At 46.0% G+C, this 144,179-nt stretch overlaps 1 protein-coding gene across 1 annotated transcript; it reads right to left on the bottom strand.

Moving 5' to 3' along the window:
- Positions 1–54,670: 54,670 nt before the first annotated feature.
- On the bottom strand, positions 54,671–121,773 carry RYBP (RING1 and YY1 binding protein). Its single transcript, XM_090022161.1, has 5 exons — positions 121,615–121,773; positions 121,211–121,336; positions 63,737–63,913; positions 63,501–63,599; positions 54,671–58,920 (listed from the first exon to the last, which is right to left on the bottom strand). Exons 1-5 carry the CDS (start codon positions 121,638–121,640, stop codon positions 58,668–58,670), a joined length of 681 nt encoding a protein of 226 aa, XP_089878287.1. The 5' UTR covers positions 121,641–121,773; the 3' UTR covers positions 54,671–58,667.
- Positions 121,774–144,179: the final 22,406 nt, after the last annotated feature.

Genomic DNA, 144,179 nt, shown 5'->3' with positions numbered 1-144,179 from the left:
ACTGGATTAACCCCCAAAAGGTCAGCAGATACCTGCCTAGAGTCAAGACTTGTAAAAGGGAATCGAAAGTTAATGAACCAAAGTTAGGATGTCAGGTAACTCTACCCACCCCCTTCTGGGTCCTTAACAAATGGAAACTTCACAGGGAGAAGGATGTAGCAAGCAGGAGTGCAGGGCGACTGAAAGGCATGAGGGTACCATCTTAGGTGCCATCCCAACTATTTACCACCCAGCTTGAATCCCTCACCACACCACTGGGCCCCTCATCATCCTGGACTCTGAAAGGCATCCCAACCTAAATGATGTCATCGTTGTCATTGGCTTTGTTTAAAATCCTAAGCATCTGGAATACGAGTATCGCCAGACGCTCCATTACTGTGCATGCATTTTTTAGACATTTGATTTTAAAATCTAGCCACACAGATGCAATTATCCAGGTGTCCAGTTACCTCCAATGCACGTTAAATCAGGACCGTTCCTGTGCCTCCAAGCCAAGAAACAGTCACTTGAAAACAGAGGTGCTGCCATATAATTCAATCTACCCACAAATACCAAACGCCCGTATTACACCCAGCAACATGGGATGCTGTTGGAGCTATTGAACCCGGGAGCTCTGGATCTATAAGCATGGTGTTAAATGAACCTCATGAGTCTCTACTGTCTGATATCAATGTATTTAGGTACCTAATGTCCATTTAGGGGGTTCTAGGATGCACATTGGCAAGCCTAAAGAGGACAACTATAGAAGGGTGGTTTAAGCACATCTGCTTCCACATCAATGCATAGAAAGATAGATGGGCTTTGTACGATGTTCAGAAGGTCAGTGTGGGACGAAAACTAGAAAGGACCCGCAAGAGAAAGCACCAGTTGGAGTTTTTCTCCTTAAGCTGATGGGCTCTAACTCAGGCATCCTTGCTGACTGATTTATGACCCTTCCCTAATTTCTAAGGGCATGTCAGGTGGGATTTAGGGAGAGGGGTAGTTGAAAAACAAAGGCATTTCTACTGGTAGTCCATGGGCAGGGAATAAACACTTGAGTTTGCAAAGTTTAAAACAGACTTTTGGATGTGTAAGTGTAGAAAATGTCTCTACTCTCATCCACCCATGTCAGAGTTTATAAAAGTACCTTCATTTCCTTGGTTTCTCGTCTCTCTGACTCAGCGTTGCTGCTAGCTCTCGAGTCCCAGTCTTCTCTTTACAGCACAATACACAGTAACATCAAACATCTAGAAGAAAGAGTGGATGACCAGTAAACTAACTTGTGAGCATTTGCTATTGAAGACAGTACTACTGACTCTCACAATTGAACTGAATCTCTCAAGACAGGCTCAAGATACAAAGCCCTAACTCTTGTAGTCAAGAGGTTGCACGAAACTCGGCTTTCATTTGCGGGGAATTTAACTTGAAAAACACAATGAAGCCCAAAGACTCAGAAACCAAATGGCAAATAAAACAAACCCTGCATTTTTAAAAACCATGCAATATTTGCAGTCGTGGAGTTTGCCAAGTGAATTTGGGTCATCTTAAATTCCTCGGTGAAAACTCCCTCGTCACTTTGGGGTGGATCTTGGATGGGGAGAGGCTTATTGCTTTTCAGTAAAACTTTTGAAAGGGGAAAAAAAAAAAACCCGTCTTAAGAAAAGCACAGCAGGGGATCCTCAGACAAAGAAAGATCTTGCTCAAATCCCCGGGTAGATGCCCAATAGCCAGGAGGGAGTCCTAACCGGGGGGAGGTGGGGGGCAAGGAGCTACACACCAGGACCCAGCCGTACTAGGGATGTTGTGGGAGTTTAGAAAGGCAGTTTCTCTAGCAGGGGAAGTCTTGGCTCTCTGGGAACGCATCCTCAGTGCTGCTAGGCCCCAGTGATGCACAACTCTGCCTTCTCCTGTGTGCTGGTGCAGTGTGATCTCCCTTATATTGATTTCTCCCTCTCTGCCCTTTCTCCCTCCCACATAAACCACTTGAGAAGCAGTAGTCTGGGCCACATGCCATGTAAGGCCTTTGCTCTGGCCCAGGTGATAACTCTTTTGAGCAGGGACAGTGTCCAAATCCCTTGTAAATAATGAAGCCAGGTGATAAGAGATCCTAGAAACCAACCCCATAGGACCCAGCATTTGCCAGATGCATTTTCCACGTCCCCCTCTCTTCAAGCAGCCTCCCTATCCGCCTTGGACAGGGGCCAGATGGGACCATATGCTCAATGTAAAACACGCCAAAGGGGTTTAGGTACTGAAAGAAGATGGGCTAGGTACAGCGCGTGGTCTGCTTATAAGGTGTGGGCTCAGGCACTCACAAGAGCTTAACGGCTTCGCCCCGTAACACAAATGAACAGACTAAATTTACCACCACCAAGTATATAAATGGAGTGCTTTCATGTATTTACACACAGTCCTGTCCTTCCCATTAAACTTTAAGAGCCAGATTCACCCATCTTCATTCATGCCAGATAGGCCCTCACTCCACAAATAATCCGACCGATTTAAATTGGACAACCGCTTGGCTAGTCAACGCGAGTCGCAGAAGCTGCTCCACAAATTCTGATCGGCACGCTTCTCCGAATCACGGCTGAAGTCTTCAGCGCTATGGAAGCCACTCTTGCCCCCTGCCCTTGCAAGGTACCAGCCTCGGCTAAGGCAAGGGCGAGGCGGGATGTTTTCAAGTTTGCATCCGCCCTCCTCTTTTAAAAATGATTGATAACGCTTTCTACGAGAGATGGATGAACAGAAATGCCGGGTCCACTCCTGGGGTGAAAGCCTGGCTGCATACTCCCAGCCCCTAACACCACCCAGCTGGGTGCACTTTCACATAAACACCATGTGCATCGGCAGAGAGAGATTTTTAGCTTCCATTGCTTTGTAGATAAATACAGATCACAGGGACCTATCAGATGGGATACTTCAAACAACGCGAGCTAGAGGTCCAGACGCACGCACCTCTTTCCAAAGGGCTCTAAATCTTGCCGAGTTGCAGGGAAATGCAGCACACACTACATTAAAAGAAAGGCGCATAAATTACTGTAGCCTCGGGGCAGCCGTAACTTGCCTTCCTGCCAATGAGCTATGTAAGTTTTGTGTGTTCGTTCACTCGGGTGATTAATAAAACATTCAATACCTAATGTAACGTGGTAACCTCAGCATCTAAGAGTGCGCCATGTGTTTGGAGGCACGGCGGCGATGCTGTTGATGATTTGTATGCGCCGGTGCCCGAAGAACGCCAGCAGGATCGGAGGCTCTTTGGGCTGCGTGCTGTGCACGCACAGGAGACGCCAAGGCCTCTGTCTCAAAGAGCTTGCGGTCTCGTTTAAAACAAGGCACTAAGGGCACCCCACAATGGTACGGACGGTTATAGATTCACCGCCTTCGAAATAAAAAGGGATTTGTTTGTAATAGGGCTGCTCTCTACTGGCCCTTTACTTTATGTCACTCCCAGTTCACGCTGGCATCGTGGAGTCACACCAGTGCAGAGCTGTTATCTCCCCCAAATGCCCAGTGCTAGCTAGCTATGCTGAAATTGCCTTGCACATGTACAGAAACGGGGGCTAAGCCCAGGCTGCGTCTACAATGAAGACCGATTTGCAAGAGCTAGCTTTAAACAAGCCATCTCAGGGACTTTAGCTGGGAAAAATCAGCTCACACAGGCTCTGTGCCGGCACAGCTAGTCTGCTTCCCATACCCGAGCTCTGATATACGGGAGTTTGCAGGGCAGACGTACGAGCAGCGATCCCAGAGGACTGTTGCACCTCCCGCCTCTCCCCCGCAGTCAAAAAACAGGCACGTGACCACTTTGTGCTTGGAGCTGAAAAGTCGCCTTTCCACACAAACCATTTTGAAGTGAGCAAAGCGTTTTGGTCCAACGCTTTTGAACCAAAAATCAGCATCCCAAGACTTAAAGTGCCTGGGAGGAAGGTCCCTCTCGAGAGCAGTGGAAGTCTTTCCCTCGGATTTCCCCCAGCTTTGATCAAAGTCCCCCAGCAGAAGGACGTTTTCACCTAGTTGACTGAACATTTGTCATTGCGTTTAAAATCCAAGCTTGGGCGGCAGCGAGAATACGGGGCGGAACAGGGACTCTGCAAAGAGGTGGTCGTCCTGCAGCGGGATCAGCCTGCGTGGTCTTTTGCCCCCATGTTATTTCGAGACAGGCAGTCCTCACGTGCCGCGAGATGCTCGAAGCGGAGCTCCTCATCTCCCAGCCCCACGTTTATCTGCATCCCCCAGCTCTGCTGATTTTACATTTTCCGAATGTCAGGAGAGGAACCGTTCGGCGCGCAGACGCCTGCATTTGCGATGCGTCAGATCCTCAAGGTCTTCAAATATCACTCTCATTCCCCTGGGCTTTATATGGACTTTTCCAAGTAAGCAATTTTGCACTTCAATTTTCCTCTGTAAACACTTCTTTTAAAGTGAATTTTAATGCCCAGGAGAGCTACAAGTCAGAGAGTGCTGCAGGCTGAACATGTCTACATCAGGAAGAGACGCGGCATGCCTGGCATGGTTGGGGGGAGGCGGGGGTATAACTATGGGTGGCAGTGGGGTGCCTGCCTTTACTGTCGGCTCAGGCTGACAAAGTGGCTTCCATCACCAGGCCCATTCTCCTTGCTCAGTCTGCCGAGATGGGTGAAGCAAGCACTAGGCAATCACTTGAAGCTGGCATTGGGGCAGTTTCCAAGACAGCATGGCATGCATTTTTCCCTTTACCCTATACTCAGTAAGGGGGTGTAGCAGGTTCTGATTTCTACCATGGGGACAGGGAGAGGGGTAGAAGAAAGAAAAAAAAAATTAAAAGTTGCCACTTTTGCTTTGCACAGCTTACGCATTCACTTTCCATTCGCTCACCACGGGTTGTAGTTAGTTAGACTCATGTCTCCTTAACAAGCTTTTCAGGCCACCCGTAAGTTTGATAGCTGCTATGGCTGGACATTAAAAGACTTAAAGGCCTCGCTGACATTTGACCCACAGATGCCACTGCTACGTTAAGCAGGTTTGTAGGGTTTACACAACTAAAGCTAGAGGGACAGCTGCAACGTGCTTCCAGCCGTACTTAGCTCCTGCACTGGTGTGGTAAGGGCACTTTACTGGGAAGCAGATATAGGTTCAAACCTCCTTAGGCTACATGGGGCCTAGAAGGTGGGTTTCCCACTCCATGTGCAAGTGCATTAACCAGTGGACTCAACTTACACAGCTAGAATGAAAATTGGCTTCCTAAATCCCGTTTCCCTTGCAAAAGGTGGAGCTGGATTTGCAACGGGGCCTTTAAAGGAAGTTGTGCACTTTGAAAATCATGAACACATGGCATGAACTGGAGACGGACTTGACAACACCCCACTGAGTTTGCATTCAAAGCAGCCTGTTCAGACATCCCACAATGGCTATGCTGAGGGATTCCTAACGCAAGGAAGGGCCTATTTAATGATGACTTCTTTAATGATTTTGGAGTTTTAGTACTTAAAAAAGAATTAGCTTCGTGTCTTTCTAGGGTGGGATAAATCCTTCTGGAAAAGTACTGCAAGGTTTGTCATTTTAAAAAAGATGCAATTCACTAATTCTTTTAAAAAAATTAACCACCACCAAAAACCCTCTCCTGATTATTTTTCCATTACACCATATACCTGCCTGTGCCAGAAACAGTATTTTACTCCAGTACATATTAGGTCTTATGCCAAACACTTGCTACAGCCACTTTAATTGCATCATCTTTAATATGCATCATCCTTTTCTTCCCTCAGGCCAGGTGTCTCTCCCCAGCGCTTCTTCATCTAGAGTTTCTCCAAAATGTTTCCTTTCTTCTCACTCCTTCCTGCTCCACATTATTTCATCTGGACCTGGGTTCCCTTCATTTTCGCATGCTTCATCCCACCCTGTTTGACACGACTCCAGCAAAACACTCCCTCCGCCGACTGCCTGACCCCTTCCAAACCGCCTTCGGTGGCTGCTTCTCTCATTCTCCACATAAAATCTTCTTCAAGTTCACCTCAAAACCCTTTTACAGAGACAGTTGCCTTCTCACCAGATGTGTGTCCAGAGCCGTTTATCCACAAACTCTTCTATCAAATGCAATTGTAGGAAAGGGGCTGTAAGGTCTCCAATGCAGGACCGCTATGAAGGGCACGGGATAGATGCCACCTCCATGCTCAGAGGCTGAGAAGCACCGATCCAAATCGCAGCTACCAAGCGAGATGGCAGCAAGAGCACACGGGATGCATCAGATTCAATATTCGATCAAGCCAATCCCGCTGCATTGGATAAGGCACAGGAGAGGTGGAAAGCAAATATCTAAATAATACCACATCTGAACGCAGATCTGCAGAGGCGACATTTCCCCCGAGCGGGGAGACCCAGTTGAACCCCCGTTTCTTTCTCTCCAGAGCATCCCTGCAAAACGTGCTGCAGAGAGGAGGGCAGCAAAGGGCTTCACACTTCCTACACCGTGTTACGTGTCCCTCGCACACTGCAGAGTTAAGTCGAGCCTTTGTGGGATCAATGGCCCAGGGTCAACTATGAAGTCTGGGATTGAGCCAGCTCCTCCAAACCCCTGAACGGTGACCACAGGCCTGGGCTTCTTTCTTCACCACATCACTCTTCACTCACGTTTTAGGCCATGTGTTTTTCAAGCAGGACTATATTAAACCACAGGTTTCTTCTCAAACCACTCGTATTAAGGTCCATGTCATAAAAATACACAGGATATGCAACACTGCAGAGCTCACGTTGTTGGCACCTTATCTCTTGGCCTGCCCTGCACGTTGTTATTTTAACTCCCAAACCTTACAGCTCCATTAGCGGAGAGCTTTTTGCATTTGATACAATTAAGCTCCCCAACAGTTGTTCCGGATAAATGTGCATTAGAGATCAAAGCCTGGCAGCTACGTTTTCCTTTGACACCTGGAGCAGCACAACCAGAAAGCTGTGCAGATGCAGATTCATTTACACAAACCTTATTTAAGGTGAAAAATCCTGTTAGCTTCAATAACAAGATTCTTAACAGATGTTGCAGTCACGTGGTGGTGCACCCTTTTCCAGCCTCACGCGGCAAAACCTGCCGTTGGCAGCGGCGATCCCTCACGGTCGAGGATGATCGCTCCAACCGAGCAACTCTCTGTAGTCATTTCTCCCTTACCAGAGCCTTCAAAAATGTTTGAGAGCCATGGAAAAAAAAAAAAAAGAGCATAGAAATGACTTCATTTATAATGCATTTGAAAGCATCTTTGAGCCAGAAGCCACTATAGGCAGGTTTTTCACAAAGCTCTTCACTTTCAGACACTTTTCTCCTTCTCCATGGGCTGGTGACACCAAATCCCAGCTCAGGTAGACAGAGTCAAAGTGCACCGACTCTCTGGAGTATATAGCCAGAGGGCTGACTGGAGGAGCTGCCCATAGAGAAAGGAGGCAAGCTATCACGAGGACAGGTTTCTGCATTAATTGACTTGGTTATTCCAACATGCCTCCTGAGAATAAGCACAAGTGTTTAGACTTAAAAGTCCATGAAACAAAACACAAACCAAACACCCCAAAACCTGGTATGTGAAGGAATAGAAAGGGGGAGGTGACAATGTTTTCTTGCCTCTAGCTGCAAGCAATTATAGACCGAGTCTTCAGATTAGTTCTCTGGTCTCAAGAACCAGTGAAGATTAAGTAACCAATTTCCAATACCAGATAATCTCAGCAGTCAGGGACTATGAATTGTGTTCCCAATCGTTTTGTCAAATTTCGAAAAATCAAATATACCAGAATTCTGCTTCTCTGGGATGACAGTGCTTTTAGGTTCATTCACTGCAAAAAAAAAAAAAGGTGAAATTTCACCATATTGCACACAGAAAAGTAGGGCTGGGAGGGCCCTGAAGATGCCATCTAGTTCGACCCCCTGCCTAAGGCAAAATCATCCCTATCCAAACCACCCTCTACAAATCCATCGTCTAAGCTCTTCGCAAAATTACACCATTACCCTGACACAACACAAGACGTCGCACTTGAACCCGCCACAGGTAAAGAAGGGAGACCGCAGCGGCCAGCATCCTGCTGCTGCTGCCCTCTGGCAAAGCAGCTCAACAGATAGCTTCAGAGTACAAGGAGCGGGGACACAAAGCTAACCAGATCGTTCTTGCACAATTCAGAGGCCTAAATTTGGAAGAGCTGGGTTACAGGGACCATTTGTCAAGCTCCAGGTGTATGCAAGGTAACAGCTTTGAAAAGTTTGAGGCGCTAGCAGCACAGCCCTGGCTTGCTGCAGTGACAAAGAGCCTTAAACAAGGCAGCAGCTGGGGCTGCTCTTTTCCAACTCACAGGCAACTGCGGTACGAGCAACCACAAAAAAAAAGAAAAGAAAACCCGAGTTTCACATCCACGTAGAGAGTCCCTTCCTTGGTTTAACTAGGCAAGTCAATCTACTTGCTGTCTCTAAGTGTTGTGTGGCAGGTTTCAGCAGTCTGCAGGCCCGGCTCGTAAAACGACGAGCACACACGGATCCCAGCGACACGGGAAGAAACGGTTCACGTCAAGGGGCTCTCTGGCCCTCTCTAGGTCAAATGACTCCGTGCACTTCTGGCATATTACCCAAATTGTTACAGATTACACGCCTTCTCTATTAATGGCAAGATGATTTCAGTTTAAAGCTAAGGGTACACTTGGATACCTAAATGTATATACAACCGTTCATCTTTCTCAGTAGTTTCCACGACAAAGTGGGGTTTGGCAGACAGCCACATTGACTACGGCTTGAACCCTGGTGCTGTAGGCCCAAGCCCCTTTTTGGGTTTGCTTCTGATTGGTTTCATTTCCTGACCGTTTGCCAATAAGCTGTGCTCACCCTGGTAGTCTCATAAATACTGGCGGCAGGTGATTTTTATAGTTTAATTGAGCACGAAGTCCCATATTAAGCCAGTGAGGTGTAAGGGGGAAGAAGGCATTTCATAAAGCTAACCTCAGTGGAAGTTTTAGCCTTGCCAAAGGTTGCACATCCTCACAAAGGTCAAGGTAGAGTGCTTCTTGGCTGGAGATAGTGGTTAAGAGCAAGAATCAGAGTAGTGAAAACAGGATCACGTGCCATGAGAGTGTCACCCAGAGGTCTACAGAAAGATGCCAGAAGCTCTCCAGCTCTGTACCTCCTCCCAGCTGCAATGCCTTTGATCCATAACAATGAAAAATTCATGCCTGGTAGCAAACAGAAAGAATCAGGACGAGATGAGCTCCCAATCCACAGCAGAACAGAAACTATGGCTGTGTGTAGACAAAATGAGGGGCACGCGTGCATGACACTTTAAAAGTGGGTTAAAAGTCTTTGAAGTGCTTTAATGGTGTTGGTGTTTGCATGCATCGGCGGCGTATTGCACAGTAATTCCAGCTGCTGTAGCAAATTCGGCGGCGTAATGCACCTTAAATGACTTGGGGCGCAGCAAACTAAAGCTTCTTTGAGGCGTTTCAGTTTGCTGCCCTACAGCCGTGGAGCCAAGCACCGGGCTCCATGCAGCTCGGGGGCTCTGCAGGAAGCCCGTGCAGGCAGCCCGGAAGCTGCCCAGGAAAGCAGGCACTACCCAAAATCTTTTTCCCCCCCCCGGAGCCTGCCTGCGGGGACCCAGTGCTTCTCCCTGCAGCTGCGGTGCCCCCCGGGACCACGCGAGCAGGGTGCCGCCTGGAGGGGAGGCCACCGCTGCCGTGAAGGGAAGCGCCAGCAGCCCGGGGATCGCTCCACCCGCCGGCAGCTCACCCTCTCCTCCCCGCTACTGCAGAGGCAGCTCACGAGACAGGGGGTTTAAAGGGCCCTAAATTGAAGCGGTGTTTGTAAAAACCCACCACTTTGATTTAGGGCCCCCATTTCATCTACACGCACCCTACGGCAGGAAAGAGAAACCATGTTTTCACCATCAAGTATATTCGAACAGATTCTAAATTGCATATTGTGACACCTAGTCTCGCTCCGCAAGTCAGACATCCTGCCTCCCGATGACCCTTTCATGCCCTGGACACACATGGACTGGGCCCCCCTGCACTCCAGCTGCCCACTCTGCCCAGATGCTATCAATTTTCTAATGCAAGGTGGCAATGGAAGAGTCAGAAATAAAAATCCTGATTTTTTAAGACAGCAATTCAGTGCTGTAACCACAAGATACCTCTTTCCACTTGATATTCCATCTGTCCTACTTCACGATGGAGTCATATATTTGAAGGACCAAAGGGATCATTATATGATCATCTAGCCCGACCTGCATGACACAGACCATAGCATTCCCAAAATGCTTCCTGCCTAAAGCCCATGCCGTTGGGTTAAGATACAGCATATCTTTTATAAGACAACCAGTCTGCATTTAATGACTGTAAGGGACAGAAAAACGTTCATATAAAAATTCACCTGGTAGATTAATCAATGGAGCAGTTCCTCTCTCTGTTAAGATACTTATGCCTCATATCTAGCTCCCAGCAATGGCAAGTCCTTATGTCTTTATCTGCTAAAGTAAATGGCGTTTAACTCCCAGGACTCTCCTCCCTATGAAGGTCTTCTTACATAGCATGTCACCAAAGTCATCTCCCGATCTGGTCTTGGGAAAACGAAATAGATTGAGTTTTAGTCTCTCACTGCAGTGTGGATCTCCTAGATGTCGAATCAATATACTAGCTCTTTTCTGAACCCTTTCCAGTTTATGAACTTTCATTTTAAAGTGTGGACACTAGTTCATTAACCCAGTGGTACTAACACTTCAGCAGGTGCTAAAGACATCTAGTTCAAGTTGCTGCTTCTCTGTCACTTCGGGTGTCCGTGATGAACAGAAGAGCAGCAGAATTTGGCACAAAGAATATGATGCTAAGCAGTCTGGACTTCCTATGCACTTCTCCATTCATTTATTATGTGCATCGCTATAGTGCCAAGGCAGTGCCCCCATCTTAAAACACCATTTCCACAAATTGTTAAGTATTTGACTCTATTCACTTGCCACTGAAGGCTTTTTCCATTTTTTTAAATGCTGATCTTTGCAACCTGAGCATCTTAAAATTCCTCTTCATGTTGAGTGTGAAGAAGTCACCTTGCACTTTTAAGTGGCAGCACGTTCCCTTCTCATCTCCTGCAACATGCTCTTTTATGTCTTTCCTTCCTCATTGCCCAACAGCAAGTACTTTTTGATACCATGCCAAGAGCTTTACATGTAGATGTAAGAGTGAGAATAGTTTTACAGACTTATTTGAACCCCAGCTACATTAGCATGAGTTCATAACATAAAAGCAATTTCTTCTTTTTTCTGCAAGGAGGGTTTGAAATAGGATCCCTTCCTGAGGTTGTACCATGGTTTGTTTGAAAATCTTATCCATCTGTTGGGACTCTGCTTAATGCAAGGCGGAGGTTTCTGCCAAGACAAATCTAAACTGGACCGTCCATAAGACAAGGGTATCCTAAATATCTTGAATGAGTTGTAGATTGTCATTCACCTTGTATCCTGCACATTCCTGGTCTATAACCCACCGGGCAGAATGAATTCAGGCTCTGTAATTAAGTCACTCTGCCTCCTCTTAATGAAATGGTTTACCAGCTGTAGCAGGTATACTCAACTGCCTAGGGCCGAGCTACCTTTGTACCAAGACACCACGATACTTTTCGGGAAAAAGCGAACCACATCCTTCAAATATCAGACCATTCAACTGACTTTACTAGAGTTACCGTGTTGCAAACGAGAGAGGAAGCTGAATCGGTAACCACAAACCCACAGATATCAGCCGGGAGGGAAAGATTCATGGCAGCGTAACTGTTACCATCCTGGAGAGATTGCCATTATGGGTTTACGCACTTCAAAGAGACACGTCAGAGCCTTTTCTGAGCTAGCTACAAGGCTGGGTTGACCCAACTGTTTGGTAATCCATTTTTTTCTCAGCTATTCTGCACAAGGCTCTGGCTGGAAATACATTTAGTAGATTTTTTTTTTTCCATTAGGTCATATTTTTAAAAGTACATTCTCAATGGACATTTCTTCCTTCTCCTTTCCTACCAAGAAACCCCCCCAAACTTGTAAAGTTTTTTTTTTCCATGCTAAATATGCATTCAACCACTGTTAACGAGCTTTGGCCAGCTTGCAAGGAGTTTTGACAGGCCTGTTGAACCAGTGCCAAGAAGAGATGAATGTTTGGCTTGGAGTAGCACAATGCTACGTTTGTCTCATTGTTACACTGGAAGTGTTAGCAAACTAATGTGACAGGATGTAGACGCGCACAACTGAAAAATGACTGAAAATATAATTCCTTGTCAGCAGTAACTACTGGAGGCTTGTTGGGCTCTACCGACTTTGAGGGAAGCGTCCCTTATGAACTCAAGAGAGAGACAGGTGTGCACGTTTGGGGACAGTGGTCAATTAAACCTAGATCCAAGAGCTGACCTCTAAGTTGGCTTCCTAGGATTTACCTTTCATTCAACCAGCCACTGTATTTGCAGCCCTGCTTTTGTCCTTTGAAGAAGTCATGCACTCGACTGCTATGCAAACCACGCGTGATCCTGAACTCAGTCCTCGTCTCAAGTACCCGGCTATACTCCAGTGAAGTTGCTGAGAAGTTTCCTACATATTTGAAGACAGACAGGAATTGCCATCCCAAATCAAATGAGCGCTCCACCTCTTTTCCAATATGACTAGTACCAAATTCTTCTGAAGTAAGAGCAAGACCCCTCCTCTTCCCCCCACCCAAAAACACACTTATGGAGTCACCTTCCTGGACAGGAAGTTTTTCCTAGGAGATATTGCTTTACATGCTGTGACACGAAAACCATGTTTGTCTCTAAACGGACCGAAATAAGTTATCAGTCTTTCCTGCCCAGAGTAGGGTGGGGGGCTGGATCCAACAATCTCTCTCACAAGGTCCCTTCCAGCCGAAAACTTCTCTGGATCTTCCCATTGTTGACCCTTCCACTGGGAAACCCACCTGTTGGACAAGTTCAGGTGGGAATTGTTAGGTTTTTCTTGAATTGTCTCTCTAGGGGAGCCGAGACTCCCGGTGTAATGGATAGGGAATTCGGTTCTCTAGACACAGGGGAGTTCTGAGAACCAGGTAGAAATACAGCACATCGTGCAGTCGTGTTGCCTCTCAGACCCCATCTGTACTGCTCCTGGCCATACAAGTCCCTCAGAAATCACACCTGGATGCATTTCCAACACCAGTTTCAGACATATAGGTGCCAGAAATACTAAGAGAAGACCTGACAACCTTTGGATACCCGGGCCAATCTGTCCACGCTTATCTGTTCTCTGCCTCTTCAGTACCTAAACACTTTCATAAATCTGGCCAATAACTGCAAAATACTTTAAGTGCAACATAGCTGGGGTTCTCAGTCTGCACCAGAAATATAACGAACTGTAGTTGTAGCAGCTGCATATAAAAAAAACAAAACAAAAAAAAAGCATCCATGTCTCCGTATATTTTACGGTTTGTTTCTTTTTTGTTAATGAATAACGTTGCATTGATAAATAGCTGTTTAGCTGAAGTAAAGCTCATGTAGATTGGAAAGAAAGAAAGCAGATGCCTATATTTAGATTCCTAACACAATAGCGTAAAGCTAAAGTTCTTTATAAAAGTCACGTAAAATAGTCTCTGCAGAGTAAGGCTGGCATTGCATATCCGTTCAATCATATCTATCAATTCAGCTGCTTACATGCCAGAAGGAGACTAGAGGGTGCTCAACGTGCCTAGTTTTCAGTAGTTTCTTTCAGCTGTTCAAGTCATGCAAGGATTAAAAAAAAGTCTCCTGATGTGATCAGCTTATTATTATGTATACGGTTGTTGCCTAGAAAATAGATATTCCACACAAATAAATTACTAAACATTCCTGCCTGACAATCTGAAAGTGTCAGGAGATGGTGCATGACCATGACAGTGGTATTGACTGTAAGGTATTGGCCACCAAAAGTTATTCATCACATGCTTGCAGAGGTCTGAAGGAGCTCCATGCTAGCTGAGTAGTCACACTAGACTATTGGAAATCTATTATACGAGAAAAAAGTTGTCGTTGGAGTTTTGGAGGTCTTTCAAAGGACCCATGGTCCATGTTTGCTGAAGTTTTCCCAATAATCTTATTGAAAACCACATCTTCCTGCCAAAGGCAGGTTTTCAGTATACGCAGAAAATTGTTTTTGTTATTAAAATATATTGGTAGGAAATTCAGCAACATTTAGCATTTCTCATTAAAAGAAGTGGGTTTTTTGGAAAGAAAAAAGTTTCAATAAGAACTTTTTCAGCACATAGTTTTCACCTGGCTCCAGTTCAGGCACCAATGCAACACAAGTGAGAAATAAAACGGTGGGTCCAATTCCACATGCAGTTCTGTGTTACAAAACTACGCAGAATAAATATATGGCATTATACAGAACAGCAACACCTGGTGAGCAGTGGGTTTTTTTCCCCCGCTGCAAAAGAGCTGGAACAGGCACTGCTGGGCTGGGCCTAGCTGATTCGGAGATTCAGCAGCAGTCAAATCTCCAAATCAGATTCGGCTCAATTGATTCGGGACAGTGATTCGAATCACCAAGTCAAATCGCTGTCCCCCGAATCAGCCAAATCCGAAGCGAATATTAGCTGCTTTGCACAGGCCTGCAAGGTGGCTGTAGGTGTAGCGTGTTGGACCAGCTATTCTGATCCGCATTAGTGGGCAGTAGAAGCAGCCAGTTCTGTTGGCCCAATGGACTTCATAGACATTAGGGTTGGGAGGGGCCTTGCGAGATCATCAGGTCTGCCTCGTCCATTCTCAGCATGCAACTCCAGCTGCGGGTTCAGTGGAGTGGGAGCAGGTGGTCACAACTGCTACATAAAGATCTGATTTGTAGGACTTTCTGCAGCATTGCACTTCCCATCCCATTTCTTCCCTTCCTACTTCTGGGAGCGAGTTGCAGTCTGCAACTTCCTGTGCCAGCTGGAGTCACAGAAAGCAGATCTACAGCCTCCCTGTGACAGTGGGAAACTGGACTGAAGTGGAAACTAGAGCACATGGCACAAAGTTGCCTTTGCAGCCCCTCTCAGACTGCAGTTCTCTGCTTCCGGCCCATGGCCATGGGGCTGGGCCTAACACGGGTACCAAGAGGCCTTGCTATCTTGTGAAGTAAGCACCAGATAGTCTGTGGATTTCGGAGATCCAGAGCAGATCCACCAAAGCCTTGAGTGCAGACAGAAGTGCATTTCCCCATTGTAACTGAGGACATTTTGCAGGAAGCGTTGCAAGTTAAAGCAATCCCCTGGAACAAACAGAAGTTCACTGTTGGCTCCAGGGAAAGGACAAATCTAGCTGCCGATTGCTAGGCTGTAGCCCACGGACTCCAATACACCCACCCCAACCTCCAACAGGGGCCAAAACCCCCCAGGCTGGAGGATCCTCTGCTCCCTTTCTCCCTCCCATTCTGGAGAGCAACAGGCCAGTAGGCAGGCAGACAGAAGTTACAGAAGATGCCATGTTTTCAAATGTTTGCAGATTCACCCAATTGTCCATTTTGAAGCTGTCTGCAGCTATGCGCTTGTTTGGTTGTGGCTACAGACAGCTTTCTGTGGCCACATCAGGCAAAAAATGTCACTTCTCTGTGCCCTTAGACACCAGACTTCAACTGGCTTGAGCAAAAGGTTAGGTGCCTGAACACCTTTGAGAATCTGTCCCTCCTCTTTGTCTCTTTACCCTTATCTGTAACAGAGATAACACTTGCTGAACATGAGCGTCATCTCCAGGATTAGCATGCTGAAGGCCTGCGGCTAGTTAGTGTCCAGGAGCTAGGCACTATCATATGCAGAGGGCAGCTGACCAGTGAAAAGGAAAATTTCACTTCAAAGCAGTTATTTCCAGAGAAGATAACAATCCTGAAGTCTAGCCCTGTGGCATACATATTAGTGGTCACTTGAGCATCAGACAAAAGGGAGGTTGTATACCAGCTCCTCAGATGCAGTGAGCAATTGTTCAAAGGAGAGGAAACAAAAATACAGAGGGGAGAGGGGGGCGGAAAATGTATAGTAACTATGTCTGCAGCCGCTGTCGTACAATATAAATGAGAGGCTGCTGCTGCTTCAGGAGCGCAGCTGTGAATCGCACACTCCCAAGCAGGACCGCTGGCCTCTAATAGAGGGAGTGAAATCAGAACTGGCTCCCTCTCAAAGCTTATTTCAAGCTGGCCAGCCGGAGAAGGACGCCTCCAGATCAGAAGCGCTGCTCCTTCCTAGCACCGGGCCAACAGACAACGGCATTTCCCGCATGATTCAATGCCAAGGACTGGGCGCCGAGGAGGCCTGGCTCCCCGTGCGGTGTAGGTAGAGCGTTAGGTGCCAAAAAGGGCACCACAACTCACTTGCTACACAGGGAATGGGTTAGCAGTAGCTAGCAAGAAAGGCCACGTGCAGGAGTTCATCCAAACTCCTGCCGCTCCCCAGGGACTCGGACACGAGCCTCACTCCTTCCCGGGAACCAAGCAGGGTTTGTTCTTAAAAACCTGGCAGCAGTAGTGCCGATCTCCACCTTTAACAGGGATGCCCAATGGTTAGCAGACACCCAGGAAGCTGGCAGTCTTCAGAGGGATTCGAACCCTTCTCTCCCAGCGCCAGGGACACAACCTTGACCCCCCAGACAGCCTCCAGGCCATCCCCCTCCAAACCCACCACTACGGTGGCAGCTAAGCACTGAGCATATACCAAAAATGCAACCGTAGGGAACCTGCTGGTCAAGCAGGAAGGTGTCTAGCAAGCAACTTTAAGCACATCCAAAAATTAAGTGACTACTATAAGGGTGCTGGGGAGGGGGAGAAACAGTTTGTCCCCTAATGTTCTCCAGCCCTTTTTTCAAGAGCTGGAGGAACACACCCTCCTGGATCACCCTTCAGTCAACACCCCTCTCCCCTGCCCAGAAAAGAAGCATTTAAAATTAGGGTCAATTAGCCCATCTGGTGCCTGAGCGGTGCTAACAGAAGAGGTGTGAGGGCTAACTACCTCCAGAAGTCTCTGCAAAAAATAAAGTTAGAAGAAAGATTGACTTCTTGCTCAGGCACACACCCGACTTGTTTGCAGAGCAGGGGTGTAGGCAACTCCCCCACTCCCCAGTAGATAAAAGCAAGATCTCTCTCGCATTCATCACCAAAGGGGCGATAAGCTGAAGACGGCTGCGAAGCTGCATGCTGGGGACTGCAGCAGATGCTGGAGTTGGTGCAGGGTCCTTGGGGGACTGCACTGAGAAGGAATACAATAATAGGTCTCGTTTGTCTTAGGGACTTCATCATGATACAACATCGATGGTGCAAAAGCATGTGCGCGGGAGGAATCTGTGCCCAGGGGCTCGTACTCAAATGCAAGAGGATGGGGCTGCAGCAGCTGCTTTACCGGTTTGCCCAGCACAGCTGAGTGGATCTGCTCTCTTCAGCTATCTGCTCCCTGCTCTCCCAACTTGCTAGGCTTATTTTATTTTTAAGCAGAGAAGAACATTTCTGAGACATCACAAGCTTGTGGGCCTAAACCACGCTGGACGTGCAGCAAGTTGGACAGGGAGACCCTTTTTTGGCCACACCAGCTAAGCTTTTCCCCTCTCATTCACCTTCAGTTGACCTTGGGGGCCAAGCCTACCATTACTTCTGGGACCCAGGACTGCTCGTCAAACCAGCCACTCACTTCTCCACTTATTTGGATTGTGCTTCAGATGATGCCCCCACCTCTTGCTGTAGAAATCCCCTCTCACCCGAGCTGGTTAATGTGGACATAAGCAGCCTGCTTTTTTGGGTCCTGCAGGACCTCAAGTGAAGATGCTTTTGCAGGACTTGGATAAGACCAGGCTGCTAATCAGCAACAGGAACCACTGCCCGCCAGCAAGAGAGTAGTGGTACAGGGAGGGAAGGGAGAAGCTACATTTGGTTCGGCAAGCTGTTCATGGCTGTAGACCAGCGGTAGTCCACATGCTTCGAGTCTCTCCGAGGGAAAATCACGGAGACAGCGATTATTGCATCTGCTAATCAGCTCTGCCTCCTTTGACGAGAACCAGAGGCGAGAGTTTACTGTTACCCGCTGTCACTTCTCAATTAGTTCGGTAGCTTCTGCAGGGAAGCGTGCGACGGGGGCCGCCAGGTCACCACAGCTCCGTAACTTTGCCATGAAAAGTAAATAGTACCGCAGGGCAACATGCATGATTAGGTCTTGCTGCCGCGGGAAGGGAGTGGCAGGAGGTCAGGGATCAGGGTGAGCGCAGCTGCCGGGAGCACAAGTAGAGACACGTGGGCAGCGAAGAGGGAAGGGGATGAGTGAGCCTGGGCTATAAGCAGTGGAGGAAAGCCTAGAAGGGTTTACTCTGAGCAGCTGATCCAGGGAAGAATAAGAGGAGGGTCTCTTCAGGCCTTTCCTCTCCATATTCTTTGCTTTGAGGAACGTGCCTTTCAAATGACAACAGGAGCGTTGGATCCGAGAGAAAACTGAAGATAAAACAGGAGAGATCACATCTTTGGATCCGTACTCACTGCTCAGGTCACGGGACAGGGACCAAGAGCACTCGGCTAGGACGAGCCCACCTTGGGCAGGGGCTGGAGGAGATGCCCTCGCTCGGGCCCTTTAGTGCAATGTTGCTATAACTCCCAGAGGAAGGCATCTCCTTTCTACTAAAGGCAGCAAATCTCACCTGCTATCCTTAATATTAAACATGTTAGTGGTCTCAAAGCGAGAGGAAAAATACCACACCCAAGCTCCTGCATACACCCCTCTCTCCTTGCCTCCCACCCAGATCAAGAACTATATAGAGGGACTTGGACACTTAAATGCCTCTTTGGGCAAGACCAGCATCCTTAAAGCCCCCAATTAGCTTGGCTGCTCAGGACCCTTGTTCTAGTCCCTAGTGGGATTCACCAGGTGGGTTCAAGGCCTGCTGAAGAGCTCAGTAAACTTTTTACCTCCTGGTGCTAGCTCTAGCTTTACTCTTAGAGGTAGCTCACACCAACGTCCTCCCCCATCTCTCTCTAGATGAGGCTTATTAGTTTGCCAGGCTTATACACCTGCCAATTCCCTCCAAGTCCTCTACCAATTAGCATTTAATCATCCAATTACCTCAAACTTCCCCACAGCTGAAGACATGAAGCTACCTAAGGAAAAGTTAACCCTTGGTACACAGTTGCACTGAAATGCTTCATAAGAGCCCCCACACACAGCATGATGCTAAGTGGGGGGAGATGGGAATTTTGGGGGTCTAGTCCTGGCACATCAGCAAGCAACTACACCCTTCTCCCCCTGCTTCCAGAGCTGTGAAAAGGGGAATAATGGTATTCTCCTGTATCAGTTGAATCTATGACTTAAAAGCAAAAGGGAAGATGGTTCATAGGGAGGAATAGAAGCTAGATCTGGGGGGAGAAACCTCCTTTGGGTATGGGTGAACGACCAGGATGGCAGTGTGATAACATGAGCTATAGGTTCAGACTTGCTGCAAAGCAACTAATGTGTGGCAACTGTCTGTGTGCGTGCTGTTAGCCCACAGTAAATGAAAGCTAAGCCATGGTGGCTTAGCACTCAGTGAAGCAGGGATAAGTGACAGCTAAACTGTGGTAAGCTGACACAGACAGCTGCTCTGCATCAGCCAGTCAGTAGGTAAGTCCCCACTTCTAACTCACTGGAATTTGTTTGCTTGTTGGTACCTTCTGTGACCTCAGGTGTGTCACTCAATCTACCTGTGCTCATTATTTACGCTGCTTAGGAAGGAGCCCACTTCATGGACCACTGGGCTTAGCGCTCCCAAAACAGAAAAGAAATGGTCCGTGCCCCATCCATCTTACAAGTCTAATTACAGTATTTTGCTAGGAGGTGCTATTAACATGCATGTATGCACCTAGGTATAAGAACTAAGTATTATTCTATCATCTCCTTTCAACATTACGCTGCTAACAGCTCTCACTGTGCAGTGGGGAGACAGAGCTTGTTATTAATTACTAAACTTTATCATTCATTATGCTCCTTTCTAAGGTTTCGATACCTGGAAAATTCCAATTAACTGTCCTGAATTTTCTTTTCCATTGATGGAAACGTAGTCACTTGGAATCGCTGTAATTGATAGAGCTGATTGGAAAATGTCAGCAGAAGTAAAATGCTGACGACAAATTGGAAATGAAAGTTTGTGGGAAAAGGCTCGATTTTTTTTTTTCCACCCCCCCCATGGCATTAATGAGCAGATACAGCTCTGCTTTATTTGGCGACCCTTTTTCCATTACAGAAGAACAGATAAAATTAACTTCTACTTCAAGGTAGGGACCCAGTACAGAGCAGAACGAAGGAAAACACTCAAATGCTAATGCTTTCTCCATCTATTTCCATCCTTTTCTCAGCTAAACATAGACTGTTTGCTGTGACATCTGCTGGTTGCTCTTACAGGTACGTTTTCACGGGTGTCACACTGGTGTACGCCCACCTTCTGACACTACTTTTAAGCTCCAGAATATTTCAGGGAGGAGGAAGGAAGGGCAAAACAGAGAAACATTTGCCAGGACTGGGAATTTCTATCCCAAATGCCACTGCTTTGCTCGAACCCATTTCATTTCTCTGCCTCAGTTTCCTCTCTATAATAGGAGAGTAATAACATGCATCGCTCTTCCTCCCAGGGACATTGTCAGGTCATTTGGTGCCACCCTCAATGCATCTAATGGGTCTGTATCATTACTCTTGGGAAGGTTTCATTTCTTGGTTCATAGCCCATCAATTTTACAGAGAGGCACATGTGAGAGACTTCTATTATCTACCAATTGTCAATCAATAAAGCGCTATTTGGACTCTTTCCTCTATTGTCTTTCCCTTCTGGCAGTTTTGGCTCTATTAGCTGCATCCTCCCATTGCTGGTAGTTGGCAGAGCACACCCACGTCCCTCATTAAGGGAACAGACTGCTCAACGCGTGAGCTTCATCCAAGCACATCCTGGTGCTGCCTGACTTGAAAGCATCCCAAGTGGGAACAAGTATCGTGTGCACTGCGGTTTATTGAAATCATGTCTTCACTGTGGGTTGCTGATGGGCCCCTGAGCATGGGAGCTCTTGAGAAAACCCCATCCACTTGCCCCAAATGTCCACCTAACGACTGCACACCTGCCTATTAGGACAGATAGGAGCAGGGGGAGGTCAGCCGGGCCTGCGCCCAGCAAGAACTGGGGGGTTGTCCTACAAATTAGGCTCAGGGATGGTGAATCGAAACATCCCATCTGATCTGAGAAGTGTTGGCAGGACACAGGATGCAAGACGGGTTCTGCTACTCTTGTCAGTCCTTTTGTACCGGGAGGTTGTGTTGCCCAAGAGTATTAGTTAGGTATGTCAAATTGGGCACACACACACACAAGGCTCCCCCTCCCCTTCTGCCTAACTAAGCATGCAAAGTGTCCCTGGGCATGTCTACATGTTCATTAAGGTGCATACTTGCTTAATGAAGTACTAACGAAATGCAGAATAACTACAGTTACTGCGCAGTAGTGCCAGCACAGTTTTTTAGTGATGGTTACTGCGCAGTAGCCTAATAACACTGCACAGTAGCATATTAGCACGGTTTTTTACTGGTACGCTATTGCGCAGTGTTATTAGGCAACTGTGCAGTAAGCATCTGGTGCAGACCGGCTCCCTGAGTTGTGAGGTGTATACTCACAAGGCTTTTAGTAGCTTTTTTGGTTCTCCCTATAAAGCTTTCCTCGATAGCTCCCTATTTTTTCACCTCCCGATATAGCACCTTTTAGTCAACTGGCAGTATAAGTGGGCCCTCCTGTAGCTGGCATCTCCTACTCTTGGAGGCAGCAGCTCTTTCTCTTTATCCCACAACAGGTTGTCTTTGTGGTGAGCAAGGGAAGGCCTGGATTGCCTTCTCTTTGACTTATGTGGCTCATCCCCTAGGGTTAGAGGCTCAGTTCGCAGGATGCGCTGAAATCTGAGTCACGTTTACTCTCACCAAAGGGGTTTTCCAACGCCTCCCTTAATATAATTTGTATTGCAGCTATGCCTGTGCACCCCATTGTGCTAGGCACCATCCTAATCCACACTAGGAGACAGTCCCATCTCCAAAGCCCTTAGGTGTCAATACACAAGGCAACATCTAGCAAGGGAGCAGAGACACCAGCCCAGAAAGCCCAGCTCTCCCAGCTCCCAGTACAGTGCTTTATAGTTTCATAGTTTCTAGGGTCAGAAGGGACCTGAGCAGATCATCTAGTCTGACCCCAGCCATGGCAGGAAAGAGTACTGGGTCAAAGGACCCCAGCAAGATGTTCATCTAACCTCCTCTTAAACACCCCCAGGGCAGGAGCCTGCACTACTTCTCTTGGAAGTTGGTTCCAGATCCTAGCCGCCCTGAGCGTGAAGTCGCGCCTCCTGATATCTAACCTAAACCTACCCTCTGCCAGCTTGTGACCATTATTCCTGTCACTCCTGGCGGTGCTCGGGGGAACAGGGACTCCCCCAAAGCCTGCTGGTCCCCCCTGACTAGTTTATAACAGGCCACCAGATCCCCCCTCAGCCTTCTGAACCCCACTGCCCACGTCCTTCCAGGCTGAGAAGGACCCATCCACTACCACCCTCCGGGTGCGGCCCTCCAGCCAGTTGGCGACCCATTGGACTGTGTGGGTGTCTACGCCACAGCCCCCCAGTTTCTTAATGAGAACGGGGTGAGAGACAGTGTCGAAGGCCTTCCGGAAGTCCAGGAAGACTACATCCTCTGCTACCCCTGCATCTAATGATCTGGTGATCTGATCGTAAAAGGCCACCAGGTTGGTCTGACAGGACCTGCCACTGATGAACACGTGTTGGTTGCCCCTAAGCATGCAGTCCCTTGCTGGCCCCTGCTTGGGGCTCAGCGCTACCACATGCCACCTGCTTATGCCCCAAGAACTATCGAGCAGCAGCCTACAGAAAGCAAAAGCAATGCCATTTCACAGCCACATCTGCCCTGGTCCTCAGATCACTCCACCTGATGCCCATTCATTTGAGGAAAGAGTTGGAAATGGGTCTGGAACAGAAGGACCCACCCAAACCGAAACGGGGCATGGCCTCCAACACCACCATAGTCACACCGGATCCAGGCCTCAGGGCTTGGCCCTCATTCCCTCTTCCCCACTCACTTCTGAGAAGTCCTCCTGGCAGCCTTTGTGAGCAATGATGAGTTAGAAAGCATGTGGACACAAAAATTCCCTTATTTTTACTTATTCTGGAGAAACACAGAACCAGCTACCCAGGCTGGTGGGAACGAGGACACAGCAATGGAGAGGAACTTTTGGAGCACCGAGTGCAGTCCCCTGCAAACAGGGGCAACCGGCATATAATCCCTTGCATAAACTATCAAGCTGTGAATGCCCCTTGACATTTATGTAGCAACAACTTGAGCAGGGTGCGACTGCCAAACCCTCGCGCTTTCATTCACTCTGGTGCAAAACAAGAGGAGATGGAAAGGACTGTGAAAAAATGGTATCCAAAACCAAGCTAAAGGAGTGTGTGCTATGGGCTACCCCACAGCAATGACACAGTCTTACTCCAAGGTGCAAGCCCTCATTCCCTCTTCCCCACTCACTTCTGAGAACAGCCGCTGGTGCAAACCCTCGCGCTTTCATTCACTCTGGCAGGACTCAATACCACTGGGGTTGCCAACTCTGCTCGAATCTATTGCAGGCGGTTTCTGGAACGCCAGCGTGCCCGCAGCACACGATGCAAATGTGCCCGCGTGCTTGTGTACATCAGTAATGGATCACAGTGTGAAGACTTCACGTCAGGAAGGCAAATGCACAATATTATTACATTTTAAAAACCCACTGGACTACAATGTAAATTGGATTCAACATTTAATATTTATTTTAATGAATGCCCTACCATTTATCTCCCAGGTGACTCTCAGCAGTCTCCTGGAGATACATATCTAATTCCTGGAGACCCCCGGGGCAATCCTGGAGGCTTGGCAGCCCCACATACCACCGTCTACTCACTTTGCAGTGACAGGAAGGGCCTCCTGCCGCTCAACTGCAGCAAAGGCAGGCAAGGCTTCCTGATCTCTTGCTATCTAAATGTCTTACATTTCACGTAGCTCTGCTAAAGGCCGTGCCCAGGGGGAGGTGGGCCAAGGTGGCTTTCAAATTTCCTTACCCACTGCCACTCTAGATCCACCAACTCTTGCTGCTGGTGCACGTCCTTCATCAGGCCATATGAGAGGATCCAGCCTATGGTTTTCTGTTGTAGGCTTCATAGCACTCTTTAAGGCTGTTTATAGCTCCTAAACACTGCTAGAGCACCTTATAGTGGCCAGGGCAGAGGACAGAGCCCCTCCCTAGGGTGTCTGCCTGTTTGTATTTCTCCTGTAAGGGTCAGGTAGGAAGCATCTGCTTGCTGGACCCAGTTGTGAAATACAAACAGATTTAGAATAGCTCTATTTGGAGCCCGGCAGGAGGAAAGCAAATGAGGAAACAGATAACTGCCTAATGTTATTGGCATGCACCTTATTCCTACAGATTGCAGAGACTTGGGAGTTTGCTTTAAAAACAATTTTGTCTGTGTATCAAAATCCCTAAACAAGCCTGCCCATTTCATTAGTCGCATGGTTTTTTTTTTAAGCCCTTATCCCTGCAGATATATTCAAGGAGCTAAAAATAGGCAGCAGCGTCACGTGAAAACCTCTGGATGTGAAAAAGCACATAAAAGGCACAAGCACAAGTCCTTGTTTCCTTGGAAATAATAGTAGTAGTAATTCTTGAATGTGAGATTGTAATGGGGAGATCTAAAAATGGCCCATTGTTCTCTGAAACGTTCCATGAATATCCAGGGGCAAAATAAAAACTGGCGGCAGAGAGAATAAACCGCTCTCAATCTTTGTGCACCGGATGGTGCTTTGGCAAAGCCGTGGAGGTTATTCACAGCTTGACGGTACAGACCAGGTACTTTCCCATTGTGCAGTGAGAAAATTTTCTCCTGCATCTTTCTGCAAAGCTGATGAGGAGGTTGATTCTGCAAGGGGATTCACGCACCTTGAACACAAGTGGGTCCAGAAATTGCACAACCTTGCACAAGTGGGTCCAGAAATGCACAGTAGCCAGACCAGTAAGGAAAGTGATAACTGTTTTCAGATCTTCAACACCAGCTGGTTTAAATAATCCTAATGGTTTGGACTAGGCTTGGCTTATCCCACGACCTATGAATCCCCCCCACTCCCAATGTTGGATCTGGACCCACATTCAGAGCTAAAATTTGCAGCTGGGACTGAATAGAGAGTTGGACTGGACGGTGCTGCACAGTTTCACATCTGGAGCTGGCCTCTTTGGTGTAGGCTCATTCCTCACCACCTCCGTTAGCTGAGAAAAACTCTTCTGACCCTGCTTTTCCTTAGAAAGTCCTTTGTATTGTAAGGACCTGATCCTAAGCATCTCCTGCTGAACACTGACAACCTTTAATTTCCACTGACTCCAGTGGAGGTGGTGGGCACATAAAACACTCAAGCTGAGATTTCCCAGACGGCTGAGGACATCCATTCACACAGCTGCCGCTCACCTCACTGGGAATTGTGGCTGGAAACCACAGAGGCTGCTTTGAAAACTACGGCATAACTTTCTACATTCATTCATTCGTTTTGAAGTAGGATCTATTTTCTTTACACTGTATTGCCGACGTGAATTAAATGCCAGCTCTTAAAACTCTTTTGTAAAGGAACATCAGTATTTTCTTTCTTTCCAAGAAGTTTCTTTCCCTTCCCACGTGGATATCTATTAAGAACATCTATGCTAAAAGAAAAACTGTATTTGCAGGGGGGTAGGTTGTAGCCATACTGGTCTAAGGACAGGGGCAGACAAGGTGCTTTGGGTGAATCTGATATCTGTTATTAGACCAACTTAAATAGTTGGAAACTCTACATTTGGCAGTCAAGCCCCCGATGTCAAAGTTAAGGTTGCCTGTCCAACCTCAATTCAGCTCCCTTGTACATATATGTACTATGTCGCTGTCTTTAATTACATGATCACATGCTATTTTTTGCCAGAGGACCCCACTTCATTCAGGGAACGGGAGCTTATTCGATATTTCTTTTTTTTACCTTCCACATTTACTGCTCAGACTGCTTAGTACTTGAACTAATGCTATAACTTGTAGGAGTAGTAGACTCATCTTGGTGTGGAGCAGTCACTAGAGGCCAGATGAGATGGAAAGAGACTGGGGGGATATCACTTGAAGACTATGGGTACATCTTCAGTGCAACCCAGGATGTGATTGCAGCTCCTGGTGCCGATTTTAAGCTAGCTTAGCATGGGTAGTAGGCAACCATTGATCCTTCTGGATCACGGTGTGTCTGTGAGAGGTCACCCAGACCTTCGATGCTCACGCCTAGGCAGGAGTGTGGAGGAGTGGAGGCTGCCCAGACTTTCCATCCTCCCCTTAGACCATTGAGACATAATCCAACGGCCGGACTGAGTCCAAATATCGATGCCTCAATGCCTGTAGTTATATGTGTGTCTGGGAATGCACCGCTGAACCACATGGATTCTACCACTAAACCACCACAACAGGTGCTAGCATGGGTAACAATAGCTATAAAACCTTGGTGTGTGGGTGTCAGCCCAGGCTTGCACTGAAAGTACAGAGCGTTCCCAGGGGCCATGCAGAGGCTTTGCCGTGCACATCTTCACCATTATTGCTATCATACTAGCGTCACACCCCTCCCAGTAAGTCCCCCTTTCCCTATACTGGTTGTAAACTGTAGACCATTATCACCCAAAAAGGGAATAGAGACGTGCACTATGCTCTGCTTCCCAGTCACTGCGCCGGCACTTCACACTCTTCTGCTCGCTGTATTTTGTTTCAGGTAGGTGATACTTTTGCTGCTGGTTACTGATCTTTGCTTGCTAACGGTTTTTACTGTAATTACTCAATGGCTAAACACACATATGCATCAATCTTAACCTGGGATTACACCTGGTGGTTTCCACACCTCCTTTCCATGGGGTCTGTATTCTTTCTGCTGCTCCTGAAGTTTCTCTGAACAGCAAAGTTTGTCTTTACCTGGGGGTTTTTTCTTCTTTGTTTGCAGGAGCTCGGGGTTGCAGCATCAGTCTGATGTGACGGCAGTACACAGCCAATTTACTGTGGCGAGAAGTGAAAGGAGAAGATGAGTTGTAAGGGAGAAACCCAAGAGTGAAACAGAAAGGTCTGCGAGGAGAAAAAAAATGGACAGAAAAAGTACAGAAAACGTCAGATAAAAAAGGGGGGGAGGGGGGACAGATGTCAAAGCCCTTCTTGCTGATTAATTGTGCTGTGACAGTGCCTACCAGCCAGAGGCCCGTTGTGCTAGGCACTACGCATACACAGACTAAGGAGACCATCCCTTCCCCAAGAGCTTACGTTCAAAGCCGCGGCTGACTGAGTTGTGTGCAGTGATTAACCGCCTCTGGTCTTACTAATGGCAGTGAGACTTTGGGAAGAAAGGGACTCCAAACATCCCGGGGGGCAATGTGCATGCAAAAGAGGTTTCAGCAAGGTCAGAACTGGATCCAAACTGTGTGATGTTCCCAGCAAAACGCAAAGCCCCTGCAACGTGCGTGGTGCTGCTTGCAAACACACATGCAAAGCCAAAATCAGGTCGGTTGAAGGGCTCACAAACCTTTCAAATAAGCCTGGGTCTTGTGGTCTTGTAGTCAGAGTTTGTGGTTTTTAACTAAACCGCTTATGCAGCCAACGGAGCTCAAACTTAAAGCTCAACATTAAACTATCGGGGACAGGCCAAACTGTTGCTCTAGGAGAGATGCTCAAAGGAACCTCAGGGGGCTGGTTCAATGTGTTCACGTCCCCGCCAGTCTGGTTGTCTCCCCCTTCCCCTTTGATGGCACTTGAAAACACTTCGGCTCACCCATGGCTGCTTTTCTTTGACCGGGTTAGAACTTTTCACGCTTTGAAACATCTCTGGGACTTGCAGCCTAACTTTAGCATCTCCCCTATTTTAGTCCTCAGAGGGTTGAAACAGAGATTGGCTTTCTCCCCGGACAAAGCTTTTCACTTGGACATTTTCAAAACAGTTGGCTACACATCCTTCCGGCCAAGCCACTCAAACGAGTTTGACCTGAATTCACAGACATTTTCCTTCCCCACAAAACTCCAGTTTTTGGCACGTCGTGTCTTAAGCAAAACAGTTCTTGCCCGCAGTTTTATGCGGGACAGAGAGAGACGATAAGGAAGGGAGACGTGGAAGAGGGTGGGAATAGCTCCCAGGGATTTGTGGGGAGAGCACGAGCCACCAACACAGCCTGCAGGAGGACAAAACTTATTACAGTCCAGCTTGGTGCCAATGAGAAATGTAAGCATTTCAGCTGGCTTTCTAATAATGCTCGGCAGGGCTGTTTTTTTAAAGAATCCTAAGGCTTAGTGTCTGAATCCTCCTTAATGCCGTTTATCTCAGCAAGCACGCCGCACCACAGCAGGGCCAATCCTAACCAGCTGGCACATCGGAGGCAGGAGAAAAGGGTGGTGCAAGACTGCCCAGGCTGCTCGTCAACCGCTGTCCGTCCGCAATCACAGGTTGCGCTTCAACGATCAGACGTGGCTAGCGTGTCGTAGCTTTACTACGGTCCACGGCTTGTCTGTGGCTTGTTTTGCCACCTGCCTGGATGGGGTTTTGTTATGGATGAGCAGCGAGTGAATTAGGCTGCATGCAAAGAGACGGAATAATGGTGCCGGGCAATTATGTCTGGCTGAAAGAAGCTGACACTCGTGCAGAATAGCTGATTTGTACAGGATGCGGCGATAAGCTTATCTAATTCACATGTGACCTGCGTGTGTTTGTCTGTGTTCAAACTGGGCATGATCTGAATCTTTAAGGTCAAGGCTTGTCAGGTGCTGCAGGCTTAGCTCACAACCTTACTGCAGATGAGGCTTTTTATGTCTGAATGCCAGAGAAGATGTTTAAGTCCATTAGCAGGAAGCAGACCATTCAGAGCACAGCAGGGCTGGGCTGCTGCTTGGGTACACACGTAGGTTCCTGGCAAAACCACAGGGAGCGTGGAGGGAAAAGTTATGCAGAGATGGAGAAAAGGGACTGATTCAGCAAGGCCGCCAATAAAATCCTGCGCTCCGGGGTTTAGAAACGAGTTTCTGCCTCTGACGTCACTTGAGCTGCACTGCCTTCAGAGACGAGCGCTGCTCTTCCCCCTGCTGATGTGTAATTATTTGAACAAAATCTTTATTCTAACCATGGCATAAGTTAGTATGAAAGTCTGACCCTTCTCCCCCCACCCAAAAAAGGCAGGAGACAGCCAAGTTTGGAGGCAATAAGATTTCCCCCCACCTCATGCTGTTAGTAAGTGTTGCAAGTCAGCTGGGGGCTGCTGCAGGCTATTCCTCCTCCTCCTCCTCCTCCTCTCCTCGTCATATGCTAGATGATTTTGTAGAACCGTGCACAAGCGAAGGCTCTTTCCAGTGCTGCAATGAGATCCTCCTTTGTACAGGTCTCACCAAAGAGTCTGCAAAAGGAGCAAGTGCTGTGTGGTCCGTGGGCTAATCACCGCTCACTCAGAGAAGCAGGTGCCTAACTCCACCCTGAATACAAGGGAGGTGAAAGTAGGCACTAGGGCAGTGCTTCCCAAGGTTTTCCTCAGCACGAACCTGTTTCTGGCCCCATTTCCTCAGCATGGCCCCTCATTCCCAACCAGCAGCTCCCTACCCCACGAGCCTGCAGCCCTCTGTCCTCCCCAACAGTGCCCAAACCCCAGCTGCCACTTGCAGCCAGAGAGGAGCATGGAGCCCAGCTGTGCCCTGGGTGGTGTGGCCCAAGCAGAGCCCGTGAGGATGGGGAGGATGCAGGCCGCCCGCTGCAGGCGGCTTGGGGCTCCTTGCCCTGCTGCCCTCCCGCTGGGGGCTCTCCAGCCCAGCAGGCAGGACCCGGCATGGGAGGGAGCCAAGCTGGGGCACCCCCTGCCCACCTGGCAGCAGCAGGGGCGCAGCTGCTGCCATGCCTCACCTCCATGCTGGGTCCTGCCCGCTGGGCCACGGAGGCAGTTCCTGCTTGGAGCTGGTCTGGCCTGGCTGCAACCCCGTGGCCCACTGTGGGGGCAGAAGTCTCAGGCGGCACATGCATGCCCCCCTGCCCTATCACCTTAGCCCCCCTGCCCCTCCACTGCATCACCTGTGGACCCTCCTCCCTGCCATATCACCTGTGCACACCCATACATCTACCTGGAGGGAGCTGCGGCAGCACATACACATGGTGCCCCTTGCCTCTGATTGCCCTTCCCTGCCCCCCAGCCCTAAACAGCCCCTTGCAGGCTGGAACTCTGCCCGCCTGCAAGAGAAAATGCCTGCTTTCCCATGTTTTGCTCCTTTAAAGGAGAAAACCTGCGTTTTTCGCCGTTAAAAGGAGAAAATCCATGGTTTTCCACCTTTTTCTGCAGCAAACGGAAAACCTGGATCCCTGTTTATCACGACCCCATCCACTGATGTTGCAACCCCATTTGGGGTCACCACCCACAGTTTGGGAACCACTGCACTAGGGAGGGAAGAAACCATAGGAGTAGCCAGACCTAAGCAAGCCTTTCTGGAGACGGCACCAAATTGGGGGGGCTGGACTCTTTCAAAAGTAGGAAGAGGTGATGGCTGGACGCTGAAAGGAGCACACAGCTTTCAGCCGGAGCCGGCTACTCGGCTAGCAACCACACCAATTTCCATTCCTGATTCCCACCATCACAAGACACATGAAAAATAAAAGAGCTCTTATGGTACCGTGTGATATCAGCAGAGGCCAAAGGAATCTGAGCCCTGGCTCCTCTCCGTGGAGTCCGTGAGTTGAAAAATAATGTACCCACCCTGTTAGCAGGGGCACAGTGGCCAGCACCCTCTTCTAGGGCCTGATTCCCCGGGGTCTTGACCTGTGCTGAACTTCAAGCATAGGAGCAATCCCACTGGCTTCAGCGGCAGTCCCAGCTCATTTAATTGCACTGCGCTGCAGCTGTGTAAGAGCAAGGCTGTACTTGACAGATGCCATGGGAGGAGAAGGATCACATTGCTTAGGCCTGTGCCTGCCTTGGGCAGGTGAGCTGTCCTAATAAATTCACTCTTTACCACTCCTGATTTACACAGGTGCCAGGGCAACGCACAGACTCAAAGCCTCTCACAGTGCCCTTTAAAGGAACCGGCACATTATACCAAACTAAAATAAAAGTCCCGTGCATCTGTCCTGGGGCAGCCTTCCTCTTCTGAGATGCTCTGTAGGGAAAGCAGGAGAGTCCCCGGCTTGCAAAGGGAGACCATATTGCTCAAGATTTCTCAGGAAAGTCTGAATGCTGATTTCGTCAAGCCACGCGAAAGGCAAGCTGCCTGAATCTAAAATACACCCTTCCCCCTTCTCAAGCGATTGTAAGAGCGAGCTACTGTGCATGAAGCAACGGCCCTGGCTCCTTCAGCAAGGAAAATGCTTCAGAAACCAGGCAGCACCTTGGTTTTTTTGCTGCAAAGCTCAGGCGAAGCCACATGCAGGCCTGTGAGCCTGGAAGAGGTAAGTAAGTGCTGTTTGCTGCCTTACGGGATCTTGGCTCATAATAGCAATTGGCGCAGAGTCATCCTTATCAGCCAGCACATTAATCTTAATTAACAGATCGACAGCAGCAGTTCCTCCCTCCAGCTCCCCAGAGCACGCACAATCTCTGCCTGCTCACGGGGCTCTGCGGCGGCTCATCCATTAGCGTCGTTCCCTGCGCCGAGATGGGTAAACGCTGTTCTCCGCGCAAGGCTGAAGTCCATGGAGTGGCTTCAGCCCTTCGGTGCTGTCCTAGTCGAGGAGCCTAATAAATCCCAGGCAGACACCAAGGTAATTGAGAGCAAAGCCTGAGGCCAACCCTTGTCCCCTCATGGGAAAACCTCTGCAAATGGGGCATTATATGGTATGAATTTCCCTCTGGGCAATGCATCCAAAGTCTCCTACTTAGGAAATGGTTCAACCTATTCTCACCTGCCTTGTGGAAGTGGCAGATCTGCTTCCTTGCACCCCCTCTCAAATCACCCCAGTCTGCCAGAGCCATCCTCACTGACCCCTGGCCCCTCTGCTTCAGCTGTGCTGTTCCTCCCAGCTCCTTCGGCCAGGGCCTGGCTCCAGAGGGTGGGGACGGGTGTGGGGCAGGGATGTGGCATGGGAGATGCAGCCTGGGATGCCCATACCTGCTGCCAGGATGCCCCTGCTGCCAGCTCTTGTGCATGCTTGGGACTAGCACCGAGGTCCTGATGACACGGGCATCTTCAGTCCCGTCATTGCATGAGAACCGCCCCCCGATTGGCTGTCTGCCACGTTGCTCGCCTCCTGGGTTACAAGCAGCCAATCAGGGCCCTAGGGAATCGGGTAGCGCGCTCTCCTCTCCCGCCTCAACCCCAACTCCTCTATGATGGCCCAAAGCACCTCAACCCAAGGCGGACCAAGGTGCTTAAGGGAGCCCACCGCTGCCCCAGCCCTGGTACAATCTGTGGGCAAAGCAAGGGCCCCCAAGGGGACACTCGCCTGCCTGTACGCAAATGCCAGGAGCTTGGGGAATAAGCAGGAGGAACTCGTCCTCCTGCTTGACACAAATAATTACGATGTCATAGGGATAACGGAGACCTGGTGGGACTCCACCTATGACTGGGCTGCAGGTATAGACGGCTATACCCTGTACAGGAGGGATTGAGTGGATAAAAGGGGTGGGGGTGTAGCTTTCTATGTCAAGGAAAGCTATGCATCCCTGCAAGCCGACATTGGCACCCAGGGTGGATGACTGGAGACCCTCTGGGTTAAAAACCGTGGGGAACACGGCACGGGGGATACTATGGTGGGGGTCTACTACAGACCCCCTACCCAAGAGCTCGAGCAGGAGTTCGCCAGGGAATTGGCCGAGGCCGCACGCTCTCGGTGCAGAGTTGTCATGGGAGACTTCAACGACTCGGACATCTCGTGGGAGCAGCACTCGGCCAAATCCAAACAGTCGCAAAGCTTCCCCTCGTGCGTGGACGACCTCTATCTGACGCAAGAAGTTGACAGGCCGATGAGAGGCAAAGCGCTGCTCGACCTGGTGCTGGCAACAGGGGACGACCTAATCAGCAATCTAATGATCAAAGGGAAGCTGGGTGACCGCAACCACGAGCTGATCACCTTCACCATCCGCTGTAAAGCTGGCAAGTCAGTCAGCAATACAGAAGTCCTTGACTTCAGGAAAGCCGACTTTGACAAGCTCAGGAGGCTTGTCAGTGAGGCCCTAAGGGACCACAACCCCAAGGGGAGGGGAGTTCAGGACAAGTGGTTGCTCCTCAAGGGAGCAATCCTAGATGCTCAAGCAAAGTCCATCCCGTCTCGGAGGAAAGGCAGCAGGAGGGCACAGCAGCCCCCTTGGCTCTCCAGGGAACTGGCGGTCCTCCTGCGTCTGAGAAGAAAGACCTACAAAGGATGGAAGATGGGCTCCACCTCCAAGGAGGAGTAACTCCGCGCTGGTCCGGACTTGCAGGGGGCAAACCAGGAAAGCCAAGGCTGCGACTGAACGCCAACTAGCTACAAGTTTCAAGAACAATAAAAAGTCCTTTTTTAGATATCTGGGAGCAGAAGGAAAAGCAATGGCTACATTGGACCCCTGCTAAACCAGATGGGGCAACAGACAACTGACACCCAGGAAAAAGCCAACCTATTAAATGGGTACTTTGCATTGGTCTTTCAGCAGTCCCATGGGACAACCCTGCCCATTATGGGACAGGGAGGCCTGGGTGAGGGCCATCAAAGCTGACCTTGTGAAGGAACACCTCGACAGGCTGGACACCTTCAAGTCAGCCGACCCCGATGGGTTACACCCCAGGGTACTCAAGGAGCTGGAAAGCATCATAGCCCAGCCCCTGGCACGGGTCTTTGAGAGCTCCTGGCGCTCTGGTGAAGTGCCCGATGACTGAAAGAAGGCCAACGTGGTGCCGATCTTCAAGAAAGGGAGGAAAGTGGATCCAGCAAACTAGGCCCATCAGCCTGACCTCTATCCCAGGGAAGGTCTTAGAAAAGATTATCAAAGAGGCCATCTTAATGGATTGGCCGACACCAACATCCTGAGGGACAGCCAGCACGGGTTTGTTGCGGGTACGTCTTTCTTGACCAATCTCATTTCCTTTTATGACCAGGTGATCTATCACCTGGACAAGGGAGAGGAGATTGATGTCATACATCTTGACTTCAAAAAAGCTTTCCATCTAGTATCCCATGATCACCTCTTAGCAAAACTGGCCAACTGCGGCCTCCAGTCCACCACGATCCGCTGGCTGGGGAATTGGCTCTGTGGTCAGACCCAGAGGGTGGTGGCTGACAGAAATCAATCGTCGTGGTGTGCCGTGACCAGTGGGGTCCCCCAAGGCTCTGTCCTTGGACCCATATTGTTCAACATCTTCATCAATGATGCGGACATTGGAGTCAGAAGCGGACACACCTGAGGACAGGCGGGCGATCCAGGCTGACCGGGACAGGCTCAGGAAATGGGCGGACGAGAACCTGATGGTGTTTAACACCGATAAATGCAAGGTTCTCCACCTTGGGAAGAAAAACCTGCAGCATCCTTATAGGCTCGGCAGTGCTACGCTGGCTAGCACTACGAACGAAAGGGACTTGGGGGTCATGATTGACCACAAGATGAACATAAGCCTGCAATGCGAAGCTGCGGCTAGTAAAATGACCAAAACGCTGGCTTGCATCAAGCAAATCCCGGGATGTCATTTTCCCTTTGTATTCGGCTTTGGTGAGGCCGCAGCTGGAGTACTGCATCCAGTTTTGGGCCCCACAATTCAAAAAGGATGCGGAGAAGCTTGAGAGAGTCCAGAGGAGAGCCACACGCATGATCAGAGGTGAGGAAAGCAGACCTTATGATGACAGGCTGAGAGCCATGGGGCTCTTGCCTGGAAAAGCGCAGGCTCAGGGGTGATCTGGTGGCTGCCTATAAGTTTATTGGGGTGCTCATCAGGACCTGGGGGAACGTCTGTTCACCAGAGCACCCCGAGGGAGGACAAGGTCAAACGGCCATAAACTCCTTCATGCCTGTTTCAGGCTGGACATAAGGAAGAACTTCTTTACTGTCCGAGCCCCAAACGTCTGGAATAGCCTGCCGCCAGAGGTGGTTCAAACACCTACTTTGAACGCCTTTACAAGAGAAGTTTGGATGCTTGCCTTGCTGGGATCTTATGACCCCAGCTGACTTCCTGCCCCTGGGGCGGGAGGCTGGACTCGATGATTTTCTGAGGTCCCTTCCAGCCCTAATGGTTATGAAACCTATGAACCCCTTGTCCCTTTGGTGAGCAGCGGGGATGGCTCCTTGCCATTGCCCCATGCAGCACCTGGCCTAGAAGGGAGAGCAGGGGACTCGCTGCACCCGCCTCTGACGGCTGCCTGGAAGAGGGGAGCAAAATCCCTGGCAGAGCAGAGCTGGGGCAGAATAGATAGGGGCCTGGGAGCTGGGTGCAGGGGCAGGGAGGGATAGATCTGACATGGGGAGAAGCAATGTGGGGGACAAGGGGATTTGCAGCAGGGGTCCAGAATTAACGGCAAACGATGGCAGATGGATGGTCCTAGGGGGGAAAGGGGGAGGGGGGAGCTCCTGCAATAAAGACCCCAGATCTCTTTTCTCCTCTGTCCGACAGTGTCTCTCCTGCTAGCGGCAGGGCTGCTCAAAGTTCAACAGAAAGACCCAAAGCACCAAGTATCTCCTAAAAACAATACGAAACTAGCTGCTGTGCTTTCAGGGCACAGCTCCCGCTCTGCGGGGAAGCGAGCAGGGATCTGTGCCCGGCCAAGGTGGAGGCCGGGATCCCCGGGGGCAGCTGAGGAATCGACATGCGTGGGCCTGCCCACAGTCTGCGTGCTCCTCCCCTGGCCCAGATCCCCGGAGAGGCAAGAGCTGAGCATCGCACCTGCCGGTAACCAGGGAGCAACAGAGCGGCTTGGAGCGCTTCAGCTGCAGGGACGCCGTCGGCGCTGAGAGCCAGAAGGAAGGGGCGAGCGGGCTGAGCATCATTTGCATTACAGTTATGTGGCTGTTTGGGGGTGTTAAAATACCATTAAATTTGGAGGACTACACAATGCCATTGTTCCTGGCAGGTAATGACAGCGCTGTGCCAAATAGGCCTGGTCTGGAGGGCTGCCCAGGCCAAACCACAAGCTGGTGCTTACTTCTGCCTCAGTTAGCCAGACGGTTATTGTGGTTACTTTCTGCCTTCCCCTCCCTTGTCTCTGGTCCTGTCTCCTGCTAGGTGCCTCCTGGGCCCAGGGGCCAGCAGGCTTGGCATCGCCTGCTTGAAGACTCAGCGCAGAGCGGAGACGAGCTTAGAGGAGCGGAGGCAGCAGAGAGCGCAGAAGTGGCTCACGCTGAAGCTGCAGAGAGCAGCAGCTGCGCTGAGGGTCCCCAGGGAAGGCCTGCCTACTTGGCATCCCTTCAGCTAGCCCCCCAGAGCAGCATGTACCGGGGGGGAGCCCAAGTCCCACCTGTGCCAAAGCGAGCAAGGAGAAGCAGAGAAAAGCAGCGGTAACTGCAAGCGTGCATTGCCTTGCTAGTGACTGCAAAAGGAAGACCAAGGAGACACTTGCCCTTGTCTGCTCTGAGTCCCCCTTTTGCCCTCTGGTAATGCTCTCGTATACTGTAGCTTCACGCCCTGGCACTGAGCGCTCAGAGCAGAGCAGGATTGCACCCAGTTTAATAATTTAGTTTCTCAGGCTCTTGGCTAGTGCTATGCAGAAGTAACCCTGAAGTAACTAAAGCGGCCCTTTTTGCTGCTCTGGCTTAGACACTGGCTCTACGGGGCATGGGAACATGATGTGCCTGTGCCACTTAGGCAGCTGACACTCTTCCTCCCCGACCTCCCTCCGCATGGGAGGCCTGAGCTCTAGATAAGGGAGGGAAAGCTTTGCCAGCACAATATTCCTCCTACTGTGCTATGGTAGCTCAGCAGAGCCCAATACCACCCTAGCATCAAGGGCTGCAGTGATCAGAGCAGTTGCCTGCTTGCTTATGTTACTGAACTATCATTTCCCCTCTTACCAATGGTCACTATCCTGGACAAATCCTGATGGTCAGATTTATATCGCAGAGTCCTATTTTAGCAATCTCTGAAGGAGCAATCTCCTTAGGCTCAGCCAATCCACATGTCCCTGGATTTATGGCCTGCATGACGGCAGGCCTAAACGTGACACTTTGCCCTCTGCACGCTGCTTTCTGCTCACCATGATTGCAGCCTTGGCAGCTCAGCGTGGGGTGGGGAAATTAGAGACAGGGGAATGCTGGACATCTCACTGTACAGCACACTGTTATATTTTCAATACTCTTCCAAAAACAATAAATACTAAGTCATTATCCAGGGCACAAACTTGCAAGAGATGCTACAATGGTTTTGTTGGATGGGTGGGGAGGGGGGTGTCAGCAATTGTGCTTGATTGAACATTGGCATTTACATTCAAGGAAGCCGCCTTGTCCAGTCCATGCGAGGTTTTTTCCCTTGAGGATATAGGAATTCAATCATTTAAGACCATTTTGACAGCTAAAAATATCAAGACTTTTTGTTGAAAGTAATTGAGTAACAATATGGTGCACCGCTCTGGGTCAACCTTTGCTTAAGCAGAAATTTGAACAACATCCACATTTAGGGTCCAGAATAAGTGGCCAGGTTTTTGCCGGTAACATTCAGTGAGGGCTCAACTGGTAACGTCATTTTTTAATTAAGGTTACCCAGTTAGGCCAATGGGACCGTGCTTTAGACCTTAACTTTAAAAGTGCTCTTCCAACTGAAAGGGAAAAGCAGAGCAGCTAAAACGCTGGGGTTTTAAAGATTAGGTGGCGTTTTTGTGCAGTAGCTCTTGTTACTAAAAACATCATAAAGGTTTTACTATGAGGACTTAGAATGCATGTTAAGCGTCCGGCTCGTCTTGACAGACCATAAGGGAACTTTTATGGCCTGGTGGATCAATTATTTGTGAAGAAGGATTTACACAAAAGTCCATAGCTGGGTTGCGCTACCAGAATGAGTATGTTTGAAACAAAATAATGCCGCAACCTGACAGATGGAGCTGCTAAGGTCTGTTGGGTAAATAGCACATATATATTTGTATCTTCCAACATACTTAATTGGTGGATAGATTGCATTTACTCAGAGCACCGCATGATTGTGTATTAATGTGAGTACATATAACTGAATTGATTTAGCTGTTTGGCTTTTATGATCTTGGGTCACAAATACGGCTTTAGAAAAGCTCCTTGACAGCTCATGGAATAAAAGCCCAGGCCGGGAATCATTTCTGCTCTTACCCAGGGTACGAGATTGGGAAGGCTAAGTTCTCAGCTCAGCTCTGGCTTGGCTTTGCTGGGATCTGCGGAAAGCCGCTGAAGTTCCCAAGACCAGGTTTTGCTCGTGCTTATCCCACTGTAACCATGGCAGAACTGTGCTCCCGGGGGCGATGTGTTAATTTGAGGAAATGCTGTGGATTTCAGTAGAGTTGCTCTGGCTTACACGAGTGCATGCGAGAGACAAGTCAGACTCTTCACGTACCGTTTCCCTGCCTGTAAACAGGGATGCAGATGCTGTTCACCTCTAATACACTTTGAAATCTGCAGGCAGAAGGCACATCCCTTTGTGCATTAGCCTCACCCCTCTGAAGCACAGGATTGCAAATGAGCTAATAAAATCCCAGAGCTTGGGTTGAATGTAGATAGTCTGAGGTGTGCCTGTAGAAATTGGAAAGAATTGAAGCTGTATTCCTGCTTCGCTGCAGTGACTGCAACTGCAAAGGCAAATCCCATCGCCCAGGAGAAGAAACCCCCCACAAGAGTGCTACAGCGAGCACGGGCTGCGGTGGTGGATCTGATCACGAGGACGGTGGTTGACTAGACACTGGACTCTGCTGACAGCTTATTTTACTGAGTAACCATTGCATTTTCATGGCATCCGGGCCCTACAGACCCAAATCTTCTGCCAGCAATCAGTGATCTTCATAGCTCATCACTGGGGTGAGCCGCTATCTTCAGTGGTGAAAAGCCAATGGACTGGAAATCCCCTGCACCGTGCCATGTCCCAGCGGACTCTAGCAAAGATGCCAAAATGCCATTTTTGCCCTTTTCGTTGGGCTAAGGGCCACCCAGGCCATGCAAGCTCCACTCGCAGTCATGAGAGGCAGACTCCCTACCAGTGGCTAATTGATTTGGTTGCTGCAGGGCAGCACTGGGCATTAGCAAGGACATAACTTAGCAGCAGGTCTGTTATCTGTCTTACAAGCACCCTGGATGTGGGCAGTGCTCCAGCGCTGGATATCTGCGGGAGGGAGAAGGCAGGCCAAGAGAAGCAAGTACTTCGGTTCCTTTCCAAAGCGACAGCGTGGGCTGCAAGAAATCTTTCAAGTGCGAGAGGTCAAAGGGTTTTTTCAGATGCACTCTCCTGACTAACACTTCCAGTTTGAGCACTTCACACCCTTGCTGCGAAGAGGTTCATGGGGGTAGAGTTGCTCTGCAAAGGCTCCAGCCTTCTTTATGAGGAGCAGGAAGATACCTGGGAGTGCTAACAACCCCCCCTCCATTTGGTGAAGCCCCTGGGGGGCTGATAGGAGACCCTTCAGAGGCCTTTGCCAGTGCAGTCAGCCCCACCTGCAAAAGATCCTCTAGACCAGTGGATCTCAACCTTTTTTGTACCAGGACCCATTTGTAAGCAGCAATGAGCTGTCCCAACCCAGTGCCCCTCACTCCCAACCCCCCAGTGTGCAGGGAAGGGGGTGGGTGGATGGGGCAAGGGGGCCCCAAACAGTCCCTTGCAGGCTGGACCTCTGCCCACTTGCAAAGGAAAAGCCACGGTTTCCCACATTTTCCCTCCTTTAAAGGAGAATCCATTTTTAAAGTTTATTGATCCATCTTTAAAGCTTCCTCACAACCCTTTCGCATACCCTTGCGACCCACGGGTTGAGAAACACTGACATAGACCCTCGCCTCATTGAATAGACTTGTTAGCACAGCACTTAGTGCCACTGGTTTTCTTTGCATGCTCTGTCCTCCAACACAGTCAGCACGCTTTGTCCTGTAAATCCTGACCAAGGCTGGACAAACACCTCTGAACGTGTGGAAACCAAACCAAACGGCTTCTCCTTCAACAACAGAGAAGCTGCCTGGACTCTCTCGCTCTCACCCCTGTGCCAGGCGCAGCCCAGGTAACACAGGCTGGGGAGACAAAGCGGCGAAGCATCTGCTTTCACTGACTGCCGCTGCCAGGAATGCGTCGCGCGCTCCAGCCTGCCTGTTGCACGCTTTATTTATGCGCGTGATTGATTTATGGAGTCCCTGTTGCCCCCGCAGCAGCACGGCACCATCATTCACTCCCATTCTGATTTATATTTCAGGGCTGGAATGAAGCAGGAGGCTGTTGCCCAGCACAGCGCAAGCCTGGGCTCTGCTGCTTAAGCACGCGTAGAAGTAGGACGCAACGAGCACAAGCTAAGGCAGGCAAGCACTCTCTAAAGAGCCTGCTTCTGCAGCCGAATCCACGAGAGCAGATCTCTGCCCTCAGACAGTGTCCCATTGGGTGCGGTCTTGTGCAAATCTGGTTCCCTCTCTGCCCCCAGTGTGAGATCACACATTAAAGCCACAGCCCTGCAGAAAGGTGGGGGCACCACATCAGAGACCTTCTGGTCATCCCGGCACTCTCCCCTTGTTTCGTTTGCCTAATTAATGGATGCCGTCCAGGGGATGCCATGTGTCACTAGATGGCATGCCCTTCCTGCTGCCGTGACCTGCCACCGAGGCAAATTGCTGCGTCCCCCAGGAAGGGGAAGGCTGCTCAGAGCATGGTGTCGCTCCCCTGTGGCGAAAGCAGCAGGAAGGGGGAGCACACGAACCCAGTCAAAGTGGAGCTGATTAAGTCCTGCTGCCAGAAAGAGGCATATCTGAGCACTCAGCACCAGGCGATCAGGCCATGACAAGGCAGCAGGGAGCACAAGGCAGGAGCTGAGACCTGTCCCCCTTCACAGCACAGCAGGTGCAGTTTGGCTCTGGTCCTTTGGGCTGGCATTAGTGCAAGCTGTGTGTATAGACGCAGGGCGTACAGTGTGCAGACCGGACGGAGGGCATTTTCTTTCCCCTGTTTCTCTGCCGTGATGCTGCACAGTGCCCAGGCAGCAGGAGTGCTGCCCCCATTGCTGCCAGGACCTCAGTGCGACCATCTCACCGTCACCTTGCACTTCACTCTGTTTCCCACTGAGATCATAAGGGGCAGGGCCTTTCTTTTTATTACGTGTATACCGGGGGTGTCAACTCATCTGGTCCCGTGAGCTGGTTGAGGGCTGCTCGGCCAGCCTGCAGACTGGATCAGGACTGTACAGTGGAGCCAGCATGCAGGGCTGGTGTGGTGGAGCACAGTCTGTGCCAGCCCCACATCCTATACCACATGCAGAACAAGCCCCCAAATGGGGCCAGCCCCTGGTGCATGCAACTCCAGTACACATGGATGCTTGGGGCCTGTCTCAGACCGGCCCAGGAGCCAGCACTTGGGGCTGGTCCAGCGCAGGCGCCACATGTAACTCGCGCCCCAGGCCAACCTCCTGAGCTGCATGCAATGCTGGGGATGCTGGGGCCAGCCCATATATCAGATCAACTCTGCACCCAATATACCACGCCCAGGCCAGATCCAGGCACGGCTGTGAGGTACTCAGTGGCTAGCAAGCTGCAGCCTGAAACCTCTCTGGGTGCTTGGACACGTGATGGAGGTTTTGTCCTTCCCATTGCATTCTATGGCTCCAAAACGGAAACAGTGATTAAGTCAAACCCGGGGGGGCGGTTTTCCCCCATCATTGTATATATGTGATTGCCCTGGTGTCCACAGGCACTTGCTGAAAGCAGAAGTGATGAGGGGCCCAATCCGTTTTTTTTTTTTTTTTTGGTGAACACTGCCTGCCTCTCCCTTGGCCAGGGTGGGGTATTAATCTGTGGTATTAAGCTGTCAGCTTGCCCCCTGGCCATGGGAGGGTGGAAATTTGGACCTCTTATTGCTCCTGCCTTCAGCAGGCTCCTATGGCCAGCAAGACCCCTGGGGCCACCTGGGAACAGGCTGGCTTGTCCCTGGAGCAGCACAGGGAGGCAGCAGAAGGGCAGATGGGTGCTCAGGTGGCCAGAACAGTGCATAGGGTGCGAGGCTGCCCCGGCGGGCTGCTAGCCGGCCAGGTGCTGGCCCCAGCTCAGAGGAGCCTGATCCAACGCTTCCCCAAGCCTGCCCCGGCTTCCAGAGCCACCCTTGCTGCCTTCTCCGGTCACCAGCACACCCAGATGAGAAGATGGCAGAGACGATGCATGCGGCTCTGGAAGCACTGGATCAGGTGCCTCTGAGCTGGGGCAGCACCCGGGCAGCTAGCAGCCTGCCCAGGCAGCCCCCACGCCACAGGTACTTTCCCCACTGCCTTCTTCAGCCATCAGCAAACCCAGCCACCCTCATGCCACCTTCCCACGCTGCCCCAGGGGCAAGCCAGCCCATTCCTGGGCAGCCCTAGGCATCCTGCCTGCTGAGGGCGGCCATGAGGGGCCCGATCCTTTTTTTCCACAGAGCCAGCCCACCTCTTCCACGGCCGGGGGTGAGCTGACTAACGTCTGCAACATTGCAAACTAAACTACATCACAACGTAGTTTCGTTTGCCACAATGCAAACTCAACCCCTCCCCGAACTCAGGTACGCGTAATGTGTGATGCCATTAAACCACAGAGGGAAATTTTCATCGCGTGTACGTCATCACATGTACAAGTGTTGACAGCGACAGAGACTAGAAACCTAGACTGAGTTTCTAGTCCCTGCCATAATTAAAGAAAGAACAGCACACAATGACGGCCAGTTAAAACACACAGCACATTCTTGTCCTTTGTGTTAGCAAACTCAGAAGTGTCTGAAAACAGAGCCCTGACCATGTAAAACCACATTATTGCTATTACAGTGTCTGGTGGAATAGCCCCAGTATCATTATTAACTCCTCGGCTCTGCTGCTTTTTTGCGCATGAGAAAGGCTGGAGATGTTAGCTCATTATTAGCCGGGGTGAGGACCAACAGCGTCCATTAGCTGTGACATTAGAACACATGGCAGCAGGAAGCCAGGGTCAGCACATCAGTAATTAGGCTAGCCCCTGCTGTTTATTTAGATGCTTGAGGGTTTAAGACAAGCTATTAATGTTCCCTAATCACTGCATTATTTTTAGTGGGTTTTTTTTTTTTTTTAAACTCAGAGCAACATTAAAAGGCCACTCAGATTTTGGTGCACTCTTCCCCAGGGCTGGAAGGAGTGCAGCTATCAGTGCCCAAGGAGAGACTCTTAAAGGGAATAGTGCCTAGCTATCTCCCCAGGGATTAAAACTGTTGCGTGTGAAGGCCATGGTTTTTAAGCAGCTATTTCTGAATGTGAAGAGGTAGAGAGAGGAGGACCCCATGGTCAGCAGGCTCACCAAGGACCTGGGAGGCCTGGGTTTGATTCCTGGGTTTGATTCCCTGCTGTACCACACACTTCCAGTGCAAGTTTGGACAGATCATCTAGCAAGCCATGATTTCACATAATGATCTCCCCCTGTGCCTCAGTTGCCCATCTGTGAAGTGGGGATAAACATACTTCCTTACCACATGATTTAATAAGAGTCATGAGGACTTGCAGTGAGACCAAGCAATTTTCGTGGCTTCGTCACAGCACAAAGAGCCGGTTTCATGGGCATTTCCTGGTGGCCCTGCCCCTCGCTGCTGATGGGTGGAGGGGTGTTGGCATTGCATTTAACTTCTTAAAAGACGGTACTGAAACATTTTCAGTTCACTGACTGGCACTTTGACTTTGCCTACATCACTAGCAAACATTGGGCATGTTTACACTTGCATTAGCACACTTCAGTTAATGCGTATTAAATTTAGTACCCCCATTGTGAGGTACCTCCATTGTGAATCTAGTACCTCCATTTGAAATAGGCTAATGCACATTAGCCAATTTTAATGCACAGTGACTAAGGAGTACAGTTTTTTGGGGTTGCTTTAATGCCCATTAAAATAGGCCAATGCACATTAAAGCACATGTGTAGATGTGCCCCGTAAATCTCAAACACGTGCTCTATGGCTGTGGTGACTGTCTCTTTGTCTTTGTATTTTGGTACACATTGGGACACTCTAGAACAGCATATTATATAAATAATATGCTGTTTGTTTTTCAGATTGATTTCCTAGCCACCGCAGACACCATTTTTTGTGGTTTCCGTGAAAACCACGAAACTGCGAATTAAGGAGATCCCTAGCTGCGAGGCACCAAGATCCTATGCTCTGAAGTAGATACTGGGGCTACTTGCCAGGCCCTGAGTTTTACCACACTTCCTTCTCCTTATTGCTATTGAACTAATTGTATTGAACAGCATTAAGATCTGTTCTTCACTGCACTGTTTCCCATGTGGAAATAGCCGATAGACTAGCGTCTAATGTAATGGAAGGTACTTTAATCACATAGGGCAGGGGGCTGCGATTCCTACTCATGCTGATTTCAGTGGGACTACCTGTGGAGTAAGGGATTATTTAACAAGAATAAGGATTTTGGAATCTGGCACTCAGGGAGTTTGGGAGGATTAAATCCTTTCTAACCATTTGAGGATTTTTAGCCATCTATGACAGGGATTGAATTCTATAGCCAAGTTAATAGGAGGATTGATTAGAACAGGGCTTTTTTTTTTATTATTATTATTTCTTCAATCCCATAGGACATTTCCAAGAGGAATCTGACTTGGCTTGAACCAGAGGTTTTTCAAGAGATTATATGGCCTCCACTTCACTCAATCACACTCCTAATGGAAAGACCTGAGGCTAAGGGAACTCTGTTTATTTAAGAATAATCCATTTAATAGCACGGTATACCTTGTTACACATACACGGAGCTGCCAAGCTAGGTTCTGCATCACATTTCTACCACTGTAATGCAGTCTGCTACCGGGTATTTTAATACTGCTGAGTGGTGTCACTTGCACAGGGCTGACTCGCTCGCTGCCAGGTTGGAGACAGCGAGCAGTTTCAGGAGCACGTAAATGGCCTTTGTTGTATCCGTCCACTTGGCAATTACCTTTCCATGTGCCTCTCATTTGAGAGCATTGCGTTCCTCTGGTAAGGCGACTAGGATGGCACACTGCCTGTGGCTACCTGTGCAGCTAGCACCAGGGCGTGCACAGACACCGAGTGCACAGGAGTACAATGCTCCCTCCAAACCTCTACATGCAAGCGGTGAGCACAGCTGGCTGTTCTAGTGGCATGCAGCAGCTCTCACTGGACACACGTACAGGGCAAGTATTTTAGGAGGGACATTGCCCAAAGTGACCTGCAAGAAATGATTAATTCCAGCCGACCCCATGCACCAGGGCAGAACATGGCTGAGAATGGCATGCTAGCTCCAAAGATTTCTTGGGTCAGCTAAGGCTAAGAAAGCTCTTTGCTTTCTAGGCTCTAAATTATCTGGGTAAGCCCCCAGCTACAAACCTCTGGCTAACATACACCTCCACCCTCTCTGGCTTTAGCTGCCTCTTCTTTGGATAACTAAACAAGGTCCCTTCACCCTTTTCTGTCTAGCTGGAAGGCAAAAGAGCCCAGGGAACTTGTTGAAGGGCACACAGAAAACCCAGTGATGGTACCTGATAGGAGAGGCAGAATATCAACTAGGATCGCTGGGTATGTCATTGCTCATTAAAAGCAGTTTCAGCACAGCTGTGCAAGAGCTGGTGCCGAGTTGCAAACTTGCCCACTTGTCTCCATGGCTCGGTGTCCTATTACTGCAATGACACAACCAAGGTGCTGCATCACGGTGGGGAGCCTTGAGAGCCTCTCAAGGGTGCCAGACAATGTTAGCACTGCTACGTGAGCAGGCATGGTTTACAAAATAAACTCAGAGACTTCAAACAGGAATCAACAGTGTTAAAACCATTCTGACGTGCTGCAGGCTTTCCGAGTTCTTTGCAACAGAAGAATTGCTATGTTATATTTCTGGAGTCAAAAAAAGTGTGACAGCTAAGGGCTGGGTTTCTCCCAGAAATACCTTGAGCCTGTTGAGGGGTACCTTATGTCTCAAAACATGGAGGACCAGTGTACTAGTGTCTCCCTCCTCGCTTTGCTTATTGCCACCCCAGGTGAAAACTGCATCGCATTGCTATGGGGGATCCTTTTCCCTTTAATCCAGTGCCACATGGTCCACAACCCCCTTCTCATTCATTTCAACTCATTGCTCTTTAACTGGTTCATATTTACACAGCCTTTGGAGCAAGTGTGTGGGAGAAGTCTGTGATTTTAGATGGGCTGGAAAATGGGGTTGCCTTTGCCTCTCAGGGGTACTGGCTAGCTACATCCGAGGACATGAAGTTCATCGTAAGAACCGCATTGGTGTTAGTGTCCTTGGTCTCACCGTGCTCTTGGCTCAGGACCTGGCTCGGAGACCTGCTAGCAGGAGCGAGGCAGACAAATAAAAACCCAACCTGAATGAAGCCGCCTGGGAGACGGCAATGCTGGAACCAGACCCCGTCTCTTTGGAAGCCGCTGGAATTCGTGCCAGTGGGTCAGGAAGAGGTCAAAGTGTCAGACAGCTCGCTGCCGGGAAATGACCTGGAAAAGGGAGCAAACCGTGATGTTTGCAGATAACAGAGTCGGTCTGGGGAGTGGAAAGCCCACGCCGTGGCAACGGCCCCAGGCCAGTCCTCTCCTTGCCATTTGCAGAACCCAGCCCCAGGGAGGACGGGGCAATACCTGCCTTACAGACTGCCCGAGACTGCAAGCGCCCTGCAAGCTGGGAAGCTGGCGGCAAGGCTGGTCCAGGCTCATCCCTAGCTTCTGCTCTCAGGCTGGAGCGTACGGCCTGGAGCACGCCTGGCTGGGCTGCCTCCGCACCACAAGCCCCTGCTCTCCCTCTGCCCGTTATCCCTAACGTGTTAACCACCCATCCTCGCACAGCAGGGCTGGGGGATGCCAGAAGACATTGCCCCTTCTCTGCTCGCAGCGGCTGAGAGTGCTGCGGTGTTCCCCTCCCCAGCAGACACCTCAGCGGGTGGGTGGTGCGGAGAAGGGGCAGGTCTGCTCAAGTCGCTCTCCTCGGCAAACCAGCACAAGGCATGCAGAGCCCGCTGCGTCCCCCCGCTGCAGCAGCCCCCCTCCGCAGTGGCTGCACGGCTGCCATGCACGCGCTGGCCTCGCTTGCCCTCCTGGCTGCTTTCACACTGCCTCAAAGCGCTTCTCTGCCAGCTCCAGGCTGGTGTCTCCCTGCTGCCAGGAAGCCACAGGACAGTGGCTGCAGACAAGCAGCTCCCACCTCTGACAGCGATGGCCGAGTCAGAGCCAAGTGTCCTCCGACTGCACCTCAAACCTCCGGCAGCTCCTCAGCTCACCCCCCTCCTGTGCCTGCCGCCCCTGGATCGCATCAGCTTTGTCCCCCCGAGCCCTTCCTCCATGAAGCGTCATCACAATTCACCGCCTTTTGCAATCAAAGCAATTCCCCATCAGTCATTTCACTCTGCTGTGGTGCCAGGGTGACTCCCAATGCGATCGCTGTCAGCACCCGGTGCCCACCCATCATCACCACACGGGAGCAGACTGGCAAGATCAGTGCAGCGTGTATTCCCCGCTCCAGACCACCTTTCCGATGTACGTTTCCTCAATGCCAATCCAGGCTTTTGCTGGTTTCACGTAGGCACGTTTGTTATTGAAAAAGCGGAGAGCAAAGCGACGGCCAAATCCATTCCAGTCCCGCTGGCTTCCTGGCAGGCAGAACAAGCCCTGCAGCGGGCACGTAGCTGGAGCGACATCCCTTGGCTTTCTGAACTTTCCCCCGTCTTCTGTATCGTGCCCGGGTGCCGACAGCCCCCTGCCCACCCGGGGCCTTTGTCACAATGCTCACGCCCAAATTTACAAGCTTCAAAGGCCTAGGTAGGGAAGAAGAGCACATGAATGAAGGGAACTTTGAGGGCTTCGGCAACACCGTGTGCAGCCCCAGCCCCAGCCCCTGGATAAGAGGGGATTAACAAGGATCTGGCACAGGCAGCTCGAGCTTTTTGTTGACAAAGCATTAGCCTCAGGTGCCGTCGCACGCAACTGGGAGCCCCTGCAGCAGCGCTCAGATCTCCGCTGGCTGTGGCGGCCGCCTGTCCCACGGCACACCGCTCCCTCTGTGCTGCAGGCCTCTGTCTGCTGGGCATCTGCAAGTGCCTTTCAATGGGGTCCTCTTACAGGACCTGCTCTCAGCCCTGGAGCACAGTCGGGGTTTAAATGGCAACAGCCCCGGGGAAACAGGAACCCTGCTCCCTCTTTCAGTGGTCGATTGGGGGTCCACCTCCCACCCTCTGTAACCAGCCCATCGTGGCAGGGACCCATTGCTGCCAGCCTCTCAGCTCCTTCCCCAGAAGGAAGACGTGCTGCCCAAGGACAGCCTGCTCTAATAAGAGCGCCGAAGCAGCCTGGGAGCTGTGACAGCCCGCTCGGCTGCAAGGGCTCACAGTCACGCGGGGGTCGCCCTAATAACAGAGCATGTCCATGTTCCCGCAAGCCTCTAATCTTGGAGCAAGGCTCCAGCAGGGCATAATGAGGATGGGGCCTGTCACGCTGGAGCGCAGAGCTGTGGGGCAAAGCTGCTGCACGCCCACGAGATTTGAGAAAGCTGTTTGTTTTCAGAAACGAAGCAGCAGCTGCAGCCTCCTGTATTTACTGTGTGCCAGGCAGCGAGCTAGCAGCCACAAGGTGCCCGGCGCCGCTCGAGCTACGTGGTTCAGCTTGCCTGAGAAAGCAGAATCAAGTGGCAGGTGGTGGGTCGGGGAGAGGTGCGGGGGGACAGATGGACACAGCCCCGATGGTATGCTTGCATTATGCCTGGTGCCACTGCAGATCAGGCATGGATGTGGTCCACAGAAAAAATACCAAGCCTGGTGGCAACCTGGGGATTTTGATTTCCAAACTGATATCACTGGTCAGAGCCCCAACCTGCGAGAGCTGCCCAAAGCTAGAAAGGTCCCATTTAGCTACCAGGGTGCGTGCCTACCAGCACTTACCAGAAAGTCAAGATCCCTCTTGCTGGAAAAACCTGCACTCTGCTCCATCTAAAGAAACTCGTTTCATCTAATGAATAGCTAAGGATCCCCCCTCCCATCCCCCCACCATAAACCACGTTGGGAGTCTCTGGCTTTAAGCAGCAAGTGAGCCAAAGCATTTTGTTTGGTTGCAGCGATCCAAGACGCGACGGCTCACGTTTCCCTTCAGGCAGAAGAGGTGGGATTGTTATCTGCCGTCATGCTTTGCCTACTACCGCTGCGAGGATGAGTCAGCAGGTGGTGGGCAAACCCACGCCGGAGCTAAATTCAGAAGTGGCATCTCTGCACTGACTCGCGTATGTCCCTTGTCCCCGAGCATATGTCTGCAGCCCATCTAAGTCACGGATTGCCGACTTGCAGGGGAGGGTGACACTGGCTCTCCCGATTCCAGGCTCCGTTCCGGGCTGTAAAGGAAGGAAACAGCAAATCACACACTCCACGCAGGGTAATCCAAACCACATGGCAGACAGCACGAAGCAGCAGGGCGGAGGAAAGCCCCATTTGCAGCAGATAAAAGGCACAGCGTGACACCAGGCAGACAGCGGGTTTGATGCATTATTGGTCCCTTCTCTTTTGCTGGGTGCAACAGCGTGCAACTATCGGCAGGAGGCTGGGTTCCTATTGGGCTGCAGAGATTCTCCATCCCCAGGGAGAGGTCTCTGCAGCGCTCGCACGCCACTTCCAACAGCCTCTCAGGCACTCTAGACTTCCCCTCTCCAACTCGGGCCAGCTCTAGTAGCTGCCGCCAACTAATACATCCGAAAAGCTTTTGATGTGCACTTCTCCAATGAAGGCAGCATTGAAGCGAACGCTGCCAGCATTACAGGCTTCGAATGCCCTGACTCACCTGTCGCCAAGAGGAAATGAAGTCAGCCTAAATCGAGGGGGAGGCAGAACAATACAGATTTTCACGGCAGAACTTTCTACTGCTTAGCAGGCGATTTTAGATTCCTCTTGCAAGAGTTTTCATTTTAAGAGACGGGCAAAAGGCACATTGGAACAGCCTTTCCAATAAATCAGGTCGAGTCCTGCCAAACCCAAGCATTCAAAAACAATGGGTAGATTTGGCTTAGAAATCAAGAGGTTCTTTTAAAAAAATGTTTTGGAGTATGGGGAGGGGTGGGGGGAGGGAGGGAGGAGGAGGCTACTTCTTGGTTTCTTATCTTTGACCAGATAATTGGGTCACAGGAAAGCTAGACACTTACCTTCCTGCAATAAATGAAAAAGCTGAGATGACCTTCTTTGGCAGGGTGGGGGGGATCTGGGGCTTCAAGACAAAAGGTAAGCATAAGATTTGCAGTTAAAATTGTAAGTCCTGGCAACCCTGAAGGTACAATTTTTTTTACCTTCAAATTGAAACCAAGATTAAACTGATGAACAAAATCCTATGCATTGTACTGGCACTGCTCTTTACGGCTATGACTTCCCTCATCCTTACGTAGCTGAGTCTCAAGTGGTGTAATGCCATCATTATGATGCAGAAAGTTTAAGTGCCTTGTGATTTCCCAAGTTTCTTGTTGGTGATATTGGTTTATACAGGCACCTTTCTCGTGGCAGGCTGGAGGCAAAGCCCTAATTTATTTCTTAGTGTAAACATCTGGCTCTCTGATCTCTTCATATTAGGTGTAATGGTAACAGAGTAGCAGGCTTCAAAGGAATGATCAATGCTAGGTTCAGTTCATCCCTGGAGCATGATTCCTTCTATATATCAAAAAAACCTTCACAAGGTTAGGCACATCCATTCATCTCCCCAACACTTAAAGAAATAAAATTAAGAGTAGGAATTACAAACGGAACTATTTCAGAAATAAACCAAAACACCGAGAACCAGGGAAAAACGTTGTAAATATACATTTCCTAGCTTTCGACAACTATCCACAACAGCACACAGCATAACCAAGTCCTGGCAATCACAGCAACTTTTTTTTGATCCGTTTCCACGCATACCTTTGGACACCCTGGCTAAATACAGACCAGCAAAAAGCCCAAGGCTGAATAGATTCAATATCCTCAGGTTAGTGTAAACTGCGCAGATTGAGCTGATAAGCAAGTGGACAGGCATTCACTTTTGATTCTGGAAATGCAGCCACATGCGTGTAGTGGCCCAGGCCAGAAACTCAGGGGCGCTAGAGCACACCTGCCTGCTGGGCTGGAGCAGACAGCTTGGGCCAAGGCTAGCCCGCCCACCCTGTGGGGGACCAGGGGGGAGGGTGTCGCAGGGGAGGGGCAAAGCATCCTGGGATGCCAGGGGACTGCAAGTTCACTTGAATCTGGAGGGGATCTGGGACAGAAGTTCAATAAACTGGTTTAACCTAAATCAGTTAAGTCTGATGCTGCATCCATCCAGGTTTCTCTTAAACCAGTTTCAGCCATTTTGAAAGTGATTTGTGTGCACTGAACTCCTGTTGTGTTAGAGACTTGAACCAGTTTCCAAACACTTGTACCATGTGTGTAATTCTTGTCCCTAGCCTGTTATGATGTTCTTCCCCCCAAAAAGAATTACAGAATGATTGTTTGATTTGGGCTACCAGTCTTCCTGGTATTGCAGCCACATAAAAAGCTAGGAGTTGGACCACTCCTGCTTGGGTCAATGCCACATTCCCAAAAGGACCAGCCAGGTAGTCAAATTAGAGACCAGAGTAGTATTGTGTACATCTAAGGGAGACACTGATGTTATCACCCAAGGATCCGGAGAGCAGGTTCACAAACCAAGCCCCATTCAAAGATCAGGCATACCGTAAAGTCAGGCCATGTATTCATCTAATTATATACAGCATTTCAGCTATTAATGAAAATCCTAACGTATACATGAGGGGAAAAGTATAGATTTTCATTGAAGTGAAATATCGGGGGGGGGGGGGGGGGGAAATCAAAGCTCTTCAGAATTGGGTACCCAAGAATGGAAAAAGCCAAGTTAACTAGCAAAACTGAGTAAAACTCCTTGTTTTAGTCATTGAAAAATGCAGATTCTGGTGGTCTAAATCTAGATGTCAATTCATTTCAATTTATGCTCAGCCAAAATATTAGACATCAATTATTTTGCCAGCCTAGCTAGGAGGCATGGGAAGTAAAGTCAAGAGTTTAATTTTTTCTGACCTTTTCAGAATAAAGCATTTTGTTTCCATTTACAAATCTGCCTAACTTTAGTGGTAACAGGGTAAAAACCCAAACTGAAATGCCATTCCCCTCCACTTCCACCATCCCCTCCCATTCCCATTCAACCTGAACTGAAATTCTTTCTGCTTTTTGGCTCGGGCAGAAACACAAACATCTGTTTCACAAAGTTTCTTCAGTTTGGCAGGAAAACCCCAATCCTCAGTGACCCGTGGAGTTCTTTCTGAACTCTTGCTCTAGGATATTTCCTTGAAAAGCTAAAACAAAAAACACACACACAAACAAAACACAATTAAGTTTATCAGTGAAATTACACCAGGGACCTTTAGCATGAAGCAAACAGATTTCCAAACAGATTTGCATGGATGGGATTGACAGTGGACGGCACTGGATTCACTGGTTTGGAAGCAAACTTGTCCATACCCAACCAATTAAACCACGGAGAATAGATTGCAGTGTTCAAAACAAGAATTTAAAAAAGGCAGCGGATCATACTCTTACCCTGTTACAAACTTTCCTTTCATTAAATGGAACCCAAGTATTTTCTACATATGCCTCGCTGCAGTCTGCATTACCTCAATCGTATCTTTCCAACGCTTTTGAAGAGGCTGCCAGCTGCACAAGGGTATTAAAAGACGTCAGTTATTTTGCCAGCCTAGCAAGGAGGCATGGGAAGGAACTACATTTCTAATGACAAAAGCATCATAGTTTCTTTTCCGATACGGTTCCATGGGATTGTAAAAGTTTGCCTACTCTGCATCCAACACAAATGCTGTCTTCCACTGTTTTTCCTGATTTCACATGGCACATCCTACTACAGCTGGAAAAGAAACTGCCATTCATTACATCCATCATCTCTTGTGCTGATAAAAATTCAAACTGCGAGTTAACTTCAAAAGAAATAGTGCTGAGCACATGCAATTAATTGATGCCAGGGCATAGGCTTGGCCTTTCAAGGCTTGAGACAAGGTTCTTAAGATGGCAGTTTTCCTACCATGCTTTAAGATAACAGTCTGTTCTAGTCATCCAGGAAACTGTCCATTTTCATGTTTTGTAGTCAAACAAGTTGCATTTTTTTTTAAACTGCAAATGTGCCCCCTATTCGCTTCCCCATGTTATTTTAAAGTTAGATTAGGGTTTCTACTCATCTCTGTCTGCCCGTATCTTTCTAAAGCATTACAACCTAGACCTTCATATCTTCTCTAATCTAAGTATGGAGTTATTAAATATCAGGGGAGTTGCAATCCTTTCAAAACACGGCTCTTGGCTGATTATCAGCTGGTGCCCAAACAGCCTGGTGAGCTCATGATTCTGCAACAGATGTCGAGAAAGACTGCGAACTAGAAGACTTGTAGTCCTTCTTACTACATTGGTACCCCTCTGGGGTTTCCATCCCTATCTCACTTTACAATGCCAGTGTAAAAAGCTTTAAAATTAACCAGCACACAGGCATAAGAAGTTTTATCTTTATTTTATACAGTGACCTAAAGGACACTGATTTTATAACTAATCTTCTCATCTTTAAATGACAATTTAAGTCAGCAGTCGAGTTATAAAAGCTGCTACAAATTCAGTTTCCTCATTAAAACCCACCTGACCTGAGCCATGTTGCTTGCAAGCCATGGTTTAAAAACATGCTCCAAGTGGAGCACATACCTTAAGTAAAAGTGATCCTGTAATTCAAAACCTAGGTCATCTCCCTTCTATCACTATTGTATCAGAACTCAGTATAAAGTCCCAATCCTGAAAATAAATGAGAGCAAATTCTGGGGTCTGCCTGCTTAGAGACGCTTGCAGGACCGGGGGCCTTGAGCTGCAAGCTCTTTGAGGCCAGCACGATTTGCTTTGTCTCTCCGACACGCCCAGCAATTCTTCAGGCTCTCAACAACACCACCTTCCTGTTTCTTCTTATTCTTGGCACAAACTATTTTGAAACACTGCCAAGAGAGAGCTTAGAGTAGTCAGAAACCACAAAAGAACCAAAGCCTTTTCTGGTTTAAGAGTTTTCCACAAGCTGAAAGTGCAGGGACTTTAAGTTTAGTCGATTGGAAGCAGCATAATAAATTTTCTTCTACTTTTTCAACTTAGAAATCCTCTTGTACAGTTACACAGACAGCACCTCAATCGCATGCAAAAAAAATCTAAACTGAAACCAGTCCGATAATTAACATGCTTTTTGCTGGACATCCAGTACTGCTTGTCAAATACCAGTATTTTTTTCAGTGCAAAAATGTAAGTAGATTTTCAATTAAGGGTTTTATCATTTTGCTCTTGGGAGTTAGCTAGGTAACCCCAAGGGCTCTTGCTAAAATCCTTTTTGCACTGTGGAAGGGGGAGGGGAATCATTTCTCTCTCTTGTTTCTAAGCCATTAAGACCCAAATTCTGCAAACATCTGAAGGTTCACTCGTGCAATTAGTCCCACTGGCTTCACATATATGGGAACCCACTGCAGTTAGCCACGATCTTACGCGTTTGCCGGATTTAGGGACACGAGCTGTTTTTCATTCTGTGCACTACACAAAAAAGCTGTTTCAATAACACTAGCTGCTCACCTTGTCCAAATCCTGGCGTCTCCCAAAAAAGAGAGCTTTCAGATATAATTAAATTTTACTATTTTATTTGTGAAAAAACTACAAGCAGAATTCATAAATAGACATTTCTATTTAAAGCAGGAAAATGATAAAGTGGCTTCTAATAACAGTCGTGCACATGCCAGTAACAGGAATATATTAACATCTTTTATTTGCTAGACAAAGAGCAGTGTCCAATATAAATTTCCCGAAAACATTTAAGACCTGTGAATTTCTGACCAGTTCACAAAACCACCATTGACACTTTAGCATGAAGATTAAAACAAACCTAACAGGACTGTCAGCTCTAAAGACTTTACAGAGCGGAGAAACTTTCAAAAGCGTTATACAAGCTGTCTTTCTGGGCAAATGAAAAATAGAGCTCGTATAATACATTAACATAAAAATCCACAAGATAAGATTATGTTTTGACATACTTAAACAAGCATTCTATATTTGTCTCCAACAAACAAAGCTAAGGAAATAATGTAACCATCTTTACACAGTAAATTAAGGTTACAAGTCATACACAAGAACAGAACTGCTTGCGCATTAAAAACTGTTCAGCTCCATTGTCATACTCTAAATGTTGGCTCTTAAAACCATTTTCGGTTACATACAAGCAAAGGTTATTATATAGTCAGCAATTAATAAATTTTCAATAATTTACGTTTATGGTAGCTTAAAAAAGTAGACTGAGAATGATCTTGATAAGGCAGGTGAAAACATCTCAGTGGAAATCAACTCACAGAAGCTACTGCCAGGTTTTAGATCTGTCCAATTTGAAACAACCGATGTGTTCCAATCAAAATAAATAGCCTTTGTGTTAAAATGCTTCTACTCTTCCTTTTTCCTTTGCATGACTATGTCAAACTGAGCAAGTCAGGCAAGCTATGTTGGTGTGTAGGTGTGTCAGGGTGTGTGTGTATGTGTGTTTGTGTGTGCGCGCGCGCATGTGTGTGTAAAAGTTGAAACTTGAAAACATAACACTGTGCTTTACTTACCTGCTTTCTGTGCCACTGAATACCAAGCATATCTGGTCCATCCTCTACACTAGTGTTTTTTGTTGTTAGGTTTTTTTGTTTGTTTTTTTGTTGGTTTTTTTTGTTTTTGTTTTTCGTTTTTTAAACATGCTCCCTACAGATAGCAGGTTAAAACTCAAAATGCAGAGCGTGGAGCGAATTCCATTTCCAGATACATGCCTTAGGGGTATCATCAATTCTAGAAATTAAGTGTAAAAGTAAACACTATCCTTCAAATCCACAACACAACAGCTAAGAAAGCGGCCCGGGTAAGTTCAAATGCTTAGCTAGCAATTTCTACTAAATGCAGAGTTACAGTTCACTTGTTGCAAAGTAATTTTCCACTCTCTCTTTACAATATCCTATTTTATAAAGGAGGCACACCAAAAAAGAAAAAAAGATCAAAAGATGTCATTGAATCAGTAGCCTATGAGTAGCTGGTTACTGTGTGTTAAAGCTTTTTCAACTAATCTACAAGGTCCATTCACTTTATATGAAACAAAATTTCCTGGTAGACATCATGCTTTTATGCACAAATTCCCAGATCCAGCAAAGAACTTAAATATGTGCATAACTTTAAGCACTAGCATAGTCTTTTTTGAAACTAGGGGGAGAAGCAAATGCTTGTCTCCAGGCTTTGCTGGATCAGGGCCAAAGTGCATGCAAGCCTAACTGATTACGGTTCATTTATAAAGCAGTGCAAAATATACAACTTCAGGGGCATCTTCAAAAAGTCTCTCTTAAAAAATTATTCCAATACATCTCAGTAAAATAAATAAATATGGCTGACCAGTTTACCCTCCCTGAGACCCTTAAAGGAATAGTAAAAACTGGAAAAGGAATGTCTTTGCAATATCCCACTAATGTTAAAATGTGGATCGAGAAATTCATAGTATTAAAACTATGTCTATTATATTTTCTTGATGCTCATAGGGAGCATCTGATTTCCTTTGGTTCTTCAATAAATACTTTAAAAATGTTGTTTAAAAAGGTAAATACAGCCTATATTTCCAATATAAGCAGAATTAAATGGGGGGTGTCCACGTTAAGGTGTTCGCAATAAAAAATGCAGTTGCAAAGGCCCTGCTTTTTACCATACACCTTCAAGCACAGCTTGTAATGAATTAGTTAAGTACAGAATACTTTGATCGTATGTGTGAAAGGAACCTATGTCTGCTACTCAAAACCACGCTGATCTGAAAACAAAAATTTAACTCAGTTGCCTCCACATACAGAAATGATTTTTGCCAAGCTAATAATTCGCAACCAAAGAAGCTAGCACCAGGTTACTATTAAATGGCCCTCTTTCCAAACATGGCACCCAAAAAAGTGTACCCCAATGCTGTTGAATAAAGCCACAGACTCTGTGCCTGAAATTACTGCCAAGCACTCTGGAGCCACACAAATAAGGATAAAAAGCCAAGAGAGCTCCAAAAGTTTAAAAATAAAGCAAACGATATTTGTTTCACCTCTTCAAACTAGTGTTCTAGCAGGCTAACACCTAGAAGAAAAACTATAAAGCAAGGCTAACAGACCAAGAAATGCAGTCTGAATAGCTTTAGAGCTAGAATGAAAAAGAGATACTGGCCATCCGTTTGAGCTGCACTTGTTGCTCACTTGCCAGCCCGAAAGCTTTTCACAACTTTAGCTCCCACAGCAGGACAGCTAAACATGTCCCAACACTGACAAACCTCACGTCGTCACTGGATGATCCGCTGTTCAGAAGTCACTTTTGGAATCCAAACCCAACTCAGACACAAAATAATCCCCGTAACAGCATGGAAGGAGACAGACATGAAAGGGCTGGATCAAGGAAGAACCCTGAAACAACAGATGGGAACAAGTAACCATTTCTTACATCAGCCCCCCAAAAAGGCTTCTGGCCCTACAGTTCTCTCTTGCCTCGAATCCTAACGCAAAAAGCTACTCCACAGACTTTTAAAGTTAACGCAGTTATTGATGCAGGTCTGGAAAAATGGATGGAATTCAAAATTACACAACGTTGTATTTCTGTGCAATTGGCTATGCAAAAAGATAGTGAAATAAACAGGTTACCGGCATACACATGAAACTGTGGCATTCAGCTTAGTTTTGAATGCACCCACTTGAATCGAGACGTGAACTTGTGATTTGTCAATCTGAGTTATCCTACCGGGAATGCGTGCTATCTGGAGCAGTCTTCCAACAACAAATCACAACACTCATATAAAAAAAATAAACAAACGGAAGATCAAAACTATTTGTCCAGCCAAAGCATGGGAGGTGGGGAAGGAGGGGGAAAGGAACAAAAAAAAACTAAAATAAAATAAAATTCGGGTCCCATCTAGATTCAAACCTTCAGGAATACACTTCCCATCTCAGACCGGTTCCATTTCAGCTTCAGCACTTTCACAGAAGGGGACTGTCCCAGATCTTTACTGTTCAATATCATTGTTTCGCTTCACAGTGTTTCAAGCACCAGCGTTTCCATGTATTGGTTTCAAATAACCCTTTATATATATTTATTTATATATATATATATTTATATATAATTTATATCAAAACTGATAGTACAGAGTATAACTGGAGGAAGAACTGAACTTAAAGGATATGCTGAAAAAGAGGATGGAGTTTGTGAATGCAATAAATAAAGCCCCCTTCCCCTGCCCTCCCCCCCCACTCCAAAAACAAAAGGTTGTAATGTTTATGGAAAATTGTGCACAGCAGATATTATAAAAAAGTAGATTCAGGAGCACATCCAATTATAAATGATTGTTAGGAAAATCATATAAAACAATGGAATACATAAAAGTGTCAAGAGTAATCGTCAGGGTGCGAAATTCCTTGGTGGCCAGATGCCCATGGCAAGCAGAAATTATCCTGGTTGCATCAGTAAGAGGTCGATGTCCAAGAAAGTGTATGTTCAAGCACAGAAGAGGCTCTCCAGGATTTAAACAGCATGGGCAGGTGGAGTGTTTGAATTTCATACCCTGATTCATAGTTTTCCACAACTCCATGTGCAATTTTCAGAAAGATTCATCGTTGACTGCTGACATGTCCCCCTTGGGTGTGGAGGAGCGGGACGAGCCCTTGTCTGTGCTCTCAGAGCCAGAGCTGCTCTGATTCTGTTGTTCTGATCCTGCACTGGAGGTCACTGTAGATGAGGATGTGGAAGAGGAGCGAGTCTTTTCTTTAAAGTCTGTGATAATCACTGTGACGTTCCCCACTGTGACTGCCAGCTGCTGTGCAGTACTTCTGTCCACATTTTTCAGTCTGGGTCTAAAAAAAGAACAGAAGAGGGGAGAAGGAAAGGTTTGTTAGGAACAGTGTTTGGGACAAACCTTTTGCATTGGCAGCTCACTTGCACAGGCAGGTCTCAGACATCTGGAAGAGAATGCAGCACTGCCCTGTGCTTGGAGCTGTGCAGAGCACGCAAAGGACTCAGCAGGCTTTTTGCTCCTGCGGTAGCAGTCTGTGTGGGTTGTAGCAGGAGCATGTTCATGCCTAAAGGGGAAGGGCTGCCTGGCAGAGCTCTGCCAAGAGGATTGGAAGGTTAAAGAGGTACCCTCAACCCTATTCTGACAGAATGGAGGATGCTATGACAGCTGTGGGGACAGGAGCCATAGAAATCCTCAGGATCCCCTCCCCACAGGGCAGATGAAAGAACTGTTATCTAAATTCTCCATCTCATCACGTGCCCTGATATAATGAGACAAGGCTGTGACTTTGCAATACAAAACCACATGAAAGCATTTGAACATGGCTCTTTCATTCCCATATGGAAACTCTGCAGCTGCAAGCAAGTTGGGCACTGGGACAACCTGGCTTTCCTGCTCAGTTGTTCCCAATTTATATGAATGAGATGCCCAACCAGCCTGCATATGAAACAGCTCAAAATGCTCCCTCCTGAACAAGGCTGTTGGAAGTAAAACCCTGAGCATTCAATTCTAGTTTTCAGTTAGCTCTTTTCCCATTAGGAGACAACACAGAGAGCAGAGCGTATTGGTATTTATAGCTCAGGATTATCTCAGTAATTTGCGTGCTGTGCTATCATGCAATTAGTAAACCGGCTAATAAGGAACTAGGCTGTGCACAGAGACTGACATTCACATATGCTTTCAAGGCTCGATCTAAACCTGATACAAATATACAATGAAATGAATTAAAGGCCAGCTTGAACGAGGAAGTACTGAAGGTGGTCTAACGACTTATCTCTAGCTACTGGAAGATAAAGTTTCTTCTGCGACTCATTTCTTTGCAAATACCTAGTTGATCCAATAAAAGATATCACCTCTTCCACAAGTTTTGATTCCTTTTGCCTCTAGACAAACATGACTATTACAACCTGGATACCGTCTGTGACTATCTGCATTTTTACAATCAACTCCTTCCCCTTGCAACCAAGGATATGACAGGCAGTGGAAAATTCCCAAGCAGGGTAATTACCAAGGTTATTCTCCAGGTCACTGGGAAGTTGCCTTCTTAAGAGATATGGGGGAAGATGGGTTAATTCAAGACCAAGCCCCAGCTTTTAGACAAGCAGGTATCAGAACGAGCCTGCCATTTCTTGTCTGCTTGTTGATCATTTTAAGCTAGCTCAAAACATCAAAAAGATAGGAAAGAAAAATGATCTTTTCTTTTCCCAGCCTATTCATGGGAGGAATCTGTAGATGATCTTTCTAAGGCTGCCTCTTCCAAGCGATGATCCTTTAAGAAACACCGGGAAGCTGCACTAGGACTATCAGCCTGCGGAAAATAGTGATGGACTGAAAGTTTCTGAGGGCAAATAATAACATTCTTGCAAATCCTCTGAGATGCTCTTATTCCAAAGTAGTAGCTTTACGGGTAACACATGAAGCAATGTTCTTATTCATTGCATTTATAATATTTATTTAAAACGTGCTCAAAATTTTCCTGGACTGAGATAAAACAGCCATGGAATAATCTTGTTTCTATTTACTATTTATTCCCTTTCCACTAAGTAACTCCATTCTTCAAAGCCATTGTTACTCTCAGTAAATTTGAATACCAAGTCCTACACCCACATGCCTGCGTGCTGTATACCTATACATACAAGAGTGTGTGAAATTTTCACATGTAACCACAGACTTAGATGAAGTGATTAACATCGCCCAGCTTGTGGAGGAGGAGAAAGGCCAAGTAGCTCAGCATAACCGGGGGTTTCAGCAGTTCTCAGGCGTAGGCTTAGCAGCCTGAGCATGCCCAACATCACTACGGTAAGCATGCCAGGAAGTGTAGTAAGTTTATATATTTTTCTGCCCCAAGCCCCAAGTTCCTCTAGGAAACCCAGCTCTTCCTGTAATTTTACTGGCCTGTTTGTTTCTCTCATGCTCAGGAACAGCTAAAAATCCTGGCCTGGATTATCTCCCTGTCCACACTCTTCTCCTCTTGGTGATTTCAAATGCATTTCTACAGAGGAAGACAAACCAGCCTATGACAGAGCTCTGCAACGCATAGGCTTCGATTTCCTAGCTTAAAATGCACGAGCAATGAGAAATGTCCTTCAAGATCCACCTCAGAATAGAGATTCCCCCTCAGTTATATGACAAGATATGGTTGACTAATGAAATTTAAACGTACAGCTGAATTTCCATGCAAACGTTGAAACTGGAAAATACACCGTTTGCCATTACATGTTTGGGGGTTGCTTTAATGGTGCGGGAGAGACCCAATTTTGTAACTGCTGGGGTTTCTGCCTCCTCAATGCTGGGGAAAGCTTCTACGTATTTCAGCACATTAACAGCTACTCGCTTGGTACCGGCAGTTAATCCATCGTGCAGGTACGGGATAGAAGTTCGGACTACGGCCACAGTTAGCAGAAGCACATGGCCACGTTCCTGCCACAAGCACAGTTGAAAGGTGGTAGTGATCAGAAGGGTGCCAGCACAGACTGACTGGCCCATGTGGAGTACAGCAGGTCTGAGTCTCTCGAACACTTGGAATTTACAATGGCCCTTAAACGTGCTGCAAGGGTGGAGCACTGTCCCCACAAGTATCTGGTATTTTCTACAGAGCCTAGTACAGTGAGAGCACTGCACCTTAAACAGCATGCTGCAGGCTTTACATTAACAAGTAACAACTGGAGACAAAAGACCATCCTGCCACCCCCTTGGACAAATGTCCCAAGATCCACACAGATTTCTCAAAATTTCTGAGAGGGTTAGTTCCCAGCTTGCTAAAAAATGGCTGAGAGATCTGAACAAGGACAAAGACCGAATAAATGATAAAGTGTTTCTATACAAATAAAAAGTTATTTAAAAAGGGACCTGGGGTTGAGAACCTCACTGACGGCCAGGAGCTGAAGCTGCAACAAGAAAACCAGGGTTAGAGGAGCAAAAGTGTTAAAACTATAAAAATTGCAGGTAGAAAGCTGCTGCATCATCAATGCTGGGTAATGTCCTAGGTCAGACCTGACAACCTTCGAAAACTATTTTGGTATAATAAAATCTTGCTATGATGTACAGAATGGATTAGAATAGCCCCACAGTGACTGAACAATCCTGCTAAGAAGTTCACCCAATCTAGGTCACTTGTTACATATATAATAAAGCCTAACCATTTAATGATAGCTGACTGGCAAGGCATCTCAAAATCCTCCTATGACCAAGATCCCACATTGAATATCGCTGCAACACATTTATACAGTAAAGACACAAATCCTCGAGAGAAGAAAGGCAGCACTCGTCAATAGTCAACTCAATCTTCCAAGTCAAGTAGAGCAAATGCAGTCTTCACTAGTTCTGCAGTTTAAGCGCGCCAAAGGACCAAACGTGTGAAGAATAGCTAACATTAACAAACATTTGCTTTCCTATAGCTTAGGAATTTCCAATATAGTAGCAATTCCATTGAACTGTGTAATATTAGCATCCATATGCAGCAGACTGGAGACCCTGTTTAACCAAACTTAATACCAGAGTAGTACACAACCCATTAGTTTCAGTTTCACATTTTCCACAAACCACAGCAATTCAGCTACATTTCATGACAAGATATTGCAGTGTGCAATTCACATGCACACATAGACAACACACACGCCATCAAGTTCCAGTGAGATTTAGGTGTCCAAACTCTGTGGTCAAATTCTGCTTTCATGACCTCTATCATTTTAAGTTGTTAACAAGACCAGAATTTGGCCTCCAAGATTAGTAACTGCTGATTTTGAGAAATAAGTAGTAAGACTTCATATTAAAAAAAAAAAATACATGTCAACACAGCTGAGGGCAAGACTGGACCCTAGCACACAGGTCAACTGCCATCCAACTTATCTATTTCAACCATCCACTTTACCCTGAGGCAAGGGGATAGAAAGTTTCCTCTGTTCAGGCAAGATCTCCTATAGTCCTTAAAAGCATATATTCAAAAACGAATTCTCCAGATAACCGAAGTGCTTGTATTGAAGGGCAAGGCTCCAGAACATAACATGCCCACTCCTCACGCTGTTATTGAGTATGAGGGAAAGAAGATGTGAAGAAGCCGATAGGTGACAATTTAAACACTGCTTAATACTGATTTTTTTTACACTGCAGTTTGGCAGCCAAACAACTGCCACCCCGACCGAACTCTGACTCCTTTATTAGAGGGCAAGAACCAAGCAGCTATTAATGATTATTTGCACTACTTGAAGCTGCTCTTTCCAGAAATGTTCATGTGCATAGGCACTACTGATGCCCTCACCACACTCATTCTGTGGGGAAGTACAAATACTCTGTTTCCAGGTCTGTTAATTCTGTTTTTACAAAACTACTGGTTGGGACCTTTCCATTCAATTCAGTTTTGATGTTTCATTAGTGAGAGACGTCAAGAACAGCAGCTACAGCAGCTGATTCTGTAAGAGTTACCTTGAAGTGTGATTTGAGTCGCTGGTCTTTGTGGTTGTATTCCCAGACTGTATACTGTTTGCTTCACTAGGAGGATCTTTCACAATATCTGACTTTGGTCTGCAAAAGGAAAAAAGAGAGAAAATATAACAGCAGGTTTCTGGCTGAATAATGTACAGTACTGCCTGACAACATCGCTACTTAAAGCTTCAGCAGAGAATAGCTCTGCGTCTTACTAGTCTGCCCTTGTCACTTACTTAGTCTTCTTGGTGTTGTTCTTCTTTGTAACACTTGGACTGATTTCTTTTTCCTTGTCAGGTTTTTCTTTGTCTTGCTTTTCCACTTTCTCTTTCTTTTCCTTTTTAGGTGGCGGTGGGGTTGCATATTGCTGAGCAACTTGTTGTGCCACCAACTGTGAGTTTATTCTAGGCTTTCTATAATGAGAAAAAAAAAACCCACTATCAATTATTTAATAAAGAATGTGTCACTTTAAATGCAACAAACACCATTACAATCTATCCATCAACCAAAAAAGAATATTTTCCTCTAGGTGCAGAGTATATTTTCCTCCTTAATACCTGCAAGCAGCACATTTTCAGACTAAGCAGCTAACACTCCTACAAATTGGAGTTACATTGGTAATCCCATACTTTGTTAATCGTTTTCAATATTCCTAACAAACGTAATGCTCCTTTTCTTCCACAGCCTTCATAAATTTAGTTTTTATACTTGGAGACAATAGTGAATGACAGTTTTCAAAGTTGCCAGTGCTGGTGGGGTTTTTTTTTTTTATTACATCAACTGGACACTGGTAGCATGTTGCACACAGAAAATGAAATCAGAGGATTATGTGCTCTGCTTAAGCTAAGTTTCCAGAAAAATTCTACGTGTGAAGCGGCAGACTTGCAATTCAAGAACAACAAAAGGTAACTAAGGGTTGCTCTGTTCCAAAGGCTGAGATTACAATTCACTGCACAGAACAAATGGGACATTCACAGAGCCTTGAAGACTCTTGTCTGCGCCAGTCTCTAACTGGTACGCCCTCAGTGCCAGTCTGGAAACTCCAACTAGAGCTCAGTTATCTATACAATGTATATTCACAGTTACACAAAAAAAAAAACAAAAAAAGAAAAGAAAGGATGCTCTTCCTGGAAAACAGTGACACCCTCAAACAACTCAGCTAGATGCAGGAGGGGTGGTGTTCATGCTCTTGCAGACTTACTCTAAAAGCAGAGCTAAGTCTAAAGCAGCTTGCTGCTGCTGCCCAATACGTGGCAAAACCAGGTAAAGTGATGTCCCTAGTTGCTGCTGTGACCAGTAGCAGCAGGATTGGATTTCTTAGATAGGTAATGCTGTTCATAAGGCAGATGGTGGGCAGAGAGAAAACACAAGAACAAAATTTATGAAAAAGTTAGTCAGGAAGGGAAAATTGGAAGAGAAACAATGTAAACAAGCTCTTTGCTCAACAGCTTTCTATTGCAAACTATTGTCTGAAGTAGAATGACATTTCGGCACATAGTTCACTGGTTCTGCAGTCTCACTAGAAATGCATATACTCATATCTCCTGTAATCCTCACCCAAGCTGTTATCACCTTGAAGTTCCTCCTGCTTGGCCTGAGCCTCCTATTAACGAAGCAGTTCACAGAATATTTTTACAGCACTACTTCCGATTTTTACAACTCGAGAAATAGCAGGACTTCAAAGCTGGCTTGTGATGGAATTAGAAGAATCCAGGCCCTCTGGATCCCACGCTTCAGAAGCTGGACGCCAAACACACTATAAAATGCATTAATGCTGTAACCATCTCTCCAAGAACCTCTGCAACATCCTTGATCCCCAAACTGGTTACAATGATGATCCAATGCTACATATGGCCTGCCTGGACCATGTCAGGAGTATTGCAATTAACCAATCCTTGGCCAAACACTATTATACTATTTGAATGGACATGGTCTTCGTCTTTCCCACACTGTCGCTAGAACGTGCAAGCCTAGTAATTTCAGTTCCAAAGCTCGAAAACAAGGTAAGCATTAACCCCCTGACAAACTGTTAATATGCAGTATCTACAGTGCCTACACTCCAAGGACTAAGAGAGGGTAAGGTTTACAGTACGATCAAGAGTGCAACTGCAGGCTGTGCATTCATATCAAAGCAGTTTTAAAAACTCACTAGCTTGGGTACCATTACTGCTTGCAGCACAGTCCTAGCAGAAGCTCCGTTCAGATTGGCCACCCCAAGTATTTAATTAGGGCAGCAAACAAATCTCAATGCTGCAGCTACCAAGCCCTATGCTAGCAAGTTTAAAGCACCAGCTACAGTCATGCCTCTGACGAAAATGTAGGCATACCCGCAGGAACATTAAATCACCAGGCGTCCCTATTTAAATAATGCCAGGCTACTGATTAGTCCGCTCTTCAGAATGTCAGTTCTTTGGCTTCGCTCAATATTATGTGCTAGTAAAACCAAGACAGTTAAAAGATACCTACTGTGAATGGTGGTAGGTGCTTTCACAGACTAATAAGTCTGCTGCATAAACTTACTTTGGAAATAGAAAAAAGCACCACAAAGGACTGCTAGCAAGTGTCGTCTTTGTAAGACCAGAAATTAAATCAAAAACTAGTTTAAAAACTGCTTAGTGGTTTCCTGGTTCTTTGGTGGAGAAAGACAATACTATCTACCAATAAAACCTTTATATTGATCAATGATGCATGCAGACAACAGAAGCAACACAACAAACGGTTCCTACTGCCATCACGTGAAGGTCTGTGCAACTAAAAAAGCCTCTCAGTAAACAAGGGAAGGGATTTTGCTGGTAATTCCTGTGCTTATATTAAAGCAAGTTCCAGCGGTTCTGCTTAATTACAAAACACACTGTAACTGGCTTAAACCAGGCATGTTGCACCTAAATTCTTCAAACACACTTACAGCCTAATCCAGTTTAAAACATGGCTGTATTAACTTCTGAAGTGAATACAGATAATATGAATTCAACTCCTCCTCATGCTGCATTTTGAACTCCTTAATAGTTAGGATTTTAGAGATGAAGTGAAGAAGGCAAAGCTATGTCAAGTGCTGCATGGCTTTGGTTACCAGGAAATTTAAACAAACGTTCTCTTGCACACCAGACAATGAAGTTGTAATGTAAGCATAATTGTCCTTGAAAGCTTTTTTCTGTATAATGGTTGCTAAGACAGTGTACATTAAGAAAGCTTCTTTGACAGAAGACCATTTTACCAATGAATCATCCATCTTCAAAAATGTTCCCCCTGGAGGAATCAAGGGTAAATGGGATTAAGGGTAAATCTACTGAACTATTTTGTTGTTTTTAATGGAAGATTGGGGGCAGTTTCACTTCTGTATGTTTTATAGAGATGATCCTACCGCTTGACTGCATAGCAGGTAGTGGACATAAAACATGACACGCAGAACTATTTAGCTGGTATATAAAAAGGCAGATTTTACTAAACAAATAAATGCAGTCAGTCACACAAAAAGCTCGCTAAAATAGCAAAGATGACCTGAAATGCAACCTGTTGATCTTTTAAACTTTCAGGAATAGTAGAATTTTGCAACTTTTTCTTGTCACCCGTTTATACGGTTGGATAAAAAAACCTGAACAGTTACACATTATTGCTTGATCTTCATATCATCTGTCCTAAAAAGACCGCACAACAAAAGGAAAAGAGTTGCCAAATCCTTGGAGAAAGGGGGATGATGCTGTCTCCCTATATGACTGACCTGACTGCTTGAAGCTGCTTTTTCTGCAGTGACAAGCTTTAAATTATTTGCTGTTTTATATAACGAGTTAGATCAGAAACTCTTACCATTTGTGCTCATGCACTTTGTCTAACCAAGAGATACATCAAGGATCCAGACTACCAATGTCAGACATGCTTCAAATAAGGTGATCTACTTCCCAGACTTTCGATTTGCTCCTTATGATGGTAGCCAGGTGTGGAGCTCTGCTACAACTTCAATGACTGGGGAACTGATAATAATATACTATATTTACAACCTTCCCAACCCACACTTTCTGCCAAAGTCTGGACTGCTGCACTTCCCAGTAAAATATAAAACTCCTTTAAAAAGGGGCAGTATCAACCTAGGGGGTAGGAAATCACATTTGCATTTGAAAATACCCTTACTTGTAACTTCAAAAGATGCCATAAACTGGAATAAAAATCCCCACAGAAAAAACGGGGATGGGGCAGGTTAAACATTTCCCCTGCTTGTTTACTAGAAAGCACCATCTATTCGGTGTTGCAGCCTCCAGGCTGGTCAGGGACATAATTCTTGCAGTGCTCCACCAATCTCACGTGCCTCCTCTACTCCACAAAAAGGTGAAAACTGCAGCAGAAATCTGAAATTGTGTGCATAGTAAAAGGGGGAGCAGCAGGCAAAGGCTGGGATGGGTAAAAGGAAAAGACCTGCCTGGGAGAAGAGATTAAATAATTTTTAAAATGGCATTTCATAGTTTAAAGGAACTATCATTTATTTGGATTTCTAGCAAATTTGGGGAAAAGGGAAGAAAAATGCTCAGCGAGGAGGACCAAACCTACTGAAAAAGCAAAAGAAAAAAAACCCATTGATTAGGGAGCTGTTGATACTCAAGCTACAATAAGGACAAAGATTTTGGGAGGGAGAGAGTGGTGATAGGGCTAGGCCATATTTCCCCTTGGAATACAGTAAATTAATCTATTGCAGAGCAGTGGCCTACCACAGTACAGAAGGATCCCTCTGCACTAGTTTAATACCCCACTGTGTTCCAAATCCTTCTGGACATTTGACATTCAAGATCTACAAAAACAGACTACAGAAAGAACATGGCCTCAGAAACAAAGATGAACCACTTTGGGGCCAAATCTTGCTGAGACAGAAAGAACACTGAGCTTTAATGGACTTTCAACAACCATTTGACTGCTGAAACCAAAACAGAGCCAGCCTCCTCTCAAAGTTTTGTGACTAAGACAGTGTCAAGGAAAATACACTAGTGGTTCAATAAGCTATCTGCAGTCTTTACTCAGACAAGCTTCCCAGCTACAAATGACATTTCTTCTACCAAGAAGGGCTAAATGAACTAGACAGAGTACAAAACTAACTATTTCTGGCTCATGTCTAATACTGTTAATAAATCACAGAGCATCCCCTGAAAAACCTTTAAACAGAAAGGCCACAAGACTTCACATGGCTACATTCAAACAAAAACTCCATACAGCAAGTATGGAGTTAACTGGGATGCTCTGCCTCTTCCCGCAATCTAGTCAGAGTCCTCCTAAAGCAACCAAACAAGGTGAGATTTCCAAGGAATATCTACAAGTCTCCCAGCAGGTTTTCCCCTTGGCAGTGCAGAGGGCTACTGGAAACTGGCCAGGCACAGAACATCTGGCAGAAAGCAGCATCTAGTCTATTCTCACCCATATGGCACAGGGGCAGCAGATTTTTTTTTTTTTTTTTTTGCAGAACTTGTTAGAAGTACCTGGCAAGAGAAACACACCTTGCAGTAACTATTCAGTGGTTGTGATGGTGCTAGTACCATTTGGGATGACTGAAATATGACAAGTCAAAAACAAAAAGCTAAGAGGTAAGTTCTATTAATACCCAACAGCCATGTACAGCCCAACAAATCCTCATGCTGCCAACAGCCAGTCTTGTGCCACAGGAAAAGATGGCCAGTCTAGGGAACCCTGGTCACTTGAAAACCGAGATAAGCTACACATCAGCAGCCAGCACTACCTGTCAAACACGTTTTACAGCCATCACATCTGACGCTCTCGAGTGTAGGCAGAGAGCTTGGTCTTACATCAGAGGACACAGTTATGCCCAGTTAATATGGCAGTGACATTCTAGGCAGCCAGCACTTGAGTCAAACAGATGTGCAAGACAGCAAATATAGTGCTCAGAAAACCAAGACAAAAAAGGCAAGCAAGCAAGCACAAATGCAGGCCTTGTGCTAGGCAGGACTTTAGTTAAGATGGTGTTCCCTAAGTGGAAGTAAGGATTAGCAACGTCATCAGAAGGCAAGAGGGTGCAAGAGCAGGTTATTTCCTTGGGACTAGTTAGAGCAATGGGTTATTTCAGCAGTAGAAGCTAAACAAAAGCCACATAGGAAATACAAGAAACCTTTGCTATTCGTAGGTTTGGCATTTGTAGTTTCAAATATTTGCGAGTGCCAAACCCGCATTTTAAATACACTGCGTACACTTACAGGAGCTCCATGCTTGCTGCCACTGGGCTCCTGCCACCACTGCCAGAGCTGTGCCCACCCGTAGCCGGCGGGGGCACTGCGTTCATGAACACGGTGCCTTATTAGGGGATTTCGCCATTTGCAGGGGATATGAGAACATATCCCCTGTGAATGGCGAGGGTCGCCCGTATCTTCTTTTTAATAACAGAAAGGAGGCAGTTTTTAGGATTGCACTCTTCAGCCAAACAGCATGAAACAAAATAAATAACGCCATAAGAGGATTTGAAACTGCCAAAGCAGGATGGTTACGATACAGAAAAGCATGATGCACCTCAGAGGTGGCCACCTGAAGCACATGTGCCACCAACTGTTTGTGCGGCATCTGGCAGATCAGGGATGGTACAGGCGGCACACAGAGGCAGATAAAGCATGTAGCAGAAAGCCAAGCAGCAGATGAGGTAGGAAGCACAGGGCACGAAAAAGAACAGTAGATTAAGTAGGGAGAACAAGACGGAGTAGAAAGCAGAGCATATCAAGAAGGGGAGGGGATCAGAGTGGCATGGGGCTAACTTATGGTACAAGTGCCAAAAAGTTTGGCTCCCGCTGACGCATGTGTTGTACAAGCAGACTGGCTGGTGCATCTGGATTCTACTTTGCTCTCTTCCATCCCTAAAGAACGGCAACTGAGAGGCTCAGAGGAAAAGAAAATCCTATTTTTGACCGTCTGCATCTCTCCCCCTCGCTTCCCTTGCTGCAGAGATGACTTTAAAGCCTGGAAGGAATTCCACTGGGGCCCAGCTTGGCAAATTGGATACTCATCTCCTTTACTTCGTTTTGGCCTCTTCCAAAAGGGAACATATCAGCTAATGGCTTATTGACTAAATACTTATTCTAGAGCAGCTTCAAGGCCAGGTACCCAAAATCAAAAACAACTAATCTTTAAAAAGATTTAGAACTTCAAAAAGTATACAGGTTTCTGAACACATGACACTCCTGCAATACTACCAATTTGTGAGCATTAAAATAATAAATCCTGAAGATGGCATCTAAAAATTAAAATTCTGCAGGCCAAATGCTGAGACTGAGTCATTCCTTGGGACAACTCCCACTGATCAAAATAATGGTCTGCCTACATAAGGACATAACCATCAGGTTCAAACCTTTCTTGGTTTACCCTGGGCACAAAAGCACAAAATCCTCTGCTTTTATAAGACAGTTAACTAGAGAAATAACAGCTAAAACAGAAACAGCCAAGCTCAGCTCAATGATGTTTTGAAAACTGTGGCTGTGCAAGTATAAAATTTAGTTCTGGAGGCCATGGATGCATTACAGTTCAGATCCTGAGAGCAGATACCTTCAGGCATGACCAGCACACAGATATATATTCACCTCTTCAGAGCAGTTTTAGCATCTAAGTCTTTAAAACTGATTACTGCGTGCATGGGTAAATAAATGCTCTCTTTACTGTCTTTTATCGAGACCAGTACAAATGTCGTTTTTATGACGGTAAAGCTCTACCCCTAGGCACTGCATTAGCTGGGGTTGAGGTGTTTTCTTTTGGTTTTTCTGAAAGACAATTTAGTGGCAAAGCCACTAAGATCCTTTGCGAAGGCCTCTCATAGTGCACGTGACTAATTCCTGATGGCTGTAATAGTTGCACATTTTTGAGGACTGAAAAATCTTTCCAGTACAGATTTTCTTCCTTGCCCACAATATATTTCCTCTGTCAAGAGCTCATCCATTGGGATGCTCAGATCCATGACTCTTGTGTCTGCTATTCACAGCCACTGCTTTTACCAAACTCAGAAGAACAGCAACTTCCTTACTTCCACCTTCCAGAGAGAGAAGGGAATGATTCTTCTAGGTACCATTACTGGCTCACTTGATACCCAGGAAGCACAGAAAGTCTTAAGGGACTTGTGCACTTCTCAGGAACTTGGATCTAACTATAATGGTCCTTACCTTAGAGCAACTCTATTAATATAGGAATGAAAATAACAGCAAGTGAAATTGCATGGGGTCCAAAGCCTTATGTAAGCAAAATATTAAGCATTCTGTATAAATTCTTTCAATTTCTAGCTTTAATGCAATACAAAGACCTCTGATAGGGCAGCACTACCCTCTGAAGAGAGCAAGGGCTGCTTCTATGCAGTGCAGCGCAAACTCAAAGTGTAGAAATATTTTAATAATCATGCAAGTACTTATATTTACATAAAGGAAGGGGGGGAGACAAAGAACCACAGTCGTAAATTATAGAAACGTTCACTGCCAAGATCATGACACAGAAAGGAGCGCACTCCTGAGACGGACACGCTGCAACAGAAAGATAGAAAGCAACCCTTTAAGACAGGAGTGTCAAACTGGCTGGGCCAGTCTGCAGGCCAGATCGGGACCAGCACCATGCTGTGTGCAGTATCCACAGCTCCAGGTCCAGCCTTCCACTGTATGCAGCATGTGCCACGCATACTGGACCAGCCCTGTGACCTGGCTCTGGCACAGCCTGATCTGCACTGGCCCTGGAACCAGTGTACCAAGCTGGTCTGGCATGGGTGTCTCCTGTGCTGTGTGCAGCAGGAGCAGTACCTGGTCCAGCCTGCATCCCATGTGTAGCACAGGGACTGGGGCCAGTACATCCCCCATGCAGTGTGTGGGGCTGGTCCAGAGACCCATGGGCCAGATCCAACCCATAAGCCACATTTGACACCCCTGCTTAAAAAATATTAGTCCAAACAGCAAATTGTTCACTCAAAATCTGGAGTTTTCAAATCTAAAATCAGGAGTTTTATGTTACTGAACCATGTATGAAGTTGCAGAGTCTGAACACTTGTTCTTTCATGCATGGTATCAAGCTTATTTGCTGTAATCATAAAATCTTTTGTAAAGATCAGAAAGTGAATAGCAGTGTGCACGAATTCTCTCTCTCTCTCTCTCTATATATATATATATCATTATGCAACACTGCTGACGTAAATGGCAGTTGTTCACATGCATCTGAGAAAGACATCAGACCTGCACACAGCATGCTAAACAAAGCATCAACAGAATAAGGTAACTAGACAACTACAGAGCATGATCTGGAACATAACAGGGAAAAATATTAGTGCTTAAACACAGTACAGAAATATCTTACTTCAAGACAACCTATATTCTTCTAATACAACTTAAACTGTTTAAAATAGCCTTAACAAAAAAACTTTTAAGTAGTAACTTACAGATGATAAATTGATCTCTTTTATTCATATATAAACAGAAGTTTGATACATATGTTCAGCCGAGAAGTATATTTATTCTCTTAGAGAGAATAAAGGAGCAAGTGAGAGCTTAATACTATTTTTCATTTTCTCTTTTAAATCAAGAGCACAACATTGTACTTTGTCTATTTGCAATACAACTACAAGCTTCTCAATCAAGTGAAGAAATACTATATCTACAACAATACACACATACACGCACAACTTAAGATCTTGTCAACCCTGAAATAGCCAAGTCCTGTGGACCGCTTATTTCCATATGGCTTTGTTATATAAATAGAAATTTTACTGATGGGCTATAATTGGACATAACATTTTTAGTCCCATCTATTTTTGAACGCCTGACAATGTTGTAACAAGACCAGGGAACACCTATGCTAAAACCAGTTTCCTTGACTCTTGTAACTTCAGCATAAACTGAGCTTTAGTTGTTCATTATATGCATCAGTTATCTTCAGAAGTGGAAATGGAAATGTGAATTTATTTGATTAGGTTGTGAGATGGGTGGGAAAAGGAAAGTGGCATACAAGAGTAAGTACTATTGATAACATTTTATACCTAATAACATGTGAATGAGGAAGGCAATAATCACTTCGACAAAAAGGATAAAATATGCTATTTTCCACTTCAAAAGAAATTTATGTACGTTTACAATATGTTGGCACTATAGCAAAAATTTTAACATCTCGGTTGCAGAACTTATTTCAATCTTTAATTCTTTCATGCCAAGTAGACCTGTTTTATGAAATCCTAAATTGCTTGCCTCTTCCCCCGTCCACCCCCCCTTTTTTTTTGTAATATTGCCTCATCTTCCCTTTTATCAATTATTACATTTCCATATTCACCACCCACATCTACACACCAATGTACAGATTGAGGAACACACTCGCAAGAAACATTAACATGACAAAAGTCAAAAGAGTATCTAAACCAAAATGCATATTGTAAGAGAGAACAACTGTAGATTTACCATTAGAAAAGCTAGTCTGCCATCATTAAGGAGGTAGGAAAGTAAGCTGTAGAAAAAGATTCAATAAAAATACTCATTCTGCTCTGTAAGGAACCTTATCTAAAAAGAAATAGCTTCACAAATTTAAAAAGGTTCCTTTTGCTTTTGAGAGAGAAGAGTGATGCTGCATTCAGTATGCTTAAGGAAGGGGAGAGACCTTGGGAACTTTTCAGCATGAAGCTCAATGATTTTATATTAAGAAATCAATACTTATATCTTTTGTGTTTGGTGCATATAGATTACGTGCTGTAGGACTGTATGAAAATGTGTACGGCAGAAGGAATCCCTGAGAAACATGGGAGTGGAAACTTAATAGCTTTGCACAGCTAGAGACCACTTCAGAAACGTTCCTCAGACAATAGGATATACATTTTTAGAAAATATTAAGTCCTAACCTAAACAGGCTACAGAGTAAGCAAAGGAAAAAAATATAAAAGCAGATTTTCAACAAAGTAGTTACAGAACTGATTACAATGGAGATCCCATCTATTAGGACATCTAAAATTGAAGTTACACAAAAAGCAGAATGAAAATTTAAACGGCACGACTATTCTGAACTCTGCTTCTAGCAACCAGAAATCTTCTGACCAAAGTAGGGGGGGACCTGCCTCATTAAATCTCACATGGACACCATGGAGCCTATAGTTTCTTCTTTTTAGGGGGTATATATCCTGCTTTTCCTTTTAAAATGCAGAGTAAGAGAATGGATTATAAAAAGGGTAATATCTGTTTTCTCCTTTGAAAACAATGGAAGAAGCATACTGGAAAAAAGACACTGCTGGTAAATTGTCTAGTTATCACAATAAGTAGGCTGAGATTTGTCTTATCTGCCTTACTACATTATATCTGCCTATCAGGGATCCTGATTGACATTTCACTTTATATAAGTTTAGAACCAGAGTTTACAAATTCTGGGATTCAGGCTCTGCTTGTTCCAATATGACTTGGATAATCAGTGCTTCCACAACTATTTTTAGCTATTTAAAAATAATAAAGTAAGTGATTCATAGTCCATCACCCTACCTAGTCATGCCAGCAGTGAGCAAAAGCCTGGCTCTTTCTGGGCCAGTCTTTTGGGCCATACACGCTTTTTTTGTGTGGCCATTATAAGAGTGATTCTCAACAAGGGTGATCTGGCAAGATTCTTTAAAGGGTGTAGCAAGGTGTGAGGAGTTAAGAGATAAGCACAGGCTCAAGTTTGTCCCTGCCTGGCTGACCTAGCCCCTCATGGAAGGAAGCAAGCATTATAATATATAAATGTATAAATTACTTTTTGAAATTGGGCTCATAATTCACAAAAGTTATGGAGGGATGGCTAGAGTCCAAAAAGGTTGCATTAAAAAATAATCCCAGAAGAATTTCCATCAAACAGTAGCATGTGCCAGGACTTGCCTTTCCAATTAAAAGGGTCAGAATTCTGCAATCCAAAAGCTTTGAATATTTATACACTTTGCCATAAAATGACCAGCCTACAACCACAATATGAAAATCAAAACCATCCATATGTTTTGGCAGTACATGCATTAACAAAAAACCTAAATTTAAAAGTAAATAAGGACCATAAAGGTGCTGAAGGAGATGGGCGCACAGGTGGTTTTCCCTTCTATCCTGCCAGTGAGTGGATGAGGCAGACAGCATGAAACGTGCATCGCAGAGACCAACTGGCGGCTGCAGGAATGGTGCTTTGAGGAGGGCTTTGGCTTCCTCAGCCATGACCGGCACATCACGACGAGAGACATGCTGGGATGGGATGGGCTCCACCTTTCCCCTAAAGGTAAGCGTGTGTTCTCTTCTATGCTGGTGGACCTCCTCCGGCGGGCTTTAAACTAGGCTTGTCGGGGAAAGGGGAAGATGAGAGCGGAGGAAACATCAGACTGCCAGACCAAACAGCACCCACAACGACAGCCCAGCCCAGACCAGACCAAGGGGCGAAGCGAACAAACAGGTAAGAGATAGGGGCCAGGGTAACGCTGGGACTAGGGGGTCAGTACACACATCCACAGGAGGCCTCAAATGCCTCTACACAAACGCTCATAGTATGGGTAACAAGCAGGAGGAACTCGCCCTCCTGCTGGCTGACACCAGCCCGGACATAGTAGGGATTATGGAAACATGATGGGACGCAGCGCATGATTGGGCAGCGAATGTCAAGGGCTATAGGCTGTACAGGAGGGACAGGATAGGAAAGAGGTGGGGGCGTGGCACTCTGTATTAAGGAGGAATACACATCCTTGTCAATTAGCAAGGAGTCAGGGGAGGGGCACTCTGAAGTGCTTTGGGTTAGAGTACAAGGCAGTTGAGGGGAAAGGGACTTAATGGTGGGAGTCTACTACAGACCTCCCAACCAGGGAGAAGAGCTTGACCAGGAATTCTTGGGTCAGCTCACAGAGGTAGTGAAGGCTAGGGATGTGGTAGTCATGGGGGACCTGAACTTCCCAAACATCTGCTGGGAAGAGCAGTCAGCCAGGTCTGACCACTCACGCAGGTTCTTGGTCAGAGTGCAGGACCTCCATCTAACCCAGGAGGTGCACAGCCCCACCAGGGGAGACGCCTTGTTGGACCTAGTGTTGGCCACGGGTGATGACCTGGTGCGGGGGCTGCGGGTGCTCGACCACCTGGGCAACAGCGACTATCGCCTGCTGGAATTCACCATCCAGCGCAAGGTGGCAAAGGCATGCAGTAAGGCAGCGGCCCTAGATTTTAGGAGGGCAAACTTCAACGAGCTAAGGAGGACAGTTGGAGAAGCGCTGAGGTCCCGGAGGGGAGGGGAGCCAGGTGTCCAAGGAGAGTGGTCGCTCCTTAAAGGAGACAATCCTCCAAGCCCAAAGGAAGGTAATCCCAACGAGGACCAAAGGGAGCAGGAGAGCACACAAGCCTCCGTGGCTCACCAAAAGCATCCGGGAATGTCTCCTTGCTAAAAACGAGGCTTATACCCAATGGAAAGAAGGGGTCATCTCCAGGGAGGACTATTCTGCAGCTGCTCGGGGATGTAGGGGGGAGTTAGGAAGGCCAAGGCAGAGATGGAACTGGGACTAGCTTCCCAGATTAAGGACAATAAGAAGTCCTTTTTTAAATACACAGGGGGTAAAAAGAAGGTCCCGGGTAATGTGGGGCCCTTGCAGGACGCGCTGGGAAGCTTGGTCGTCACACCAGACGGCAAAGCTAACATGTTTAACAGTTTCTTTGCCTCCGCCTCCCTAAGTAGGGACCAGAACAGTCACCTCCCTGCTGGGCCTCCCTCGGGCCCCGGGGGAGGCACACCTGGGCCACAGGTTAGCGAGGATTTAGTTAGGGAGCTTCTGGAGGGGCTGGACGTATTCAAGTCAGCCGGTCCGGAGGATCTCCACCCGAGAGTTCTAAAGGAACTGGCCGGGGTCATTGCAAGTCCCCTGGCACGGCTTTACGAGCACTCCTGGTGCTCTGGTGAGGTACCGGAGGACTGGAAGAGGGCCAACGTGGTTCCCGTCTTCAAAAAAGGCAGGAAGGAGGACCCAGGAAACTATAGGCCGGTTAGTCTCACCTCGATCCTAGGCAAGCTGTTCAAGAAAATTATGCTGGCACACATCCTGGAGGGGCCAGCAGAGGACTGCATGCTTAGGGGCAACCAACATGGGTTCATCAGTGGCAGGTCCTGTCAGACCAACCTGGTGGCCTTTTATGATCAGATCACCAAATCATTAGATGCAGGGGTAGCAGTGGATATAGTCTTCCTGGACTTCCAGAAGGCTTTCGACACTGTCTCTCACCCCGTTCTCATTAAGAAACTGGGGGGCTGTGGCGTAGACACCCACACAGTCAAATGGGTCACCAACTGGCTGGAGGGCCGCACCCAGAGAGTGGGGGTGGATGGATCCTTCTCAACCTGGAAGGATGTGGGCAGTGGGGTCCCCCAGGGCTTGGTCCTCGGGCCCGCACTGTTCAACATCTTCATCAGTGATTTGGACAAGGGGGTAAAAAGCACCCTGTTCAAATTTGCTGATGACACTAAGATGTGGGGGGACGTGGGCACACTGGAAGGATGCAACAGGCTACAATCAGACCTAGACAGGTTACAAGGGTGGGCGGACGAGAATAGGATGGGTTTCAACACAGACAAGTGCAAAGTGATGCACCTTGGAAGGAACAACTGGCACCAAACCTAGAGGTTAGGGAACTCCCCCCTTGTCAGCACGGAGGCGGAAAAGGATCTGGGGGTCATCACCGACTCCAAGATGCACATGGGCCGGCAGTGTGGGGAGGCAGTTAAGAAGGCCAACCGCACCTTGTCATGCATCCACAGATGCATCTCGAGCAGGTCCAAAGAGGTGATCCTCCCCCTCTATGTGGCACTGGTAAGGCCGCAGTTGGAGTACTGCGTCCAGTTCTGGGCGCCACACTTCAATTGGGATGTGGACAGCATGGAGAGGGTCCAGAGGAGGGCCACTCGTATGATCAAGGGACAACAGGGCAGGCCCTATGAGGAGAGGCTATGGGACCTGAACCTGTTCAGCCTCCAAAAGAAGGCTGAGGGGGGAATCTTGTGGCCTGTTATAAACTAGTCATGAGGGATCAGCAGGCATTGGGGGAGTCACTGTTCACCCGAGCACCGCCAGGAGTGACAGGAGTAACGGTCACAAGCTGGCAGAGGATAGGTTTAGGTTAGATATCAGGAGGCGCTACTTCACGGTCAGGGCGGCTAGGGCCTGGAACCAACTTCCAAGAGAAGTGGTGTAGGCTCCTACCCTGGGGGTGTTTAAGAGGAGGTTAGATGAACATCTTGCTGGGGTCGTTTGACCCCGGTATTCTTTCCTGCCATGGCAGGGGGTCGGACTTGATGACCTCCCGAGGTCCCTTCCAGCCCTGATGTCTATGAAATCTATGAACCTACCTGGGTCCCTTCCGACCCTACCAACTATGAAACCTTACATCCAGCTCTGTACACTGCCAAACCCTGGATCTGCTAGCCTATAGTAAGAAGGAGCTCCAAAACTGAGGCCCTACGCTGAGAAAGCCAGCCTGAAAAGGCAATGCCAGGACCAGATAGTAAGCACACCCCAACTGATTTAAACTACAGTTATGGCACAACTCATGAGATATACCCACTTATAACCCCAATCTGCAACAACTTACAAATAGCTCCACTGAACTACTCATAAGCATGGGCATTTAGGAATGTACAGAAATCTTTTCAAGATCCGTCATAAGTATTGACCACATAGCATTCATTATCAGCCACAAAATGTATATGTAGTCCTTAAAGGGTAACATTAAAAAGCAGAGCATTAAGACAATCATCTCTGGAAGTGACCAACATACAGCTGACAGGTTTATATTAGACAATGGAGGTGACTGGGAATTTGTTGATGAAAACCTTTTCCATTGGGAAATGCTAATTCACTGGAGCTTCATAGAGGAGCGTATCAGTTTTGACAGAACTGTGGTGGGGAAGACTTTTCAGATGCTGAATGGAATGGCTGTTAAACTATGAGAGACATCCTTCCCTAGATTAGCTGAGACCTTTGTGCTTAGCACAATCATCTGCGTGAGTGTCTGGGCTCCATCTGGGTTTCCCAAGGCCCAGGGGCTGGATTATTGGTTGTTGAGCAGGTTGGGCTCTGTTTTTTCAGGAAGTTACAAGAGGTCTCGGTGGGCATGTCAACACATGCATATTAATGCAAAGCAAGAAAATCCAGAGCTTATTGCTCTGGGCACGCTGTTTGCATATGTGCTGGGGACTCAGCATGTTGAGCTGGATTGGAACAGCCCCAGTCGGCAGGGGGCCCCAGGGGTCAGCCTGCCAGCTTGAGGCTGCTCCCCACAACTTCAATGCGCTGCACGGGGGCCGTCTGTGGCACAAGGGTGCTTCATTGTGGGGCTAGCCAGCAGGCAGCCCCCACACTGAAGCACCCTGTGCCCCAGCCGGCTGAAGCAGCATCTGTACCTGTGCTGCTGTGAAGCACAAAACTCCACAGCAGGATAGTACTTCTATTTACAAGTATTATCCTGCTGCAGAGTTAATTAGTTTACTTCAGTCACTATGCAATAAATGTCTCATGCACCCCATGTCATCCTAATGTGGAATGGAGGCTTTTAAAAACAAAAACCCTAGATATAGATATAGAGATGTTCAGGATAGGAATACTATTTCCCACCGCTCTCTTTGGAGACAGCAAGTCACCACCTCCATCAGTGGTTACAGAAGGGAAATGGACCACTGCTGCTGCTGCTAAATCTAGAAGCTGTGAATCATGTTGGGGAACACAAGACAGTTCCCAAAGGAATACACTGTAGATGCAAATGTTAAGTTAAAGAAAGATCAAAACAAGTTAGATTTTCTAGACCAGAATGCGGCACATGAAGGCATTTTGCTTGGTGCACATGCCTTGGGATGGACGGTGGGGAAGGGGCCAGGGCTGTGCTGCCATAACAAGGATTGGGTCCCTCACGGCTCCCCTGCCATCCACCCCTGGCACTCCAACACCTTACACGTTGATGTTGTGGGTGTTTTTGCCACCCTGCCCAAAAACGCTGCTGACCCCTGTTCTAGACAGTGTGCTGGACAAAGTGCTGCTCACTAGTTCATTAAATCAAGGGTGTTAAACTCAGGCCTGCCCAAGGGCTGATCCAGACCCTAGGGTTCCTGGCAAGCCAGATCTGTGGGGCAAGCAGTGGAGGTGGTAGGACCAGCAGTGGAGCTGCGCTGGCAAGAGGGTGAGTGAGGGCTTAGCCATCGATGGCCACATCCAATGGAGCCCTGTAGCTCTGGATTCTGAAGCTGGCCCGCCAGGATCCCCATGGGTCAGATAAGAGTGGTGCCACAGGCTGAACTGGGCCCAAAGGCTGTGTTCGTCACCCCTGAATTAAAGAGTCTACCACTTGAGATGGTCTCCAAGCCAAAATAAAACACATTAAAGCTAACAGGCAACACCAGCCTGCCACCTGTACATGCCTATATGAAACCAGGCTCCCCATTCTCCCATGTTGAACAAGCAATGAAAGGATGGCTAAATGGTCACGCTGGTCCCAAAAATTAGTCTGTCCTTTTTGAAAAGTAACATGGGAGTTTTCAACACACCGATCCTCCATATGCTTTTATACATAGTTTTTCTCCCAAAATCTTCTTGCTGTTCATTCAATAGCATGAATGGTAAGGCCATGACTCAAGAACTCATTACAAAGTCCTTTGCAGAACAGCATGACTGAGGGTTAGGAAGAGCCAAATTCTCTCTCCTCCCCCTTGGGAGCTATTTCATACATTAGTGTGCATGACCACCTATATACTTAACAGGGTTTTTACGCCCCAAAACTGTTCAAAGCCAACTTGCATAGGAAAAAGGGCAATTTAAAAAATAACATATATTAAGTAATAAACAGGAACCTAAACTGCTACTTGGCAAAATATTACACTTCTTGTTTAAAACAAGACAAACTTGGCAAAATACTGCGTTTCTTGTTCAAAACAAACAAACATTGCTTTAGTGTGGTTAAGCCACTAGTGGGATTTAGACACTGCAGATGACCACCAGTGATGAGTCATACTCATAATAACTCTATATCCCTAAAGCACCAATAGGGAATACTTCCCTACCTAATCTCTAGTAGCTAACATGGACTCAAGGTTAAGCCCAGATGACTATCCAGCAACTGCAGAGTGAAGCAAGTGCTTTCTCCAACAGGCTCATACTGGAATCTGTCCTGATGCTGGGCAAGTCCACAGTACTCCAACGACTTGAATGCCGCTCCTCCAGTTGCAAATGGATATAAAAGTCTTCACTTTCTGGCCTAACTTGCTGTGTAACTCCATTATGGATCTGGCTGCTTTTCACTGACCAATGTAGTAGGTTCTTGATGAAGAGTTTTAAACCACTGAGTTCTTGCTGAATGAGCAAGATCGTACAGATAACACGGGAAGCATCTTACATTGTAACTGAAGGAAAAAAAATACACCAATAACAACCAAGGGAAGAAGGACTTAGGGCATGTTAAAAATTGGTGCTCTCTTGTTCATCTTTAGTTAAGAATAAAAGTACGTATTTCTTATTTAAGTTTAGAATACAAAGATAAGGCATTTCTGAGTATAAACACAGAAGAAATCAATACGAACTTGGCAAAATGAAATAAAAAGCATACACAGGCTTCAAGCAGAGACTTTCTTCCATGTTCTTTTTAACTGAGTATCTGAGAAGTGCACAAACACACTCATGAGCTTTGCAACGAAGGTAAATTAAACGCACAAGTCTTTCACCTTTTAAAATAAAATGAGAAACAGATAGGACTGCAAATTCATGCTGAATTTATAAAAAAAAAAATTGATATTATAGATAGTTCACATGTTGTCATAGGAAAACTACCAAATAAGACAAATGACCTTAATGTTAACCACAGAAAGTTTGAAGCTCAGCGGATGAGCTTATATTTCCCCAAGTAAAATACACGATGGGAACTGAAGCCATGATATTGAACCATTATTTTAGTCACTTAAAGATTTGTTTTGGAGCATTTTACAAAAACTTAGGTATTTTAAAAATTTATTGTTCAACTTTTAAAATCTATGGGACAACTTTTTAAAAAAAGTTTCTCTGCAGTAAACTTAGCCACTTAAAATAAGAGCCTCTACTTTCCCCATAACACATGGAAAGAACTGCTTAACTGAGACCTTCACAAAGACACAGACTCACAAATTAGCAAGTGAACATGATATGAAAAAATAGTCATTATTTTGTTCTTGTGCAAATATACTGCATGCAAATGGGTCAGTTCATACTTAATCATCCACTGGCACTCACATGCCATTCCTCAAAAGGTTACCTGATAGGCCACCTGCATGCACACGTGCAAACTTCTTGAACAGTGATTTGGGCCTAGGGACAAATGGAGACAAGGCTACGAGACACCAACATGGAAGTTGCTGCAAGCAGTAACCTGCTCTTGCAGTTGTAAAGGCCTGTTAATCTAGCTCAGAAAATCTATACAGGCAACCCCTGCTTAGCACTGTTTTGCTTAGCGTTATAATGCTCACTTTACATTGATACCCGATTTCACTTAGCACACAGTGAGTTTTATTATAAACGCTCACAGTCACCATCTTGGGTCATTAAAAACAATTGCAGTCACCATCTTGGGTCGTCATATACTTGTAGCTTCGCTTAAGAATCGTTTCACTTAACGTACAGTTTTTCAGGAAACAATTAAGAGAGCTAAATCGGCAGTTGCCTGCATTGGCACTTTGTGAGGTTGCACACTGAAATGAGCAAAATTGGCTTTTGAATCTTCTGTTCTTTCCCCTTGTGTTTTGGTCTTCTGGCATCATGGCACCAGGTTATTTGTCCACTCGAATAAAATAAATGGGGACGGTTAGTAAAATCCACAAGAAGTTACTTTCTCACAGGCTCATCATTTGAAAAGGGGGAGGGAAAGAAGTGAGAAATTTACTTAACCCAGGCAAAAATCTACTTGCCCCTGCTCCCCTTCATCCCTCATGATTGCAGATGAGATCAAACCAATGACCTCTGACTTGCAGGTGAAAAAAAAAAAAAAAAAAAAAAAGAGAGAGAGTTGCTCTTACAGCACAATTGTGAATAACTGAAATGGACTGTAAAGCTAGAAACAACTAGGATGAATGTAATCAAACACTCAGATTTACAGTGTACATTTACAAATAGAGATGATTTATTTTAAATAGTGCCTCAGATGTACTGCTCTGTTTACTAAACTAAGTACACTTCTCCAATTGTACAACTATGAAGAATCCGGACATATCATGGATAGCAGGTGCATTTTGTCACTGGGAGTACGCTGGGTCAGAAACTAGCCTAGCTCTGTAACACTGGTTCCTAACAGCTTTGCATGGTCATTGCAAAGGAATCTCTCTTTTCCCCCTTTGAACCAAAACAGAAAGGATTTGCTATATCTGAAGCAAAGAAATAGCTAAATTAAAACCTACATATTACACAAATACTTTAAGACTATTTCAAATAACCATTTCAATTCCAGGCTTTGAAGCCCTAAGTTAAAAAGAGTGTCTAGAGACTAGATCACACATTGATCTGCAGGACTGCCCGGAGGGTGCAAATCAGGGCGACTGCCCCGGACCTTGCACTTTGGGAGCCCCGAGGAGCCAGGTGGAGCGGCCATCGCAACTCTGTGCCGCTGGCTTCATGTCCAGCCACTTGTTACCCCACCGCCATTGCCATCTTCACATTCAAGGCCCACGGGATCAGGGTAGGGCCCTGCATGAGCTGATTTACCCCAGGCCCCACACCCTGCTCGGGTCAGCTCTGTTAATCTGACTTGACAGGTCTCATCTGGGAGCATTTGTTTCAAGGATTTTGGCCGCTTGAAACAAGACGTTTGTGCTTATTTAAACAACTTCAAGCAATATTACACTAGACTTGCAGAGGGATGGAGCAAGACGCCTCTGGAGGTGGAAGAGCACCCGATTAGGTCAGGGGTGCGTGTGCCCCAACTGTAAGCATGATCCAAAGGCTGTGGATAAAGCAGTGGATAGCTTTTTGAAAGCTACCTGGCTTCCCTCCACACTCCTACAGCTGCCCCGATACAGTTGGCTGCTGCAGAATTTCACATGTCAGCCGCAGGCTCTGGCAACAGGCTGCCAAGCTTCTCTTCTCTGCTCCCACGGCACTTGTCTCAATCACCAGAGCACACCCAGGCCAGCCACCAATGAATGGTACCAGCTCCCCACTACAAGCAGCATGCAGCTCTCCAGTGGCGCAGGGAGGAAGGGAAGGGCTGAGAGAGAAACAGGGAGGGAAAATGGCAAAACAGACACAGAATAGAAACACTGAAGGGGAGTGGAAGAAGAAACACTGGTAACGGTGCCAGAATGCAGTGAGAAAAGCTGTCAGGAAGGCAATCCCCTGCCCAAGGGAGCTGTAACACAAACCAGCCTGTTCTTCAGTCGTCCCCTTCCCCCATCACTGCTTTCAATTTCAAGTCCTTTTTCCCCAAAGCCCAAATTAATGATGGGGATAGGGGCTGGAAATTAATACAACATTTCTAAAAGCACTCTTCTTAAAAGGCACGCTGCTGTGTAGTCCTACACAGGCCCACTGCACAGGACTGACTTTTTAAAGAAAGGTATGTCCTGGATTACGAACAAGTAATTACCTCTTTAAAACGTGCCAAAGCGCTTCCAATTTTCAAAACATGTATGCCACGCAATATTCTGTGCTGCAAGGTCTTTAGTAGCTTTAAAACCATGATGCCCAAGAAAAACTTCAAGCCAAAAGGCTACAGAGATTTAATACAATATAACCTATACCTGTAAAACCATGATTTAAAATAGGAAAAGCTAGCCATCATGGCTGAAGAAATATAGAAAAGAAGCTGCAATGATTCTTTCAGTCTTCTAAAATTACTTTATCAACACTACCAGGTGTAGAATTTGACTTTTTTTTTTATTTTTTTATTTTTTATATATAACACTGGGGCTTTCCCAACATCTGTAATGTATTACTAAGTTTAAACAATGGCTTTCTGAATTTTTAGCATCAATGAACAAACTTTTATCTGTCAATAAATGTATAGCATTATTTCGAACTTCCCCATACAATACCTGCCAATGTACTTCAAACCTTGGACCCAGAGAGACCAGGGATCACTTCTTATCATCTGCCAACAGCCAAGAGCCTAAAAACTCAGTGCTGTGAAACAGGGCTGACATGGCCTATGAATCTATTAATGGTGCTGTCTGGCAGAAGTGTCAGCTGGCTCTTCCACCTGGGAACCATTCTTGGACAAGACATGCTTAATGTTACACAGTAACTCCCCTTAGGAGAAGTATAGATGTCACATAACCACACTTTCACTTCAAGCATAGACTACTAAGTCACTACAGACACACCTGTATACTCTTTGAGTGCAACGTCTGTGAAATAAGCATGCACAGATGAATCTGTGCTATAATGCTACAAGGCATCCCGGGAAGTGCTGGCATATCACTGTAAAGCTTTATTATGTTCACAAAAGACTGGAACACTGTACACATATAGATAAGCAAAGGAGTGTGGCCAATCACTCATTGCCAAGTGCTCAAGTCCAAAAGGGAGGCAAACGGGACAAGTCTTCCTTATTCAAAGACAGATGCACTAAATATGCTCTCTTATTGCAAACCCTCTCTCTTGGGGTTTTACTAGAAAACCAAATAAGAAGTCAGCTATAAATAAGACATCAGCTTTACATTCAATTATAAACACTGCAAAGTTTTAAGGTGTTTAAATTCTACAGCAAGCTAAAACATTTTAGAAAATGAACATCAATGGTAGGATTGCCTTTAATATGAAAACAAAGCTGTTCTTGGGCAAACAGAAAAGTAGCGTTATAAACAAAGTTCCAATGAATAGTACAAATCCAATTTATGACACACACTCCTGTCACAGCACAATTTGTCAGGCAATTAAGTTCATCAAAGCTTTTTTTTTTTTTTTTTTTTTTTTAAGAGGAAAAAAGTGACCACTCCAGAAAGTAGCTGGCCTTTTTAAAATCCATGACAAAGACTATTTATAATTATCTATAGCACCAGGAGCAGACACACAGACTTACATTTTCAAATTCACACCAACATCCTTAAGTGCTAGCTATCAATATAGCTGCTGTTGAGACCATTAGAAATGCAACTATGCAAAATGATGCTCAGTGCATTTGACAATCTCTTCACCCTCTCCCTCCAGCCTAATTAGGAAGCCTTACAAGAGACCTTTTTTCCTTCCTTAGGCTCATAATACTAAATTATCTGCACGTACCTAACAGCAGAGTAGAAAGTGATTACCTTTAAAAACAACACTAGCGTCAGAAAGCGTGATCCTGTGCCATAAAAAGGCAGCAACACATACATAAACATTGGCATTTTGTAGCTCTACGAAGTAAAATGCTGGTTTATGAATGAGGGATGTATTTGGTAGCCATGTTGGTCTGAGACAAAAAGAAATGCAAAAATCTAGAACTCTTGGTTCAAAAATGATACCTTTTATTAGACTAACTGAGAAACTGCATATATCTTTTTCTGCAAGCTTTCAGAATCTATGAAGAATACCATCTACTTTAGATACTGGTCCAAGAGGCAGAACGATCATTTTTGGAGAGTTTTGCTTGAAGCTAGCCTTAGAATCAAATAAAGGGATTAATGTTACTGTATTTCTTCTTGAGTTTGCTACATCTATTTTAGTCATGGACATCACTTTACTGCTCCGCTAAATTACTTGATTGTGCAAAAGAACAGCACCCGTAATCTTTAAAGAGTGCAAGCATTATTAAGCTACGCATTTGTCAGGTAAGTTTGCTATTGTTGCGGGGCTGTTTTAATTACAAAAAAAATTCTAGTAGTACCGTCTGAAGTAGTTAGTCTTGCTGAGAACTAGCAGTTCTACTATGAACTGGTGCCAGCTGTAAATCACTCCAACCATCCTGGCACCATCATTTAAAGTCATTTTCCATTTAAAGAGTCGCACATCAATGCCAGAATAGCCTTTCATTACCCATCCCACTTAATACCCACAATCTCTCCACAGCTCACTTGTTCAGTCTCCACTGACCAAGGAGTATACAGAGACTGATGTGTGGATTATTGGGATTCCTAATGCTTTTTTTCCCTGCTGGCTCAAAGCTGAGCACTTGGCAGTGTGCCTGACCCACAACACGTGTGGAATTGTCAGCCGAATACAGTGTGTCATCTGGAGAGACTCAGACTGAAGTACAACTAAACGACGCCTGCTTAGCAACAGCCGCAAGCTTCCAAAACTTCTAGCTATCAAACTTTCAAACGCTAATTAGAAAAGAACTAGGCTTTGCAGGATTTGATTTTGACCAGAAAACGCATGCACACACTGGAACATCCCCAGCTTCAGGCAATCCTGAAAATTTAAATTGATAAAAATGTAAAATGCTAAAAAATAAATGCTGATTTTACCCGTTAAAGTGATAAAAATATAAAATAAAAATTGATTTCTGCCAAGCCTTTCCAAAGAAAAAAGATACACGAGTGACTAGTTGGGTATTTTCCCTTCCGAATTTTATGCTGTGGGCCTGTACATTTATAAAAGCAAGAACAACACTTAGCCTTTGACTGCTGTAGCAAAGCATACGAGTGCAAGAGTACTACAGAGTTTTCATTTGACTTAACATTTACAGAATTCTTACTTCCATATCTTGAGAATTTGTCTTATTAGAAAGAGTATTGTGTAATTGTGGACTGTGTAAATATTGCAAAGGATTCACTGGCATGAACTTGAAAATGAGTTCATGACTAAAATGGTTGTCACTATTAAGTTCCAGATATTGCTATTTAATTGCCGGTAGAAACTTTCCTGGACAGGAACAAATCCAGTACAAATACATTTTGAATACATTAGCTAAATGCAATATTGGAAAACACAAATTACTTCTTCATTCTTTTCCAATATCTGATGTTCACTCTCTGCACATAGAAGTATACAGTAAAAATCCAAACACAGAAGAAAAGAACACAAAGTTTCTATGGACACTAACTTGGATTAAGGGATCACTGTTGATGGAAGATAAATATCTGTCTTTAGGGGGATTAGACATTAGGGAGCATCTTTAAAATGCTGAATTTATCATCTGGCAAGTTGGATTCATTTATAAATTAAGTTAAAAAAGGAAGCCCAAATAGCATGTAAAAGTCTTTTCAGCAAATATTCTCATTTATACTGATCTATTGACTCGCCACATATATCGTTTTTAAAAGTGTAGCTACTGTCACATTATAGGTTACTGAACTTTATGACTTCACATAAACAAACAACAATAATGGAAAGCTGGGAAACTGCAAAACAAAATATACATTATTTGGAAAAAACATGGCATAGACCTAATTTTTGCCACTAATAAGTGTATTTAAAAAAAACAAAACACAAGGATTTTTGTGGGTGATATCTTTTATTGGACCAACTGCATGGTTGGGAGAGCCTCAGACAAGTTTTTGAAAGCAAAGCATTCTTTATGAGATCTGAGAAAAGCAGCAGGCAGAGCAATGATTGAAAACAGTGAGGAAGGCTGTGAAATCGGAGAAGAGAAAAATTCCCAGGGGTAGCAGACAAACAATTAAGAGGAGACAAGATAGCTTCATTAGTGGAATATCAAGACCTTTCAAAAGGAGAGGGTCATTATTACCTGTAGTATGAAGAATGATTGTCAGGAATTGGGTAGTTTACATTATGCCATAAAATCAGTATCAGCATTCAGTGTCTAGCCAGTTTATGAACTTTTGTTCCTGGGCTTGCCCTTTGAAGGCTTTTTGTAAATCTCCTCTGAACACATGGATAGCGAGGCCAGAAAGGGCATGATTTTTCTGTGAAAAATGTCACACACATTTTGTCTAGTTTCACCTCCATAGTTACCATGAGGTCATCTGGTGCACTGGATCAGACGGGCCACATTTTGGGAAAGATGCATGTAGGATCCATCGATTCTGATGGGCTGGGGAGCAGGGAAGGGGAGGTGTTGACTGCTCCATAGGTAGTGAAAAAATGTCTCAACAGGTTTTGCATCCATTGTTAGGGCAAGGCTGTGTCCCATTTGATGTCTGCTGAATGGCAGGCAGTTTGCTTCTGATGATGAGCTGGGTGAAGTTAGGGCATTGTTTGAAGGCCAGGAGCAAGAGAGCTGGGCATAGTTCTCTCAGGCTAAGTACAGACAGTCAAAAAGCCTGAGGCTGAATTGATTCAAACTCTGTAGGTTAGTCTAAACTGTGTAGATTGAACCGATAAGCAAGTGAACAGATGTTTACTTCCAATTCCAGAAATGCAGCCACCTGCCTGCAGTGGCCCAGGCCAGAATCTGGGGGGTGCTGGAGTATGCCTCCCTGCTCAGCTGGGGCAGACAGCTTGGGCCAAGGCTAGCCTACACACCCTAAAAAGAGAGGTGGGGAGGGGGGGTGTTGTGGCAGAGGTGCAAAGCATCCTGGGATGCTAAGGGACTGTGAGTTAACTTGATGTGAAGGGGATCTGGGACAGAGAAGTTCAAGAAACTGATTTAACCTAAATCAGTTAAGTCTGATACTATACCTACCCAGGCATATCTTAAACCAGTTTTGGACATTTGGAAGTGGTTTACGTGTACCGAGTTTCTGTTGCGTTACAGATTTGAAGCGGTTTCCGATCACTTGCACCAGCTGATGTATAATTTCTATCCCTAGCCTCAAGGTCAGCAGAAGAATCCTTCTAACACTCCACATATTGGCATCTTGTCAAGCTGCATCTCTAGACAGAAATTCAGGAGGTGTTGTGATAAGTTAAAGATGTTGGTGTTCTGGATACTGCCATCTTGATTCTCTCCCACCTCCTGGTAGAATTTCTCTCTTCTCCAATTTTACAGCCCTACACACTGTTTTCAAATCAACACTGCGCCTACTTCTTTTTTCAGACATCATGAAGAATACTTTGTATTTGAAAGCTTGCCTAAGCCTACCCCAACTGTGCAGTCAGTCCAATAAAAAGATATCCCCCACAAAAATCCTTGCCTCATACATAATTCTTGGACCATCGTGGCTACACTACTCAAATACTACCAAAACGTAGAAGATGTTTTATGAGGGTAACACAACACCCAGAACAGTAATATTAAGTCACTGAGAAGTTATGAAAGGTCATCAAGGTTGGGTTGTTTGGGAGTTTTGCATGTTTATTTTAGGTGTGTATCCTCCCTCTTTTGCCTTAGTAACACAGTGACTAAATCTTTTTATTGCTCTAGCTTTCAAATAGGCCCCTAAATTAGAGATTTTATTATCCTCATTTTATACTGGAGAACAGAGACAGTAAAAGACTTAGAGGGACTTGCTCAACAATATCTGTCATGAAATGCGCACCCTAACTGCTAAACCACCCTTCCTCAGGTTGGGGCAATAACTAGGGTTCATGACAAACTTGTGAGAGAGTCTGTTACCTTATGTTGCTTCCTAATCTAATTTTTGCTTGGTTTGGATATGTAATTGTCTACTTGTTTTAACACAAACTGATAGTTTTGGCAAAACTGCAGTTTTTTGGGTTTTTTTAGCGTCACACTGATGAGTCCAGCAGGGTCTGATCTAGGTGACCCATTCAGCATGTCCCAAGAGGTACTCCATGCTCAAATGTGCACTAACATCAGGTGATAAGGAGCGCTTAATTTACAGGACTAATTCAACACTTCCTTGATCACACACACACACACACACACACAAAGAAAGAATTCTAGCTACTCAGTTTTCATGAACTTGAGCATCACTTAACAGCAGAAGTTGCAAGTTTCAGATCAGCAGGATTTTCTCAGTGATGTCTGAGCGTAAACCCTCCCTCCTATTTACAACTGGAACAGTTCACTTTTCATATACGTTTCCTCAAGGGAAAAAAGTAGCCTGCAAATGGCACACTTACACATATAAAAATGTGTCAAAACAGAAGTCACAGAACAAAAGCAAAATTCAGAAGGCTTTCTCTGTACATCATGCCTAACAAAAACCATCACATATGGAAACAAACACTTAATTTATTTAAAATATAAGCTCTCTCCTGTGCCCTAGCTCGAGTTTGCTTCCATTCTGTTTATTTCACAGGTTCCTGGTTTATTCAGCTTCTTTCCTCCTCTGGCAACAGCCAGATCAGCGTGGTTTCTTACAACTAGTTGGAGTGCCAGGCAAGTTGCCTCATCCAAAACCAACAAGTACTACTCTCCATGGACCTGCCCCTCCAAAACTTTGGATTCAATTCACACAAGGCTCTTTCAAACTTATAACTGCCCCTTCCCATTACCATTCCCTTAAAAGCTACTCAACTCTGTGAAGGAGCACAAATTATCTCAGGTAAAAACACACTAAAAGAACTAAGAAGGAACCTTCGTTTATTAAAGCTTTTGATTAATTTAATCTTTCCCCCCCCAGAGCTTAGGGTTGTACAGTCTAAATTTAATCATGTACCTACAAAATTTGCACTTTAAATACTACTTAGTAATGTAGGAAAAAACTTGCATCTACATTCATGACTTAAAACAGGAAGAGATACCTGGGCATAACAAAACTCTAAAAATGTTTTCCCAGAGATCCTAGAAATGCCCCCACATGAGATATACATTGAGGATAAGTCATATTTCTTCAGTTACAGAGAAGCACCCTCCAAGAGTATGCTTTGGTAATTTAGAAAACACGTTCACTTGCCCAAGTCTCACTTGCCTTAAAGGCAAGTATTTTTGGTGATAACTTTTATTGGACCAATGCTATAGCTGGAAGAGAAGTCTGACCACTTCTCGGTCACATGCTATCCTTTTCATACATTTTGTGGACCATCACAGCTGTAACAGTACTCCAGACCTACTGCCTTAACTAAGGAAAGTTAATTACCAGGGACTGGAAGTCTTTGAGATGCATTATCCATATGCACTATGGGCACAAGCCACAAGTACTGGAGCTCAGATTTCTTCCCTTAGCAATGCTTGTAAAGCAGGACATAGCCCCAACCCTCCTTGAACTCTGCACTGAAAGGATCAAGGGCAGTACACGCTCCAGTTATCTCACAACTGCAGGTCTCCAGAGGAATCATCCACGATATTGGTGAAAACGAAGAAACCCAACCTGACTCCCATGTGGAGACTAGAGCTCATAAAAGGAGAAACTCTGGGACACCCAAGACATAATTCCCACTATGACCTTGAAGACTCGCCTCTCCATTCTTGGACATCAACATCTTTGTGATGCAGCATGCCAGACTTCACTTCAAATTCATGCAGTCCCATTTCAAACCTTCTGCTCTTCAGTGACCCTCTTGTGGTAAGCCCAGGGTGATGGTTCCTCAGTGATTCAGTCCTTCCTAGCCTAATGGAAAAGCCAATCCAATATACACAAAGAAGTCCTGTTCCTTCCCTCACACTTAGAGGCCACCACAATGTTTGCCACTATATTAGAGTGGGAAGACTGTATTCATGACTTCTAAGCATAAGGTATCTGATGCCAAAGCAGACATAACTTGACATCAATGTGCTGGAACTCAGAACAGCTAGGAGTGCAAGCCAAGTCCTCCTACGCTGTCTACAAGTATAGTATGAGAAGACTACGAGACATGTCACCACCACAATATCATATCTCTGAGTTGTCCAACTTCTGAGTGGTTTGGGGCCACACAAGCAGGAGTCTCAGACCCTCCTGGGCTGCATGCCATTTAGGTGCTGGCCCCACCCCTCCCTACATCCACCTGGTGAGCACCACCCTGGCCTCCACCCTCAGCTCTGCGCCCCCTGGCCCTGTGCTGTACACCACCCTGCTGCTGAGGCAGGGGCAGGAAGCAGAAGCCAAAGGACAGAGGGAGAGCCCCAAGGTCCTAACTGGTTCTACTGCAGCCAGAGCAATGGCTGGGTGGGAGCCTGGGGGCCATAAGTTAACTTCAAGGGCCACAAGTTGGAAAGCCCTGTTTTATCTCGCCAAGCAATGCCATGCAGGATCCTCACCCGCAGGGAACTGGTGTGCCTGCGGCACTCGGGCATTCGCTACCAAATACTCTTATTGGTGAAGCACTTCCTCCCGCCAGCTCACTTCTAACACGGCAGAAACTGTCTCAGCAAATACAGGCCCTTACATCGTGAGTGGGAGGTCAAGAGGCCAGTTTTCCATCGCATCTTCATTGGCCAGTGTTGCACCAGATGTCAACAAGAAGTGCCAGTCCCTCTGCTCTGAGGGAAGCTTCTCACAGGACCCCAAAGTGTTACATTTCTAATTTCATGGTCAGAACCCTTCCCATATGTCCTCTTCCGCATGACAACCCCATGAGTGCTTTGCAAAGTAAGGAGGCTGGTCAGAACTGCTCATATTTGATGCGTGCAAGTACATGAGCCTACACAGCAAAATGAAGGTGCGATTGCAGCCCAGGTAATTTTGGCAGTGAAGATGCTTTGCCTTTAGTAGAGGCAATACAAGCCCTCTACAAAACCAAACTTGTTAACTTATGCAGCTGAATCATGTGCTACAACCACACTTTCAATCTGCTGTGTAGAAATCCCTTCAGGCCAATACCCAGATATTATTAGGTTGAACCTGATATTATTAAGGTTCATCAGCCAAACTTACTGAACTGGTCCAAATCAGTTGGGCACTTATAGGTCTTCCCTTCATGAGTGTTATGAACTGGTGTGCATAGAAGGATCAGTCTCAAAAACTCAAGTACTGGTTATTTTAACAATAGAACAAAGCATTAAGAGCAAAAGGATTTAGGTCTCTATCCTACCAAAAGTTCAACCATTCTGTAATGGCAGTCTAAGTAAGCTTAGAGTATTTCTGGACTCCCTCAACAGGTGTGTGCATCAGAAAGCAATGCCAGAAAAACTTCTCCCTCTTGGGAACAAAGTGTCCCAGCTTTATTATTGTGAATTCCCAGGCTCATCAAAATGGGTCTGCAAGCTGGCTGGAGCCAGGAAATAAAATTTTCCAGGCTAATAGTTTGGGAGTTCTCTCTTGACAACCTTTAAATGCCCCCCAAGTGGCAGTTTATCTTGAGCCTTCCTGCTTGTTTTCAGGCACACAGTATGCATCCCACTACCCAGGGAAACAAGCAGCATTTAGGAACTCCAGAACAACTTCATTCTAGCACAGCAGACTGCAAGATGAAACAGCTACAAACCCAACTCATTCAAGCCGGGCTTTGAGCCCCAGGGAAACACTTGCTCTCAAAGTGATGCCTTATTGTCCTCTCTAATGCAGAATTGTTTAATTGGAAGTCAGAAAACTTTAAAGAGGGCTAAGTTAGTCTCCATATTGCACCTGCCTCAGTTCCCATAATTGCTGGGGGAGAAGGGGGGCAAGAGTTCAATAACATTTTCCCCATTTTTCTCTCTCCCCCCCTCCAAGGAGGGGAAGGGAGAGACAAAAGGCAGGAGCAACACAGCAGCAACAAAAGGATACAGAAAAATAAACTATAGAGTCCCATCAACATCCACAATAAAATAAATAGCAATCTTAGGTGTTACTCAGAATAATAGGTTTTAAAAAACCTTTCAGAGAGAAGTGAAACTTAAATGAATGTGTCCCTTTAAAATCCTCATTTCAATGACAGATATGCATTTATGTGGGGAAAAAAAGTAACAGTATGTTTATATAAAGAACAAAAGGAGACTGCATCCTCCAAGGCCTCAGCACTGTAAAAACTGTCACATGGCAGCAAGAGGCTGCCCTCACATAAACCTGCTCATAGCAGGTTTAAGTCCCAAGATGTTTGAAGTCACCGAGAGCATTTCATACTCAAGCCAAAGCATCAACTGGTTTTCCCATCCTTGGGACTTACATTCAGCTGATGCTTTCATGAATCATGCTTTAACGATAGATGAATTCTTTGCTACAAATTCAAGAACTTAGGCTCCATTAGACTCCATTCGTAGAATCATAGAGAAGTAAGGCTGGAAGGGACCTCTACAGGACATCTAATCCATTTCTGTGCCTGAGGCAGGATCATCCCTATCCAAACCATCCTATACAAATAGTCCGTCTAACCTCCTAGCAAAACTACAGTCAGGTAGCTCATTCAAGTGAGAATTATTCATATTAACATGGTAGAGTACCCTTCTCCCTCCCCCACAACAAACTTTAAGAATCAGTGTGCCAAATTCCACAGCCCAATTAGACTATATTAACTCCCTATTCACATGCTCCTGCAGACTAAATCAATGTACAAACAATTGTACTGGCTGGGAAGCAACTTTCTCAGTGGTTTACAAACCTGCCTGACATTCCAATACCTGCAATGAAGTTTTATGTGAAGACATCAGACTTTTCTTGAACTTATTTTACAGCAAAGGCATTATGCCCACCACTGCAAAACCCACAGCCATCATTCAGAAATTCTTAATCATCCATATTCACAAAATGATTTTAAGTCAACTCAAATATCACTCCCACATGCCAGACAACTAATTTATGAAGTTGTCTGTTCTCAGATTCCAAGGTCTGACTTTCATTATATCCTAAAAACAATTGTTTAGGGCCCGAATTTAAATGGAGATTTCAAATACAAGGAATGCTGGGTCTGGTTTCTGAAAGCTGAACTCTTACATAAGTCTTACAATTAATTTTAATAAGAGCTAGGTTGACCTCTAAATTCCCACACTGCATTTAGTTATCCATGACCTGACACCCAGATATAAACAAAAATGGGTGGCATTACATGTTTAGCATTGCTGGGCTCATTTGAAAGCTGGAATACAAAAGGAACAAGAAAGGTTTCACCTTGTAGTTCATCTAAAGTATGGATCTACTTTGAATATGTATTTGCACTGATAAGTGATTCCAGGCTCTTGTTAGCATTTCCTATCACATTTCATGTCTTATCTCTGCAGAGGACGCACCAAAAAGCATTAATACACATGCTGGGAAAAACCATGACTTTTCTAAACTCTTGTGATACAGTAATGATGTTAATTTGTGCACATTTATAACAGTCTTATGGATCCACATAATAGTCTTATGGATCCACGCTCTTTTCAGTGAAAGAACTTTTAGAGAAGGACTGGAGGAGCTCTCTCATGTAATTATTGAATATACTTGTGGCTACTAGCCTCACTTAGGGGAGGAGCAAGTAAGAGATGTCCTCATAACTGAGAAGCAAGATATAAAATTCTCTGAGGTGACAGCAAAGCATACAAAAGAAAATAAGTCACCAGAACCATCTTCATTTTATCCCTTTCTAAACTAGGGGAGGATTAAATCTACTCTTAGCCACACAACATGTAGTGAACCTTTCCCAATAGAGCTGTTTTGTAATGTGCATCTAAAACAAATGCAAGAAAGCTGATCATCCAAATTTTAGTTTAAAATTCAACTGATACATTTACTATGGTACCCTGAGTAGAGGCCCTGTATTGTTTTGGATTATCTGTTGCCATCTCCTGAAGAACTATCAAGATCATTGACTGAACTGGCAGAGCAAAGCTGATGATCAATGGCTGCCTCTTCAGCTGCTGAATTCAGCCAACAAGCTACTTGTTAATTCAACAGCCAGAACAAATTTTATAGATCAGCTTTAGTGCTCTCTTCCTTACCAGAGGAAATACAAGCAGAGTTGAGATCTTGCTAGGAAATGCTAGCAAGAAAGTGCTAAGGGAACAAGTGGTTCTGTTATTATCATGAAACAATGATATAGGTACATTTATATCATGTTTTATTTGCTCAAAATAGTAAAAGGAAATGCACAGCACCTATTTAAAAGGATTCTATTTATTTCCAAACTCTACACTGCCATTCTTTTCTCTCACTGTTGGAGTACAGAATGCAGGGAAGGCAACGGGACACAACAAGAACTCCCCAGTATCATGCTAACTGTATGTAACCTATATTGCAAATTAAAACCCATCTTCTATGAAACTCCTCAGTCAAAAAGTTTCTATGGTGGAATTTATTCTGTGATGGTTGGTGCCTGACTTTCTTAGATCTGTCTATAGACCCTGTTCACAGTAAACTGTACAAATATTAAAGACTACAGATGGAAATGATAAAGTGACCACTTACATAATTAATATTATACAGCTTTTTACCAAAACCCTAAATAAATAAATAAATAAAAGCTACCCCCAATACTCCATCCCTCACTGCATTTCCAGTGTACAGTGAATCATGGTTGATTTCAAGACTTTGTGAGAATCATGTGGTATCCCAAAGAAGCCTTTATTTTTGTACTTAGGGTCTGTACTTTAGGTTCATTTAAAGTACCTGTTACTTATACTATAGCAATGTCCAAAGACCCTGTCTCCATCGCCATCCCACTGTTTTAATAACTCTACTTTAAGAGTCAGCTAGAGATATATGGTCCTCCTCCAGAAAAGTTCATAGTATAAGCCTATCACAGCCTGACAGGCATAGCAGTACCAGACCAACACAGTTGCGCCGGCAAAAGCTGCTGGTGCAGATGCAACTTTATTGGCAAAGCTATGTTTTGTACTAGTCTAGCTTATTTTACTACTAAAAATGGTTTCACTATGCCAGAACTAAGTACAACTTTCCCAGAAAGGCAGGTGTCCAAAATAGTGTCCAGTACTTCGCCTGGTTAGTGTGCATCAGTCCAGCACTCCTCGTTTAGATGAAGCCTGAAACGGAGATAAGAAAACAGCCAAGGGAATGAGATCCATCCTGTGTGATCAGGATGAGGGAAACACTTGCCAGTCCTATTGTCTCTTTAAAGTGAAGTGCATATTTTGTCAGTCGCAGAAGTGAGTAGGCTCAGGGAGACGTGAAAGGGAAATTCACACTGTGGACCAGAGGAAGTGGCCAGCAGAAAGCAAAGTGGTCAGCAGTAACAAGTTCCTGCCATTTTCCTTGCCTTCATTTGGGAAGATAACTTCTTACATCTAACAACCTCTTCTGGTCCTACTTAGGTGAGTTTTCTGTTGCTTTTTGGGTTGTGGCTTTCCTCTTCTCTATCACCTGCCTCTCAGTCTTCTCTTTTTTTCTATTTGTGGTTTTAGCACACAGAGCTAAGCAGCATATCTAAATCTTGGAAGCTCTCTGCCCTTTACCAGAGTACTGCCAACTTGTCTTGGAGACAGAGGAAGATTTAAATGAACCAACAGCTGCTCGGTGCTATGCAGCCAGGGCACAGGCCCAAAGCCTGAAACAAACCTGGTTCAGTACACAACTAACAGCAAGCAAGTACCCAGATTCAAAATTATGGGAACAGTCTCATGTCTAACTTGCCCCATCGGCTGCCTTCAACTGGAGGCAGAATGCAAGCACTTTGTGAGATGAAGTTTTCCTTTCTGGAGTCCTTGATGGCACTCGCAAATTGTCTTCAAAACCATATCACAGAACCTAAAGATCATGAAAGAAAGACACTGGGGGAACAGCTACCACCTTGAAAAAGAGGGCCTCCAGAACTGAACACAGGATCCTACAACTTGAGCTCAACAGCCAGGTTCTGCACGTGGAAACCATACCAGACTCACACTTCAGTGGATCAGGCACATAACACGCACAGAGCAGTGGCTTGTTTCATCTGGATAAATAAAAAGATGTCTCAAACATGCAGGGACAACTACAGTTTGAATGAGAACAAGCCACCGCACAGGAGCTCAGAGGGGTACACACAACAAATGCTGAGCAATGGGTTACACAAATTTGCTTGGAAATTTAGTGTAACACCATAGCTTTCTTCAGAGCAAGGTTCTCAGATCTGGTCCTTTCAAATATGACACTTCCTTTCCAAAATGTGATCCTCCAACTCAGTTTGATTAGGTTCCAGAGTTACTCAAGTGTCAGGCTGTCATGTTACTATATTAATGCTTATCTTCAACATAAAGGTATCAGGCTGTATGCCAGCACAAGCCTTCCTAAAGCTGTTTAGAAAAAAAAAAATCTCTCTGAAACGTGGTGGCATTCAAGTAGCTGCCCACGCTTGCGCAGTTACTTCTCGTCTGATACCCCAGTCAGAACTGCAGTGGTCTCTGGTAAATATGACTGAACACCATCTCTATATGCATAAGATATTTATAAAGTTAACATTAATAATCTTTCAGGACACACATGGACAACATGCGCAAACAGAGTTTGAAGCGTATGAACCTTACCAGTTACCAGAACTGCTCTGAGTGTCTATGAAGTCTATGGTCTTTCTAGACACGTCTGAACTCAACAAAACAATTGCTATAACAAGTTCAATAACCACTTAGGCATCCCTAAATACTTTGGGCTCCCAACACAATTAAAACATGGACCAAGTTTTGTAAGCATTACGTTTAAGACTGGTACTGCAGTTTCTTGGAAATGGCTGCTTGAAATAGCACAAGCAGCAGAGAAAAAAGTAAAAATGACTGTGTGAACTAAGGGTTTAACTCAGGGCTTGCCAGGCCACTCTATCCGGCCTGCCGGATCCCTAAAAAATTTAGAAAATTAATATTCATCTGCTCCTGGCTGCACGCCTTGATGGCTTGCCAAAACTCAGCAAACAGCCTTCGGCGCTAACTAAATGCCCACCTCTAGTTAACTCCTTTAGATGGGATATACAGTTCTGCTTGTAGAGATCAGTTAGAGGTTCCAGCAACAATGGCGGCAAAGAGCAGATCATCTGATGTGGAAGGTATCCCTGCTTGATACTGTCCTTACCTGAAAGTTATTCAAAAAGACACAACTGTAAAAGATTCTTCTACCTGAATCCTAGCGGAATAAACAGATGATGGCAATAAGCCTGTACAGGCAGCCGAGTTTCCTGAAGAGTTGCCACAATGCTTCTATTAATCCCACAAAAGGCCTGTTAGCTCAATAAAAAGCTGTGTATTGTGGTTGGTTTTGTTCACATGAGTTTTCCTGGAATTAACAGACACTAGAGATCATATTGGGAGGACCACATCATGCTGTGAAACCACTGAAAAGAAATGCTCTTGTATACATGATCCTTTAAACATATCCACAACTTTCCAATATGTACGGATAGAATGTGGCCTTGGGGACAATTTCCTTTAAAAGCTTTTCTCTCTTTTCAAGGCCTGCTTTAGTTTCCCATGCTTGTTGATGTTGAAGTTTTGATATAGTATATAAAGTCCACACTCTTGCCCAATAACATTTATAAAAGATTTTTCATGAAGTGCTTCAATTTAATCTAGTAATAAAAGAATGCACAAGCTAATCTTCAATGACTCTTTATGCAAGACAACAGCATATTTAATTCTGTCATCCATGTCCTATAGTGACATTGGGGAGCCTGCAAGCTGAAGGTTAGAGGCAAAGGAAAGAACCAGCAGAGCCAATTTATGGGGCTCATGGGGCTCTTCCTCATTCTGAGGGAGTTCTTCCTGATCCTGGGAAGGAGACAGACTTGTTTTGTAAAAAATTTTGTAAAATGGTTTTCTGCAACTCCATGAAGCCAGCTTCCTAAACCATCACGTTCCAGTTCCAAAAGTGGCTCCCTCCTAAAAACTAGCTGGGGTCTCAAGGGAAAAGCACTCATACCAGCACTGCAGCACATCTCCTAGATCAGAACACACAGTCTCGTCTGCCCTCAAAAAAAGGAGCAGAATATTCCCTGCACATATCTAACAACAAGCAAAAGCAGAGACAGACAGAACCTGAACATATCTGTAATCCAGAACTAAACTACAAGCAAACACCTGGGGACTCCAGTTCAGCTCAGTTCAACAACTGCTTGCTTTTCCCAAGAATACTCATTCTTGACATGGAGGTTGCTTGCAGACAAGAAAACAAAAACAGTGCTTTACTCTTAAGCTCAGTGCGCCCATACACCAAGCCCTGCACATACCTGGAAGAGGCATCATGTTAGTTTGACCCAGGTTGCACAACGTCTGTATAGATCAGGCTGATTGAATCAGCTATTAGATAAAAGTGCCAAAAAGCCCTATACAGATGCTGCAGAGCCAGGTCAAACCAACATGCTTCCTCTTCCGGTATAGCACTGTTTTTTGGTTGCTTTTTTTTTTTCTTTTTTAAATCTGCAAGCAGCCCTAAAGACAACATAAAAATGGACCTACCAGAGATAACTTGGCTGTCTCTACTACACACATTTGGTGGAGCAGACAGATATGGTTTCAAACAGACCACAACTTAAGAGGTTCGAACGTGGTGAGAAAACTTACCACTTCGGCCAAAAATTTTTCTACATGGGAAGATCATTATTTTGAAGCTATGTATGACACAGTGCTTCACAGCAGAGAAGGAAAAGGCAAGAGCCTGAGATCAGCAAACTTCACCTCTCATCTTTTCGACCCTGTGGATTAAAAGGCTTTTGGCTAAACGTTCAAAGGGCTATGAGAAACCAGGATATGCCGTCTTTGCTTAGGAGCCAAGGAAACACCCAAGCTTACTGACAGAGAGCTAGCACATCCCACTTGGACTGCAGGAGAAACAGAGCGTAGCACAGAGAAGTGATTAATAAGGTTCAAGTTCCATCAAAGCCAGCTCCCATGATAGTATCAGGAACTAAAGCCAAGCAAAACCGACTTAAAACCAAACTTATTGCATATTTTGTTTCATCACAAACAAGCAGTTTCCTGCATTTTAAAGCTAAAAATATTCCTGTCCATTATAACGCTCCTCAAATCATTTGATATAGCAGGGTTTAGAAGTACTATGGAGGTATGAATACAAGAATGATAATGTAGACTGCAGATTTTTCCTCAACTTCAGGCTTATGTAACAAACAGCAATAATAGTCTCTCACCTGTCTAACTCAGAGCTCTGAGCACACCCCCCCTTTTTCTTTTCCTATTGTAAAAATAAACAAATACACCTCACTTTGGGATACATGTTTAAGTAATTAAAAAAGATGACAATTAACAATCAAAGGAAATGAAATGTTAATTGAATTCCAGTTTGCTGTTTTTCTTGAGGCTTTACCACATTACGGTTTTAATCCAGTATCCACTGAAGACAAGGGAAAATGTCAAACTGGTTTTGCAGGCTTGGGGCAAAGTTCATGAGAGGTTACCCAAATGGCTAAAAAAAAGGAAAATAATTTTCCACATCTGTTACCTGCTTCTCCAACCATTATGAGTTTAAACGCCCTCTAGATTAGAATGAAAAATTGCCAAAACACCAGTGGGAAAACTAATTGGATTTACAATGTGAGAGAAAGTACAGGACAGCTGCTTAACCATGAATGGGGAAAAAGGACTACAGCTCGTTTGGGATGGGGAAGGAAGACGTTTGGGGGGGGGGGGGGCAGTTACCTTTTCTTTCCTGCATGTTAAAAAGATAAGCCAGAAAATTTTAATTATTGGTACAGGACTGAAAGAGAAGCCTTGCTATGGTCCATATTCTACGACTTGCCCAGAGTAATTCTAACAGTTGGTGAGACTGTGCTGTGCAAGTACAGATGGTGGGAAGGTCCTGAAATTCAGGACCTTTGGAAATTGGTATGCTCGCTGAGTATTAAAATTACAAGGTGTGATCCTCCTTAGCTTTAATATCGATTATAGCTATTCATTATGCTGCTTGTTCACATGGCATATGGGCTCAAGGTTCTAGCCAGTCTGTTAAGCATTACTGTTATTCAACAACCAGTCAATGAAAGCATAATTAACCTTTGAACCAATATGGAAGTTTTTATAAGATAAAAAGGATGGGCGATTTCTTAATTATGTAGAAACCAATTTTTTTTTAATACAATACTGTGAGAAAGGCGGCATCGATGCCTGGAATTCACCTATACATTTCTTGCAGGATTAGGGATACTTAAGCAACAGACAAAAAACTTCTGAGCTTGAAAAGTATCTAAAAATATTTTAGAGGCACTGTGAACATGCAGCTCCAACTGAATTCAACAGAAATGCCTGCATATGCAGTGGTGCTTCACATATCCAAGTCTGAAAACACTGTTCGCAGGCCAGAGCAATCAGGAAGTTGTTCGGCACATTCACGTGTGTTCCCATCCGCTACCTGCAATCTTCAACTTCTACAAACCTCACAAAAGAAATTGTCCATCCATGCAAAGTGCTATCATTTTTACTTGAAATGTTACCTTGGGCCAAATCTGGTCGAGTTCTTGATGCTTTTTAGTATGCATGTTAGATAACTATGAAGCACATTTTTAAATAGAAACCACACATGACCGATGTCACAAGTAAGGCTCCAGTCTTGCAGAATAATCCACAGGGTCTTTCACTTATCCAGAACCCCACTGATGTTCTGTATGGGCAGATCTCTGCATCTGTGCAATACCTCAACAGCTTGCAGGATCAGGCTGAGACATTTAAGATTACCTGGCACTAATAAATGCCTACATTACACAAGGCAAAGCCATGTGGACATATCCAAACTGGAAGCAATTTAGCCACATTTGCACAACACTGCACCTGGGCCAATTAGCTCTGCTTCTCAATTAAGTGTATTTGTAACTAATGATTCTTAATTGTTCCCATAATACTATATTGTATTCCCATACCCACCATTAAGTAAGCTTGCTCCTTCCTCTGCTCACCTACCCATAAAACACAGAACCCTCCCAACCATCACATGCCTTCTTCAAGAAACGAATATGAACCGTTCAGCTACATACAGCATACGTGGGTCCAAGTTTAAACTTCTGGAACATCTTGGAGCAGGTTCGCTATATTCCACAAAAATTCTAACACCCAAGATATTTCTGGAATCACTTTGCAGGAACTTACTACCTGCCTTACAGTCCAATTGGCTTGGCACTGTAGAGGATTTTCTGTGTGCGCTGGGTTATGGAAGGTACAAATCTTGGGCATTTATAAACATACTTTTTGGTTCCGTGATGCTCCAGAGAACTGCTGCTTCAGAGCAGACTTAATTAATCAAGTCTGTTCTGCACATGAGCCAATATGCACTGCATTGTGTCGCATGCAGTTGTGTAAGTGACGCAACGTGCATCGGTGTGCAGAAAATGGCAGTGGCGCACTTTTGAACTAAAATACATCAGTGCTTTAGTTCAGAAGCATGCCACCACCTTTTCCTTTGTGCTGAGGTGCATTTCACCACTTATACAAGTGCAAGTGTTGCTGCATCCAGCACTGTGGCACTTGTATGTGTAAAAATGCTCCTTGTTTCTAAGTGTAAACCTAAAAACACTTATTTTTAAAAAATCTCAAAGCACTTCACTAACAATTATTAAACTTCTCAACGGCCATTTATGAAATACAGTACAATACTTTTTTTTTTTTTTTTTTTTTTTTTTACCAGAGGGATAAGCTGAAGAAAAAATAAGCAATTGTACGAAGTCACAAAAGAGCTAGAAACATCCACTCACTTAATCTCCATTTCCCTACCCACAGCATTAAACCTACCCACTCACTTGAGTTTCCCCAGCTGAAGCACGTATTAGCACCAGCTGGTTTGACTAATATCCTTCTGATACTACTCTCTTCTCTTACCAGTGTTTGTATAATTTCCTGCTGTGTCAGTGAGTGGGGGTGGGAACCAGTTGTCTCTGGACACTCAGATCTTAGACACGCAAAATTTTCTGCTGCATTGTCAGAAAGTAGGATCTTTCTCTAAGCTAACTCATTATGATTGACGCACAATAAAGTAAACATAAAACATGACGTCAGCCACTCCCTTATTCAATATAAGAGGTTAAGTAAAAGAAACAAACAAGGTTTGAAAATAAAAAGAGAAGTTTTAACAAATAAACGCCATTTTCTGTGAGTCAGTAACTCAGGTCTACTTCTTCCAGTGTGCTGCAATGAACCTCCCAGATTAACAAAACTGCCTGTGGAGTCCACCAAGAAAACTGCTCTTTCTTACCCTGTCCTCACTGAAACCAAGTTGTATTAGATGCCATTAAAACATCACTTCTTTGATCTAAGTTTCAATTTTAAACTTACTTTGCATGCCCTCATTTTTGAGTTAATGATTGTTCTGGCACTGCTTGAAATATGCAGCGACCACTTGAAAGCAGGAAGCTTTCTGAGAAAAGCGAAACTACCCACTGTGTATCTGGGCATTGTCACAACTACTCAGAAACAAGGCAACACAACTGCTCATATAAGATGTCCCAGTTTCACTCTACACTTGAGAAAGCTGTAAGCAGAACAGAAGAGTGCAAGTAAACTGGCAAACTTGGTGGAGAAAACAAACGCATGGTGTCAAGGAGAGCATGGCTGTGAGGAAAGCTCAGGAAAAAAAAATGCTGCCAGTGAAGTTACATTGGAGTTGAAGGAAGAGACTTCCTAGCACAAATTAACCAGGTCTGGAAACAATAACAGCATCTCTGCCTAACAGCTGGGAATCTTATTTATCAGATACCTGCAAGTTCAAGCTTTTGGGAAAGAGAAGCCCTCAACAGGGTGCAGGCACTTGTGAGAAAAAAATCCAGTAGCTCTCCCACCAACCAGTTGCTTCCCTGCCACCACCTGCACAAATTACACAGTAGCCAAAAGGGATCCACTAGATCAGTGGTCTCCAAACTTTTTTGATTGTGCACCCCTATCAGTAAAAATTTTTTGAGCACCCCCCCCCAAAATATGTATATGATTATAAATATAAATACAAGTTCTAATATTTTCTTCCCGCACCCCAATGGATCATCCTGCGCACCCCACTTTGGAGACCACTGCACTAGATCTCACCCACACTCAACTGCGATATCCCCCTAGCCTCATTCCTACTTTTGGCAGGTGAATCTTGCAGGCCCCAACCTTAATTATTAGTTTTAAGAAAATGCAACAACATTAGTTCATTATGTTGTTTTCCAAATATGCCAGTAATTTAACTGTCCATAAAATAATCAGACATCCAGTGTTTCAGACTACATGGCTGCCATTCTATCCTTTGAAATTCCTGCCTTCTCCTATGTTAAACTGCAAATATCTTGTCCACAAAATCTTCTGGTTTTTTTTTTGGTTTTGTTTTGGTTTTTTTGTTTGTTTTTTTTAAACACCAATTCTGGGTTTCTGGAGAACAAAAATTCAGTATGCAAAAAATGTAAACAATTCACACAATTCTCATGTGTAGATCAGTAATGGAGGATACAACCCTACTCACCAGGCAGCTATTGCTTGGCTTTGCAGATTTGCATTCACTAAATAAATAAATAAAACCAGGCAACACTATTTCTTTCCTACATTTCAACTAAACTTGCATATGCTCACAATTTAGAAGTGATATCTTTACTGGACTAGATTACCAGAGTTATGGAGACAACAATTCCTTAGTGACACAATCAAGCTTTATGGGGACTCAGCTGTTCCTTGTTAGGGATGTTTACAATTTTATACTCTAACTTCAGTATGTAAGCAGAATACATGATATTACACTGAACCATAAAATACAATTCCTATTGACAACACAATTCTTGCAGCAGAAGTCACATATTCTAGAGAGACAAACTACTCCTGATTTACTTTCAATATTTAGAGTAATACCATGTCAATGATCAAACTACTAATATCCAAAATAAAGTATTAAAGCAATTTAAAAGTAGTCTCATTTCCACATGCCATTTTTGAGAGGTCTATGCCTTATACCTCTTAAAGAAACTTTAAAATGTAAGGGTACAATGCAGTTTTAGTCGTAAAGCAAAGAGATTGCTTTACGCAGTCCCAGCATCCAAAAAACACAAGCAAGATTTGCAACTTTCAGGCTCAAACACAGTAGTACTAATCTTGCTACTGCTTAATAGTATGCAACATTTAAGAACATTTCACAAGGCTCATTAAATACTTTGGTAAACTGACCCCATGCACAAAGCTTATTATGCATTAGAAATTAAAACAGTTTTACTTCCCCACCTTTTCAAAAGGTGACTTTATTAACTCAGTAATAGCAGCACAGCAGCAACAGAGTTTCTAGAGGATATTAGCATCACAGAAGAAAGCCTCTACTATAGCTAATGATGCACACTATCCTCAGGAGACCAATGACTGCACTGGCTGATTGACTGTATCAGAGGGCCATCTTCCATCAGTCCATTGCCACTTCTATTGAAATCTCAGAGAGGAAGTGCTCAGCACTTCTTCTCCCCACAAAATCAGTGAAAACCCTTTCAGAATAAGAGTCCCATGACAGGGCAGCTCAACTAATTAAGAGCCAAATATCTGGGTGCAATCTCAGGACACATTTGACAGCTTGAACCTTTCAAAGCGTGCTGTACGATTAAGAACAAAAGATTGCATGACCTCCAGTGTATCTGGATTTTACATAAACAGGGGGAAAATACTTTGAGTGTAGACAATTAATTAAATATATTCACATACACTTTGTCCACAAATTAGCTTAACTAATTAGGGGATAATAATCAGCTAAACTAGCATATATTTTATTCCTATTCTTCCCACATTGGTTTAGAATATCCAATAACAGTTAGACAGGCTGGGGGAACGTAATATCAATATATAACACGTTGCATTTCCTTAGTATTACACCACTTATAGAAAATAAAATTATTCACTTGTTATATTCATTTGGGGCCTTATTCTATGACACTGAAGTCCATGAAAACATCCTAATACATGCAAATGGAAGCAGAACTAAGCCTATATGTCCACATTAACATGATGGTCCTAGTTTTAAAACCTGAAGAACTTCTGCAGAGCCACTAAAAGTAATGAATCCCAATTCCTCTCTGTCGCATGTAACATCTCTTAGAATGAATAATGCTTAAATTATCCTAATATATGCCTGAATACCTTTAGGTACGGCTCCCAATATAATTTGGACCCTAGGGAAAAAAACAAAACAAAAACAAAACAAAACAAAAAAAACACACAACAGTAAAACCCACAACGCTCCCAACTTACTTCAGAAAAATGTACAGAATTTCAAATTCTGCTCACTTTCATGCCTACCCATTATAAAGATGACAAAGGCAGTTTCTCTCAGGCAAGATAATTCATCTCATTCAGTACTTCTACACATGGCAAACAAATCTATCATAACACTTAAATACTAAAGAATGCCATCATTCTTGTGAAAATAAACCTAAGCATTCAATCATTTAGTTCTTACCCCTAAATCGAGTGCAAAACTAACTTAACTTCCAGTATCAGAAATGGAGCAAGTTAAAAAAAGAGTTAGTCTAAAAGGATCCTATATGAGCCTGAAAGCAGCTAAAAGGTTTTTTTCTTTCACACATTTCAACTCAAATTGGGAAGATGTTTTTGACATTTCAATAATTTCACATTAAATGTGACACTACCCATTTCATTCCCTCACACTGTTGGTTAAAAAAACTGGTTTGACATAACAATGCTAATCCACTGAGCTTGGATAGACCTTGACTTCAACAGTTGCCTAAAATAAGGGATTTCCCATTAAAATGCCATGAAAGGTCAACCTAGAGTTGAACGCACAGAAACAATCATTTGGGAAAAGAACACCAGCCAGGACATGCTAGGCCCCCTCCACTTCTGAAAACACAGGCAACTTTTCCATGAGACAAGAGTCAGATATAAAAAGTTTGGGATTAGACCGAGTCTGTCATATGTAGCTAGTTTTGCATCTCCTGACTGGAGTAAAGTCACCTGTTTTTTGGTAGGCATCATTGCCGATTCAAGTGAAAATATTTAGGCAGACTAGAGAAAGCAGTTCAATCTTCTCTGTCCTTAACTGATGAAGTTAGAGAAAAGTCAGGAATATAGGAATTTAAAAGCAAAGTGAGACTGGGGATGAGTTTATTAGAATGGCATTATCTAGCACTCTCCCCTAAACTGCATCTGGCCTATGAAACGGCAGGTGCCATGTATAAAGAATGAACCAAAAGGCTTTGCCTCTAACTCAGTGGTTCTCAACCTTTTCAAAGTCAGGGCATCCCTTCCCAACTTTTCTGAATTTGGCAGCACCCCTAATCGAAAGCTACTGTTGTGCTGCCTCGACCTCAGCCATCCCCCAGAGACGCTGCCAGGTAAAAGCGCTGCACAGCGAGACTGGGAAGGGCTGTGACACTCACATGCTATCCAGCCTCATTAGAGTGCTCTGTTCACTTGAAAGCAGGCAGGAGAGCCCTTCCCGGTCTGATCCAGCACAGTATCTCCCAGAAACAAAGATTCACAGGGCAGGTGGAACTGCTCTCTGTGCCTCAGGAGCAGGGGCAGGGGCGGATGAGGATGGGAAGGAAGTAAACGGGGAAGGGCTGCAGCACAACAGGGTCTCCTGTCTGTTTTAGGGTGTGGCTGTGCAGCAAGCACGCGGGGCAGTTTTACCTGGCTGCTGCATAGGTAATGGTGCCCATGTTGTGACACCCATGAAGGGCATCGTGTGGCACCCCAGCTGAGAATCACTGCTCTCGACACACTGAAGATGTGAGAATGGTGTTCCGGTTGTGTGCACAGATAAATATAAACATGCACAAGTAAACAGAACGGACTTATGTAAATGAGATATACCAAAAGTTTCTCCCTCCTAAGGAATACCAGAAACTTAGTGTATTATATATTGAATAGTCATTATATGTTTCTAAGCTTTTATTAAGTCAGCTGGAACAAGGCAATAAGGACAAGCTACCCTTACCTCATCTAAAATACGTACACACACCAAAAAAAAAAAAAAAACCCACCACAAATCCTCATGTAAAACTGCTTCCACCTGGGAAGGGCCAATTTTTTTTACTGTACCTTAGGGGGAGAAACAATAGGACAATGACAGATATTGTACTATAGCCAGAACTTCTACAAGACAGTTCCATACACAGCTTGTATGAGATTTATTCCAGGTCAAAAGCTACTTATTCCAGAAGTGCTGCACACCTTCCAAGTGACCTACCTTATGGAAAGAAAACCCACTAACCTACAGAACCATCTGACAGCTCACAAAGTAGGTCACTGGGTTTTTCTTAAAGAGAAAAAAAAAAAACCCAAAAACTGACTCCACAGAGACAACTTTACATGGATCCCAGAGAGAAGCATGCAACCAAATAGGATTGTTTGGGTTACGTCTTCACTGAGAATTAACTTAGGTGATCCAGGCTAGCTTATCTCATACGCAAGCAACCATACTACAAAGCCATCTTCAAAAAACTGTCTCTTCACTGGCGTACTCACCCATATGCACCGCTAGGTCTTCCAAAGACATTATCCTACGTATCTCTGTGCTTCAGTAAGAAGAACTATTCTATGATTCTTTCCCAGTGAAGTGCAGGAGAACCTATTTGCCCCTCTGGACACATGGGGGAAACTGTGGGAAGACCCTGAGACACAACAACACTGGAACTATATTGCTCTTGTCCTCTCTGCAAATCAAGCCACATACCAGCCCAAGTGACACCATATCCCTTGTCAGACAAGGCAGCCTGGATTTAAAGATGGAACCTGAGCAAGGAGACTGCATATGCACAGACAAGAAGGCAACATCCAAGCAGAGGCAAAGTTAAATCTCCAGAATAGACATACCCTTAAGGCAGCATCACAAGTAAGTATCCAAGTTTCCTAATCACTTTTTACTCCTGCCTATTTCAGGTCTACATGAGGTAGGACTCCACTTAAAGAAGCTACATAAGAGACCTTCCAGGATATATTAGTCAATCTTTCAAATCTGCTCCACTGTTCAGTTCCCGCCCCCCGCACCTCACAGGAACAGTGAAACAACCAGGTCAGTTTAAGGCAGGGATGCAGGGGAAGTGGCTTTGCATTCCTTTGCCTAAAACTTACTCCAATGAATGGTGCACCAATAAAAATTTGCTTGGCCGATACCAGTACCCAATTATTAACCAACCATATCAGCCAATAACGAATTTACTGACATAAATAACCCTTTTTTTCTTTGGCTCACTGCAGCAGCACCCTTCTGCATCACATGCATCAGTGTCCTGGCACTTAAAAAACAGCAGCAGGGGCGCTTGAACTATAGCCCATTCAACTAGCTTTAGTTCAAGTGCTGCCACCACCATTTTTAAGTGTGGGGGTGGTTTTAAGTAGAGCAGAGCTGAGCTTGGGGCTGTCCATTCTGCTGCCTATCCCTTGCAAGCCCCATGCCAGTTGAGCCCCCTCTGTACAACTGTGTCCCCACTGCTGCCATGTGGGCAGGGGTCGCACAGCTGGCACAGGGCTCCCAAGGGAAAGGCAGCAGAGCAGAGCCACATGCTCACAGTGAGCAGCCTGCATCCGCCCCACGCACAAGTCTGGGAAGGCCATGCCCCCCCTTCCCCTCCCCCCCAGGACAAACCACCAGTGGCTCTATCCCACTCCCTGCCTCAGGTGCCATGCACCACCCTGACTGGGCAGCATCCCCAGCCCCAGTCCCACTCTCTCCCTCACTGGGGAGATGCCTCAATCTGCACCTCCTCATGCCCCTTCCTCTCCATAGACTTGCCTGCAGGGAGCTACTCCGCACACTGCTCAACTATAATCCTGGCTATGTGCATGCATGCAGAGCCCCCTGCATCTCATGCCTGGCAACCCCAAGCAGGACCCTTGGAGGCTGGAATGGTGGCCACCTGCAAGGGGAAACCCTTCATTTCCCAAGGGAACCCAGGCATCTGAGGCCAATGACCCTGCAGGGGAGAGAGAACCCAGGTGTCCAGGGCCCTGGCCAGAAGGCATAATTATCAGTAAACATTATTGGCTGTAACAGCCCAAGAAAGCCAAGCGTTGATAATGTCATTTCCCCTTTTATCAGCACTGATCCAATAACCAACTGATATATCGGTGCACCTCTAATTCCAGCATAAAGCTCTAAAGAGACAAAGGAAATTGGTGTCCAGCTAATGAAGAGCCAGTTTATGAGTAAGGGGGTATTTCTGTATGACCACATGCACACTTGGTTTTAAATTCCTGAGCTCCAAAGGAAACCAAATTAAGGTGGGGTGGCAGAGAGATCCAGGGATGTCTCCACAGTGTTTACAACTGGCAGGAGAGCAACACATCCAATATCACAAGTAGGGCTTACCAACAGGACCCTTTGAGACCACATCTTCACTAGGCCCTACGCTTCCCCACCAACTAACCCAGATGAAGATTACAATATTACTACAATTAGCCAACATATAGCCAAAAACAGACTAATTCCCCCCACCCCCTGTGGAACACTCTGGCTATTGTCTGAATGAGGTGTTGTAAAACTGCACAGAGATGACAGAACTGGAACATAAAGTAAAAACCTCTCCCCTCCCGTCACTATGGCACTGCTATATGCATCACCTGTAGGCAGGAACTTGTCTGATAGCCTGGGAATCCTCCACCTGTAAATCAATACCTTGGACACTTCCTGCTCACAGCTATTTTCCAGAGATACTGGAGTTTTAGCTCCTGGGGGGAAAAATGGAGTGGCTCATGCTGTGCTTGTGAATATCCAGTGCTTTCCTCTTTAAAATGCCAGATTTGACAAAAGACTCTTTTTAGACTATTTTTAGCTAACCTACAACACCATATTTGCCAACAGCAGTAAAATACAAAGTCTTCCCTTACAGTTAAAGCAACAGCCAATTCCTTTCAGTTGGTTCTAGTAAATAAAAGGGTGAAAGGAAATGGAGGGATGAAAAGAGAATTTCCCATTTCTGATCGAACACTGGGTAAACACCCCAGATGCACACAAATGCTACAAAGATGGGCACATAACCCACAGCTATATATATTCTCACATGCTCACACTTTTCCCAGAAATCAGCCCTCCACAATTTCGGTGTGCATTAAGTGGGGAGAGTGCACATCTGAAGCAGAGAAGAAAAGAAGCAAGCAGACACTGCTGAAATGGTTGCCATTTCTGCCTGGGGCAGCAACAGTGGAGGTCGGTGTTAACCTTCACACAGCTGCTAGAGAGGCAGTACCTTTTGGTTGAAGGGCCAGTCACTGAGCTGGCTGCAGTGAGCTGCTGTATGTGGTGAAGCTGCTGGCATGGAAGTGAAGCTTTCTTATTTACAGGAACTAATACAAAGAATGATTTACAGCAAAGAAGTAACAGTCTTGCTACCGTCTTTGCAAGGCCTGGGACCTAGCCTTGTTGATGTCCTCCCACACCAGGAAGTTCCTGCTGCCCTAACCAGACTGTCTCCTGGAATGCCACACTTCCTGGACTCTCTTATTCTGGGTCATACATCAGCCATGACTCTGCAAAAATCTCCTTTTCTACGCTGTACCTTCCAAGCAAGATGCACAACTTATTGGGGCATGTGGTATGCAAGAAAATATGGTAAGTCAAATGACATTCTCTCATTAATTTTCAATTAGGCCATTACGCAAGTGTTCAAGAGAGTATGGAAAACAGAACATCTCAGCAGATCACTACCACCAATCCAGTACAGACCAGCAGTGAACAAATTTCATTACTATCCAACTCTTTTGCAGTGCTGGTGACCAATTTGATGAGAGTTTTTCCACTGCAGTTCCAAAAAAATGTATGTCTACTTTAGAAAACCTAAAACAAAGCTGTCAGAGCTACCACCTGATATTAGAACAGAAGAATCAAGGATTATTTATTTAGGAATGGAGAAAAACTAAAGTTCTCGCAGATTGAATATTTCATTTTCAGCCGTGAAAGTGCATTACAAATGAGCTAAGTGTAATTACCACATTTCACGAGGATGACACCATTCACAAGGCAATGTACTCACATGGGGAGGTGGGGGGGGGAAATCCAACCTACCGTGGGTCCTTCAGTCCCACCAACCCAGATGCTGGGGGCAGCCTGGGCCATGGCACCTGCAGCCAGTGCTCTGCCCCTGGGCACGTAGCAGTCACTTCCTGGCAGTAGCAATGGCAGCAGCTTCTCTTGGCTGCCATTGCCACTGCCAGACAGCCCCACTGCTCAGGTACTCCAGCCTGTCTGCCCCACACTCACCACCAGGAACGGGACCCATGTAGTTAGGCAGATAGGATGGGGCCACAGGCAAGTGACGAGCTGTGTTCTGGAGCAGGATAGGCAGGTGGGGCCCGGATCAGAGGGCAAGATTGTGGGCTGGTGACACCACAGGGCCAGGCCTGGGGCAGTCATGATCCACTGCCCGCACAGCCCTGCGACAGACATGGGTTTCTTGGGCAGAGGCAGAGAACGGATCATAGCTCCGCCTTGGGTCCTGGCCCCATGCTGTCACAGGCCCAAGATCCTAGGTCCAGCCCCAGACACAGCTTGCTGCCCAGCCATGGCACTATCCCATCCACCTGGCCATGCACCTCGCCCAAACAGATCACAGCTGGTCTCCATGAAGACCCCAGGATCTTTGGGCAGTGACAGTGCACAGCCAGGGACAGAGCCATGATCTGTTCCCTGCACCTCTCTGCTTACAGAACTGGTACCTGTTGCAGGAGCATAGGGGCAGCAGGTCCTGGCTCTGCCAGAGCCCCACACACCCAGCTCTGCCCCACCTGCCCATCCTGCTCCTGGATGCAGCTCCCTGCTCACCCATGGACCCATCCCAGCCCTTCAGCTAAGCAGGGAGCAGAGGCACTTAAGGAGGTTTGTTAAGCAGCTGCATGAAGGCCGGCGGGGGGGGCAGCACAGCAGGGGTGCTGATCCAGCCCGCAGCACTCACCAGAACTCCTTATGTGGCCCTCAAGCCCAAATAATTGATCACTGAAAAATAAAACTACTGCACATGATAAATTACATCATAGCTATAAAGCAAAGCAAATGTCTGCAGAAAAGGATGGCCCAGCAAGAAATGGAGATAAATTCTAACCTCTAATTGATGTAAACCTAGTCCCTCAATCAAGAAAAACAGCAGGATTCAAGCTACTATCCTGGGTTAGCTCAGAACTGATGCTGAAAGAAGCCACAGTGATACAGTTCTTTATACTGGATAAAGAATGAGGGAAGAAGCACTTGGAGGAAAAGAGAGACAGAAGGAGAGCGAGAAAGAGACTTATGGAAAGATTTGGGATGCATCGGAAGTGGCTGAAAGCTACATACACTCAAGGGAAAAAGACTGAAAACTTTTACTTTTGTCCCAAACTAGAGATTAGTTTTAATGTTGTATCCAGCAATGTTTATGTATGAAATAAAAATAGGCCTGGGGATGGAAGATTATAATTCTGTGGCTCTCACGAGAGACAAGCTCAAGTCATCGAACAAGATCTCCACAACGTCCAATTTGTGTATACAAGCACCACAATGGCAAGTACCATAGAAATGCCTATTAGTAAACATGCATGACCTGTTGTAAGGTAATGTACACAGTAGCATTGCTTTCATATTCAAAAGCCACTTGCCTACTCTTCAGGTATAGTGTAAAATAACAAATTACTGCTCTCACACTTTATACATGTTCAATCTCCTGAGCTCTTTCCAGCTTAGGCAATTTGATGGGGAAAGCCCTGCTTTGGGATAAGATGGACCTAAAAGAAGTTTTAATCAAGCAAAGCTACTAGACATGCTGTTTCCTCTATCAGTCTCTGAGCTTCCCTGCTCCCTGAACTGGAAAATCCCAGAGAATTATCAATACTGTTGCTAAATACCATTTTTTGGGAGTAACAGCAGCTTTGTGAAACTAATTACAAACAGGGGGATTTTACTGTTCCACACTAACATTTTTCAAGGAGCACTACCGAATAGGATTCACAGTCAAAGTTGCTCATATGGGAGAGGGAATAATAAGAGGGGGAGCAGGGTAATATAAACCTATAAACCAAAACAGAGAGAAAAAGGAGAATCATAAAAATTAAGAGCTGGAAGGGACCTCAAAAGATCATCAACTCCAACCCCCCCGGCTCCTGGCAGAAATACTCCTGAGAACAAATGATCCCAGCAAAGTGTCTGTCCAGTCTCCCCTTGAAGACTTCCAGGGTTGGGGACTGAACCACTTCCTTGGAAGTCTATTCCAGATGTGGTCACCCTTACCGTAAAGAAGTTTTTCCTTACATCCAACCTGCAGCCATCTTCTAACAGTTTATGGTCATTGCTCCTTGTTCTCCCCTGGGGCACCCTAGTGAAGAGTTTCTCCCAGCTCCCAATATTCACCCCTTACAAAGGTACAGACAGCCAGCAAGTACCCCCAAAGTCTTCTCTTCCCCAGGCTGAACAGTCCCAGATCCCTTAGTCTTTTCTCATGAGGTTTGAGCTCCAGGCCCCTGAATCACCCTTGTGGCCCTTCTCTGGACCCTTTCAAGATTCTCCACATCTTTTTTCAAGCATGGTGCCAAGAACTGGACACAGTCCTCCAGCTGGGGTTTCACCAGCGCCGAGTAGAGAGGAAATATCACTTCCTTATCCTTGCTCGCGACACACTGGCTAATGCATCCGAGGGAAGGGGCAGAGGTAAGCACTGCCCAAGGAGGGCGGGGGGGGGGAGGTCGCAGGATGGAGCCGTGACTCATGGGGGGGGCAGCTCCCACCACTGCTTGCACCCTGGAAGGGGATGGGGAACAGGGGGGGCATGTGCCCCTGGAGCTGCATGGTGCAGGGCAGGAGAGGTGGTGCCGATGCCAGAGCCAGAGCTGTGCAGCTCTTCTTAATGGGGGCTGGGCAGGCTCTGGAGGCTCTCAGAGACTGCAGCAACCCCAAATTTCACTGGGGCAGCCCTCACTCAGTGCCCCACCTCCACACAAGCACTGGGAAAAGCCGCAACTGGGCAGCGGTGCAGAGCTGGAAACGGAGCTGTGGCATAAATTTGGGGTGATCGCAGCTTCCTCCCAGCACTGCCAAAGCCCGCTCCAAGCCTAGCAAGAAAAGCCCCATGCAGCACTGGCTCCACCTCGCAGCTGCCACCTGCCCTATGCCACGCAGATCCGGGGGCACACGCATTTCCCACCCTCTCAGGATGCAAGCAGCAGTGGGAATTGCCCCCACCCCACAAGCAATGCTTCCATCCTGCACTCCACCTCCACCCACCCTAGGCAACACCTGCCCCTGCCCCCTCCCTCACTGTGGGGGGCATTGATCTACCCCTCCACCACACCAGATTTACCACTTGGAGGCAGCTGCATCAGATACTGGATCGGTATTGGCCGATAAGCCTCCTTAAATATTGGCTATTGGTCTCAGCCCTCAAAATCTCTATCAGTGCACCCTTAAAAGAAAGTACTATTAAGACTAGCACAAAGGTTTTCAACCTTTTTTTTTAACAGGTGTATCCCTTCTGGTGGCAGTGGCCAGACGGGGTGGGGGGGGTTCTCACACATGGAGGGGGTAGTGCTCACATGTGGCCACCACCTACTGGCTGCTACCTACCACCCATGTTGGCACAGCCCGCTTTTCCACAGCTGGTTGCACTCGTGGTTCCACAGGCTGCTGACAAGCCTCACACCTGGCCAATCGTGCACCACTTGTTAACACGCCGTGGAGCCACCAGCTGGGTGGCACCTGTGCAGCCCACAGAGGAGCGCTGCTGCCCTTGGCCACCCCCCCACCCCAAAACGCTATTCCCAGGAGGTGGCAGCAGTTGCCATGTGAGCCCCCTAGCCCATGTCTGTCTACGGAAGAGTGCTGCTGCCCTCACGCCCCCTCCCCTCAGCTACAACCTAAAATGCACACACCCCGTCACCTTTCCAAGTACTCCTGCTGGTACATATACCCCGGTTGACAACCGCTGGACTAGCATTTGGATACAATGAAACAAACGATACCACCAGATAAGCGTGTACAACTTCCATTAATGTTAATAGAAAATAGATGACCATGCAGTAGCTTTGTGCCCTTAAGACACCCAAAGTCAAACTGCCTTCTACATCTGAGGGAGTAATTAGGACTAACAGCGAATGTGTACGCAGCACCTCTCCCAAACAGAAGAAATTTTGCTTCAAGCCCTCATCTGTTTTTAGGCCCTAGTAAAACCAAGGTAAGACCAAAACTCAGGACATCGGTGCACCAGGACTGCTATACCAGGACAAAGAAAATCCAGCACAGAAAATGATTAAGTTTGTTTGGCTTCAAGTCATTTCTGTTTAGTCCCAAGTCAGTTTTGGTGTTTTCACCTCGCGGACATGAACAGCCCCTCACTTTTACTGTTGCATGTTTTCACACAGAACTCCTCAGCAGCTGGGAAACACTCAATACTATGTCCATTTGTTTTAAAAGAGGGATAACAATTAAGACCTAACAAGTGAGAAGAGAGTTTGTGAAAGTAATTGGTTGTGTACTGCTAAATTAAGCCATATAGCATTACCACACTGTATTTGGCCCCTTATACTGTTAAATATAATTTTATACTTGATATCTACAAATGGGCAATTGAAAAGCTACCCCAGTGCACCCTGATAACCAAGCATATACCACAGACCCTCTTCCTTATCAAACTTGGAAAGTACTCTGTGGATAAAGTTCCCTTTCAGGGTCCTTTGGAAAGGGAAGTACTTGGATGAGAGAAGCAGTGAAACTTCTGGTTGCTGCCAGTCACCCCTCCCACATGGCACACAAGGATTATCTTAAGTCTGTAAAAGTGTACACAGTCAGAATGAGCTAAGTCCAAACTAGTTCACAAATCAGAAGACATTAATCTGCCAAAGTAAATTCTACAGCCAACCACAGACTTCACAGGAGGGTTAAAAAAGTAGGTCACGTTGTATCTAAATAAATCTGTGAAACTAGGCATATTATAACTACACGCAATATTTTTGATGAAAGACATTTCACCCAAAAAAGTATATGGCACAAAACTTGTCAAAATCAAGTATAAAATCGAAGTACTTTGGACTTTAACGATGGCACTTATCCACACTTAAAACCAAGTCTCCAAACTTTAACAATGGCACTTATCCACACTTAAAACCAAGTCTCAAGTTACTGATCCAATATCTCAAAGGTTAACAGATTTTATTTAAAAAGAAAAGAAAAAAAGAAAAATCACTAAAAGATCTTTTCAGACACGTAAACTTCAAGTAAGAAATTGTCAGCCATAAATCAATAAGCTTCATTACATTAGTAGTTTATGAAAAAAAATTCTCAAGAATTTCCCAGCCATTGACTTGCACGTCACATACGGTAATACTCAAAGCAAAACCACAATAAAGAATTCTGACCTTTGAGGTCTTCTGTGTACACACACAAACAAAGTATGCTCGCGACAGTCACTCTTCCTACTTTCAGTTGCATTTATTCACAACACTACCATAAAAATCTCCACAATACCCTGCATTAGAAGTCCTTTCCCAAAACCTTCAGCACACACAAACCTTACCCATTCCAAATTAAAGTAAGCTTTTAAAGGCTTGTGTGAACAGCTAATGGGGAAAATACTGTAAGACATTCTAGGCCCACTGATCACCTGGCCAGTGAAGTTACATTTCTTAACTCTATGTTAGCAATTAGTATCCCACTTAAGAACATTTAAAAAAAAAAATCACAGAAAAAAATTTTTGGAGCTGAAGAAATGTTAATATTGATCATTAAAAAAATGAAAAAAAGAAGCAGCAGCCTACTGGATGAGGAGTTTCCTCCCTCAAAACAGTCATCAGCAGCACTCAAATTGAAGGGATCTAGTCAAACAGACTGAAAAATTGGACTAAGTGCTAGGACTTGCATTCTTCACTTAGGCGCCCATCTTGCGCTTGTGCATATGCCTGATGTGTATGACCCTAAACGTGGTCTTTCATCCCTACAGGACCTCTCATACAAGTAAATTTAACATAGGGATAAATGTTTGCAGGATCAGGGCTTTATGCCTCAACCCTGCAGAGTTGTGTCCATGCAGATGAAACCTTAGAGGAGCCAACTCAGGGATTCCCGTGAACTCAAGCATAGGTAAAAAAAACCCTGACTGAACAAAAGGAAGAAGGGACCGTCCACACTTCCAACATGAGAACAGAAAGCCATATATATTCATCACTTATGTGTTAAATTCAAATAAGAGAGTTAAATGCAACACCTTTTAAAAGACCTAACAGCACAACATACAGTCTTCTGATCAACATTCAATGCAATTAAAATATGCAAGTAAAATAGCAGAATAGAGTAGGAATCAATCCTCCAAAAGCATGCTCCTGTTAGACAAAAAATACTAAGGCTTAAGGGGCTTTACATTGTTCAAACCACTGTACAAACACTAACCAGCTGAACACGCCTGTACCCTCCTCCCTCAATCACCTCAAGGCATCAAGTCATGAAAAGTCTGCTGTGACAATGTCTTGGTTTGCAAGGAGTTAAGCCTTAAACTAGGCTAAACATTTAGAAAAAAAAAAATAGAGCATTTTCTACGCTATAAGCCACACATTTTCCAAGAAGCAACAACAACAACACACACAGGCAAAGAAAAAAATCAAAATGAGTCAACCTCATTTTTAAAGCCTATTCCATCAACACAAACAAACAAACAAAAAAAAACGAACCTCCCATTTCAGAGCATGGCCCTCACGGATATTTTGTCACCAGAAACTTTTTGAAAACCAACTCGACTGTGAAAGGGGAGGAGGGAAATACTTGTTATGTTTCCTTCCCCTCCTGCATGGCAACTTCACCATTTTGGAAAGACCAAAGCAGGCCTAGGTGAGCCAGGAAGATAAATAAATAAATGAAGCTTTCGGAAATCCACGCACGGCCCCTAGAAACCGCGTCCGCGCAGCACCGGACAAGGGGGGAGCGCTGGTTCCCGCAGCATCCTCCATCCCCCCAGAGCATTTCCACCCCGGAGCTGGCCAAAATGGCAGAGAAACACGTCCAACCCGCAGTCAAAGGCTCTTTAAATCCATAAACTGGAACAAAGAGCGTGGAGGTGAGACGCGCGTTTCCTGGGTCCGCTCCAGCGTTGGATAAACAAGATGGGAAATTTGAAAACAAAAATGTGGAGGGTTGTTGAGGGGGGGAGGGGGAAGGACACGCTTCGGAGCCCAGAAATCGATCAACAAGTCCGGGGGGATGAGGAGGAGGAGGAGGAGGAGGAGGAGGATGGGGAGGGTGAGGAGAAAAAGAGGGGTGATGAGGTGGAGGACGGGGGGTGAGCAGAAGAGACGAGGAGGACAGGGGTGAGGAGAAGGAGGACGGGGGAAGAGGGGTGAGGAGATGGAGGGCAGGGGGGTGAGGAGGACGTGGGGGGGGGGGTGAGGAGATAGAGGCGGCGGCGCGGGTTGTACCTGGTGGAGGTGCCTTTCCTGACGTCGCAGATGCTGCATTTGAAGGCTTCAGCGCTGTTGCGGAAGGTGCAGACGCTACAATCCCAAAATCCCTCGTCGGCGGCGGGCTTCGCTTGCCTCTTCGGCCTGGAGCGGGGAGAGAGGGGGAGGGCGGCCAGGCGGGCCGGGGAGAGACGGGGAAACACACGCGTGAGCCCCGGCCCGGCCCGGCCCGCCGCGCTCAGCCGCCTTTGTGTGGTGTGCGGCGCGGGCGGGCGGCGCGGAACGGAGCGGGGCCGCCATAGCTGCGCCGCGGCCCTGGCAGCCCGGAGCCCGCGCCCCCCCGCGCCGCCTCCATCTTGGGCGCCCCGCGCCGCCCCCGCCCGCCCGTCCGTCGCCCGCCCGCGGCCCCCGCCCGCGCCCACCTGGTGGGGCTCTTCTTGTCGCCCATGCTGGCGGGCGGGCGGGCGCGGCTCGGCGACGACGCGAAGGGCGCTGGCTCCCGGCAGCTGCTCGGCCCCGCTCCCGACTCGGCAGCGCCGCGCGGCCCCGCTCCCTCCTTGCCCGCCCGCGCCGCTCCGGCGGGCGGAGCTCCGCCCGGGCCCGCCAATCCGCGCCGCGCCGCCGGGGACGGGCCGGGGGCCGCCAGCTCCGCCCGCCCCGCCGCCCCCGCGCCCCGGAGACACCCGCGCTCGGGGGACCGGGCCCCTTGCTTGTGCACCTGCCGCCCGTCATGGCATGCGCCCCCCCACACTGAAGGCACCGTGCCCCTGCCACCCCACACCGAGGGGACCGTGCCCCTGCCACCTGTCATGGCATCCGCCACCTTCAGGCTGAGGGGACCGTGCCCCGGAGACCCCCACACTGAGGGGACCGTGCCCCAGAGACACCCTCAGCCTGAGGGGACCGTGTCCCTGCCACCTGTCATGGCATCCGCCACCCTCAGGCTGAGGGGACCGTGCCCCGGAGACACCCACATTGAGGGGACCATGCCCCAGAGACCCCCTCAGCCTGAGGGGACCGTGCCCCAGAGACCCCCACATTGAGGGGACCGTGCCCCAGAGACACCCACACTGAGGGGACCGTGCCCCACAGACCCCCTCAGCCTGAGGGGACCGTGCCCTAGAGACACCCTCAGACCCTGTCCTGGAGACACCCACACTGAGGGGACCGTGCCCCAGAGACCCCCTCAGCCTGAGGGGACCGTGCCCCAGAGACACCCACACTGAGGGGACCGTGCCCCAGAGACCCCCTCAGCCTGAGGGGACCGTGACCCTGCCACCCGTCATGGCATCCGCCACCCTCAGGCTGAGGGGACCGTGCCCCAGAGACACCCACATTGAGGAGACCGTGCCCTAGAGACACCCTCAGACCCTGTCCTGGAGACACCCACATTGAGGGGATCGTGCCCCTGCCACCCCTGCACTGAGGGGACTCGTGTCTCACAGTGTCTTGTGCTGAGACATGCCCCGCTGCCCCCAGGCCAAGGGGACCATGCCGCCCTCAGCCGCCAGCAGGCCCCACTGTTGGGACAATGGGGCAGGAGACGTGCTGCCCCCAGCAATTCCTCGCCGGTAGAGAGAGGGGAAGATGCCTGCAGCCAGCCCCGCAGGACCGGACCCGCAGGGAGAGGGAGGAAGCCGCACATCTGAACCCCAGGAAAGGGAAGACCTGTACATGGGGGTAGGGGGATGTTCCTGCCAAGAGAATGGGCGCAGCCAGCCCAGACAAGCAGGGGGATGTGGGACTCCCAAGCAAGGCCAGCCAGAAATGCTTGCACATGCCCAGGTCAGAGGTCTGGTCCACAAGGCAACCCAGGAAAAGGGAAGAGGAAGATTGTAGCCCATCCTGAGAGGCCAGCCCATCCCGGGAGCCCAGGGCGTTGTGAACATCAGTGTTGCACTGCATCCTATTAGGCCCACGGCAGGACTATAAGTGCTGCGCCGCGGAAAAGGAGCCAACAGTCCTCCTGATACAGGGGCAAAGGTTTGCTTTCATTCGCTCTGAGAGCTCATGAGCCAGCCCAGCAGACGCGTGTGTGTGCATGTGCGTGGGGTACACTAGATTAGGGAAAGGGAAGATATACTCCCCTTCCCATCCATCAAAAGGAGGGCACAGGGAACACAAGCCGGGTGCAGTAAGCTGCAGGACACGGGGAGAAGGATGCACGGGAGTGCAGCGGTCCCTGAGGGAAGGAGGCAGCACAGCAGGTGTGCGCCCGTCCATCCATGCCCTGTATGAGGGGAAGGGGGCAAATTCTGTGCTCGCACCACTGTGCAGCCTCACTGACCGCAGAGCAACTCACCCTACGAGGAGGAGCACCTGGGTGCACGGTGGTGCAGGGGAGGACTGACCTCTGCTTATGCTCCAAAGTCCTGAATGTGAGAGGCAAGATTTCTTAGGGTGGTACCTTTTACTGGACCGACTATGCAGGTGGGATAAATTAGACAAGCTTTCAAATACAAGATGTTCTTTCTTTCAAGCAGACGGGCTACATCCACCTCCACAGACCTCCAGATTCATCCCTGTCTTTGGGGTCAATCATGTCCGGTCAGCGTATTTATGGAGCAGTTTCCATTCACATTGTTTAGCCTTTCTACAGCAACATTCAGATTTGTCCACAGTGGATGCCTGAATCCATTGTTTTGGGGTATTTGGGGGGGGAGGGTTTAAACCAAATCAGAAGGCAAGGGCTAACGTATTCATCACGAGCTTTGCAAGCTCCCCCTTTTTCCGGGGCATGTAGCACAGCAAGAGAGAGCCTCTGAAGCAAGTGTATCTATTAGCAGGTTTGGATTAGCCACTGGTTTACATTAGGGAATGCAGGCCTGAAGAAGCCTAGGACTTACTGGTGTTAGTAATGTTTGAGCCCTGTCCTCACTAACCAGCTTCACTCCTGGAGAACTAGGGCAGCTAGGACAGGCAAGGACAATGAGGTCACATATGGTGCATGCTGTACACGCAAGTCTGTGGCCACTAACGGGAAGGGGAAGAGAGCAGTCAGCAGGGAGACGGGGCTGGAGATGAAGGGGGAAATTCAGGCTGCAGATGATCAGTTGAGGGCAAAGGCCTGAAACACAGTTGCTTCATTATTTAAGAAACAAATCCATGTAAATCACTTAAGCCAGTACGTGCTTCTATAAGGGAAAAGCAAAACCAGCTGCCCTGAGCTTTACAGCAGTGGTGACATTGGAGCATTTCCCCCCCCAGCTCTAGATGCCAGGCCTGAGCTGATATCAAGAGGCACCCTCAGAGACAGGATGAGTTTGCAGTGGTCCCCAGCAAACACCCATCCCGGGGCACTCTGTGACAAGCGAAGCCCTGTTCCCATGCTCAGCCCAGAGAACACTTGAGAATCACACCCTTATCCCACAGGGATGCCCGGAGAAATTCAGAGCATCACAATAACTCATCCCACTAACACACTGGAAATACAATCCCACATGTTACAAACACCTGGCAGACATTTGCGGAGGCAGACGTAGCTCCAAGTCAGGCTCCAAAAAAATCCTGAAACTGGCTTAAAAGTCGTAACAGTTGTAAAAGAAATAAATGTGGTGTTCTTTTTATTTGACTTCTGGTTTTGAGCTTGTTAGTATCACAGTGTCAAGATTTCTCTGCTACTATCTATGCTAGAAAGGTACCTTTTCTTTTGGATACTCCAAGAAGACTCTCAACTTTGTCCGTTTAGCAGCAGTTACCTGCACAGAAATTGCCATAGATTGTATCGAGCTGTTTCTCCTCCTTGTTTCCAGCAGCAATCACAAGTAAAGAGGCTGATGAGAGACAAGGGAGAGCGTGGTTCTCAACAGAAAACGTACTTTCTTCTACTTCATACAGATCCTAGATTTTTCTATGTCCAGAAGAAAGGAAGCAAACATCGTGGAAGAGCAGAGTTAAGGTTGTGTAGTTATCAAGTGTGGGAAACACCACCTTCCCTTTGCATTTCCTGTTTTCCAAACATTTGCAGTTGTTTCACAGCTTGTTTTACATTGTAGCTGCAATGTTGTTATAAGGGATCTGTGTGGGAGCAAGGACACGATAATCACAAGACCCTGTTGTGTAACTGTGACCAAAACACCATCACAATATTTTGGGTATGCGAGTGAGTCTTTTGGGAAATGTCAATGGATAACCAGAAAGGAAAACACTAACCTGAAAAGCTACTGAACATCAGTCCAATGTTTGATCTGGACAGAATTTGGCTCTTGTATTCTAACATACTGGGAAAATGCCACATTTGCTTGATGTTTCTGGCTAAAACTTAACTCGTGGTGCCTCTATTATACTTAATGACAATCACCACCAGCACAGAATAAACCATTCCATAAAGGGTACTAAGGATCTATGGCACGCTGCGGGAAGCAATTTATCTCCTAGAAAAGTTTGTTTCTTTCCTTAGCCAAAACTGTTCTCTTTCCAAAACCTACAACGTCCTTTATACAAATCCCCCTGGAAACCTTCCTTACTTAGCAAATGATGTTTTCAAAGTCACAGGTTGAAAGCTTGGCAACCTAACCATGGCATGCCTTCACTTAATTATGCAAATACAACAGAAGGCAATCATTCCCAGTTTATTAAATACTCTTTAAATAGCAATTAGTATATTCTAGTGTCATGGACTGGACAGTGAGGCTGGAATGGTTTACCGGCAAGCAGCATGGTCCGGTGGCGGTGCTATCGCTGTGCTTCAGGAAGACGTTTAAAGTTGTCTCATCCAACGGGACACTATTTCCTGTTGACCCTCAGAAAAAAATAATGGACCAAGAGCTTAAAACAGAGATTACAGCCAAAGGAGATTACAGGGGCATTGTGGCAGTCTGTGCCTCATAAACTGTTGTTATGTTAGAAAAAAAAAAAGTTACCTGAAAACCTCTCTCAGAACGGACTGAAATAGAACAATAGTGACAGCGCTCAACTGAGCACCAGGGCATCACAGTGCAGGCTCGCAAGGCAGCCTGGTGTGTGTCACTTAACACTTCCATATTATTAACTCCAGCACTGCTGATTTGAAAACCACAAGGTGGCAAATGTCTTAGCTCACACGTGAAGCCTGTAGCTCCAATTTAAAAACAAAACCACGCCAGTTAGGTTCCAAAGTAGGCTCAGCCCAGGCCCCAACATTTTGAGCAGACACCAGTCTGTATATCTAACTTTTCACTCTATCCTCAAAGCAGTACGTTGGGAATAGCTCCTATCATCCCTTTTGTCAGCCTGCCATTTCTCTTCTGCCCATACCTCCAGCCTCCCAAGCACGATTGTATTTGCTAACCTGGCGCCACAGGCCTTGACTGCTTCTTTTCTGGAGACCCTCACTATTGCTCGCCTCCCTGCACCAGCACCCACTATACTGCTGTGCCCTAAGCCAGGTATTTTCAGTCCTGGTAGTTAATAGAGCCAGGTTAAGTTGTTTCTTAATTCTACTGTATGCATTTGAAACACAACAGGCAAATCATAATTTGATCTTTGCAGATTCTGAGTGCAATTAGTGAAGCCCTTTTTTCTCTTTTAATCATCGGATGAAGAACTTCAGTACTCTGGTGACGGCCACATCAGAAATACCTAATTAGGCAGCCGCTTTCTTTGCTTGCAGAGGTTCCAGAAACCATGTGAAACAGGGCTGCTAGCAAGGACATCTCTACCCCATCTTTCTCCTACTGGGATACAGTCACCTACCTCTGCTTCCCCTTCCCCCACCCCCACAACCACTTAATTCCTGATTGAACAATCCCTCATGCTGGGTAGCAACTGCAGCTGCTCCTTGCTTCTTTGCTTCAGCTAAGTGAGTGGGATGCAGGCCAAGTGTACAGTCCACACCTCTCCATGGAGCAGCTGGTGAGGGATGCTCCGTAGTCCACTGACAACTTGCACCCCAGCTATGCACTCTGTTAATTGCCTCTGCAACGTAGCTAGATTTCCACAATCTGGGGACAACCAATCCTGAGATTACTGTCCTGTACCTGGTCTGTCAGTATAAACTGTTTTAAAAATAAACCAGTGCACAACATGAGGAGCCAAAGTCAGTATTTGTGCAGAGGGTTGGATGCCAAATATAAATATTAACTTGAGCTTCTTACCCTCATTGGTCAATGTGGTAAATATGCATTTTTTTAAATTTTACATCAGCTCTGCATAACTTCTGAGAAGTGACGGCTGTCTGCAGCAGCCTGATTTCTAACCATTCAGAAGCGGGGGTTTTTTTTAGTTCTTGTGGGGATTTTTACTCAAGGATTTTTTTCCCAAATTTAGGAACAAGGACTCAGGTCTCTCTTACCAGAGTCAGAACTAAGGGAATACAAAATAATATTTCCACTTGGTGGGGCAGGAGCTGTGCGTATCCCTACACTGTTTGCACTTCTTAGCAGATGCAGAGTGGAAGGAAAAGGGAAAATTAGTGGTAGACCTATTCCTACTCAGGCTTCCACAACAGGCAGCCTTCACAGGCATGTACTGAACAGGCAGGATCAGCCTGACCGATTCAAATACATCCCACTGGAGGCAAGGGACATATCCCATGGATTAATTTAATTCTAACCATGTCTCTAGAATGGGATGGATAAAAGCCTGCAGACCTCAATATAATATACTGTAGCATGTGGGATACCACTGGCATGGGCAAGGAGACGAGAAGAGCTCGTGCTCAAAAGCCTGAAAGTTTCTACCACAAAAAGGAAAAAACAAACAAACACCCAGACTTCAGTTCATCTTCTGTATTTACATCCTCTTGAAACATAGGATTAAACTACATAGGCACTGGCTAGATGCTAGAAATTCTTGGCACTGGCTATGTTGAGCTGCATGGGAGTTAGATACACAGGTACTTTTGAGAATCCCAACTGTCATCTAAATACCTTCAGAAAATCTAGCCCCTATGTCGACTATAAACGCCCTGGGACAGGTCTAGGGTAGACAGAGTACCCAGCCTTCAGGGACCAAAATCCAGGCCAAGGTACCAGACAACCTGAATGTCTCCAGACCTAGACATAGTCTCTGCACCACTTCCAGTTCCAGCTGCCTCTGTGCAGTACTGGGTTAGCTAATCAGCAGCATTGAAAGGCAGAGCTAATTAGTCTGGAGGCAGCACCAGACTAATGGGGCATCTTGTTGCATCCTCTCAGCAGCCACAGCAGGACGCTGCCTGTCGCCAGTCTGTGACCACTGCTTCACGGAGTCCCAGAACTGGATCTTTTGTCCCAGATTTGAAAAGTATCGTATAGAAAAACCTGAATGATCCTGAGGACTGGAGTAGGAGAAAGGGGATTACTTTTAATAGTATCAAAAACAACTAAATGCTCTTAGGGCCTAATAACAAGAATTTCTCCTACAAGCTGGGAACTCTTCCGTTAAAAACTGAGGAGAAGAAAGATCTGGGAGTACCAACGAGCCTCACTGATGATGAGCCACCAATGTGATGCAGCCATGAAAAAAGGCAAGTGTGATTCTAGGATGCATAAGGAGGGGCATTTCATGTACAGGTAGAGAAGGATGAACTCCATTGCCCAAAGCACTGGCGAGACCTCTTCTGGGATACAATTTCATTGGTCATATTCAAGAAAGATGAATTCAAAGTGTAACAAGGGCCAAGAAAGGCTACAACGATGAGAGGAGAATGCGTCAGGAAAGAAGACTGAGCAATCTTGGCTCATTTAGCTGAGGCAGGATAGATACACAGACTAGCATATTACAGACTAACAAAATAGAGAGCACAAGCGTCCATGAACTTGAGTTTACTTCATCTAGCTGAGCCAAACAGGCTGAGAGGGGACATGGCGGCTCTGTATAAGTAGATTGGTAGGGAGGTGAAATGAATTGTTTCAGTTAAAGGACATTATCCCCCAAACAAATGGCTATAAACTTAGCTGGGAAAAAATGTAGGCTAGAAATCAGAAGAATATTTCTAGCCATGGGAAGACTGAAATTCCCAAAGAGCCTTCCAATAGGAGCACTGGAGACAAACAAACAATCTAACTGAAGATGGAAGTTGATCAATTTATGAAAGGGATTCAATGACACAGTTGCCTTCAGTGGCAATTTGGTGACCTCCGAGGTCCCTTGCAGTCCTGCATTCATGCTGTCACTTGAAAGCCTGGAAGTGTACGAGAAGGACACCGTCATGAGGGGGAAGGGCAGTTCAAGAAAGAAAAAGGGAGACAGTTAAAATATAAAACCAGTGAGAGAGTGGCAGAGAAAGAGCATGCTGAGAAATCCACCATGAATGACAAACGTGCTGCTGATTCTCTCATGTTGCTCTGCGAGGCAGACGGGGCTGCAGTCCTCAATTGTTCTCTGGCCTCTCTTTTGTCTAAATATATAACCTTTTCCCCCACTGAGTAAATTTTTCTGACTTGGTCCCAGTGAATAGGATTCAGGAGACACTTTCATGTGGCAGACATAGAGGGGAGAGGGGAAGGGAGTTTTCTGGTTCTTGCCATCCTAGTTACAAACACACTTTTCAGATTTAAATGCCCAGAGGCATTTTTAGGTTCAGTTTCTTAGTTTCAACTTTTCTGCAAAAAAAAAAAAATCCTTTGTACTGCACAGTATTTTAAAATCACCTATTTATTTATAGGTGATCTTGCACGAATCCTTAGGAAAAAATAAAATAGCAAATGAGCAAATGAATATTTTTTCCCATCCGCTACTTAAAATAACGAGGTAAAACTTTTTTTCAGACATATCATGCATAAAGCAGAACTCAGTGTAACAAAGATCTGAAAGATGAGGAGCAATATACAAGCCATAGCCAGTGCCAAGAATTTCTAGCGTCTACAAACCCTTAAAATGCCAGACAGTCTGGAGTAGAGAGAAATCTAAGAAGGTACAGCAATATGCAAGGAAACCTTTTGTTCGACGGAGTTAAAATACAAAACTCAGCTAAAGAGAAAAGAAAGGCAGGTAAAACTAGGGACTCCAGCTAAGCATCCTGCATGCTGTATTCGGCAGATACTGAAGTCTGTGCAATTTAAATCTGTAATCCCTACCCTAGCAAAGAGTTTTTGCAGTAGTACAATCTGGATGTCACCAGCATATGAATAGGTATCTTGGGACTGCTCTGAGGAGCAGAGGTCAAAGTTTAGTGATGTATGTAGTTGTCTTCCTAATGGGCCTTATTGATTATTATCCATAGAAACAACCAGCAGATCTGAATCCTCTTCCTCCTGCTAGACACCGGTGACCAAGAAAAAGCACCGTGGTCTCCCAACCCAGTATGCTACGATCTGTAGAATATTCAGGCTTGCGGTATGGTTAGACACAAAGGCACTCAATAGATTGCTACAACAGGATAAGTGGAAATTGATAAATAGATCTGTGTATCATCTGCATAGCAATGATACCTAGGAGCAAAATGCTGAAAAACAATAAATATCTCATAAAATACTGAAAAACCAGGGGAGCATGATGGAGCACTGGAGGTGGCCCAATGTTGCAATTCAACCAGCTGAGCAAAATATGCTTTGGAAGCAGACTGATAGCACGAATGCAGGCAGAACTGAAGCCACACTAGTCAAGCCCCATGCAGCCTAACTAGAGAGGCTGATCTTCCAAGGAGATCTCCAAATTTATGGCCTCAAATGATGCTAGGAAGTTGAAATTTTAGCAACGTGAACTCACTCCTGAATTGAAGATTTACAGGAGGCTAGTCAGCATGTTTTCAGGAGGAGGTAGTTTGCAGGATTTGGCCAATAAATATGCTAATGCAGAATCAAGTTGTTGGCAACACATATGTGGTTGAATGGACAGCAAATATGGACCACTTCTACAGCAGAATCAGACAACAGCAATGCTGTCGCCTCTTCCTGCTGTTCTACTCTCGGGAGAGCTGCCACTGTTGCCAAGTGAGTAAATTCAGTAGGGTTTGGTCTCAGCTTTCCAGCCCCAGAAAAAACCCCATGAAAATGGAGGTCAAACTCAAAGGAAAGATTTTTCTTCACAACGCTGAGAGCCACAGAGTGCTGGTGAAGGATTAATTCGGATAAACAACTGAGGTTATGGGAGAGTATCAGAATTGTACACATTTCCAGAACTTGTCAAATGGAGTTTGAAAGAACAGATTTGTTCACAAGATTTCTGGCACTTCTGCCTCTGGTCAGAGCTGGAAACTGAAAGTGAAAAAACCCTACCCAAGTATTTCTGAACCATAGAAAAGATCCCATTTTGGTTGTTTCCATTTTCAGGTGAAGAGCACGGTTCCTTTTTCTCGCCAAACCACTTTGCCCAGTTGGTGCCAGTATCTTGTGACTCATGAACCCATGAAACAGACACTTGAAAATGTAGCATCTGGTCAGCAAAATTTAAGTCCCTCCTATATCTGCCTGAGAATTGTTGCAGTCCTTTTTGCAGACTTCCTTCCTTTCATAGCCTTTATAGCTGCCATAGACCATCATCAGATCCCCTCACCAAAGGCCAAGTGCTATCTCTTGCAACACACTGGGCGCATCTACATGAGACGCTAACTGTGCAATAGCTGTATAATACTGCGCAGTAGCACATCATAGCACTAACAGTATTAATATGCTACTATGCAGTATTATTAGGATATTGGGCAGTAGCATCACTAAAAAGGCATTTGCCGGTGCTACTGTGCAGTAACTCCAGTTACTGTGCATTTATTTAGTACTTGATTATACCAAATAATTATTTAGTATTTGATTATACAAGTACTAAATAAATCTGCAATAACCACTGCGCAGGAGCCTCTCATGCAGACACGCCCATTCTGTCCCAGCCACCTTGGAAGCAAGAGCAACAGAACAAGGTTCCTGCATGAGTTCCTGTGAACTGATTTAAAAGTGTCCATCATACTGGACACTGAAGACACACACTGCTCCCTTCACTGGGATTTAAGTACATGATCTTGGCAGACATGTTTTCTATGGTCCCAGGAAAATGGGTGAATCTCAATTTTTCATTAAAAAGCATTATGAGGTACTTTTCATCCTTCAGGGACATGGCAGCTGTTTCAGCTAATACTGGTGCAAGTACCAAGAGACTAAGACCAGTAGTCAAAGCCAGGTGTTTTGCATGGCAGCACAGGCCAGATGCTAACCATGTAAGGCATTCATCCAAACTGAAAACATGGGCCAGCATTTCTGAACTTGGAGGTCTCTAGTTAGAAGCCTAAATCCAAATGGAAGCACATACATAAAAGTGGCCGGATTTTTAAGATGGTTGGAGCAAGAACAGACCTGCAAATCAGACTCCTTTATATGAATCTAGAGGGTCTTGAATGTCTAAATTGAAGCAAAGACTCTCTACATCCAATGCAGCACCACAATGTAGAGCACAAGCAAGCCAGTTGCACTGGACAGTACAGATATTCAAAACTGTTCCTATCAGAGGCACAAGCCCAGCTTACAGTAAAAGACCAGCTTTAGGCAATGAGACTTGGTTTATTAGACCAACTGGAATATTTTCTTGCCATTTTCCAGTTGGTCTAATAAAAGGTATCATTTTGGAACCAAGAGTTCTAGTTTTTTGTATGTCTTTTTGTCTCAGACCAACACGACTACCAAGTACACCCATGAATCATCTATCAGTGGTGTTTGGGGGGACTGAATCATTTTTAATTTGGCTGAAACATGAAAAATGCATTACTTTATTTCCTCTTATTCCCTTCTGGATCAGAGCACTATGTAGTGCATCTTATTGTCTTAAACACAAACGTGGCGCAGTTAACTCTTCAGAACAAAAACTCACTCCAAGCTGGAGAGCACACAGCAAGCTTCAGCTAAATGTGAACTTTCATTACAGAGTAGTAAACACCTCAATACAGGGGTCTCAATGAAAATGCTGAGAGAACATAGCTCGAAGCAGCCCAACTATAATAAAAACCAAAATATTTTTACAGAGGAAAATGTCGAACAAGCCCAGAGAGACGTGTTACAGCCCTTTGGCTTAGAAAATACCAGGAAAGGAGGAAAGTGATACCAGATGCCAAGAGAGTCATTTGCTTCCTCTGGTCCCAGTCCTGCAGGTGAATCCTTGCAGGAGCCCAGGATCCATGCCCAGCTCTGACTGCCCCATTGCTACGTGCCATGTTAGCACATGGATTAGACTGGCGGGGCTAGGCTCAGCTACCTGTACAGGAGGAAAACTGGTGTAAAAAAGACCAAGTCCAGGGTCTCCAGCTATTCCTGTGGACATCGCTACTGGATTGCTGCGACTGGGAACACTGATTTCTGTCATGCGGTAGCACATTTACCCCAGCAAAACAACAATTACTGCCTGCTACAGCTGCTATCATTGGAGGCACTCGAACTGGATCCCCTGCGAGTTCAAAGAAATAGGGCTGGCTGTGAAGTGCTCTCCAAAGAAGCCAGCTTTGATCTGAAATAGCCCAGGTCTGTTGGCCTTTATGGCATGTTGAAGGGCTCCTCTATTTGGGCTTTTGCAGTGGATGGGCTATGAGAGGGTTTTGAGGGCACAGAAGAGCTTGTGAGAGTTTCTTGGGGTCAAGTTGCTGTTGGCTGAGGGGCTGGCTGTGAGTTTGCTTTGCCATTGGACAGCTGTGGGAGTTCATCCTTACTTCCTGAAGAAAGAACGGTTGTGTGTATGCACATCTGTGGGGTCCTAGTCCATGAATAGGGCTCCTAAGTGCTCTGGTCATTCAAACAACATTATGAATGTTTTGCGAGTAAAATTTGTCCTTTAATGCACATGTTTTGGTTAAAAACGTGTGTTTAAGCCCCATCCCTATTTTTCTGACAGCTCAGTTTGAGAGGATTTAACTTAATTAACCAGCTAGATTTTCACAGCACTTATTTCCCCCTCCCCTGCAGCCCCATGCAATCTGCTCAGACTGGGACTCCTGTTATCAAGGGGAGAGAGTGGGGGCTACCTTGTACCTCATGCTGGGAGCAAATAGATTGTGAAGGAGGGAGAGAAAGTAGCAGAAAGCAGAAGAGCCCCTGCAGTGAAGCTTTTAATCCTTGGGCAGGAAGAAAGAGAGGAAAAAAGGGTGAAGTAACTTGAGAAGCAAGCGAGGAAGTCTGACTATGTCATATAACCCATCCTCTGGTCTGCTCCTGGGGTGGTGCAGCCAGAGGCCAGCTCACAATAGAAGAACAATACTAAGTTCTTTAGAGGAAGAAGCTAATTGATGTAGATTTAGCAAAACTCCCCCAAGCAAAAAGAAAGTGAGGTTCTCCACCCCTCCCTGCCCCCAGTTAAGAGTAATATTGATCAGGATCAATATTAGGATCAATTCAGACATAACAGGTTGCAGAATTCAGAGCTAGTATTAATCTTATGCCAAGAGGAGGAATTAAAAACTAACAGGTTGCATCATTCATAGATAAAAATGAATCTTGTGCTGAGAGCCTCCTTTTCTGCTTTCCAACTGGCTGCCTTGGTTTCATTCAAAAAAAAGCTGGAGTGAAAATGTTTCCAGGTGGTTCTGGTTAAATCAAATGAAGAGCAATGAATTGCATCACTGTCTGGTCTCAGTCATGGCAGAAGGTGGAGGGTTCACCAAAAAGAGAGAACCAGTGCTGCTGAGAGGCAGTGATGGCCTAATTAGGTAGAACTGCTATTCCACCTAATTAGATAATGAGATTAATTATCTAATTAACTTACATTGTTGTTAGATAAAGGCAGGTAGTGCCTCAGAGGTGATAAGAAAGATCTCAAGGCAAAGTTATTTCATCATTTATATTGATTCGTTTAACAGTTCAAGTCCTCCCCTGGTTTCCACATTTATTTACCTTAGACCTCCTCCTCCAGGATTCTTTTCAAATTATTAAAATTTGTATTAAAAAGGAATTCCCACCATAAATTTATCCCCAGCCAATCCCTTTGTGATTGAATATCCAGAGTTTAGGCTCCCTGGGCTGCAGAGGGTTGACTCGACTGCATGCCAATATTTTCTGTGCTGACAAGAGAGAATACTTTTAGACAGTAACATCGCACGCTCCCTGAAATAGTTTCTGCCTTTCATATATCCACTCTCCTGTATTCCTCTGTAGTGACCCAAGACCAGCAATTAACTGTGCCTGATTTCACTAGGCATAGTACAAAACACAAGATTACACAGTTCCTGCCCCAAAGAACTTACAGTATAAATAACAGGGGATTAGGGAAAGATTTATCTGTGAGCCTGCTTTGATATGTACTTCAATACTCATTTCACTTAGGCTCCAAACCTGTCAGACATGAGACAGGACTAGGCACAAGAGGGGGACGTGTTAATCAAGGGAAGTTGCATAGGAGGAATGCAGTCCAGGGCCCAAATGTGACCATACAAAGCTGCCATAATTAGAGCAGCCTCAAAGGCAGCTCTAAGTTGTACCAACGATCAGGAAGGCTCTCAGTCAGGCCCAGAATTTGAGGACACAAATAGCATTAAGGCACGCTTGCCCTGCCGCTTCTCATCTCAGCTTTACCTCCTTCACCGCTGCCAGTTGTAGCATAGACTAGAGTCTGGCCCAGGTAGGACAAACTGGGCGCATCTACAAGTTCATTAATGTGCAGTGCTTGTATAATCAAGTACTAAATAAATGCACAGTACTTGGAGTTACTGCACAGTAGCACCAGCAAATGTCTTTTTAGTGATGCTACGGTGTAGTAGGCCATGCTATGATGTGCTCCTGTGCGGTATTATTTGGCTGCTGCACCGTTAGCATCTCATGTAGATGCACCCACAGAGTGCAAAGCTTTGCCATGCTGCCTAGATAGCATGTGACCACCATGTCACAGATCTGGTTGGGCTCTCTTTGGCTGGCACTCACCAGATTGCTGTGAAAGAACTGGACTGCTAAATCCCATATGTTTTTTAAGAGGTGGGGGACTCAAAGTACAGCCACCATGGGGACGCTCTCTCCAGTCTTCTGGAAAGCAGGGACCTTGCAGCTCAAACACCAAGCCTCTGGTCTAGTAAAAAATTCGTCCAGCTTCTACCATTGCTTAAACAGACCTTTCCTCAGAGTGCTGCCAAAGGTGTAATTATTCTGGTTACCAATTTCTTCAACGTGAAGCAGGTGGGGAGTAAGCAGACAGATGCACAGGGACAGGCTTTGCACAGAGTTTCTGAATACAATATTTGTTTTATATTTAAGGGGCAGAACATGAGCGAGTACAGATTATTTACCAAGTGAACATCCTGAACAACTCCCTGATCGAGGTCACCCTTCCTTTGAGTCACCAGAGGTTTCCATTCAGTCAGGCAAACCTTCCCCCATCTTCTCAGGCTCTTACAAGCAGCATCTTCTCTGATGTTGGCATCTGGACCAGGTCCTTTCTACTATAAAATCTTGGTCATCACTTGTCTGTTGTTCAATGTTTCCTGTGTGTTTTAGAGGTATTTCTAGCAGCTGTCTTCGCAAGTCTGCCTTTGATCATAGTCCATTACCCCATAGCCAACTTGAAAAGGAGGGGGAAAAAAATCATCTCTTCCAACCCATCCACCACCTTGTCAGATCATTTGTTCAGCAAAGCACTAAAGTCAAGTCCTCTCCATTATCCTTGCCTGGTGGATACATGTTGGAGGTCTTGTCAGCAAGGCAGATACATATTCATGATACAACGCTGTTCACAGCAGCTAACATGCAGTTTCATTAATCACCCCTGAATCATCATACTGCAGTCTTTATGGTGTAAATAATGGCAGAAGGGGGAAGGCAGGGCAGGATCAGGCCCTTGAGCTCACTTAGCCCGGAGAATGAAGATGGAGACTTCAAGGAGGAAAGCCTCCGTTCCTCGTAAAAACCAATGGGGGCTGGAAGGTTGAATTGAAAGCCCACGGATCATTATACACCGTCATGTTAAAGGAATTTTAAGGAAGTTACTTTTTATCATTTTCACCTCAACAATTCCCTGACAGGAGCTGTGGATTGATTTGGATGCATCTCCCATTAAAATGTAATCAATTTCAAGAGGACAAAAGCTACAGCCACTCTTCTCTGCAGTTTCCAGCATGCGTGGTGTACACATGTTCACAGCCGGCTGCTGTGCCTCACGCCAACTTTGTTAGACCACAGGAGCAACTACAAAAGGTTTAACTCTTTTCCTCCCAAGAACTGAGAGCATGCAACTACTTTGCAATATCAGTTGTGAACCAGAGGCACAGAAACCTCTCTAACTATCCACTCACAGTAATCTGCCGTGGGGAAGATTTGGTTACTAAACAACACACACAAGCCTGGCTCACTAGACAGGCAGAGAACTGCTGGGTGGCGGGATACTAAGCTCTGCCCTTTGGTCCTGCATCTCAGGTTTTCTCTAGGTGTGCGCCCAGATCTTTTGAGCTGAAGCAGGTATCCGATTCAAATGGTCTATGAGATCATATAAACCCTGTGGCATGGTGGGCTGAAATGCAGCAAACACGTCGGGGCCAATGCCCTCCGCATTCGCCAAACATACCGTGAGATTTCTCACGGGTCAGGATCACAATCCTGAATTTCTTCCAAGAGACTGCATGGCAGTTTTTCAGAGGCACAAGAGATGGCTAGAGCCTCCAGGAGCAGTGCAAGGAGTTTTGCCACCCTCCCTTTTAACGTGCTTGGCACGTTACGATGAGGGCAAGGAACCAGATAGAGACCAGGAACTGGGGCAGAGCTGCCCTCCTCACTTCTGCACATGCCCATACTCCTGAGGTGGCCCCTAGTGAGCACGTGCAAGGTGTGTACACGCTGGTTTGCTATCTCCTTCAGTTTGCTGCCCTAGGTGGCCACCTGTGCAGCCTTAACAGCCCCCCACTGCACTCACTGCCAATGGAAGTGGGGCATCTATTCACCCTGTTTGCCATAAAAAAAATCTCCCTGAGTCTATCTAGTAAGTTGATGCCCACCCGCCCAGTGCTCATGGGAGCCAGTGATTTTGAGGAAAGTGTGTCACCTATGGAAGCATTTCCCGTGGCACCCTTGGAGATCATTTTTCTGAGTACTAACCTATTGCAAGTAGCCGAAACCTCCTCCAAGACAGTATAGGAGCACAGCCAGAAAGGAAGCAAAGGGGGCTGTTTCTACCAGGGCACCATCCTGAGGTCCTCACACTGCTTTTACTCAGGTCACTGAGTTTGCCTGTGCATAGGTAGCATGAGCATCTCTGTGTTGAGGTCACCTACCACAGACTGAAGGTTGTTCAGCCAGAAAAGGCTAGTAGAGAGCAGCTAATATACATCTTATCCTGGGTGCTCAGGGGCTTGGCAGGAAGCTATTTCTGTTTCAGGCCTTGGAACCCAGCAGCATCTCGGACTGAAGTCGGTGGACAATAAGTCACAGACCGGCATGCTGGCCATGTATTGACCTTCCTCAGCAGAAATACCATTTTTCACCCCGCACTGCTTGCAAGCACAGGGAATTTGTGTGGCAACAGACTCGTAGAAGCTGCTGGTTGAGATGAATCACATCCTGTCCATGTCTTCTAAATAACAGGATTTTTCATGATCGTGGGTTAATTAAGACATTTCTCCAAACTGCCAAGGGACAGGACGAACAGTAGCATGAGACAAAAACCTGACAAGGTAGAGAAAGTAATTTCACTGTTGGGAATGCGCCCACATTTCTGAGCAGCACAGACGTGTAAGCCTGATCAGGATGTTCCACCTCGTGCTTAGATGGTAGAGATGACATTTACAGTGAGATGAGTAAAAAACATCGCAAGCAAGGTCAAAAGTCCACCAGGCACAGAGAGAAGCGACAATTTTTGCTCAATTTGGCCACAGGAAGTGGTTTATAGCTGTGACTACACACAAGTGCATATTGCATAAGGGCGTGAGATGATGACGTTTCAAAGCAGGGTCTTCTGTAACTTTCGTTTGCCTGCTGGGTGGCTAAGACAGACCAGCTTCTGTAGCCAGCAGCACACATTGGAGCCATATGGCTCACCTCGCCTTGAGCCACCTTCAGTTCCCGTGGCCGAGGGTGGGCTTCAGTGTGAGCTCTGGAGCACGGCCTGAGCCCAAGTCTCCAATATTGTGATGGGGGAGTATCAAAGAACTGATTCTCTCTGACCATCCTAGACCACAAGGCAGGCTTAACCGTGCGTGAGAAACAGCTCTGTTGAATGGGGTGCAGACGAAGAGAAGCGTCAAGACAGAACGCAGTATTTCAGGCTGGGATGTGGCTATTCACCAAGCTACGCCAGATGCTGGTCACCCCAGGTGGCTCGGCAGTGAAGTCATAGCCCTAGACTAACAGATAGCAGAGGCGGCAGTGGCAGCAGCTGCTGCTACCATGGTAATGTAAAGCAGAAGTCCACAAAGAAACAGAAACCTCCCTCTCAAGTTCCTGCTTTAAGCCCTTTCCATCATTCCTCCTACTCCGTCTTCTTACTCCTTCCACCCAGGTTCTGAAAATCCTCGCCCAGGAGAGCAACACGAATCTACTGGAGAGGAAGGGAGGCTGGCTCTGCTTGTTTACAAAGCAGGAGAAATAAACACCTTTCATCATGCACGGATCTGCATCTCTCTTATCTATTCACAGCCGCTCTAAATCTGGCTTCGCAGATAAGCAAAGCAGCATTTCCAATTCTTCTCATTCTTCCTGTCAAGCCAGTCTGGCAGCTCTTTGTTGTCTGTAGCAGAAGAAAGTAGCAGCAGAGCCTCAGACCAATGTCTCTAGGAGCCTCATGGCTTTGCAGGAGAGGCACCGTGGCAGAGGGCTCCTACTAAGATGCCAGCCTTGCTGGCAGGATGATAAGGATGGCAGCGCTGTGAGGTCAGAGCAGATTTTTCTCCAAGCCTTCCCTCCTCCGTCTGCTCCCAGAGGTCAGTAAGGCAGCTGGAATGAGTGCTGTGTATTTCTCCTATTTCTTCCTCCAACTTGATTTCCCCTTTCAGTTCCCTTTTCCATTTTTCCAACAGCGTCGGGGAGAGCTGAGCCCTGGCATTCCCAGCTCCCTCCCCACGCAGACACCAGGGAGTATTGCAGTGACAAGTATCCTCAGGACTGCTGAATACGTGCATGCACTGCACTGGGCCAAGTTCATCCCAGGTGTCCTCCCATCAATTTAAATGCAGGGTCACTTGGGATGAATTTAGCCCGTTATGCAGCATGTTAATCATATTACTGCAGAAACCCGACACCACTCCCAAAGCATGTGCTGGAGAATCCTCCCAGAACCCTGCGGGTCTCTAAGCTTCATTTCCAGCATGCCAGAGGTTCTTTTATTCATTAATCATATTTGCTTAATAACCTTGTTGTATCTCTCCAGCGCAGGAAGCTGACAGGATCGCATAAGGTAATTGTAAGATGGCTCTTCTGGTGAAAAGGAGTGCTAGATGTACTGTTGTTTCCAGCTGATGCATATGCTGCAGATCCTTATTAATTTGCTTTCCCAGCTTCACATGGGAAGGCTCTGCGAGGTATATAAAGATGTTCAGAGGTTAGGTACCTATTCTCACCACATTTCACTCTTGACCTGGCAGTAAAGTTTACGATGGTGAATTCATAACGCTCTGAGTTTGAGTTGCCTATTGATTGACAAGCCTGTGTTGGGCTGCAGTGCATTTACTGCAAGTAATCATTGAGGATGTCAAGAAAAAAAACTGCAGCAGAAATACAGTAGCTCGTGCATTCCTGAGCTCCATGTACTGCCTTCTCCTTTTTACAGTCCCCACAACTTCTATACAAAAATGAGGTTTTAGACTCACCAGAGGAACTAGGAGCCAGTGCTGCTCACTTAGAAATCAATGAGAACAGGAGTTGGTCTTTCCAGCTCCTCTGCTGGTGATCTAAACCTGGTAGATTTGCATCTTACAGACTGATTGAAGCAGAAATGTATAGCGTGAGGTTTGGTGAGTACAAGCTCACGTCATCAGATCCAAACCTGATGAAGAGCTAAGCGAATGGAAGTTCACTCCCATGTCTGCTTCCCTTACTGTCCCTGCAAAGCTTCTCTTTTCCTGTCCCACAAACACATCCCCTTTGTGCTAACAGCCTGTGACATCAGCCTTGGTATTACAGTGGCACGGGATCCTACCTGGCTGCTGGACTTCTGGACCTTCCCTTTGATGGTTCTCACGGCACAGGATATCTTAAAATCATGTGCAATTATTTCACTGCACATCTTTGCCTGGCACCTTTTGCCAAACGCCAGACTGCCTGCAAGCATTCACCATGAATCGCATCCTCTGCTATGCCTGGTTCCCGACAGCCTCGTCTGCATGATTTTTCCTGGAGACAAAGTTATATTCTTATATAACTTTCTTATATATGATCCCAGTGTCACAGCTGGAGGTTTTAGTTGCTATTGCAAAGTCCTGGAGACTGCGAATTGTGGTGAAGGAATCATTCCTGAGCCAGTACTCCTGGAACAGGATTAAAGATACAGCATCCCTTCTTGTTTGTTCAGTGCCGTCTACCTGTACATTTAGGTACGTCACAAAAATTTAGGTACGTGACAAAAGATGGGGATGTGTTTTATGCTCGTCTAGGTGGCGTCTATTTAAGCTCTTACACGACTGTGTCTGACGGTCCTCCAGCACTGCACTAAGTGATGTGATTAATATCTGTCTCATTCTGGTTTTTGTCCTCTCTACCTCTCCTCTCAGGAGAGAAGTACCCAGGCAGCACAACTGGCTTCACGCTCCTCAGTGTGGAAGTGTGACCACACAAGCAGGCTGGATTCAGCGCTCACTACACGTGGGAGAAATGTAGAGAACTGCCTCTCTTTGTTTTCATGTTAAGTACCAATCTATGGCTCCATCTCCACTGACTGGTAAGGGCCCTGAATCAGGCCCCACTTGCAGGTAACACTTAGCACTGAGATACCTGCTGAAGCACTGTGCAAAGTACTCACTAATTACTGGTCTCCAGCCCCAACCTGGGAGGTGCAGGTAAATCTCCATGAATCTCTGTTTAACAGTTGGAGAAAGTGAGGCAGGAATTTAACAACTTGCTCAGGCCTACACAGCAAGTCAATGGCAGAGAAGAACTCAGCTTTCCCCAGCTCATCAGCCCTTGCTAATTCCTCCAACACTCAATTTCCCCAGCAAAACCCATGCTAAGAGAATACCACTGGCATGTCAGTGAAACTCCTGTTGAAAACAATGAGAATTACATGCATCTCAGAGGGCATCAAAGACAATTGGTCACCACCAGTGCAGTTCACCCAGTGTAAATTAAATTGTGATCAGAAACAGAGGGACATGTAGCTATCTCAGGGTAGATTAAACAATAGGCAGCTATTACTGTGCGGTGCTGCTAGGCAGCCAAGAAGGCAATAGCTTTGAACAAACAAATACCCAGCCACAGATGTGAACATATGCAACTTCCATTGGTAGAGCTTGACCCCGATTCTTTCAGGGGCAATGCTCCACCAAATTGAGTAAATTAACCTGGGTTAGGATTTTGTGTCACCCAATCTTTACTTTTTTCTTTTGCCTGCTCATTGCCTGAGCACGGACTGTGGTCCCTTTCTGTCTGAATTACCCCAGCAAGGCTCTCAGCTCAAAGATCAGGCCTGGGGCCTCTTCAAAAGTGTAATTCAGCGAGAGCAGTTAAAACAGAACGAGACGTGAACTTTGGAAAAATTCATTAGAAACGCCTCCAACCTGTATTTTCAGTGCAAACAACTGCAAGAACAAGGCAGCCACCAGCTCATCGTGAGACCTCGGAGGACAGCTGTGGCTACTGAAAAAAGCTACAATAAATAAAGCAAGGCTAGTTTGGGAGAATCACAATATCTTAGCAACATCGGCTGGAGGTTAATGTTGGATTTAATGTGGAAGAACTTGGAATATTGTTAGTTGTGAGGTCACAGGATTACTTCCGAGCAAGCAAGCTAATCAGCATCGTGTGTTAATTTTCTGAGTCTAATTAAGCAGTCAGGTAATATTTTGTATTGGTCTAGCCATACCAGTTCTCTCAGTGGTTCATCCCTTAGATATTTTGCCTTGGTTCTCAAAGAGAAAAATACACTCATTTATTTTTCTAAAAAAGCATATTATGATGGATGCAACTGCCAAGCTAGAGCTAATGGATGGAACATGATGGAAAACATCGTTATTTAGGTGGGGGAAAATGTTTTTTAAGAATCCAATGTCCACAGGAAACCCACACTCCTTGAGCCTGGAGCCAATAGCACATTTCAGCTCTGGATTGTAATGGGAATATTCCCAATTAGCGTATCACAAAGCCCCTTCCAGCCAACGGTAATAATGTGTGCGCAGTATTTTAAGTCACCTCTAAGGACTAAGACTGTCCCACCTTCTGAGGCTGGGAGTATAAAGCACTGGGTAGCCCCTCAGTAAACCTGCCTGAGCTGAGCCAAGCAGTACAAGGAGAGGGAAGAGCAGCAGAGCTGAGTGCTGAGCGCAGGACAGGGAGCCAGGAGCTTCAGGCTTCGAGCCCAGCTTTGACACAGCTCTGTCCCAGGCCTGTGGTTCAGCTGGCTCTGATCGAGTTGAGGGATGTCTGCAGATGTGCCTCATGCTCAAGTGAGGGGTGCATTCTCCACATCAAGGGGAGCAGTGCTGAGAGCTGATGCAACCCCCCCACCACTGCAGACATGCTCCCCAGCTGCCAGTCTACCGCTCCAAAGACCAGAACTGCCGGAGCAAAAAACCCCTCAGCAAACTCTCATGGGGTTGGGGTGGGCTACACGTGCCGGCCCAGTGTTGCCCCAGAAATGCCCCCCAGGCTGCTATCACCCCTGGACCTCTCTCTATTGTTGCAAGGAGCAGTATAACAGGCATGTCGCTGCAGGGATGAGCAGTGCCCTGGTAGGGTCTGGTGGTGGTGTTATACTTTACCCATCATCGAGGCAGATGTAAAGTCTCCATGCCAGCGACAGCAATAGAATTAGATTAAACCCTTTCCTAGTGCAGTGACACGGGTGCAGAGACGTATCCAAGCAACTGATCTTTGCAACGCTGAAAATCCATCCTGACTGCAAGGCACTTCTCGCCCATTCCTCCTTACGGACAGTGGGGTTTTGCCTGAATAAAGGAGGCAGGGTCAGACCCTTCATATCAATCGAGCCTTGTCTGCAGAGATTGGGCAGAAGTTTACTTATTCCACAGGGGATCCTGATGCTGACAGAGAGGCCCCCC

The sequence above is a fragment of the Crocodylus siamensis genome, chromosome 11, assembly GCF_052110815.1.
Source record: "Crocodylus siamensis isolate JL-2025a chromosome 11, ASM5211081v1, whole genome shotgun sequence".
Lineage (NCBI taxonomy): Eukaryota > Metazoa > Chordata > Crocodylia > Crocodylidae > Crocodylus > Crocodylus siamensis.
Note: the sequence above shows the minus strand (reverse complement) of the source record. Positions and strands in the feature narration are given on the sequence as shown.

Coding starts and splice junctions, on each gene's coding strand:
- RYBP (XM_090022161.1), bottom strand. CDS start 121,640: ATGGGCGACAAGAAGAGCCCCACCAG. Junction 63,914..121,210: donor AGGAAAGGCACCTCCACCAG/GTACAACCCGCG, acceptor TTCTCATTATAG/AAAGCCTAGAATAAACTCAC. Junction 63,600..63,736: donor AACAACACCAAGAAGACTAA/GTAAGTGACAAG, acceptor TTCCTTTTGCAG/ACCAAAGTCAGATATTGTGA.